This window comes from Hippopotamus amphibius, chromosome 16, assembly GCF_030028045.1.
Source record: "Hippopotamus amphibius kiboko isolate mHipAmp2 chromosome 16, mHipAmp2.hap2, whole genome shotgun sequence".
Taxonomy (NCBI): domain Eukaryota; kingdom Metazoa; phylum Chordata; class Mammalia; order Artiodactyla; family Hippopotamidae; genus Hippopotamus; species Hippopotamus amphibius.
In genome coordinates this window covers 53,260,655-53,401,236 of record NC_080201.1, presented here as the reverse complement: position 1 = coordinate 53,401,236, position 140,582 = coordinate 53,260,655, and the positions used below count along the sequence as shown (strand labels likewise).

At 54.6% G+C, this 140,582-nt stretch overlaps 4 protein-coding genes across 9 annotated transcripts; 1 reads left to right on the top strand and 3 right to left on the bottom strand.

Moving 5' to 3' along the window:
• Positions 1–35,310: 35,310 nt before the first annotated feature.
• Positions 35,311–38,235, bottom strand: RABAC1 (Rab acceptor 1). Its single transcript, XM_057713611.1, has 5 exons — positions 38,045–38,235; positions 37,541–37,753; positions 37,136–37,233; positions 35,643–35,744; positions 35,311–35,560 (listed from the first exon to the last, which is right to left on the bottom strand). The coding sequence occupies exons 1-5, from the start codon at positions 38,098–38,100 to the stop codon at positions 35,472–35,474; spliced, it is 558 nt and encodes a 185-aa protein (XP_057569594.1). The 5' UTR covers positions 38,101–38,235; the 3' UTR covers positions 35,311–35,471.
• A 4,165-nt stretch (positions 38,236–42,400) lies between these two features.
• Positions 42,401–66,179, bottom strand: ATP1A3 (ATPase Na+/K+ transporting subunit alpha 3). Its single transcript, XM_057710871.1, has 24 exons — positions 65,976–66,179; positions 62,832–62,978; positions 58,677–58,766; positions 58,522–58,581; positions 58,167–58,370; positions 56,415–56,528; positions 56,167–56,301; positions 55,666–55,783; positions 55,243–55,511; positions 53,786–53,984; positions 53,600–53,709; positions 53,384–53,518; positions 51,273–51,465; positions 50,820–50,995; positions 50,598–50,734; positions 49,785–49,935; positions 49,497–49,665; positions 45,612–45,766; positions 45,414–45,537; positions 44,487–44,632; positions 43,794–43,924; positions 43,184–43,285; positions 42,840–42,931; positions 42,401–42,503 (listed from the first exon to the last, which is right to left on the bottom strand). The coding sequence occupies exons 1-24, from the start codon at positions 66,177–66,179 to the stop codon at positions 42,475–42,477; spliced, it is 3,390 nt and encodes a 1,129-aa protein (XP_057566854.1). The 3' UTR covers positions 42,401–42,474.
• Positions 66,180–67,217: 1,038 nt separating this feature from the next.
• Positions 67,218–123,196, bottom strand: GRIK5 (glutamate ionotropic receptor kainate type subunit 5). Its single transcript, XM_057712802.1, has 20 exons — positions 122,933–123,196; positions 119,360–119,488; positions 118,896–119,060; positions 116,030–116,127; positions 115,766–115,931; positions 113,293–113,471; positions 111,501–111,554; positions 111,247–111,408; positions 109,590–109,742; positions 109,133–109,237; positions 108,909–109,016; positions 99,405–99,608; positions 87,040–87,153; positions 86,781–86,890; positions 86,218–86,391; positions 75,035–75,200; positions 74,260–74,485; positions 72,339–72,467; positions 72,125–72,246; positions 67,218–68,237 (listed from the first exon to the last, which is right to left on the bottom strand). The coding sequence occupies exons 2-20, from the start codon at positions 119,436–119,438 to the stop codon at positions 67,809–67,811; spliced, it is 2,943 nt and encodes a 980-aa protein (XP_057568785.1). The 5' UTR covers positions 119,439–119,488; positions 122,933–123,196; the 3' UTR covers positions 67,218–67,808.
• Positions 123,197–129,170: 5,974 nt separating this feature from the next.
• On the top strand, positions 129,171–134,716 carry ZNF574 (zinc finger protein 574). 6 transcript variants are annotated; one of them, XM_057713419.1, is made up of 2 exons: positions 129,171–129,194; positions 131,737–134,716. In XM_057713419.1, exon 2 carries the CDS (start codon positions 131,752–131,754, stop codon positions 134,440–134,442), a length of 2,691 nt encoding a protein of 896 aa, XP_057569402.1. In that variant the 5' UTR covers positions 129,171–129,194; positions 131,737–131,751; the 3' UTR covers positions 134,443–134,716. The 6 variants fall into 6 exon arrangements, with proteins under 6 accessions (XP_057569402.1, XP_057569398.1, XP_057569397.1 ...); XM_057713415.1 differs by having other exon boundaries at positions 129,183–129,354; XM_057713414.1 differs by having other exon boundaries at positions 129,183–129,354; positions 131,732–134,716.
• Positions 134,717–140,582: the final 5,866 nt, after the last annotated feature.

The window sequence follows — 140,582 nt, the reverse complement described above, 5'->3', positions numbered from 1 at the left end:
CCCTCCCCTCCCCGTGACACACGCTTAAACACACCATCCCTTACACACCCCGCTGCTCCAGCAGATCCCACACACACCTCGGAAACCCACAGACACTGCTCTCCCATAAACCCCACCCCAGCCCTTGGACACGGGAGGAGACCTGTCCAGTCTCCCACCGCCACCTCACCCCGGCCCCCAGCCTGGTGTCTGCGGAGGCCTCTCGCCTCCAGCACTCACACCCCTGCCGGGGGAAGCCTCTCTGCTCCCACACCCCCATCTCACCCCCAGCTCCCCAACTTCCTCTGTTTTATTTCCCCTCCCTGTCTCTCTCTCCCTCTTTATCTGTCTCTCTTTTCCCTTCTCTGTCTCCTTCCCATCTCTTTTCCATTTTTCTGTCTCTCTCTTTCCTTGCCTCCCCTCCACCTGGGGTGTCTCTCCCCATCTTTCCCCACCGAGCTCTCTCCCCTTCTCTGTCTCTCTCCCTCCATCCCTCAGTCTCTTTCTATTTCTCTGTCTTCCACACCTGCCCCCACCCCCATCTCTTTCCAGGTCTGTCCCTCCCTGTCCCCATCCCTTCTCCGGTCTCTCTCCCCCGTCTCCCCAGGTCCTGTGTCTCTCGCTCTCTCTACACCACCTGTCTCTTTGCCTTCCTTCTCTCTCATCTTTCTAACTCTCCCATCTCTCTGTCTCTCTGCCCCCACCCGGCCCCATCTCTGTGTCTTCCTCTCCCTCCCATCTCCGCACCTCTCTCCCCTTCTCCCTCCATCCGCCCCCTCCCCGAACCTCGCCCCATCCACCTCTCTCCAACCTCCCCGGCTCTCTCTGCCTCTCTGGGCCCCCCTCCCTCCTGCCTCCTCACCCCCCCCACCCCCACCCCCATTGGCCCCTCTCATTTCCGTGTTGGTTTTGATTTCTCTTCCCGACGCTTTCAACTCCCCGCTGCCTCCTCCGGACACGTTATAACGAGGAGCCGTGGGATCGGCGCTCCGGGCCCTGCTCCCACGCGCCCCCCCGCGTCTCTCACACGCATCTCTGCCATCTCACGGTCTCTGCCTGCCTCTGCTCCCGTCTCTGTTCCCCATCTGTATCCTGTCAGGCCCACGGGGACCTGCCCCCAACCCCTCCTGTTCGGGCCCCTTCCCCACGTGTCTGCCCTGACTGTCTGGGCACAGTGCCGCGTCTCTGGGTCCCCATGTCTCTCTGTCTCTGGGTCCCCACATCTCCACACCCCCCTGTTTTTATGTCTCTGGGTCTCCACATCTCTCCTCCCAACATCCCTGTCTCCGTATCTCTCTGTCTCTGTCTCCCTGTCTCCACATCTCTGTTTCCGTCCCAGCATCCGTCTCTTGGGGCCCCTTTGATCTTGCCCTGCCCCTGGCGCCCCCCTGGCCCCATTGATCGCTGATCGACTGATGAAGGGAGCAGGGCCTGCGGGGCCGGGGCTGCAGGCCTGGCAGGGGCCTGGCAGGACAGCTGGACAGACGGACAAACGCCCAGCCCCCTGTGGCTGCAGAGGGGGAGCTGCCGCAACCCCGCCCCCCCCCCCCGCCCGTCCGCGAGGGGCGGATGGGGACTCCGGGCAAGCTTTAATTTTTAATTTTATTTTGCTTCCTCCACCCCCCCCCGCCCCCCATCTCCACCGCCCGCAGCCATGGCACGGAATGTGTGTGCGCACGTGTGCGTGTGCGCGCAGCAGTGCGGAGAGGGCAGGCAGGCAAGGGCTGCCTCCCTCCTCTCCCTGCCCAGCAGCTGCACAGACACACACGCCAACCCAGGCACACGCACCACAGTGCCACACAACACATCCCACTGACGCAGCGCAACAAAGTGACGCGCAGCACACGGCCACACAACCCATCACAGGGATGTCAACAAAGTGACGCACCCCACACTGTCACACGCAACACACATCACAAAGATGTGTGATGCCCGTGTCAACAAACTTATACACACCAAGACTGTCACAACCAGCACACATCACATAGACCCACACAGCAACCCAGGCGCACATACCGCACAACACACGCTACACACAGCACACAGACATGCATGTCAAAACAGTCACACACACATCGTCATGGTCATAGATATCAACACAGAGACAGACACACAGTTACACACAGATATACATGAGACACACACCAACTCAGTCCCATACAGAAACAAAGACATACCATCATAAATCACAGACAGACACACACACTAACACAGACACACCATCATACACCAAGGCTCACAATCAAATACAGACACAGAGACCTACAATCACACACTGACACAGTGCCACACAGAGACAGAGACACACCCAGACACACAGAGCAGCACAGCCAAGCCAGTCACACGCAAGTGACACAAGAGCACAGAGAGTCCCACAAACACCAGAGACCCTGTGTGTACACACGCTCCAGCCTACATAGAGACAGAGGTGCACACACCACACCAACACAGCCAGCCACCAGCAGGCCACAGACACACGCAGCCTCACACACACACACACACACACACACACACACACACACAGCGCCACACGCAGACCCACAGTCCAACTGGGTGAGGCTGGGGGTGGGGAGGCTGGTGTTGGGTGGGGTGGGCACTCAGAGACAACCCCACCCTGGGGTCCCGCGGCTCCTGTTGCCATCTTGTCCAGCTTGTCTGTCCATCCACCCGTCTGTGGATGTCCCAAGCCCGCCTCTGCCTCTGCGTGTGCATGTGGGACGTGTGCACTGGCCCAGGCCTACCTCTGCTCCTGTCTCCCTGGAGACAGAGCCCAGCCTCTCTCAGGCCTGTTGGGTGTCTCTCTCCCTCTCTCTCAGGGTCTTTGTTGCCCCATCTCTCTGTCTGCCTCTATCTCCAAATACCTCCATCTCTGAGTGTCTCTGTTTCTTGTCTCGTCTCTGGGTACCTCTGTCTCTCCCTGTCCCTGTCCCTCTCTGTCTCTCCCTGTCTCTGTCCCTCTCTGTCTCTCCCCGTCTCTCTTCGCCTCTGTCTCCTCACCCCCCCCATCACTCTGGCCCCCTGGGCTGGGGTTTAACCAGTTGTTTTGATTTCTCTAAGCTGCTCCGGCTGCCTCGGGAGCTGCCTCGGGCCTCACACCCCCCACCCCAGCCCCTTCATCCCTCACCCAGCCCCCCCACCTCCCCTTAACACAATCTGCACAAGTGGAATGAAAATTGATTTTTTTTTTAAATTTCATATCTTCTCCGGGGCTCTGTCTAAAGAGGAGAGAGACGCGGCCCAAGACCCTTCTCCCGCGGCCCCCGCGCACACACACACCGACAGGCACACATCACACCCAGACACACACACACACACCCCGACACTCCATCTGCACCCACCCTGGGAACACACACCTCCCTATACCACACACCCATGTAAGACACACCTGTGTACACAGCAGACACACAACAGACCCCCCCCACACACACACACACTCTCTCTGGACACACACCACTGGGCACGCTTCCCCCACCACACACACACACGCTGTCCCTTCTGGGTGCACACAGCCAGCTGCCTGCTGTCACACACTATACTGGCACATGCTCACCGCACCCCTGTTTGTACAGATTATGGCCCGTCCACGCGCACACAAACCTAGGTGCAAGGACCTCCCATCAGAGGCACCAAGGAGACCCCGTGGCTGTCCTGCCAAGGACGGGGTGAGAAGGGTGACAGGGCTCTCCTGCCTGGACTTGTCCTCCACCCCCCAGGTCATCCACTCCCACCCCCACCCACACCCACCAAATGCTCCGGCCTGACCCTGGGCGAGGGTGTCTCTGTGCGAACACACACACACACACACACACACACACACACACACCTCTCACTACGTCTCTCAAGGCCACGCACTGTCATCCCCACAACAGGCTGGCTCATTTGAGAGCTGCCTTATCCCCACACAAAACACAGGGATGGAAACACACAGGCAGGCATAACACACAGGCCCACCACACGCACACAGAGGTACCACACGCAGGCCAGTGCTCACACGATGTCAGAGGCGCAGCCCCACACATCGTCGGGTATCGGTTCACGCAGTAGTGCATACGTACACCATCCAACAGTCGCCCATGAACACACAACCACAAACACACACAGCCTTCAACACCCTTCAGGGCTGGTCACACACAGTAACAGTCACTCAATTGTCATGAACGGATACTCCTTATCCAGCTCGTTGCATCCAGCTCCCCAAAATCACTGCCCACACACACGCACACGCACACACCGTCCACATCTGATCCCAGACTCAGACGCAAGCCCACGGGCTCAGACACAGGAAGCACCCCCTTAACAAAAAGGCACTGCCACACACGCCCACACCACCAATCTCTGAGGCAGACATTTGGGGAGATTTTTTGTGACCATGTCCACAGCTGCTCCTTCACGGTGCTCCTCACACGCACACTCACCAGCCTGGCTCCTGGGGTCCCACCGGGGTGGCGCTCTCGGTCCTTCCACCCCGTCTCCCTTGGGCTATGAAGCCTCCTCCTCTCCTGGCCCTCAGAGATGTGGGCTGTCCCGTCCTGCTCACTCAGACACGCCGCGTGGCCACCTGACTCGGAAACTCCAGACACGGCACAGCTCCAGAGTTTTGGGGCAGTCACACACCAGACAGCTGAGCATCACACCCCGGTCACACTCGTGCTCACGGACCCGACACGCGCGGCTTAATTCAACCCCAAGGTCTCCACGCACCCACACTTAGTCACTGTGCCCAGGGACGCACACATCTCCACAGGTCACATTTACATGTGCTGCAACTCAAGTCACACAGTCCCACAAAAAGACAGCCAAGCCCCCCCCCAACACTGCACATACCAGACACACACAGTCCAGATAGCTAGTGCGCGTGCACACACACACACACACGGGAACCTCTGCCCGGACTGACTGTGCAAGACAGACAGAGGGACAGTTTGGCAGACAGATGGGGCACCGGCTTCCAGCCTGGAGAAGGTGTGTCTGTGTCACGGGTGTGGGGTGCTTGGGAGGCGTGAAGCCAGGGCAGGGAGGGAGACCTCACACCCACCCTCGCCCGGTCTCTCCCTCTAGCTGGCGTCTCTGTCTGGGGTGGTGTGTCTCTCTCTGGGTCTCTGACTCTCTCCCTGAGTCCCAGTCTCTGCACGGATGTCCCTGGGGCTGCGGCCGGCGCTCGGAATGGTGTCAGTGGTGGGGGGTGGCGAGGGAACGTCCCCCGGGAGGTGGGAGCCGCAGTGCCACGCACCCCGCCTACCAAACAGTGCTGGGGGAAGGGAGAGGGAGGGAGGCGCAACCGCAGATGGACCTGGAGCCCAGGCTGCTTCCCCACCCCTGCCCCTCCCCTCAGAGACCCAGAGAGCTGGAGGAAGCCAGGGCTGGGGGGAGACAGAGAGATGGAGAGACACCCAGAGAGGGAGAGAGACAGAGACAGAGAGATAGGGTGACGGGGAGAGGGAGGCAGAGAGAGACGAGGGGAAGCAGCCTTAGAGCGGGAAGTAGATTGGAACAGAGATGAGAGAGACACAGAGAAAAGATGGGAGGCCAGAGAGAGTCCCACAAAGACAGAGAGGGAGCCAGATGCAAAGAGAGAGACAGACAGACACAGAGACAGAGACAGAGACAGAGACAGGGCGGGAGATCCAAGTTAGGGAAACCCGGGAAAGGGGAGTGAGTCAGAGAGGCTTCACAAAGTGAATCAGAGCTGGAGGTCACCGGGGAGAGAGCTGCTGGGAGGAGAGACCCCGGGTCAGGGAGGAAGGAGAGGAGGGGGCAGAGAGGCGGAAAATTGAGGGATTAGGGCAGAGGCAAAGGAGTGGATGAGGGAGAGCGGCGGGGAGCTGCAGGGCGGAGGCCAGAGCCACAGGAAAGTGAGTCCAGCTGGCCCAGGCAGATCCCAAGTGTGGGTTCACGGCCACCTCGACACCCACTCCAGCCCTTCTGTGGTCCTGGGGGGTCACGGTCCCTGGGGAGCCTGACCTAGCTCCTGGCTGCCACTCTAACTCCAGAACCCGCCCCTCCCCCTCTCCTCCACCCCACCCCATCCCCAACCCCAACTCCAACCCCTGCATCATCCTGAACCCCAACCTCTTCCCAATGCCAAGTTGATCCTCAACTCCAGCTGACTCCCTGTCTCATCCTCACACCCCAGGCCCTGCCCCACTGCCTCAGCTGGACCTTTTGGCCCCATGCCCTCTATCAGACAGTGACGCACGTGTAGGGGCAATGACTGTGATTTGGTGGTGCTGCGGTGGGGGGGGGGGGCCAGCAGCGGAGGAACAGGAAACTGAAGGCAAGAGTGACCGGCTAGTCCCAGGAGCCAAGAGACCACGAGAGCCCCTGTGGACTATACTGGCCAAGGGGCAGGGATGCTGTGTGTCCTGGTCACAGGGCTTGGCACCAAGTATGTGCTCAGGAAATACTGCCGAAATGGAACTCAGGCTAAAGGGAGCAAGGCAGGGAAACAGACAGACAGATGGTGAGTCAAGGGACGTAAAGGCAGAGACCCAGGGACAGAGATGGAGGTGGGGAGGCAAGACCTGGGGCGAGGGGGCAGAGAGGTGGGGGACGAAGGGCAGGACCCCTGTGCCTGGAGCCAGGTGTGGGGCCTGGGCTGGCTGAAACTGGGTGCCCTGGCTTCGGGGATCCCACAAGGGCCAGAGAAGGGCCAGGGTCCGGCTGGGCTTGGGGAGGCTCGGGGCTCCAGGGGCATCGTGCGGTGCTAATTCAGCGCCATCGATCAGACGGGATGAGAGCAATAAATTATTGTGACAAGATGCAATCCTGGCCCGCGCACTGCCGCCGAGGCGGATCGATCCCTGTCCCCAGCCCCACACCGGGTCCCGTGCCCAGGCCTCGGCCGGCCAGGACGCCTCTGCCCACCTCTCTCTCCATTCCCCCACCACGCACGCTTCCACTGACAGCCGGGCGGGGTTGCAGCCCTGGGAAAGAGACAAGAACAGAGAGGGACCCAAGGAGGGAAGGTCAGCCCCTATCTGCACCCCCATCCTCTCACTTCCCTCCACATCCCATCCTCACTACAACCTGGGAGGTAGCAACTGCCATGATGCCCATTTCACAGATGTGGAAACTGAGGCTCTGACAAGGAGAGTAACTTAGCCAAAGTTCTACAGGGATGAGTGGTGGTGCCTGGATTCAAACATGGGTCAGTATGACTTCAAGTTCCCTAAGATTTCCGTTGTCAGAGGAGAAAGCAAGGGACAGAGACACAAGAGGAGGGAGGTGACAGAGAGAGACAGAGATAGACAGTGCAGGACACAGAGAAAAAGAGGGTCAGAGCGCTATAAAGAGATAGGGAGAGATACAGAGACACTGAGATAGAAATGGAGAAATACAAAGAACAAACAGGGAGGGAGAGAAAGAGACATGACAGAGAGAGACAGAGAGACTCAGATTCAGGACTAGGCAGAGGAGGAGATGGGCAGATGGAGCAGAGATGGAGATAGAAAGAGGGGCTAAAAGACAGGTGGGCAGATAGGAAACAGGAGCCCGGGAAAGAGATGGGTAGTTCCAGAGACCAAGGTGTATCTGGGGAGACAGGTGTGTGTTGGCAGGAGGCTGTGCTGGTTCCATGCAGCTTGAGAGTGGGGAGGGGGCAGGTGAGAACCAGGATGTGGATGACAGGCTTGGCCTGGGGGCTCACCGTCAGAGAGAGACAGGTGTGCCAGCAGGGAGGTGGGGTGTGTCCAAGGGCAGGAGTGGAGTGAGAATGTGAGAAGGGGTGTAGGAGAGCTGGCGGGTGATGGAGAAGCAAATGATGCCAAAGTGACAATGTGGACAGTGTCTATGGAGGAAGGTGGTCACCTGATGGGCAGGTGTGGGGGGCAAGGACACCTGGGTGCCGGAAGTCAGATGGCCTCATATTGATGCAATTCTCCAACATCTACCAGCTTCTGAGCCCAGAAATGACTTCATTTCTCTGGGCTCAGTTTCCTTCTCTGCAAAATGGGAAGAAGGGTGAAGTGCGTGCCTCATAAGGGTCTCATGAGGATGAAATGAGACAATGGATATGAAGAACTGAGGACACCACCTGTCACAGAGGTGGGTTTAGTAAGCAGTAGCCGGGGACATGTTATGAGCAGGTGCTACTCACGAATGGTCCGTGGACCAGCCGTAACAGCAGCATCACCTGGAGCTTGTTAGAAATGCAGGGTCTCCGGCTCCTCCTCAGACCTGCTGCACCAGGATCTCTGCGGTGAGACCCAGGCCTCTGTGGTCTCGCAAGCCCTCCAAATCTTTCCAATGCCCGCTGCAGTCTGAGAACTTCTGACTTAAGGGCTTCTGCACGCTGCAGCGGGCAGGTGTGTGGATGGTTGGGAACAGGTGTTATATGTGTTTAACATACGCTACAGGTGTTACTTATGTTCACCAAGAAAGGTGTTCCCTGAGGAGGTAGATGGCTGGTGATACTTTCTCTGAAAAGGGACAGGTCTTTCCAGAGGGGAGCAGGCTGGAGACAGGTGCAGGGATCTGAACATTAGGCTCTAAAGGGGTGGGCGTGACAGGTTGTGTGAGCAGGTGGTTGAGAGGGGTGGGGTGGGTACACAACGTTTGAAAAAGCCATGAAGGAATGAGGGCTACATAGATGTGGGGGGAGGAAAAGGCTAGAGGGGGACCCAGTGTTGGATGTCAGGTGCACGTCTGTGGGGCAGGAGGTAGGAGTTCCTTTGCGGACAGGCTGGGGAGGGTCAGGGGAGTGGCAGAGATCCAGATGAAGAGATGTAAAGCAGAGGGAGATTAAGGAGGGGCGTGTGTGGAGGGCTCAGTACCTGTTTGATGAAGAAATGAGTGAACATGGTACCGAAGCAGGTGATGCCTGAGGCAGACCGGTGAGCAGTGGGCAGGTGTGTGGAGATATTGGTGTGACCTTATGAGGCAAGGAAAAAGGAAGTAAGAAACATGGGAAATTAGGTATGTGCAGAAAGAAGAGAGGTGGATAGGTAGCACCTGAAGGACAGGTATACAGGTGAGGCAGGTACCTGTGGCCAAGGACAGATTCCCTGCCCAAAATGTGTAAGTGTGAAATTGTGCATTGGGAGACACACAGAGGCGGAGACAGAGAGACAGTGAGAAGGATTCAGATGCAAGGTCAGCAGCAAGTGTGCAGGTGGGACGTGTGGGGCTTTCAGAGCACAAGAGCTTGTAGGACACATCATGGTAGGGGAGGGAACCGAGGAAGAAGGCTACACATGATACCCGGAGGCGACTGCATGTGAGCCATCAGGTGGGGTGGGGGTTAGGAGACACGTGGGGCTGGCGCACGCGCTGTTGTCTGGGATGAATTACCTGAAAACGACAGGTATGGGGGAAGCCTTTGGAAGTAGGTGTACTTATGCTAAAGGATGGGAGATGGAGTGTGAGGGACTTAGGTGCAGGCAGAGAGAGTGCCATGAAGCAGGTGTGTTCTCAGGTGACATGCATGGGAAGCTCTTCTAGAAGGACTGGTGTGAGGGTGGACAAGGTTAGCATTGTAAGGGAGAGGTATGGGTGAGAGCCAGGAGCGTGGGAGGGGACAGGCGTTACCTGTCACCTGAGGACAGAGAAGGAGGATGCACGTGTCAGTGCTTATGTGCAAAGCAAAGGGTGTGTGTGTGAGAGAGAGAGGTAAGATGTGGTGAACAGGTACTGCCTGAGGGGAGGCAGAGATGAAGAAATTATAGATGTGTGAGAAACAAGTGTGTTTAGAGCTTTGGGGGGGGGGAAACAGGTGCGATGGTGCAGGTGCAGGTAGGAAGGGGATAATGGGGTGTGAAATGAGACAGATGAAGGGATTCAGGTGGAAAGGGCAAATTTTGAAGAACAGGTGTTACCTGGAGAGGCAGGTAAGCTAGATCATGGGCATCTTTGGGGCAAGTTTCAAGGGACAAGTGTTATGGGGGGGTGGGCGGGTGAAAGGAAACAGGTGATCTGTTCAGGGGCAGATGAAGGGAAGAGGTGCAGAGGACAGGGGTTACCTACAGGGCACAGGTATAAGGGAGACAAATGTTACCTGGAAGTCCAGATGTGGGGAACTGAAGGGGGAACATTGATGTGACAGGTGCATTGATAGGTGTGGGTGAAAGGTGTTACCTGAGGCCACAGGTGTGTGTAGCATGACTCTTTGGGGTGGTTTGCTGCCTCTGTTTCACTCACTCCCCCCTCCTCCCCCCCCCCCCTCCAGGGGCCAGCTGTGCTCTCGAACCCCTCCCTCGGCTTTGGCCCGCGGCAGGGCACGCAGTTAGCTGTGGGCTCGGCCCGCCGGGCAGTTGGGGCTCCTGAGGCTGCTTGGCGATGCGGAGCGCGTCTGGGCCTCGGCGGGCCGGCCGGGCGGGGGGAGCGGGCGGGGGGGCCGTTTAGCCGTGATAGATCCGCGCGCCGCTTGTCTCTTAATCTCCGGAGCGACCGATCGATTCGCTATTTCCCTTTGTTGCCAGAAAATTCGATCCTGGGCCTGGAATTAGGTCCCCGGCTTAATCTGAGCGGAAACCAGCGAGGGGGAGACAGAGACAGAGACACTGGGAGAGACAGAGACAGAGAGATCATGAGAGACAGAGAGAGGCAGAGACAGAGAGACAGAGATGCTGAGAAAGATAGGGGAAGGCAGAGATAGGCACAGAGACTCTGAGAGGTAGTCTCAGAGTTGGACCCAAAGAGGTAGAAAGAGATGCTGCAAGAGACAGAGAGAGTCACAGAGAGACAGAGAGAGAGATTCTGGGAGAGTTAGAGGTGGACACAGAGCTCCTGGAAGAGACAGGGACAGAGAATCAGTGAGGAGAGACCCAGCCAGGAAAGAGATGTCAGAGGTGACCCAGCATGGTCCTGGGACAGTTGGGGAATGACTGGGACAGAAAAGGTGTGTGGCAGTAGGCCACCTGTCCCCAGAAGGACACGCCTCCCCCAAAGGTCACGGCCAGGCCTGCACTCCTAGCCGGGAAGTGTGCAGACCCCAGAATTGGCCCAAATGTCCTTCCCACAGCCCCCGGGACCCCTCACACCATATATCCATACCCCAAATTTTCAGAGTCAAATTTACAGATCCTCAGCTCTGAACTCCAGCCCCGAAATCCAGACCTCCCAGCCCCCCAAATCCAACCCCCATGCTGACCCCAGCCGCAAATATCCACACGCCTAGTCCTGACCCCAGTCAGCTCTTAATCCCAAATATCCAGTCTCTTGGCTCTGAGGCCCCAGGTCCCAAATTTCAAGCCCTCAGCCCTGCTCTCTAAACCCAAGACTCTCTCCCCCAAAGTCCAGACCCACCCTCAGGTCGGCTCTCACCGCCCCATCTCGCGCGCTCTCACACACTCCCCCGCGCCCCGGTCCCGGACCCCCGCCCCGAGGGCGCACCTCCAGCCCTCTCCCCCACCCTCCTCCCCGGAGTCGGACGCAGCCCCACCCGCCTCCCCGCCTCCAGCTCCGGGAGCCAGGCTCCCGAGGTCTCTCGGGAGCGCCGCCCGCGGCCCGGCCCCCCTCCCCGGGCAGGAATCCCCGCCCCCCATGCCCGCCCCTGCGCCGGCCGCGGCGCTCACTCACTTTCCGGGGTTTGCGCATCCGCACCGGTCCGGGGAGAAGTGTTTAAAGTTCGGATCCCGCAGCCATGGCCCCCGCGGCGTCCTGGGGAAGGGGCACCGGGGCGGGGGACGCGGTGTGGGGAGAGGCCCGGAGCCCCGTGGGGACGGAGCCAGAGGGGGCGCGAGTAGGGAGCGAGAGTCACTGAGACGCCGGGACACCGAGAGAAGGCCAGAGACACAGAGACGGGGGCGGAGCAGAGACAGGGAGATGCAGAGAGAGACCCCGAAACAGAGACGCGCCAAGAGAGATGGAGACGCGGAAAGCTGCGGACGGAGCTCCGCGCGGGCGGCGGCGCCGCGCGCGAGGCGCGGAGCAGCAGGGCCGGGGCGGGGGGCGCGGGGGGCGACCGGCCTCCTGCGCCTCCTCCCGCTCTTCCTCCTCCTCCTCCCGCTGCTCCTCCGCGCGCGCCGCGCGCCTCCCGCCCTCGCGGCCGCCCGGCCCGGCTCCGCGCGCAGATATATGGAGGCGGCGGCGGCGGGCGGTGCGGGGGAGGGGGCGGGAGCGCGATCGATGGAATATAATTTTCCTCAAACTCGGAAAATAAAGTTCAGAGCTGATCAAATTTGAAAACAGATGTCGAATCGCGACTCTAAATAAGGTTCGATCCCGAGACTGAGGGAGTAGGGGCTGGGGGGGGTGGGGGGGGTGGAGAGGTGGAGACTCCCCCCTCCTCTCCCTTTCCTTCCCCTCCCCTCCCCGCCCCGCCCCTGAGGAGGACGCACGGACACACCGACGGGCGTGAGGCGGAGGTGGCAACTACGTGACCAGGACCCCTGCTGGACACGCAGAACTGGACCTGGACACGACTCGGTGCGCACACAATCTGGGTAGCAGACACACAGACACGGACATAGGGACACGAGTATACACTAACACGGACAGCGCAAACACACACAGGATACAGCCTATGGGCACATGGACACACAGCCGTTGCAGACACACACGCATAGACACAAACAGATGGAATACAGCCTGTGCACACAGACCTACCCTGACCCACCACCACTCCCTGATCCACTGACCCAATAAATGGACACATGGGCACACACAGATCCACGGTAACATACAGCTCCACTCCACCAGTGACACACGGACCCACTGACACAGGAGCCCAGGCCATGTGGACAGACACACAGATGATCACAGACAGAACCCAGGGCAGGCACGCTGACACTCCCCTTCACATGCCTACGTGGTCACAGGGACACAAGAGCACACACACACATACCTTCAGGGACAGCAAAGCACCCCCTTCCAGGATCTGCTCCCATTGAAATAAGGAAATAGCCTCTGGCCTCAGGGCCCTGAGAGCAGCGCCCGGCCCAGAACTCAGCTCCCACTCAGATGCCCTGGCCTGGCCTGACCCTGGTCCTCACTAGCCACTCTCCTTTTCCCTCTCTTGCCCCTTCCTCACTCCTCCCTCTCCCCGTTGCCACTTCCCTCCCCCACTTTTCTCTCCCATCTCAAGCCCCTAGATCCTCAGGGGATCACCCCTGGAGTCACCTACCTCCAGAGGGGAAAGTGTCTGAGGCAAGATAATACTAGTGTCTAGGAGGGCTCTGTGAGATCTCCCCAGCCCCACTGACCCTGAGGTGCCAGTACAAGGTGCTGAAGGGATGAAGAAGGCTTCAGAAAGGCTCCAGCTCCAACCCCCTCCCCATTCACCACTCCACACTTGGGCAGGTCATGAAACATCCCCCAGTCTCAGTTTTCTTACCTGCAAAATGGGGCGATGATGTCAACTACATGCTAGGGTTAAACGGGGACGTGGGAGAGCACTGGGCACCAAGCTCCAAGTAAACACTCTTGTTTTAAGCATTACTACTCCAAAATAATCATATTGAAAATACTAAACATTCTGCTAGAAAATGAGAACTTCTTCACTTGTCTCTACTTAGAACAACACTCTTTCAAAGAGGCAGCAGAAAGCCCCTGCCCTGGTGTCTCTACCCTGTCCACAGCTGAACTTGAGCCCCCTCAGGAGACCCAGCATCCTCTGGGTGCCTAGAACAACCCAGACTGCACACAGCATCTTTGAAGATAGCTCACTAGCTGGACTTGTACCCCTGGGGTGTCTGTGACACCCACCAGACTATGGAGAACATCTTCCTGGCACTTTCACAGTGGGTGGCTCTGAATGCCTCGGAGGAGGTTCTGGAACACCCTCTGTGGGTTAGGACTCCTCACATGTACGTGGTGCCCTTTGGGAGAGAGACAACACCCTTCGGGTGGATATGACACCCTTCAAGAAAGCTAGAACTCCATCAGGGCATCAAGAACACCAACTGGAATGTATTTTGTGACCATTAAATGTGCAAAAGGACACCTGGGAAAAAAGAAAGTACCTTCTGGGTGGAAAGAGCTCAGTTGACTGTATGTTACACCCTTTAGTAAGACTGCACACCCTCTGGGAAGATGCCATTTATTGCAGTGTACACAGCACCCATCCTTGGAATGTTAGTGGCACTCATAAGACAGCAAAGAGGGTCAGCCAAGATAGCTTTCACACGCTCTCTCTAAGCCCCGCCTGCAGGAGAGATGAAGGCATCGCGGGGTGTCAGAAACACCCTTAGACTGTAGGTACTACCCGTGAGGGACTGGCAATGCCCAATGAGAGGGTATGGAGGATCCCAAGGAGAGCTCTGATGCCCTTGGCATCCAGGACCACATAGGCTGTACAGCACGCTGATGTACGGCACCCATCTGACTGCTCAGAACCCCCCTCCAGAGAAGACATCTTCCTGATTTCAGGGCTGTGCATCTTTGGGCAATCTACGTTCCCTCTCTGAGCCCCAGGTTGTTGGGAGGATTCCTGAGAAGATGCACATCAGTGTGCCCTGCCCTGTGAGCACACAGTAGCTGCTCAATAAAAGCCAGATTTCTTGTAAGACATTTCCGAGGAGGGGTGTAACACCCACCGGGGCTGTGTATTCACTCAGCAGTATCACCAACACCTACTTGACTAGAAGAAAGCATCTCACAGGAGGGGGACCATTAAGCTGTAGTTAACACCCCGCTGAGAGAGAACACCCTCAGGGTGTTTAATGCCCCCTGGAAATGAGAGAGAGACAGAGAGAGAGAGGGAGGAGAGGACACCAACCTGAAGCACCCAGTGGACTGATTTTATTACCCATGAAGGAGAGAGAACACCTTTGGGGTCTGTAACATCCATTAGACTCTTTTCAAACCCCCAGGGAGTGTGAGGACTCCTCTGTGAGGGCTAACACGTCCCTTTAGATTGAGGGTAACACCCTTGAAAGAGGTCTCCAGGTGCCTGAACGCCACTAAAGTGACTGAGGGCGAAACCAGGAAGAGTATAAGCTGACCCCCTCCCCCCAAGAATCCATCCTCCTAACCCACTCCCAGCCACGGTCCTCCCTGAACCACAGGAGCACAAGAGGCAAGGATGGGGGGAATGGGGGTGGAAGGTGGGGTTGGGCTGAACAGGGTTTCTGCACAATTACAATAGCCATGACAATTGTCACTTTAATGGCATTTGCTCTGAGCCAAAACTGGCCCAAACTCTACATCGATCAACTCATTTAATTCTCTCAACAACAACCTTATGGGATAGGTGCTGTTAGTAGCGTCATCCTCATTTTACAGATGAGGAAACTGAGGCACAGAAGTCACTTGCCCCTGTTACACAGCTAGTTAGTATTGGAAGTGGGACCTGAGCCAAGGCAGCCTGGGGGGTGGGGGGGGGGGTGTGTGTGTTCCTAACCACCAGGCTATACTACCCTGCTGTATACACCCCCACATATTACACTCTGATCTTCAGCTCTGACAGACACCCCCCCAAGCAGAGTCCACCCCACCCCCCAGGCTCTCTGGCACCCCCTCCCCCGCCTGGCTCAAGGCTCCCCGAGGGCAGGGCTTGTGTCTGATTCATCTCTGGGTCCCCACTGAAAGCAGAGCCTGGCACGGGGAGGTTCAGGAAGGGAGGGAGAGGAGGGAGGAGGAGGACATTAAAGAGAGCAGGGAGGGGAGGACGGGGGCAGCAGTAAAGAGGGGTTCAGAGAGGAGGGCAGGCAGCCCCGGGTTCGTAGGGAGGTGGCTGAAGGAGGGCAGGGGGAGCGGGGCTGCAACTAGGCCAGGCCATACAGAGGGTGCTGGGAGCGCTGGGGCAACCCAGAGCCGGGGGAGTCAAGTCTGCTGGGGGAGGAGGAGCAGACAGCATCCCCACCCCGCCCCCACCCCTCCCCACCCCCACCGCCTGCAAGGGGGTGGAAGGATGCAGGTAGGGGATGACTGGGAGGACAGACAGACAGCCACACAGGCCGTCCTCGGGAAGTCGGGGAGAGGCAGCGGGCCAGGGCAAGTGCGTGTGTGGGGGTGGGGTGGGACTCAGACAGACGGACGAAGGCGGGGTGTTGAGAGGACCGGTGGACAGATGGGGGGAGGGGTCCCAGGAAAGGGACGGACAGACTTAGGGCTTGGGGTTGGGGTAGAGGGGACAGAGAGACAGCAGGGGAGAGTGTCCCCCGTGCGAGGGGAGGACAGACAGAGGACATGCAAGGAATTGGCGGACAGATGGACGCCGGAGGGACGGCGGTGCAGGCGCGGCCCGCGAGGCCGGGGCCAGGCCGAGGGCGCGCGCGGTGGCGGCCAGAGCGGGGAGGCGGAGGCCGGGCGAGCGGCGGTGTTTGTGGAGCTGTCGGCTGCGGTGGAATTATGAAAAATAGCAGGCATCGGAGCCGGCCTTCAGCTTCGATTAGGGGAGATGGGACATGACAGGTGCGATCAATACGCAGCCGTTCTATAAAGTGTCAAGTAATGAATCAATTTCGACTAAATTTTCCATTTTTCAGAGGCCGTTCTCCGAGAGAAGAATATCCTCTTTTGTAAAGATATTATTATCGATTTCGGCGGCAATTTGACATCAGGGGTAGTTAATTCCACTCAGAATAAAATTGAAAACACTTGAGAGAGAAAAGAGAGAGGCGAAGAGTGAGACAGAGAGGGAGAGAGGGGGAGGGAGGGAGGGGCTGGGCGGAGAGAGAGATGGATAGACAGAGAGACAGAGACGGAGAGACAGAGAGAGGGACAGACAGTGAGAGAGAAGCCCAGAGAGACGGGCGGGGGATGGGGGGAGGCAGAGATATGCAGAGACACAGAGACACAGAGACACAGAGATGGCAAAACCTGGAGTTATAGAGGGAGGCAGAGACCGAGAGATACATTCCAAGAGAGACTCAGAGATGGACAGACGCGGGGGAGGGGGTGTCACTAAGAAATCAAGACTGAGAGACAAACCGAGAGCGTCTCACAGAGAAACCCAGGGGTGAGAGACTTGCCACAGAGGTGCAAAGAAATGGACACACACAAATTCAAAGAAAGATGGAGAAAGAGGCAGGAGAAACTGACAGACAGACAGACAGACAGAAGAGACACTAAAAGTGAGCAATGAGGAGACACTTAAGGACCTGGGGAGAGAACTGAGAGAGTATTGAGCAAGAGAGGAGAGAAAAGGGGAAGGGGTGGGGGGCAGAGGGGAGGAGAGGGCAGAGAGGCTGCCCGGAGGGAGGGAGGGGGAGGGGAGGGCAAGGGCACCCAGGAGGGGGCAGAGGCTGAGGGACCCTGGGGCCCCCAGGGTCCGGGGGGCTGAGGGTGCACGCAGAGATGGGGGCCTGGGGAGAGCCTCCTGGCCTGCCTGTGCTGTCCCCAGAGTCACTCTGAAAGGAGGGGACAGTGTGTGTGTGTGTGTGTGTGTGTATTTGTGTGGCACAGTCCGAACTGCAGGGCTGGTTGAGACAGAGTGTGAGTGTGTGTGTTGTGTGTCTGTGAGCGTCTCTGGGGGGGGACGGGTCTGATCCAGGGCGCCCCGGGGGTGTGTGACTGCGGTAGGGGGTCTGTGTGTGCCCCTGCATGTTAGGATGGAATCCTAGGACTTGTGTGTTTCCGGGAATCCATCTGTGTGTGTCCCTGTTCCTGTGCCTGCACACGCTGTGGGGCCCTGGCCTTGCAGCCCCATGGGTCTCCGCAGCAGGCAGCGGTGACAACATTTCTGGTTAGTGCCTGTCAGTCCGCCAGCTGAAATCTCCATGTATCCCTGAGCAGGTCACAGGCTGCCTGGAAGAAAGGAAAGAGGGGGCTGGAGGATAGAAGCCCTGGGTTCCGAGAGAGAAGGTGAATGGAGACCCCAACGCCTGGGTCTGAGGGAGGAGAGTGTGGAGACCCAGATATCTGGGTCTGAGGGAGGAGGAGGTTGAGGGGCTGGGCTCCTGGGCCTGAGGGAGCAGGGGGCTGGTTGGCCTGGACAGTCCTGAATGGGGTGGTGTGCAGACAGGCAGTGGGACGGCTGGGAAGCTCCTCAGCATCTGGTCAGCCTCCCCACCAGAAAAGCCTGTACCTGCTGCCCCCTAGTGGACATGGAGATTGGTCCAGCCAAGGGACTGGGAGCTGACAGGTCAAGGAACCCCAGGAAGGGAAGGCAGAGGGACAGACCCAAATGCAAGCAGAGACAGAGAGACAGAGACTGAGACGTACGGACAGAGAAACAGGTGGACACAGATAGGAAGAGAGATGAAGAGAGGACAGAGCAGTAGGCAGATAAAGGGGCAAGGGTCAGGCAGATAGGACTGAGATCCTAGTTGAAAGAGAAAGAGAAGGAGAGAGAGGACATGGCACAAGAGCCAAATTAGAAAGGGACAGGGGAAGATGGGGGACAGAGGGAGGTGACGGTGGGCACAGAGTAAGGGAGACAGAAAGACTGCTGTTGGACAGAGAGAGGCTGGGCTGGTGGGAAGACGGGTACAGACAGCATGAGAGACGGAGACAGGAGTCATGTGGACAGAAGGACAGTGTGACAGAGGGATGGCAGGTAGAGCTAAAGAAGGGAGAAGAAGGGAGATGTAAAGAAGAGAAAACCCAGGAAGCAGGCAGAGAGAAATCAGATGGACAGAGAGACGAAGGAAGTACAGGCGGACACAGAGAAAAGGAAAGAGAAAGAGATGGGCAGACACTCAGAGAGAGATAGATGGACAGACAGAAACAGGCAGGCACACCCAGAAAGACAAGAAAGAGGTGGGCAGAGAAAGAGGGTATGGAGAAGCCAGGGCCCCCAAAGCCAAGTGGACACCCCGGATTGGAGCAGAAAGTGGTACGTGGCAGTGAGGCTGGACCCAGGACTGGGGGAGACTGTGGCCTGGCAGGGAGTCCAGGCTGAGGGGCTTCCCGAGGCACAGCTTTGGAGTGGAGCGGGGGACGGGGCTCCCCTGGTCGGGGTCTTTGCCCGCCACCCCCTCCTAATCCCCCCCCCACCCGGCGGGCTGCCCGGCGGAGGCGACAGATTGAGCGATGAGACGCATTACGCACTTAATCCGCCTGATTGAATGTTTTGCTTTCGCCCAAATTGAAACATTAAACAACACGGGACGAGAAGAGGCGGCCGCAAATCACTCATGAAAGATTCATCTTCTCCCGGCAGCCACCACCACCCGCCTGCACCGCCGCCCGCCCCAGCCGGGAAGCCGTGGGGTGGGGGTGGGGCTGGGGCAGCGCCCCTGCCCGCTCTGTGGGGCCCCAGCCGTCACGGCCCAGGGAAGTTCTTCCCACTGTCTGGCCTCCATCCCACAGGTGGTCCCAGAGACTGAGACCCCGGATCCCTGGATCAGCTGGGGCAACTTGACCTTGGCCCTGTCCCTCCGGGAGGAGAAGCCCCTTTGCCCCTCTGGAGTCCAATTCTCTAGGTCCCTTCCTGGCCCAGTCCAGGATCCTGGGACGTGGAGGGGGGCTACTCAGTTGGTTTGGAGCAGGGGGGTGAGGGCTGAGAGCCTCCTCCCTGTGAAGGGGCCTTTTTGGCTTCTAGATGCAGCTGTGGGATGGCACCTGGGGGGGGAGTCAGTGGGGCAGGGGTGGGGGTGGTGTTATGTCAGAATGAGTGGAGATGGGAGGACAGGGAATGCGTGCATGTTTTCTGTCATTCTGGAGTTTGGTCTGTATGTCTGCCTTCCAGGGATGACCATACTTTCTGTCTCTCTGTCTCACTCTGCCTGTGTTGTAACTTGCAGTGTGACTGCGTCTGTCTCAGTGTGTCACTATACCCATGCCTCTGTGATCCTGTGTGTGTAGTTGTAACTCTGGGCCTGTGCATGTCTGTCTGTCTTCCTGTGTGTGTCTGAGTGTAACTTTCTCCTTCTGCATCCTGTGTACACACAGTACTTGTGTGTGTCTGTGTCTATGTGACTTTCAGGGTGTGACTATATGTGACTTCCTGTGTGTTCATCCGTGGATGCTTGTGTGCCTGTGTCTGTCTGTCTGTCTGCCGGGGTTTGCGTCTATGCGTTGCGTTGCTTGCTCTGGGTCCGGCTGAGAGTCTGCATTTAACTCTTTCATGTCTGGGTCTGTTTTGTACATCCCCATATCTCTGTGACCATATGTCTCTCAATCTCTCTCAGTCTCTGAGCGTTCCGTTCCCTGTCTCTGGCTGAGAAGGCACCTGCTGGGGCTGGGGACAAGGGACCAGAGCAAGTGGGGCCAGGATGGGGAGAAGCAGGGGAGAGAGGAGGCAAGAAAGACAGAGAGACAGGACAGCGGTGACGGTGACGCCTGAGAGCAGGGGAGCAGGGAGCTGGCGAGAGGGAGCTGGGGGGGCTGTAGTGGGCGCTACGGCCAGAGCGGGTGATCAATATTCGATTTAGGTTTTAATTCCGGGGCTTTCGGAGCCTGTCAGCCCTGATGTATGAGCTCACACCGGGGCCGCCCAGCCAGCCACCCCACGGATGCCCATGGCCTGGTGGCCTGTCCTGGCCCCAGCTCCCTTGCCTGGCTGGCTGTGGGCTGTGGACAAGGGGGAAGCGGAGAGTGGGGCTAGGGAGGAGGAGGCCCTGTCCAGGGGCAGAGGGAGGGGCTGCACACGCACGTGTGCACAAGTTCACCGGAGTTCACAGTTGAGTTCACGCCTGGTCACTCACTTACCTAGCAGACCTGCAGTCCTGCTCCTGCCTGCCTGTGCCAGAAGGAGACAGGAAAGGGACACTTGCTCTGTCCCTGGGGACCCCCAGAGGTCTCAGGGACACTGTGCCAGAGTTCCACAGCCCTCCTGTCAGCACTGGTCACACACATCTAGACACACACATGCCCACACACTTGCTGCTGGGCTCACGCATACCTGTGTGCATATAAGCCCTGACACATGTGTCCACACACAAACCCTGACAATCAGGTGTCCACACACTTGCTCCTGGACTCAAACACACATCCGCACACACTGACACACACGTGTCCTCTGACATACACGTGTCCACATACACATTCCGACATACACGTGTCTGCGCACATAACCCTAAGACACACACACCAGATACACGGATAAAGGCTCGCCATCAATGGGAGGTGGGAGCAATGCGTGGAGTCAGCCTCCTGGCAAGAGATCATAAAGAGACAGAGAGATGCATTAACAGAGACAGAGACTGACACGGTGACAGAGATGGAAGAGGCACAGGCAGGAAAAAGGAGCAACAGAGAAAACCCCAGAGATGCAAAGAGAAAACCAGGGGAGGCTGTGAGAAGAGCCAGGGGAGCAGCGGACGGGGATCAGGGATCAGGGAGGCGGGGGAGGGGGAACTCTCGCTTCTTCTCTAGATGCCCGCCCCCCCCAAACCCTGTCTCTCTCTCAGGAAGATGGATCCACCGCCCTCCCTGATGACAATGCTGTCTGCGCAAACTTTAATTAACACTTTGAGTTAATTAGTTCGAGATCATTTAGGAGTAAAATGTTTTTATTAGGGAGGCTGCGAGCCTGTTGATGGATGGGGCGCGATTCGCTCTTCCGCCCGCCGGGGACAGCCGGTAAACAGAAATCAATCAGGGGCCTCCCAACCCAGCACCCCCCCCACTCCCTGCCAAGCTCCCAGCCTAGGGCCCCGGAGTCCGGGCTCCCGGCCTCCTCGGCCTCCCAGGTCCCGGAGCTCGCGCCCCGAGAGCACCTCTCTCCCAGACGCAGGTTACGGGACCCCCAGCTTTATCTTCTCCCTTAGACCTCTGAAGGCCTTGACTCCTTCAGCCTTGGCAGGACCCCCCTCTCCCCCCCCCCACTCCCTTCCCGGGCTCTCAGGCAGAGAATTAAGGACCCATTCGCTGTTGGGGGGCTTCCTGGGCTGCTGATCAGACCCTTCCCTCAACTCCCTCCCACGGCCCCTGACTCCCGCGTCCCTGGAACTTTCTCTCCGTCGTCTCGGCGTCTCTGTCTGGCCGTCTCGTTCGGTCTCTGCGAGGGCCGTCTCGGTCGGGCGCCCGCAGCCCCTCCCGCCCCGCTGACGGCTTCATCAGGTGTCCGCGCGGCGCGGGCGGGGGAGGCCGGGCCGGGCGGAGGGGGAGGCCCGGGGCGGAGGGGGCGGGGGTTCCGGGGCCGATAAATCTTCATCAGGCGGCGGCGGGGGGGCCATTAGGCGCTAATGGGAAGATGGAGGGGCCTGTCGGCCGCGCGGGCCGGGCCTCATTTGTCCTGCTTCCCGCTCCATTGGCCGCCGCCCCCAGCCCGTCCCTCCCCCGCCGCCGCCGCCGGCGCCGCCGCCGCGCGCCCCATTTCCGCTTCAAACCTTCGGAAGAGATGGGCGGGGGCAGAAAATCTGGGGGTGGGGGTGGGATTGAAGAAAGAGGGAGTTGGATTGCGGGGACGGAGTTAGAAAGGGAGGAGGGGGCGGCGGAGGCGGAGGGCAAGGGCGTCCGGCAGCAGAGGCAGAGTTTAGAACCTGGGCGGCTCCGCTAGAAAGCAGGCGGAGGGGGGAGGAGGCCGCTGCGCGGCGGGGTTAGGACGTGGACAAAGTGGATAGAACCCCCTGGAGGAAGGAAGAGCTCGGGGGGCGGGGCGCGTGGAACGCGTGCGGGGACCCGGACCGCGGGGTCGGAACTCCGGGAGGGGTCGCATCACCGGCCCCGGCCCCCGGCGCGGGGGCCCGGGAAGGCGCGCGGGCGGCGTCCCCCGAGGCAGAGGCGCGGCCCCCGCCCGCCGCCGCCGCCCGCTCCCGGGCTCGCGCCCCCCGCGCGTCCACTCTGATTTCTCGGCCCATTTTTCTTCCTCTCCTGTCACTCCGGCGCTCGCCCTCCCGCCGCCGGCTGCCCCGCCGCGCTCTGCTTCCCGCGGGAACCCCCGGCCGCAGCCAGCCCGGGGGGCCGCCGCCCGCCTCTGCGCCGCAGCGCCCCCATTCCCGCCCCGCCCGCCCTCCCCCCCAGGCCCCTCCAGAACTACGTATGCCAGGCGTCTGACCCGCAGATCAGTCACCCAAGAAATGGATCACACACACCCCAAAGAGCCACAGGAGAGGCCCGGCCCCGGGGGCAGCTGGGGTCCCCAGACCTGGGGATGGGGTCTTTAGCACTTCTGGACCTCAGTCTCAGATTTCCCCAAAGGAGGCGGCTAGAAACCCACAAACCAGCATATGCATCCCCACCGGCTCTCAGAATCCCCCAAGCTGACTGGAGACCCCTAGGAGCTGAGTCACCCCAGGCCATGTAAAGGTACCCAGACTCAGAAACGTATTGTACCCACAGCCCAGCCCCAGACACCCCCAAAAGAGGGTTCTGGGGCACAGCACCATCCACCCCAAACCTCCAGCCCAAGACACTGATAGGATGAGAGATAGGTCTTAGATCAGTCACCCCAAAATAAGCCAGTAACTCCGCAAGTCACCCCTAAAGTAGATGTTTATTCCCTGAGACTCAGTCACCACAAAGTTAGGCATCAGAGGCCCTACAGTTTGCACCCCTAAACTAGACATTCCTCATTGAACCCTAAACAAACAGCAGGACTTTGAGATGTCACCCATGAGCTAGCCAAATGGGCCCCCAGCTGCTGTCACCCCACTCAGGGCATGACTGCTATTCTCAACACAAACTAGGAAATGGGACGGAAACTCAGTCGCCCCTAAACTGAGCAACTCTAATCTTGACAACTGGCATCCCAGACTCAATCAATCCAAATTTGGGATCTGGGCCCCACCCAGTGTAAGACCCCCCAAACTAGACAGGCTCAGTCTCCACTAAGATAAGGTCAGGAACCCTCCCAGCAAGTCACCTTGACATTAGTCATCTAGGCCTCTACCATCACCCCCAAACCTTGCATCTGGACCCGATCATTGGTAACCCTAACCTAGGCATTTGTATAACCAGCTTTACTGGCTTCCCAACTTGCCATCTGGAACCCCATCATTGGTTGCCCTTAAAATGCACATCTGAGCCGCCTGCCATCGCTTCCCCTAAGAGTTAGGAATTTAATAAGTTAATCCACAAATTAGGCAGCTAGCCTCCCAACCTCAGACATCCCCAAAGACAGGACTCTGACACTGAAGCTTAGTGATCCCCAAACTATACCTCTGGCCCCCAACCTTCAGTTACTTTACACTAACCATTAGTATCTCATAGGCTGTTACCCTAAAAGTACACAAATCAATCCAGGACCCCCTAAATCAGGCATCTGGAGCTGACCTTCAAGGTCAGTTACGCTAAAATAAACTCTGGGAACCCCATAATCAGAAAGATTCAAACTCAGGATTTAGGGTGCCTGCCTCAAACACTCCTGTAGTGGGTTTTGGTGGCCCCCCAAAAGATGTCCATGTAGTTACCTGCCAACGTGACATTATTGGGTAACGAGTCTTTGAAGAGGTCATTAAGTGACTGATCTCCAGATGACACCACCCTGCATTACCTGGGGTGGGGGGGGAGGGCTAAACCCGATGATGACGGTGATGTCCTTCTAAGAAACTGAAGAAAAGCCGCAGACACAGAGGAGAAGGCTATGTGAAGACGGAGGCAGGAAGAGGCAAGGAAGCATCCTCGCCTAGAGCCTTTGCCGGGATGGCGGCCTTGCTGACACCTTCATTTTGGACGTCTGGCCTCCAGAACCGCGAGAGAATAAACTCCTGTTTTAAGCCACCTGGTTTGTTACCAGGCACAGGAGACTAATTCAACCCCCCGAAACCAAGTCTCTGTATCCCTTGACTCAGTGACCTTCCAAACTAGGGATATGAACCCCACAGTCGGGTGCCCCAAACTAGCCTCTATTCCCTAGATCAAACTTCTGGATCTCAGCCCAATTACCTTCCATCACGACATCAGGGACCCACAGTCACCCCCAAATTTGTTAACTAGGGCCTGAGGCTCATTCAGACTCCACACCTGTTCGTGGAATCACAGCCACTGTCCCCATTAAAATCAGCAGCGGGACCCCCCCCTCCCCACAGGCAGTAACCTCTTCCTCACCACAGTCTCAGGGACACCTGACATTGAGACACCTCAAAAAGAGGCAGCTGGGTCCCTGGTATCCGTACCCCACAAATAAAATAAGCATTGGAGCCCCTCTAGCTGGTAAACCCTAAACTCAGCAACTGGGCCCCGAGGTTAGTTTGCCTCAAAGCAGGTATTAAGACCCCCGCATTAAGCCACCCCAAAATCAGGCATCTAGGCCCTCCAAGGTCCAAGCTGCGGTGTCACTCACCCCTTAACTAGATACCTGGGTGATTGGCCTCAGACACCCCCATGCTAGACGACTCCAAACTCCATCACCCCTAAACCAAGTACAAGGAAGGCCAGTGACAGTCACCACAAACCTTTGCAACTAGGCCTTGAGGTTCAGTGAACCCCAAATTGTATGTAAGTATTAGGAATTCTTAGCAACCCCCAACTAGGCAGCTAGTCCCCCCCTCTTAAATGCCCCCCCAAAACTAGGCTTATTTTGGGGGAAACCCACACCAAGTGGCATGCAGGATCTTAGTTCCTGACCAGGAATCGAACCAGAGCCCCCTGCAGTGGAAGTGCAGAGTCTTTTTTTATGTTTTTAATATTTGTTTGTTTGTTTGTTTACTTATCTATTTGGCTGTGCTGGGTCTTCATTGCTGCGTACAGGCTTTCTCTAGTTGTAGCGAGCAGGGGCTACTCTTCATTGCAGTGCGTGGGTTTCTCAGGGCAGTGGCTTCTCTTCTTGCGGAGCACGGGCTCTAGGTGTGCGGGCTTCAGTAGTTGCGGTATGTGGGCTCAGTAGTTGCTGCTTGCGGGCTCTAGAGTACAGTAGTTGTAGTGCATGGGCTTTGTTGCTCCGTGGCATGGGGGATCTTCCCGGCCCAGGGATTGAACCCTGTCCCCTGCACTGGCAGGCAGATTCTTAAGCACTGCACTACCAGGGAAGCCCAAAGCGCAGAGTCTTAACCACTGGACTGTCAGGGAATTCCCAAGGCTTCTGATACACAAGAATCTATCGACCCCCGCTCCCCCCACCCCCAACCAGGGAGGCCTCTGAAGACACAGTCCACTGAAGGTGACTGAGGGGATCACTGTCACACTTGACATCTGGGCCCCAGCTGTCATCCCAAACTGGCATTTGGACTCCCCATTGGTCATCTCAACCTCAGCATCTGGGCAGCCCATATGAGGCCCCATTAAACGAGACAACTCAGTAGCTTGCCTCAGCTATCCCCAAACTAGGGCTCTGAGCCTCCAGCCCCAGAACCTCCCATCTGGACACCAGGGTAAGTCGTCTCTAATTTGGCATTTAGGGCCCCAGCCTTAGTCCTCAAATTAGAATGCAGGGGCTTCCCTGGTGGCGCAGTGGTTAAGAATCCACCTGACATGGGTTCAGTCCCTGGTCCAGGAAGATCCCACATGCCATGGAGCAACTAAGCCAGTGCACCACAACTACTGAGCCCATGCTCTAGAGCCCATGAGCCACAACTACTGAGCCCACATGCTGCAACTACTGAAGCCTGCGAGCCTACAGCCTGTGTTCTACAACAAGAGAAGCCATCTGCAATGAGAAGCCCGTGCATCGCAACAAAGAGTAGCCCCTGCTCACCACAACTAGAGAGAAAGCCCACATGCAGCAACGAGGACCCAATATAGCCAAAAAATTTAATTATTAATTAATTAAAAAAAAATAGAATCTGCCTGCCAATGCAGGGGACATGGGTTCCATCCCTGGTCCAGGAAGATCCTACATGCCGAGGAGCAACTAAGCCCGTGCACCACAACTACTGAGCCCATGCACCACAACTACTGAAGCCCTCGCACTCTAGAGCCCATCCTCTGAAACAAGAGAAGCCACTGCAATGAGAAGCCCATGTACCACAATGAAGCCCCCGCTCCCCACAACTAGAGAGAAAGCCCACACGCAGCAACGAAGACCCAATGCAGCCAAAAATAAATTTAAAAAAAATTAGAATGCAGACCACAGTCTTACTCACCCCTAAGTTTATCTTCAGGGCCCTACAGTCGGTAAAGCCACAGTGAGTCGCTCTCAGAATAGGCATTTTAACCCCACAGCTAGTCACCCACAAGCTTGGTGTCTGGCCTCCCAGTGTCAGAAACCCTCAAACCAAGGTGTGGGACATCCAGGCTCAGTGAGCCCCAAACTTCAGTCAGCCCTAAAGGAATCAATAGGACGCCAAGGTGAGCATATGGGTTCCAAATGTGGTCACCACTAACCCCCAGACCAGTCACTCTCGACTCGACAGCTGTCTCCAGACTCACCCAGACTTGACAGGGGAAGCACCTCAAGGAGGCCCCTCCTGTGTCACCATCTAGGCCCCTGCTGTCAGCACTAACACAAGCCTCAGTGGTCCCCTCCGGCCCCCATGTAAGTCTGCACTGCCGCAGATCTAGAGCCTGGCTTTAGGCACCCAAGTAGGAACGTGGGCTCACGAGCACCAGAACTCAGCAGGAGGGACTCCAGTCACCCCAAATTCAGTATCTCCCCCCAAGTAGGGATCTGGGTCCCCAGCTTTCATCACCTGTAACAATGCATCTCAACTACCACAACCATGTGCCCCCAATCTAGACTTTGACCCTCAGGAGCCTGCTGTGTTTGATAAAGGCAGCTGAACCCCCCAAGCCAGGAAGTCCCACAGCCCATTGTGCCCCAGCCTCAGAGACACCCCCCCACCTCAGACCTGCACTGGAGCCCCCTCCTCAATCCCCCCCACCCTGGGCAGTGTCCGTTACCTCCACACACACATGTGGAGATGTCCCAGCCTTGAAAGGCCTTGGCTCTTCGTGCCACAGATGTCCCCAAACCCAATCAAGCGGATCCTGACCTCTCCGGTTCCAAATGCCCAGACTCCCAGCTTCAGTAACCTCCAAGCAGAGCTCCACACACCCAGGCCATGCTTATTCAGAAATCCGCACTTATCCAGGGACCCCACGCCTGGGTGCAGGAGACCCCTGACTCAGTCACCCCAGGAACACCCAGGCTTCAGCACCCTCGGGCTCAGCATTTGGAAGGCACTGGGTCCCCAGGCTCTGCACCCCAAACTAGAGGACTGGAATGACAGTTCCTGCCTCCTCAGACTAAAACGGGTGATCCTTCGTCTTCCCAAGTGGCACAACCACATCCCAGTCTCTGTGGCCCAAGCTAGACAGCTGGCCCCCGTGTTGCAACCCGCTACATAGTCGGGTTCCTGGCCTAATGCCCCAAACGAGGCCCTGGACCCTAATCTCTGTCATTTGAAAGTAGGTACCTACACTCCTGGTCATACCACCCCAAACAGAGACCAGACTCTTGGTATGAAAACATAACCAGTCTCCACAATGCCATGTTTCATCTTTTTCGTTGCGGTGCACGGGCTTCTCATTGCGGTGGCTTCTCTTGTGGAGCATAGGCTTTAGGCGCACGGGCTTCAGTAGTTGTGGCTCATGGGCTCTACACTGCAGGCTCAGTACTTGTGGCGCACGGGCTTAGCTGCTCCGCAGCATGTGGGATCTGCCCAGACCAGGGATTGAACTCGTATCCCCTGCATTGGCAGGCGGATTCTTAATGACTGTGCCACCAGGTAAGCCCCCCATGCGTCATCTTGAATTGGACCATTGGATCCCCAGTTTGTGTCTCCCCAAACTAGACAACTGAGTCCTCATCTGTTACCCCAGAGCAGACTAGCAGAACCCCAGTCTCTGACACCCCAACAAGGTACCCTTGGTCTCTGTTATCCACAGGAGGCAAGCTAGTCCCCCATCTCAATTCTTTCCAATAGGCAAACTTCCCTGGCGGTCCAGTGGTTAAGACTTCGCCTTCCATTGCAGGGGGTGTGGGTTTGATCCCTGGTCCATGAGCTAAGATCCCACATGCACTTGGGGCCGAAAAACCAAAACATAAAAAAACAGAAGCAATATTGTAACAAATTCAATAAAGACAAAAAAAATTTCTTCCCAACTATCCACCGGCACCCCCAATCTCTTGCCCCATCCCATCACCCCCAAATAGATTGTGAGAACCCCAACTCTATCATCCCAAAGTAGATGATGGGCCTCACACAGTTTCTGTCACCCTAAACTGAACTGCTGTTCACATGAATTAGTCCTAGACCCAGAGATAGGTCTCTGTCACCTGGAACTGAGAGACAGTATCCCCCCACCTACATCACCTTGGACACCTGGTCTCATCACCTCAAACTAAACAAATGATCCCAGTACCTGTTTCCCCGCCAATGGACAACTGAACCCCAATCAATGTCAACCCAAACTAGACAAAAAACTCCAGTCACTCTCACTCCAAATGAGAAAACAAGACCGAGAGTTCCTGTCACCCTCTCTGGGCCACTGGACCTACAGTCTCTGTCACCCCAAACATGACGATGGGTGGATAACGTCTGCAACATCAGGGACTTCCCTGGTGGTCCAGTGGTTAGGACTCCGCACTCCCAATGCAGGGGGCACAGGTTCCATCCCTGGTCAGGGGACTAGATCCCACATGCCGCAACTAAGCCTGAGTGCTGCAACTACTGAGTCCATGCACTCTAGAGCCCAAGTGTCACAACAAAGACCCAGTGCAGCCAAAATTAATTAATTAATTTTAAAAAATGTCTGTGACATCAAACTAGACAACCAGCACTCAAACTGTCTCCACCAGGTAACAAGCTGAGTACCCAGTCCCCCACCCAGACTATATCACCAACCTCTGGTCTTAACTAGTCTGTCAACCCCAAAACATCCTGGGATGCCAGTCTCTCAGTCCCACAAAATAGACTACCGTATCCCAGGCTTTGTGACCCCACATGTTCCCTGGGATCTCAGTCTCTGTCACATGAAGTTAGAACTAGACCCCAATCTGTCTCCCCAAATATACCCTGGGACCCCAATCTCTGACCCCCAAAACTAGACAAACAGAACCCTATTTTGTCACTGCAAATATACCCTGGGACCATGGCATCCGTCCCCCCAAAATCAGACAACCATGCCCCTGGTCTGTCACCCCAAATACACCTGGGACCCCAGTTTGTGATCCCCAAAATTAGATAACAGACCCACAGACAAACCCCCAAATACTCCTTGGCACCCCCAATTTGACACTTAACAGCCAGATTCCAGTCTGTCACTCTAAATACACCCAGAAACCTAATCTCTGTCCCACAAAACTGAACAACCAGATCTCTGGAGTCTGTCAACTGAACGTCCGCGGGACCCAGTTTTTTCCCCACAAAAGGATACAACCAAACCCTCAGTCTCTGACGCCCCAAACATGCCCTGGGACTCAGTCTCTGTCCCTGCCCTCCAAACAATGGTACTTCTAGCCTCTGTCACTCCACGTTGGACACCTGGATACATCAAATGTTACCTCAAACTAGAGACCTGGCCCCACAGCTCCAGTAGCCTTCATCTTGTCAATCAAACTCCAGTCTGTCGTCCTAAACTGGACAACCAGAGCCCCAGGCCCACTCATGCCAAAGCAGACAAGCAAACTCCCATTCTATGTCACCCTAAAGGAGACCCGGGAAGCCCAGTCATCTCATCCCATGTTGGACAGCTGATCCCTAATCTCTGTCATCACAAACTAGGCAACTAATCTCCTAGTCTCTGTCACCCCAAGCCAGGTCCTGAATCCCAGAACCTCTGGTCTCTGCCACCTCAGTCTAGACAAATGAACCCCCACTTCTTTTTGTCTTTTTCTTTTTAATAACTTTATTTATTTATTTATTTATTGGCTGCATTGGGTCTTCGTTGCTGTGCGTGGGCTTTCTCTAGTTGCGGTGAGCAGGGCTACTCTTCATTGTGGTGCACGGGCTTCTCATTGCAGTGGCTTCTCTTGTTGCAGAGCACAGGCTTGAGGCACACAGGCATCCGTAGTTGCGGCGAGTGGGCTAAGTAGTTGCTGTTCGAGGGCTCCAGAGTGCAGGCTCAGTAGTTGTAGCACATGGGCTTAGTTCCTCCTCGGCATGTGGGATCTTCCCAGACCAGGGATGGAACCTGTGTCCCCTGCATTGGCAGACGGATTCTTAACCACTGCGCCACCAGGGAAGTCCCTGAACCCCCACTTCTAATGTCCCAAACTAGACACTGGACCCCTAGGCTCTGGCACTATACACTAGACAAAGAAACCCCACAGTCCTCTGAAATCTCATGACAGCAGCATCCCTGGTCTCTGCCTCCCAAGCCAAATAGGAGGAGCCCAGTCAGTCTCTCACCCCAACTAGGCAACCAGACCTGTAGTGTCTGCCTCTTCAGACTAGCCAAGTGGTCACCCCAATGTCTTTAACCCCAAACCAAAGCCCCTAACCTCAGTGTCATTAACCTAAACTAGATAACCAGTCCCTAGGTCTCTATCACCTGAAGCTAGACAATCGGCCTTGTGTCTCTGGGGCCCCAAGAGGAATAGCCAGATCACAAGTATCAGACAACCCAATGGAGTCTGCCAGATCCCCAATTTCTATTGCTCCAAACTGGTAACTGAACCCTCAATCTGGCATCCCAAACCTTAGAATTTTGTGATCTCAGCATAACAACTAGACTACATTCTGTCAACCCCCAAAAGACTAGACCCCAACTCTGATACCCATAAGGAAACTCCAGGGCCCAGTCTTCATCACGAAAAACTAGACAATAAGACCCCCAGTCTGTCACCCCAGACTAGACGAGTCGCCATCACCCCAACCTTGATAAGAACCCCTGTATCTGATACCTCCAACATCTCTGGTCTCTATCGCTCCCAACCAGACAAAAGAGTCCCAAATCCTGTCACTTAAAATTTGAGAACTAGACCTGGTGTTTTTAACCTCAAACTAGACAAGCAGATATTCTCCAAACTAAAAAAAAGATCTCCTAGGGAGTTCCCTGGTGGTCTAGTGGTTGGGTTCAGCGCTTTCACTGCCATGGCCTAGGGGTTCAATCCCTGATTGGGGAACTGAGATCCCACAATCCCACAAGCCATATGGTGCAGCCAAAAAAAAAAAAAAATACCCAAGCAATGTTCAAAAAAAGGATCTCCTACTTGCTGTCACTTCATACTGGGCAGAGACCCCTCCAATCTCTGGTGTCCCACATCACACAACAGGACCCCCAGCCTCTACTGCCACCAACAAGATAGTGTTGCCTGTCTCTACCACCTCAAGAAAACAACCAGACCCCAATCAGGTTGCCTTCAGCCCAGGGGACACCCTACCTCGTCATCCCAAACTAGGGCTCTGGACTCCCATCCAGACATCAGGAATCTGTCTATCACCCCAAGCTAGATAAATGACCTCAAAGTTGAAAACAGACCCCTAATTTCTATCACCCCAAACCAAAGACTGGAGTCCAAGCTGTCACCCTAAACAAGACAATCAGACGGCCAGTATGACACCCCAAATGAGGTGCAGGCGTTCCCTGACTCTGTCACTCTACACTGGAGAAGTAGATCCCTTGTCCCTGTCACCCCAATCTGGGCCCATGGGCTCTTTAATCACAAAGTCAACAGCCAGATCCCCAATCTGTCACTCCAACCAGCCAACTGGACCCCCAGCCTCCATCACCAAAACAGACAACCAGACTTTTGGTCCTTTGATGAGACACCAAGTCCCCCAGTTTCTGTTACCCCAGATCAAGGTCATTCAGGAAGGAATAGATGGGGAAGTGGACCCCTGGTCCTGCCTACCCCCATGGAAGCTTCTGGTCTCAACATCAGAACTAGGGACCTGGAGTCAGTCACCTCCAGATTAGGCCTCTGGTCTGAGTCGCAGTCTCCCACCACCAACCCCAGACCTAGGCTGCTAACCCCTTGCCCCAGTGATCTCAGTCCCAGGTCCTTGGGCCCCCGGGCTCAGTCATCTCCAAATGAGGCAGCTTTATCACATTCACTCCATGCCCAGCGATGGAAAGTGGACGGAGTGACCACCCACCCCGACGGGCAGTCTCCCCTGGGAATATTGGCATCTGGATTAACAAACTGAATGCCCTCAGCCATCTACAAGTTGGGACTGGGAACCTGGCTTCTGAGTAGATCCAGGAGCCTGACTCTCAGCCTCGGACACCCCGCTCTCCTCTGCCGGGAGAAGTCCATCCCTGGCTCCCTCCCTGGAGAAGGTCTGGAGGAAGCACTTTTCCGCCCTCTGGTGGCAACCACTGGAAGTGCACCCCTGATAACGGAACAGTGTGGACCAAGACACCCAAGCCCCCTCATCTTCCCATTTTACCAGAAGCGTGGGGGTTACCCTTGCCCGCTCACTCCCACTCAGCTCCCAAGCAGGTCAGTCACCAAGCCCCCACCTTCATCTTCCTGAATCTCCCTTCCTGTCCTCGTCCTTTCCGTTCCACTTCCCTGGCTCACCTTCCCCAGCTAGGCTAAATCTCCCTGGTCTCACTCCCTCCAGCCCATGCCCCACAGGACCCCGAAGGGCTAGTTTTTCTTCTTCTTCTTCTCCTTCTTCTTCTTCTCCTTCTCCTTCTTCTTCTTCTTCTTCTTTTTTTTTTTTTTGGCTTGTGCTGCACAGCTTGTGGGATCTTAGCTCCCCAATAAGGGATCGACCCCATGACCCATGCCCCCTCCAGCGAAAGCGCGGAGTCCTAACCACTGGACCTTCAGGGAATTCTCCCGTATTTTCCACCTGATCACATTTTAAAACGTAAAGAAAGGACTTCCCAGGTGGCGCAGTGGTTAAGAATCCGCCTGCCAATGCAGGGGACACAGGTTCGATCCCTGCTCCAGGTAGATCCCACATGCCACGGAGCAACTAAGCCCATGTGCCAAAAAAAAAAAAAAAAAAAAAAGTAAAGAAAAAGGTGAAAATAATAATTTGCCCTGGCATATCCAACAGATTAACCTTCCAACACATAACCAGTATAAAAAGTTATTAATGAGATATTCTATACCCTTTTCCTACTAAGTCTTTGAAATCTGCTGTGTATTTTACACTCACAGCACATCTCAATACGGACCAGGCATGTGTCAAGTACTCAGTAGCCACATGTGGCTGGTGGCCACCATATGTGACAGGATCCCAGAATAATGCTGAGTGCTCCGTGGACCTTGATAAACGCTTGCTGCATGAATGATGGACTGGCGAGCTTTGGTGATGAGACGTGAAGCTGGGAAGGCTGGGGGATAGCATTGCCAGGCCTGGGCACTGGCTGGGCCTCTGCTTAGGCCACTCCACCCACAGCTCTTCCTGTGGCTGCCTCCACGTCCCTCAGAGCTCACTGAAATGTCACCTCCTCAGAGAGCCCTCCCAGACCAGCCCCCTCTAAAGTAGTTTTTCAGGCCGTCTGTCACCTCATTTTGTTTATTTATGTATTGGCTGCATTGGGTCTTTGTTGCTGTGCACGGGCTTTCTCTAGTTGTGGTGAGCAGGGGCCACTCTTCGCGGCGGTGTACGGGCTTCTCACTGCAGTGGCTTCTCTTGTTGTGGAGCACGGACTCTAGGTGTGTGGGCTTCAGTAGTTGTGGCGCGTGGGCTCAGCAGTTGTCGCTCACGGGCTCTAGAGCGCAGGCTCAGTAATTGTGGAGCACGGGCTTAGTTGCTCCGTGGCATGTGGAATCTTCCCGAACCAGGGATCGAACCCATGTCCCCTGCAATGGCAGGCGGATTCTCAACCACTGCGCCACCAGGGAAGTCCCTCCAAGTGCTTTCTTTTCTCTTTTGTCAGTGGTCCCACATGACAGCCTTCACATTGCAATGAAAAGCAAATTGTGTCACTTTCACCTCACTCAGGAAAACCAAGGCCGCCCCCACCCAAGTGAGTGCAAGTCTCCCACCCCTCCATCTGCTCCAGCCATACCGGCCTCCTCCTGGTTCCTCAAACGTCCAGGAACACTGCTGTCTCTGGGCCTTTGCACCTGCTGCTTCTTCTGCCCAGAACATTCTTCCTCCAAAGGATGTGCAGCTGCTCCTCCACTCAGTTTAAGTCTCCCCTCAACATCACCTCAGGGAGGCCTTCTTTCACCTATAAGTCACCTCCAGAACTTTCTCTATGCGGAAGAGTTAACATAGTAGGCCTGAGACTGCTGTCCTTAGAGAGGCCTGTTTGCGCAGTGGCCCTTGGCTGGCATCTGGGAACCTCGATCGCAGCAGGGCTCTCACCACTCCCTGAAAGCGTGCCTCTCGTGTCAAAACTGTTTATGCAAATGATGTTGTTTATGCTGAACACCTGCTTCCCTTCTGGGTACCAAGTCTCTGAATGAGCTTCCCCGGCAGACATTTCACTGCTGGGCAGATTATACTCAACCCGGGAGAGGACTCTGGGAAGCTTGTGCCTGGTTTCCTCTGGACGTCGCCCCATGTTCCTTTTTCCTTTGCTGATTTTGCTTCATAGCCTTTCATGATAATAAATCACATCTGCAAGTACAGCTAGATACTGAGTCCTGGGACCTCCTAGCAAATCACTGAACAAGGGGGTGGTCTCGGGGGCCCCTGACATACACTTTTCTCCTCCTTAGAACTTGTCATCACTGGCCATCTTATCATATTTGTCATTTACCTTGCTTATTGTCTGCCAACCTCCTCCCCCCCTCCCCGCCCCCAGCCCCCCGGCACCCCCCACACACATTCTTGGTCTCTGCAGGATCCCAGCATCACCCCTCACAGACCCACAGAAGACCCTGGGAGAATATTTGCTGAACCACTCTAACAGTTTTATTTCCAAAGCTGGAGTCCCTCCCTGGGCTTGTAAAGGGAAGGCGGCCTTTGGGCAGAGCTGCAGATCCGAGCAGGACGGGGGTGAACGGGGACGTGGCAGCTGGCTTGGGAGGTTGGCAGGTCCTTCAAGCCACCTCACACAGGTTCCATCTGCAGCTCCTCCCCGTCCATGGCCTCCACCTGGTGGAAGGCGGCGTGGGAGCCGATGACCACGAGGGTGGCTCCTGCAGGAAAACGGGCAGTTCAGGGCCTGGCCGCCTCACCTGGCCCCCACCGCCCACAGCGCTACCCAGACCCTGTACTCACCCAGGACCCAGAAGACAGCGGAGCCCGCGCCAGCCAGCCAGAAGAAGGGAAAGGAGACGGCCCCGGCCAGAGCATACTGATGGGCTGGACTCACCTCTCGGCCTGGGGGGCAGATGGCATTGGGGCAGCTGCTCTGACACTCGTGCCCTCTCCCCGAGTAACCCCTGATGTCCCCCCACAACAATCTGGTGTCACAAGCTCTGGGAGCCTCAGGTTCTAATCTAAACTCCTCGTGCCAAGGCTCTCCAAATCCTGGCTCCACCCACTGTCTGGGAGAACACAGGCTGCCTTCCTCAGCACCCACCCCCACCTTCTGTCTTTCAACCCCATGTCTGCCAGGAAGCTCCCAGCCTCCCTCTCCCCAGACTACAGCTCCCCTGCTCCAACCTGCACTCCCGTAGACCTGGAATCTCCAACTGACGGCCCAAGGGCCAAGCCTGACCTGTGGATGTGTCTTCTGAGCCTGAATATTATTCCACAAGAATTTGATTTGATTTGTGGCTGACCGAGAAACGGGATGATTTTTCTTTCTTTCTATTTTTTTTTTGGCCGCCCCTTGTGGCAGGCAAGATCTTAGTCCCCTGAGGAGGGATTGAACTTGTGCCCCCTGCAGTGGAAGCGCTGGAGTCTTAACCACTGGACCGCCAGGGAATGCCCTGGATGATTTCACATGACAATACAGTCGGCCCTCTGCATCCTCAGATGGAAACCTGTGGATCATTGTACTTTGTCATTTTATATAAGAGACTGAGCATCTGTGGATTTTGGCATCCACGGGGGCTCCTGGAACAATCCCCTGGGGACACCGAGGGAGGGCTGTACAGACGTCTGTCTGCCGGTGGCGGACTAGAAGGTCAGGTCTGCACTCCCTGGTGGCAGCAGTGGCTAAAGCCACGTCGTGTCCACGCTCCAGGTGCTCCCTCCATGCCCTGGTCTTGCCCCACATGCCCCTCCACCCAGCCCACCTCTGTCTTGTACATAACTGGCAGGCTGCTGAAGGGTTCTGTTTTAGGTCTACCCGTTTGTCTGATCCCAGTTCCCCCTTATCCCCACTCCAAACGTTGAGCTTCCCCTATTTGGGAACTCAGGCCCCTCTTTCTTCTCAATGGTGCTTCGTGCCAGTCTGGGACCACATGAGCTACAGGACTCAGCTTCCCTGAGAAGTCCCAAGATTTTTCCAACCCCAGGAAGCAGCAAAGGGGAGCAGATAAGGCCAGTGTAAGGTCGCCACCTAGTGTCCGATATGGGTACCTGCAGCTGATGCTTTTGGCAGGAAGTTAGGGAGGAGGGAGGAGAGAGGAAGGAGAGGGAAGGAGGAGGTTTAAGAGACAGGAGCCAGATGGAGGTGGGTTCTGAGGTATCTTCTGTGCTTGGGGAATAGCAATTTGGGGGGCTGAGAGTGGGTGGAGGCATCAGGTGTGTCTGAGACTTTCTGGAGTCAAAGGCTTGCGTTCCAAGAGACCGGGATTTGAGGAGGGCAGGGGATTTCTCACCAAACAGCACAAACTTGGACTGCAACGTGCGCAGATAGAGGATGTAACAGGCGCCAAAGAAGACAGCCAGAGCCACCAGCAGCATGGGGGATGTCGCCCTGAAAGAGCGCAGGGAGGCATGCGTCAGGCAGCTGGGGCTGGGCCAGACACGGAGGCCCTGATCTTCTACACCCGAGGATGGCAGAATACATCCTTGGGGCCGGGGAAGTCTAGGTCACATCTGGTCACACCGAATCCTGGCCAGGCTGATGGAGGCGTAGGGACCTGGCCGTTTGGTGAGAAGGTCCGGCAGAGCTATCCCGTGGGGACGGGGCCTGGTCAGGGAGAGGCCGGATGCTGAGGGCTGGGCGGCCAGTGGCGGCCGGGCAGCCAGGTGGGGCGGGGTCGGGCAGGAGAGGCACTCACACACAGTACAGGATGAGGCCCAGGAACACGAACACATAGTTGCTTTGGTAGTACTCCACGTTGCGTACCAGGCGCTGGCACAGCTCGCCCAGGTTGCGGGGCCGCGAGAAGCGCCGCTGGTCCACGAAGGAGCCCCAGGGCCGGATGGTCGCACGGCGCCGCTCCAGCCACTCACGGCCCGGGCCGGACGGAATCAGTTTCGGCAGCAGGGTCCTGGTGGGTGCGGGGTCAGGTCAGCGATAGACCGGGATGGAGCCCGGACCCTCGAACAAGAAGAGGACCGAGGGGGGCAGGACTCCGGGGTTCTGGGGGGGATATGGTCCCAGACTTCTGGACCCCAGGGAAGAAAGGGGCTGAGAGCCCAGACTCCGGAGTCCTCGAAGAGGACACTAGGGCCTAGATTCATGTGTCTGGAGGCCGGGATTCCTAGGACCCCAGGGAGGAGGGGACGGGGGACCAGGACTCCCGGGTCTCGGTCAGGGGGGCTAGATCCAGCTTGCTCACGTGGCGCTCAGCCCTTCCGCCTCGGCATTCTTCTGCTGGTCCTTCTCGGCTGCCATGTCTTTGTTGTGAGGGGAAGAACCGCTGTAACGAGCCCGGGGCCCTGCACACCCCACGGGCCCCGCCTGAGCCCGGCCTCACCCAGCTGAGCGCGAGCGGACGTGTCGCGGTTCTGGAGCCGCTGGGGGCGGTAGTTTTGCCGCCGAGCGTTGTGGGAGTTGTAGTCCTGACGATGTCGGGCGAGTGGGCTCCATGATGGTGGTATGCCTCGCGAAGCACCTTGGGAGTTGTAGTCGCATAAAGTGACTCCTCTGGGCATTGTGGGAGTTGTAGTTTCAGAAGGAGGAGCTGCAGTGTCGGGCAAGGTGGGTTGTCAGGAGTCAGGGCGTTATGGGAGCTCTGAAGTCAGCAGCCAGAGCTCTAAAGGCAGAAAAAGCTGTATACTCCCCCGTGCAGGGTACAATGGAGACGGTATAGAGCTGTCATTCTGACTCTAGAAGGTATAAAAAAAAACTTGCTAAAACACTCAGATGTTCTGACTCAGCAGATCTGGGGTGAGACCCATTCATTTACATTTCTGACAAGTTTCTAGGTGATATTGATGCTTCTGTTCCATGGCCCACATCTTGAAGAGTGAGACTGTAGAGAATTCATGGGAATCTACTGCTTCCTTCTTCAAGAGGCTAGTGATGGGGCCATGGTTGCTGGAGGGGGATATCTAAGGTGGGGAGCAAAGCTCCCCCACAACCCTTGGGCCCCCAAAGATGAATGGGTTAGGATTAGGTACCTAAGGATGCCCCTGCTTTGGATAGGACGGAGGGAAGTGGGGCAAAGGAAAGGACTGAGGTTTTCTTCATTTTACCATTTTTTTTCTTCCAATTTTATTGAGGGGGGGTTAAAAGACAGAGTTGTTATAATGAAAAGAGCTGGGATTCTGGGGTCAGAGCTCAAAATTCAGGCTGTGTTGACCTCATCACCTCCCTGAACCTCAGTGTCTACATCTGGACAGTGAAGATCCTGGTGGTACCATACTCATGGGGTTGAGATTGGGTTGAATGTTCCATGTAAAGTGCTTGAAATGGTCTTGATGTTTTATAACTGCTCAATAAATGGTAGTCCATGTCATTGCCACTACATTATCATGACTGTTATGATTATTTCTAGAGTTCAGTCTTCTCAAATTTAACAGTAACTTAGTAGGGGCTGCTGGCCCCTTGGATGTCCCAAAGAGTAGCTGGCATCTGAGACATGGGCCTTCCTTTCCCCTAGTTCCCACAGCCATAGTTCTCTCAGTCTTTGCCCCTGTCCCTGAGTGAGTTGTGGGAAACTGGCCGGAGTTCAAGAGGGGTGCATCAGAACGGCCTCAAGAAATGTGTGGCAATATCGGGAAGCCTGGGCTCCCTTACACAGACTGAGGTCCTCATTTTCCAAGGTTGGGTGAGACTGAAGGAGAATACCCCCGTGGGATATCCAGGTGACTCTTACCTCCAACTCTGTCTTCCGAGCATCACATCCCTTTTGAAAGGGTTTGGGCTTTGAGGCCTGCTGGAGGGCATCCCCACGAGATGGGGAAGATGGCCCCTGTGAAAGGGGCTGGTGGAGCAACAGGCAGGGAGGCCCCCTGGAGGGGGGTCCCAAGTTGAAGCTAAATGAGCCCTACTTTGAAGATCAGGTTGGTAGTTACCCTTTACTTCCTCTTTGCCAGCCCCAGGCTTTTAGTAGAAGCTTGTTCATGTTTCCCACTTGGGTCCAGCTTGGCTTCAGGGAATCAAAGGGGGGCTCTGAGTCCACAGTCAGCCCAGAGCGTTCATGGGGGAGCAGCACCTGAGTTCAAAATGATGGGAGCAGCAGAGGTAACCAGAGGAGCCCCCAAGAGGGTGATGAATCTTGGGGAGCAGCAAGTTGGAAGCACAGATCCAGCTGCCTTCTTCCAGGGCCAACCTTGGGGAATTGGTATTTGACTTTTGTTATGAGAGCTCTTGGGTTTCCTCATAGGAAGACAAATAAAAGTGATTTCACTCGTAACCCACCAGTACCTACTCTGAGCAGAAGACATAACAGACAAAGGCCTGGAGGTGTCAAACGGCATAGGCCGTGGACGGTGAGGTCCAGAGGCAAGGACATTGTGGAGAGGGACCCTCTGAGTGGGGTGGGAGAAGAGCTTTGAATCAGGGGGTTTTGAGGGGCCTTGGCATAGGGGCAATGTGAGGGAGGAACCCCTTGAAACAGGGATTGTGGGAGAAGGGGGCACTAAGGCAGGGATACTGTGAGAGATGGGAGCATCCCTGAGACAGGGGGATGCAGGGAGATGAGGGGAGCAGGGGTCTATGGCTGGTGGGCCCTGAATTAGGGGGATGGAGGGAGATAAGGGGATACCTGAAAAGACTGTGAGAGATGGACCCTGGCCCTGTGGTCCCTCTAGCCTGAGGCCTCCTTCCTGCCTCTTGGATCCCTGGAGGAAGTGGAGCTGGGAGGGTAGGAGGACATTCACATAGACAATCAGAAACCTGGGTTATATTTCTGCTGTGTGACTTCAAGGAAGTCCTTGCCCTCTCTGGGCCTCAGATTGCCCCCCTGTCTATGGGAATATTTCTTACCCTGTACTTGATGAATAAAGTAGTTTCTCTGGCCTCCCTAGGAGAGAGAGGTCCAGGCTCTAGCAACCCTTCCAGGCTCTACCCTGGGTATCACAGCGATGTCTGGCACACATGGCCCCTGCCCTCTGACTGCCTTCCCCCTGAGATTCAGGCACTTCTCAGCATTGTCTTGTGCAGCGGGCATGTGCACACACTCACATTCATGTGAACTGTCAGCATCCCCGTCACCCAGACACCTGCGCTGGGAGGCAGGCAGGCCCAGGACCAGCCCCAGGCCTTCCTCTCACTCCCATCTCTGGGCTGTGTTAGAAAGGCTGCCTCGAGGGAAGCAGTAGAGCTGCCCAACCAGAAGGGCTAAAATTCAAAAGACTGACAATAGCAAGTGTGGACGAGGATGTGGAGCAACTGGAACTTTGATACACTGTGGGAATGGAGATGACACAAGAGCTTTGGAAAGGGTGTGGCTGTTTCCATTAAAAATAAACACAGTCTATCCCCTGATCAGTCATCCTTAGGCATGTACCCAACAGAGATGCACACATGTGTCGTCAGAGGATATTACTAGGATGTTCCTCTTCCTAGAGGCTCCCAAAGTGGAAACAAATGTCCATCAACAAGAAAATGGGTCAACAAATCGCACAATAGTCACACAGTGGAAAACTCCGCAGCACTGAAACAGAGCAGGCTACTAATACACGTGATACGCTGGATGACTGTCACAGACGTGATGTTGTGGACAGGAAGCCAGACACACAAGGCAGCATGCCATAAGGCCGCATTTCAACAAAGTCCAGGAACTGGTACAACTAAAGAATGGTGTCAGTAAGCAGATCAGAGTTGCCCCTGGAGGGGGGCTGACTGGAAAGGGGCATGAGGGAACTTTCTGGGTGGTGGCTACATGGATGTGATTTTTTAAATCCTTGAGCTGTGCCCTTGAGATTTGTGCATGTCACCATATGAAAGTTGATCACAACAAAAAGAGAGAGAAGAGCACAGTGACTCAAAGCTTGGACAGCCTAGGTTCAGATCCCAGATTTGTCACCACTCAGCTGTGTGACCTTGAGCAAGTCACTCTCCCTCTCTGTGCCTTGTGAGGATTAAGTGAGCTGATATAGGTAGAGTGCTTAGAAGCGGGCAGAGCCAGAGTGGGAGCTCAATGAACCATTAGCATCATGGCCTCCCTGGGGACCTCTCCAATATGAGAGGATCAGAGTCTGATTCCCTTCCTCTCCCCTGTTCTGATCCCATGATCCCAACACCTGGCGAATTCAAGGTGCTCTCACTCTAACCCTTGTTGGGTCTACAGCTCCATGATTTGATGACTTTGAGATTCCATGACTCCCAGGCTCATGCCAGGCTAAATTCCTGGGGTTGTGTGAATCACCCACCATGGGTGCCAGCACAGGGAACGCAGTCCTACCCACACCCCGGGTCCACAAAACAAGCACGACACACACGCGGCTTCTCTCTCCCCGCTGATATATTTGATAATTGTCCAGAACCAGAGACGGCGTCAGCCAGGGGCTGAGGGGGGAGTAAAAAAGAGCCCAGGGAAGGGGCTGGGAGGCAGGGTGAGGAGAGGGAGAGGAACAGACACACACACAAAAGAGAGAGAGGAGAGAGGCCGGGGGCGGGGGCGGGGGCGGGGTGGGGAAAGAAGCCAGCCAGTGGGGGGAGAGGGGCACGGAGGCGGGAGATACCTTGAGGGGGTGGGGCCGAGGTGGGGCCCCGGGGAGAGAGGGCCCCTCCCCCCAGAATACAAAATGAGGGGGACTGGAGTGGGCTGTCCTGGGCTTGGGGGGCAGGGAAGAGACGGGTGATGTGGTGGGGTTGAGGTCAGTAGTAGGTTTCCTTCTCCACCCAACCTGGAGAGACAAAGGAGGAAAGAGACAGAGACAAGAGAGAGAGAGAGAGACAGAGAGAGAGAGAGAAGCACAAGCAGAGACAGAGAGACAGCGGCAAAACAGAACGAAACCGAAAGGGGCAGAGAGACACAGGGAAAGGCACAGAAAGGAGGAGGCCCAGAGAGACGGGAAGAGAGAAGAGTTTCAAATAGGGTGAGGAGACAGCACAGGAGGGGGCGGGGGCACAGAGAGTGAGGTTAACATCAATCACCACAGCGCCCTCCCGCCACCCCCCCCCGCCCCCGCTGCCCTGTCCCATCCCCCCAGCCTCCTCCCTCTACCCCGGTAGCCCCTCACCCCCTGGGTTCCTGCGCAGGATGAGTTTGCGGATTTCGTCGTAGACGAAGATGAGGAAGCTGTAGGGGAAGGCACAGAACCACCAGCTGGGCCTGCAGAGACCGGAGAGGAGGAGGAGGGCGTCAGTGTGGGGCCGATATGGGGGTCGTAGAGGCAGGGTCCCAGAGGACAGGCGGGGCCCGCACTGGAGGGATGCTCCCCTGATCCTTCGTGCCCAAGGTGAGGGGTGCCCCTGCCACGGCTGCGAGCTGGGGTCTGCAGAGCGCCCCCCCGTGAGGGTGTCCCACCGGGAGGGCTCCCAGGAGGGTCCCGGAGCAGGCGTGGGGCGCGGGAGGGGCACTCACTTGAGAGGGTACATGCGAAGGGCCACGTCCATGCCGGGGCAGTAGGACAGGAAGGCAGCCAGGGCCGTCTCCTCAAACAGCCCGAAGATCAGGATCTTGTTCCTGGAGGCACAGGCAGGGCTGGACCCACAGAACCCCACCCGACCCAGCACCGCCACCCCACGAGACAGGCACAGCCAGGGGCAGACGGGGAGAGACAGACGTGGAGACACACAGAGAGGGAGACAAAAAGAGGCAGAGATGCACAGACAGGTCCAGGGAGATGGTGACGCTGAAATATAGAGACAGAGACTGTGACACACAGACAGGCAGGGGTATGAAAAAATAAAGCAGGGAATCTCCTGGCAGTCCAGTGGTTAGGGCTCTGCGCTTCCACAGCACGGGGTTGGTTGCTGGTAGAAGAACTAAGATCCCGCAAGCCAAAGCACAGCCAAAAAAAAAAAAAAGATTAAGACGATCTGCAGAGGGACCCAGGGACACCCCAGCAGTGCACACACACATAGAGAGAGAGAATCGCAGACAGATGTGACCACTGGGGAGAAAATCAGCTCAGAGGCAAAACCGAAACAGACAGACAGACAGACACCAGGCCCAGTGCCGCGGCCCTCACTTCATGCCCTGCTGGAAGACAGAGTTCCTCCTGGTCTTGCAGATGATCAGGTCGGCCCACTGCACGACCACTATGCTCACGAAGAAGGCCGTGTGGCACGTGAACTCCACCACTTTCCTCTGCTCGTAGGTCTGCGGGGCCAACGACGCAAGTGCCGGGTGGCGGTCAGTGTGGCTGCAGCCCCAGCCCCCACCCCGGGCCCACGTGCTCCTTGTCTGCACCCCTGCATGGGGCCGCTAGGGCAAAGTGGGGACTCTGTCCAGATGGGGTCCTCTAGGGGGCTGCGTCCTCCCTTTGTATCTCAGAGCCCCGTGGGAAGAGTTGGGAAATGTACAAGGAAGGAGAGAGGGTAATGGTGACCTCAGTTGTGGACCAGAGACCCTGGGGGCCTCCTGAAGAGATGTCAGCTGGGCTTTGAAGGGACAGACAGAGACAGGAGAGCTGGCAGCAAAGGCATCTCGCCTGGCAGGGCAGAGAGCACAGCCGGTGGCCAGGACCACGACAGGCTGGGGCAAGGGTGCCAGGAGGCCCCTTGTGTCTGGCGAGGGTCTTGATGCTGCCGCTGGGGCAGAGGGGCCATTGCCAGAAGCTGCCGGTGCATGGTTGGGATGGCTCGGCCCGGCCCAGGACGCCGTGGGCAGGGACCCCGCCTGGGAGGCCGTCAGCCACGCCGTGGGTCCCAGCCCTACGCACCCACTGCTGCCCATAACTGTCCTCAAGGTCGTTGACGGTGCGGTCATCCCAGTTCAGCCGGATGCCCACCAGGTTGCTGGGCAAGAAGCCATTTTCTGCCAGGATCACAAAGTAAGAGAAGAAGCCACCAAGAGCCTGGATCATTCCTGGGAGAGGCGAGAAGGGAGATGAGGAGAGGCTCAGGTAGGATGGGCAGACAGCCCAGGGCACCTCTGAGGCCCCTTGAGACCCACACCGGGAGGGTGGTGTGCCACCTCCATCCTCTTGCCTGAGCGTCCTCGGGGCTGGGCTCCCGGAGGCCCACCTGAGGGCACCATCTGGTGGTGAGCACCTGAGATGGGCCCCTGGAGCAGGAGCCTTGGAGAGGGAGGTCTCCTGAGATGGAGAACCTGGAGGCTCCCTCCCGCCTTACCCAGGCCACCTGGACATCAAGAAATCCCTGAGGACCCCCTATGCAGGAATGACCTCTCCAGGCCTCTGACCGCCACCACCAAGCCTCTGCTTGCTGGGACACTCCCAGCAACTGGGCACTCAGCACCTGTAAGGCTCTGTGCACCTCACCTCCAGCAGCAGATTGAGGAGGAGGCAGGGAGGGGTGGGGCTCCCTTCTGCCCTCAGAGAGTCCGCAGGCTGACTGGTTCCTCCTGCCATGGTAGCAGGTGGAGCAGTGGAGTGGCCATCCTGGGGCCAGCCCTGACCTGCCACTTGGTATCCCGTGGGCTCCCCGAGTGCAGCCCCGGGCCTTTCCTCCACCTGTGCGGGTCCCACCTTGGTGACCACCACCCATCTGTAAGTCACTCTTTCCAAACCTCCATCATCAGGTCCTACTTTTCACTCCATTCATTCAACACAAGGTTTCCGAGTGCCCATGGTGGGCCAGGCACCGGGCATCCAGCTGTAAGCGAGGCAGGGTCCCCGGGACCTCACCGATCTGCCCGTAGGCCATGCTGATGAGTCTCTCGTTGACCAGCTTGTCAGTGCGTGGGTTCCTGGGCTGTCTCTTCATGATGTCACTCTCGGCAGCCTCGTACGCCAATGAGATGGCAGGGACCTGGGCAGGAGAGGCTGGTGAGCTGGGGAGGGGGGACCCTGGTCTCCCGGGGCCTGGGGGTGGCAGGTGCTCACCATGTCGGTGCCCAGGTCGATGCAGAGGATGGTGATGGTCCCCAGAGGCAGCGGGATGTTGGCCATGATGAACAGCAGGAAGGGCGTGATCTCGGGGATGTTGCTGGTCAGAGTGTAGGCGATGGACTTCTTCAGGTTGTCGAAGATCAGGCGGCCTGTGGGTGGGGGCAGCCTCAGAGCTCGGCAGCCACGCCAGGGCGCTCTAGTCCCTCTGCCCCTTCCCTGCCTCGTCCATGCAGCCTTTCTAATCCATCCCCCCACCACATGCCTTCCCATACAGATGCCCGACCACGCTGCCCCGTTCGAACAGTCTCAGAATACAGCCGCTTTGGAAGACTGCTTGGCAGTTTCATTTCTTTTCTATTTTTTTGGCCGCATCTCATAGCTTGCGGGATCTTAGTTCCCCAACCAGGGATCAAACCTGAGCCCCTGGCAGTGAAAACACGGAGTCCTAACCCCTGGACCCCCAGGGAATTCCAGGCAGTTTCTGTGAAGAGTTAAACATGCCTGCTTTATTGACCCAGCAATCCTCATCCTAGGTTTATATACAAGAGAAATGAATGTTTATGTCCACCAAAAAGCAAGTACGAGAATTTCACCATGGTACTAGTTATAATAGCCAAAAACCAGAAGTGACCCACTGGCCATCAATAGGTGAGTGGATAAGTAAACTGTGGTCCATCCATACAAAGGAATACCACCCAGCGAGAAAAAGGAACGAGCTACTGACACCCCCAACTCCATGGATGAATCTCACTGATGTTATGTTGAGGAAAAAAATCCAGACACAGAAGCATTCATATCACGTGATTCCATTTGGAAGAGGTTCGAAACGAAGCAATGGTGTTGAAAGTCAGGATAGTGGTTATTTCTGGGAGGGGGATATAGACTGGAGGGAACCTGATAGAATCCTAATGGGGGGCTGGAAATGTTCTCTATCTTGATCTGGGTCTGGTGGTTGTGTGGGTGTGTGCATGCACAAAAAGTCACGGAGCGGCACTTCCCTAATGGCGCAGTGGTCAAGAATCTGCCTGCCAATGCAGGGGACACAGGTTCGATCCCTGGTCCGGGAAGATCCCACATGCTGGGGAGCAGCTAAGCTCGTGCACCACAACTACTGAGTCTGTGCTTCTAGAACCCACGAGCCACAACTACTGAGCTCGCGTGCCACAACTACTGAAGCCTGTGCACCTAGAGCCTGTGCTTCGCAACAAGAGAAGCCACTGCAGTAAGCCCGCGCACCACAAGGAAGAGTAGCCCCTGCACTCTGCAACTAGGGAAAGCCCGTGCGCAGCAGCAAAGACCCAACGCAGCCAAAAATTAATTAATTAATTAAGCAAAAAAGTCACAGAGCTACCAGATTCCATGTATGGATGTCATATCACAATAAAAAGTCAATCAGGATAGTGTGTATAAAGTAGAAAGAAATTAAAGATGAACCCAGCCAGCCAGCCCCTCCCTCCACCTTCCCCTGTGTGCTGATGAGCAAAAAGTGTGTCATTAAGAAGGCACAGAGCACATATATACACACTGGAATATTACTCAGCCATGAAAAGGAACAAAATTAAGTTATTTGTAGGGAGGTGGATGGACCTAGAGTCTGTCATACAGAGTCAAGTAAGTCAGAAAGGGAAAAACAAATACCGTATGCTAACACATATATATGGAATCTAGAAAATGGTACTGATGAACCTAGTGGCAGGGCAGGAATAGAGACACAGACACAGAGAACAGACTTGAGGACGCAGGGGAGAAGGGGGGGCTGGGATGCAGTGAGAGAGGAGAGAGGAGCGTTGACATGTATACACTCCCAAATGTAACATAGATAGCTAGTGGGAGGCTGCTGCATAACACAGGGAGATCAGCTTGCTGCTTTGTGACGACCTAGAGGGGTGCGATGCAGAGGGTGGGAGGGAGGCTCAAGAGGGAGGGGATATGGGGATATATGTACACATATAGCTGGTTCACTTTGTTGTACAGCAGAAACTAACACAACATTGCAAAGCAATTATACTCCAATAAAGATGAAAACACAAAACAGAGGCACAGAAAGGCAGGCTGCACCATGGTAGGTGGTACGGATGGTTTGGTCACCTTTGTGTAAAAATAGGGTGCCTGGCTGTTCACACCTGCTATTGCCTATCCCTGCAATGGGCTGCTCTCCACAAACTACTGGGGTCTCATCCTAAAATATTTATGGGTGAAATGATGATTTAAATGTGCTTCAACATAATCCAGTGTGTGTGTTGAGACAAAATGAGATGGGCCAGGAGCTGATAACTGGGGGAGCTGGGAGATGGTGACATGGGGTTCACTGTGCCATTTGTTCTGCTTCTGGCTATACCTGGACGTCCCCCTACTGGAAGTTAAACTGCGTTTCTTCTTTCACTTCAGAGAGGACTTCCTTGCCCCTCCTATCTAGGTAGGACCCTTGTTGGAAGTTCCCTGGTGGTCCAGTGGTTAGGACTCCGCACTTCCACTGCAGGGGGCACGAGTTCAATCCCTGGTCGGGGAACTAAGATTCTGTGTGCTGCCTAGCTAGGCCAAAAAAAAAAAAAAATAGGTAGGACCCCATCTATCATAGCACCCTGCTGGTTTTCTTCTTAGCACTTGTCACAATATGTAATTATGTTTGTTACGTTACAATTTGTTAACTTGTGGAAGGCTGTCTCTCCCAGCTCCTTGAGGGCAGGGACCATGCCCACTCTGCTCACAACTCTACGTCCAGCCCCTGGCATGCTGCATGAGGTTGGAGCCCAGAAAATGTGTGGGAGGCGTGAACTCCTGCATCCCTGAGTGTGCTCTGCAGATGCGTGGAAGATGTCTTGGGGGATGAGAAGGGTTAACCATGTGTCCTCTGGGCCATAGGAGACAAGGGATAAGGGCATTTAATCTGACACTCTAGGCTCATCTTTTACTGTTTGAATTCTCTCTTATCATGAGTTATTTTTTACACTGGGGACATTTCAAATGGGAGAGAGAGACTGGAAAAAAAGGCAGCACAGCTTGAACAGTGATTATTTCTGGATGGTGAGGTTATGGGTGATTCCAATTTGCTTCTTAATGCTTTTCTACATTTTCTATAATTATCATGAATTACTTTGATGATCAGAATAAAACTGAATGTGAACAAACCCCATCTGTGGCCTCATCCAGGCCCGTCAGGAGGTGGTGCCCGGCGGCCCCGCCTGAGACACCAGGCCTTGCCTCTGCCTGCGGCTCCCTTTGCTGACACTTCTCTATGTGAAAATTCCCACATGGCCCTGGGGACTTGGCACAGCAATTCCTGTCCACTCGGGGAAGCGTCCTTGGCCCCTGACTCCAGGCTGGGTGAGGGGCCTCTTCAGGGCTCCCTCAGGACCCTCTGCTTCCCTAAGGTTGTACCTAAGAGTTTTTTTTTTTTTTCTTTTTAAGATTTTTTGATGTGGACCATTTTTAAAGTCTGTATTGACTTTGTTACAATATTGCTTCTGTTTTATATTTTGGTTTTTTGGCCCTGAGGCATGTTAGATCCCAGCTCCCCGGCTAGGGATCGAACTTATACCCCCTGCATTGGAAGGCGAAGGCTTAACCACTGGACCACCAGGGAAGTCCCCATGAGTATTTTTTTTAATGCTTCCAAATGTGCCTTGCCCACCAGACTGGGCCTGTGCTGAGCGACACTGGGACCCAGACGTGTGTCCACTCCGTCCCGCCCCCAGGGAGTCTCCAACCCCGTGGGGGAAGAAAACTGAAAAGGACAAGCTCAGGGTCTGCCCGGGGCCCGGTGGGATTCTGTGGGCTCCCCTCCGTGCATCCGCTGCAGCCCTGGCCCGTTCCCCTAGCCCTTCTCCAGCCTCATGTGGGGACCTGAGTCTCCAGGGCCACCTGGGCCAACTCACTCACCCTCCTCCACACCGGTGACGATGGAGGCAAAGTTGTCGTCCAGCAGAATCATGTCTGCTGCCTGTTTGGAGACGTCGGAGCCGGCAATGCCCATGGCCACCCCGATGTCGGCCTTCTTCAGAGCAGGGGAGTCGTTCACGCCATCCCCAGTCACAGCCACGATGGCCCCCTGGAGGGAGAGGGTGGGTATGATGCCCAGAGGCCTGGATCCCAACCTTCTTCCCATCAAGGACCCAGGATTCCAGGCCCCCGGCTCCCCTTCTCTGAGGGACCCCAGCCCGAGCCCACCTGTCTCTGACAGCCTTCCACGATGATGAGCTTCTGCTGGGGGGAGGTGCGGGCAAAGACGATCTCAGTGTGGTTCTGCAGGATCTCGTCGATCTGCTCGGAGGTGAAGTCCTTGAGGTCGGTGCCGTGGATCACGCAGGCCTTGGCGTCCCTGGGAAGAGCGGAGAGTGGTCAGGACGTGTGGGGCGTGGGGTGGTGATGCCCAATGGACAGACTCACAGACAGGAGAGGCAGAGGACCAGCCTCTGAGAGAGGGACAAGGGCTCTGGGAGGGTCAGAGATGAAGGGAAAAAGGGGAGGAGGGGGCCTGCAGTAGGAGGGATGGAAGGCAGACCTCAGAAAGAACTTTGGGACGCTGGATTTAGAGGAACAGAGATATGCAGGCAACTAGGAAATGGAGACAGATCCAGAGAGAGAGATATGAGGCTGGGAAAGCTAAGGAAGTCAAAACAGAGATGAGAGGGAGAGACAGAGATGAAAACAAAAGAGACAGACAGGAAGAGAGGATGACGGACACAGAAATAAGGGATCTCATAGAATCCTCTCAGATGGGAATTACTAGCAGCCCATTTTAGAGAGGAGGAAACTGAGGCTTAGAGAGGCTAAATGACCTGCCCAAGGTCACGCAGCTCACATGTAGCAAAGCTGGGATGTGAACCTACACCTTGCTAACCCCACGCAGCTGCAACACCAGGCTGCCCATCCTCAGGATGGAAGAGGAACGGGACCCAGATGCTAAGTCAACAGAGGAGGCCCAGGAGAAGGGGGACCTACAGTCCCAAAGGGACATGAGCCCAGCTGCCCGGGGCTCACCGGGGGTTGACTTGGCTGACGGGAATGTTGAGCCGGGCGGCGATGTCCTCCACAGTCTCGTTGCCCTCGGAGATGATGCCCACGCCCTTGGCAATGGCCTTCGCTGTGATGGGGTGATCGCCAGTGACCATGATAACCTGCAGGCATTGTGTGGAGACGGTCCAGCCTCACTGCTGGTCCCTGGGGCCCTGGCCCTGCCTCCCCCGACGCCCCGGGCTGCACCTTGATGCCTGCGCTGCGGCACTTGCCCACTGCATCAGGGACGGCCGCCCGGGGAGGATCGATCATGGACATGAGGCCCACGAAGCAGAGGTTGTCGGTGGTGAAGTTCACATCGTCACAGTCGAAGGCAAAGCCCTTAGGAAACTGCTCCTCGGGCAGGTAGTAATGGCAGAAACCTGGTACAGGAGAGGGAAACGGGGCTCCAGCCTCGGTCCTCCCCGCCTCCCTCCAGCAGGTCCTGGTCCCAGCAGTCAGACTCCCCAGTTGACCACAGAGTCAATACTCATTTCTGAAAGATGCCTTCCCCTCTCATTCATTCATTCATTCATGTTGCATTCTGGAAGGCCCATTCTCAGCCAGGTTCAGGGCAGCACCACACCCCTCCTTACCCTCAAGGGGCCCCCAGAGCTGGCCCAGCCTCTGCCCCAACTGGGCCCCACCCTTGGTGCGCACCAAGCACGCGCTCGCCCAGACCGCCGAGCTCGAGGTAGGCGTTCTGAAAGGCCTCCTTCATCTCCTCATCCAGCGGCTGCTCCTTGCCCTGCAGCAGGATGGTGGAGCAGCGGTCCAGGATGCGCTCAGGGGCACCCTTCATCACCAGCAGGTACCGGTTGTCATTGGGGTCCTCGGTCTCGTGGATGGAGAGCTGTGGACAGAGCAGAGGGCCGCTGTGCCTGAGCATCACAGGTACCCGGAGGCCGCCCCACACCCAGCTGGGGAAGAGGACCCTCCCGCGCCCGCCGCCCCATCCAGAGCCACGGGTGCCAGGACAGACCCCCACCAGCCTCCCCCAGAGGGCAGTGCCTACATCTCTCTACCAAAGAGATCTTCACCTGCTTCTCAAGCTCTCTCACAGAGATCCCTGCTCATCCTTGCCCATTTCTGTCTCTGTCTCACAGACATTTCTTCCCCTCTGTGTCTCTCTCACAGAAATCTCAGGGGTCCCTAGGCTATATGCTTCTCTCTCTACCTCACCTGACAACCTCTCATCCCACATCTGACCCATCACTGAATCTGGTCAGCTCACCTCTGAAATACCCGGATTCTGACCTCTTCTCACCTCCTTCCCCCGCCCCCAATCTGGCCACCACCATCTCTCATGTGAAATATCACAGCAGCCTCCACACCGAGTCCCCGTTTCTGCCCTCCTCTCCCCATAGTACTTTGTTTCCTCCCCACAGCAGCCAGAAGGATCCTTTAAAATATGAGAGTCAGTGAAAAATGGTGCTGCCACTTTGGAAAACAGTCTGGCCACCCCTCCCCCCCCACCAAAAGGTTATACGTAAAGTTACCACATAAGCCAGCAATTCCCAGGTATACACCCCAGAGGCATGCAAACCATGTCCACACGAAAACTTGAAGGCGAATGTTCACAGCAGCATTATTCATAGTAGCCAAAGGGTGCGAATAACCCAAATGTCCATTGACAGATGAATGGATAAACAAAATGTGATCTATTCACACAATGCAAAATTATTCAGCCATAAAAAGGAATGAAGCACTGATACAGGCTACAACATGGAGGAACCTTGGAAACACTACGCTAAGTGAAAGAAGCCAGACACCGAAAAACACATATTGCAGGATTCTATTTACATAAAGTGTCCAGAACAGGCAAGTGCGCAGAGACAGAATGTAGATTAGTGGTTGCTTAGGGCTCAGGGAGATGGGGGAGGTAGGGGAACAAAGCCAAGGAATGTGAGGTTGCTTTTTGAGGTGACAGAAACGTTCTAAAACTGACTGGGTAGGTGACAGCACGTATCTGTGAATATATTAAAACTATTGAACTATGCACTTTAAGTGCGTGATCTAGGGTGTGTGAACTGTATCTCAATAAAGCAGTTTTTAAAAATGTGAGTCAGGGCCCATCTTTTCTCTGCTCCATGGCTCATGTTCCCCTTAGGGTCACACCCACGTCGTGTCCACAGCCCACGAGGACTGATGGGACCTGGCCCAGCACCCACTGCCCTCACCTCCCACCATGCTTCCCAGCTCCACCCTCCCTGACTGTTGTTCAGATACATCAACACATTCCTGCCTCAGGACCTTTGCATATACTGTGCCTGCTGCCCCCAGATACCTGCAGGGCCTCAGCACGACTGGCTGACGCATTTCAAAGTTTTTCATATCCTCACACTTTTGTCATTTTGTCTGTCTCCTGGCACCAGAGTGTAAGTTCCATGAGAGGAGGGACTTTACTGTTTCACCCCCTGCCGTATGTATCCCCAGCACCTAACACAAATGCCTCTGATACATGGTGACTGCTCAAAAAAAATATTTCTTGAATGGATAAATGAGATTTCTGGCTGGTTCCCACTCTGCTGCAGGAAGATCTTTACTCCTCTGCTTCCCACTCCAACAGAGACCTTTCTCTCACTCTCAGATCTGTTCCTCTCCCCACTGGGTGGATACTATTAGGCCCATTTTACAGATGGGGAAACCGAGGCCCTGGGAAAGTTAATAACTTTCCCAAAGCGGAAGGGCAGAGGGGCAGAGCTGCCTGCTTTTTGGGTGTCATGGAGAAAGTGAGGTCCAAGCCAACTCTCCTGGAGAGCCCAGGGTACCTGGTATTTGTTGGTGGAGTTGAAGGGGATCTCGGCCACTTTCTTATTACGTTCGCGCATCAGCTTCACGGAGCCAGAAGACAGCTCGATGCACTTGAGCAGGGCAGACTCGGAGGCATCCCCAGCCACATCCCTCTGTGGGGAGAGAGGGCTGTCAGAGCAGCGCAGCACAGGGTGGGCAGGGCCAAGCTGAGGTGAGTGGGAGGCTGGACCCACCTTGAGCACAGGGATGTTGTCCTGACCCCCCTTGAAGACGGCACGGTTGCAGAGCCCAGCAATGTGGGACAGGGCCACCCAGGTGTGCGAGCTCTTGTCGAATGAAGTCCCTGAAAAAGGCACGAGTCAGGGCTGGGGGAGCCCAGGGGCCAGGAACCCTCCATCCCGCCTGGGCCCCACCCTCACCTGACTGGTCCTCAGTGGTGTCGGCCTCGTGGATCTGGTTGTCGAACCACATGTGGGCGACCGTCATGCGGTTCTGGGTGAGGGTCCCTGTCTTGTCTGAGCAGATGGTGGATGTGGAGCCCAGGGTCTCTACAGCCTCTAGGTTTTTCACAAGGCAGTTCTTCCGAGCCATGCGCTTGGCAGTCAGGGTCAGACACACCTGGGGCAAGGGTGAGCGAGTTACAGGTAGAGTCAGGCGGCCGGCGGGTTGGGCCAGCAACACGACTGCCAACAACCCAACTGCTCAGCCCAGAGAGAATCCTGGACAAAGAACGGGGTGTCACCCAGCAATTCCACCCAAGGTACAGACCCACAGAAATGGGCTGAGATGCACCCCAAAGAAATATACTAGAATGCTCATAGCAGCAACACAATAGTCCCAAATTGCAAACAACTCAAGTGCCCAGTAACAGCAGAAGGGATAAATAAACGGGAATAAAAGGTGGGAATACTATACAGCAGTGAAAAAGAACAAGCGACCCCTGCCTACAACTGTATCAGTGAAGTTCAAAAACATAATGTTCAGCAAAAAAAGAGCCAGAAATAAGAGTTCCTGATGAATGATTCCACGGATGTGAAGTGCAAATGCTACACTGTTTGAAGCCAGGCTATCCTAGCAGTAACCCTGGGGTTGGGGGTAGGGGCTGAAGGAGGTCTTGACAGGGCTTCTGGGGAACTCAATCTGGGTGCAGCTGAGCTGGGGTGTATTCGGTTAGCTCCAGCTCATCAGGCTGTACGTTCATACGTGCAACTTGTGTGTATATAGTATAGGTCAGTAAGAGGCGTTTGACCTAGAGTAGTTGTGAATATACTAACATGCAAAACTCTGCCGGATCTACAAACTAAAAGAATCAAGGAGCAGAATAGTATTCCTAGGACAGTCACTTCTGTGTACCCTGAAAACAATTACTACACAAGCGGCAACATGCCCACTGCTGCCGGGAACAGTGCAGAGAGAGATTGCTTCTGGAGGGGGGTTGATGGCTGGGCAGTGGGTCGGGGCTGTTATTTTTTTTTAAACTATTTTAATGTATTCTTTAGACTTTTTTATCATGAGGGTGTGCTTCTTAATTTTGTAAGTTAACGTCAAACATGATAGGGGTGTTAGCCCCTTGTGACTGGCAGTATTTCTCAAGATTTTTTGTTGGTTTGTTTTTGTTTTTGGCCATGCCTCCCAGGTTGTGGGATCTCAGTTCTCCACCAGGTATTGAACCCGGGCCCTCGGCAGTGAAAACGCGGAGTCCTAACCACTAGACCACCAGGGAATTCCCTGTTGGTTTGTTTTGTTAATGAGGCCTTCTGAGCCCCGGGACCCTCCTCATTCAGCATCTGGGAGGCTCAGCCCTCAATGTCCAAGTTGCAATCAAGATCGGGCCCCCAGCCCCCTCCTCCCTCAGATCCGGGGGTCCGGGCCTTACAGTGACAGTGGCCAGCAGGCCCTCTGGGACATTGGCCACGATGATGCCGATGAGGAAGATGACAGCCTCGAGCCAGGTGTATCCAAGAATGAGGGAGAGGATGAAGAAGGAGACGCCCAGGAAGACAGCCACGCCGGTGATGAGCTGGATGAAGTGCTCGATCTCGATGGCGATGGGCGTCTTGCCCACCTCCAGCCCGGAAGCCAGAGTGGCGATGCGGCCCATGACGGTGCGGTCACCCGTGGCCACCACCACGCCCCGAGCCGTGCCTGTGGGGTCAGAGGGGGCCGGGCGGAGGCTCGGCGAAGTTCAGAGGGACCCCAAGCCCCGAGGCGCGTCCGCCTGTCTGGACCAGCTCGGCCCCACGTGGGCGCCCGCTCGGCCCCACGTGGGCGCCCACACCGCCCCTCCCCACCGCCTCACCTTCCACGCAGTTGGTGGAAAAGAAGGTGATGTTTCGAGTCTCCAAGGGGTTGTCGTGCGTGCAGTCAGGAGAGCGGGTCTGGGGCTCTGATTCGCCGGTCAGGGAAGAGTTGTCCACCTGGGGTGAATGCATAGCAGACAGGCCTCAGACCCGTGCCTGGGGTCAAGGGGCATTTGTCTAGAGGAGATTCCAAGATTTTTGTTTGTTAGTTTGTTTTGTTAATGAGGCTTAAGGCTGTGTCCCTGGAGGTCACAGCTAGCAGTCTGTGTGCCTGTGTCTGGGAGGACAGAGGTTGGGCTCTTGAAGGTGGGGAGGGTACTCGGCTTCTTGCCGAGGTCTAAGGCACCTGTAGGTCTGAGGGAGGAGGAGCTGGAGGTCAGAGGTAGTAGATCTGAGGGAGGAGGGGGCCTGGACTCCTGGGTCTGAGGGAGGAGGGGCGGGGCTTGGACTCCCGCGCCACTCCAGGAAGGGCAGAGCCGGGCCCCAGGCCCCAGGCCCACCTTGCAGCCGTGGGCTGAGATGATGCGCAGGTCAGCTGGGACTCGGTCTCCGCCCTTGATCTCCACCAGGTCCCCGACCACCACCTCCTCAGCGTTCACCTGCATCTTCTCACCTTCCCGGATCACCAGGGCTTGCTGGGGGTGAAACGGAGAACAGTCACCACCCTGACTCCCTCTGCCTGGGGTCCCTCAGCATAGCCTTGCCCACCGGTTCACCCCCATCCGGCCCCTGCCTGAGTGCCCCTCACCTGGGGAACCATGTTCTTGAAGGATTCCATGATCTTGGAGCTCTTGGCTTCCTGGTAGTAGGAGAAGCAGCCGGTGATGATGACCACGGCCGCCAGCACGATGCCCAGGTAGAGCTGAGGGCAGACGTGAGGTCACCGCCCGCCCTGGAGCAACTCCCCCCCGCCCCCATCCCGAGGTTTGTGGGACCTGGGAAGAGAGCTTCGAGTCGGTAGGGATCTGTATTTGTATGTCTGACCTCAGGTTGTATCCATCTGAGGGCCTGTGTCTCTGTCTGCCTGTCCATGTTCGAGTTCCTCTTTCTTTTTCTTTTTTTTTTTTAATATTTGTTGTCTATCTATTTATATCTATTTATCTATCTATCTCTATCTATCTGTCTGTCTGTCTATCTGTCTATCATCTATCTCTATCATCCATCTATCTATCTATCTATCTATTGATTTATTTATTAGCCGTTCCCTGACCAGGAATCAAACCTGGGCCCTCGGCAGTGAAAGCACGACATCCTAACCACAGGACCACCAAGGAATTCCCCTGAGTCCCTCTTCCTGAACATAGGTGTGTTTGAGCCTCTGGGTCTGTCCATCTCTCTATTTTGTCGGTTTGTCTGTCTTTCTGCCTGTGTCAGAGAATCCGAGTGTATGCTATTGTCTGTCCACGTGTCTGTCTGTGTTAAGTCAATGTGTCTGTCTGTCTGCCTGCATGCCTGGCTTTAAAGGTACGGGACTGTTCGTGTTGGCTCTCTGTATGTGGCTCCCTGTCTCTGTCTCTCTCTGCTGGTCTACGCAGGTCTGAGACTCTGAGTCTGTCTGTTTGCCTGTTTAGGTTTTAATTTCAGAGAATACTGTCTGTGCTTGATTCTTACATCTCTCTGTCTGTCACCAGCTTAGGCCTGAAACTGTGTGTGTTTGATTTCCTATGTCTGTCTGTCTATCAGTCTATGTCCGTGTCTGTCTGTGCCTATGTGCTGAACTAGGTGGCTGTGTTTGAATCTGTGTGCACGTGTGACTGTCTGCATTGACCCTCTGCGCTAGTGTGTGTATGTGCGAGTGTGCACGTGTGTGTGTGTGAGAGGATCCCCATGTTGTCAGAATGTGGGTCTGTGTTTATGGGCATCGTGTCTGTTGAGACTGTGTGCGTCCTAAGTGTTGGGTGGGTGGGTCCGGACAGATCAGCAGGTGAGTGTGTCTGGGTCTCTGTGTGAGCCACTCACTCTCTGAGCATCTTTCATGAGCAGCAGCATTTGCCGTGACCAGCTGCAGGTGTCTGTCCTCAAGGCCGCTGAGGTCACACAGCTTTGGGATGGAGCCCCAGCTCACACTTCCTACTGTGTGACCTTGGACAAGTTACTTGGCTTTTCTTTCTCTCCCTTTCTTCTCTTTCTTTCTTCCTTTATTCCTTCCTTCCTTCCTTCCTTTCTTTCTTTGTTTCTTTCTTTCTTCTTTCTTTCTTTCTTTCTTTCTTTGGCCATGCCAGGAGGCTTGTGAGACCTTAGTTCCCCGACCAGGGATTGAGCCCTGCCCCCTGCAGTGGAAGCGTGGAGTCCTAACCACTGGACTGCCAGGTACTTCCCATACTCGGCCTTTCTGAGTCCCCAGTTTTCCTCATAGCTTCCCTGGTTCTCTCACTGGGTGATTGTGAAAGTTAGCTGAGAAAACGTTGGATGTTTGAAAAGTCTAAAGGGAGAAGAGGGGTGCGCGTATGTGTCCCTACATATACGAGCCCCGGGGCACAGCGGGGTGGGGGGCACTCACATTGTCGCCAGAAGGGTCGTCCTCGGTGCCTGCCTGGATGCCGTAGGCCAGGAAGCAGAGGATGGCCCCGATCCACAGCAGGATTGAGAAGCCCCCGAAGAGCTGGCGGCAGAACTTGACCCACTCCGGGGTGGTGGGCGGCGGCGTGAGCGCGTTGGGGCCATCACGGGCCAGGATCTCCTGGGCTTTGCTGTGGGTCAGACCCTGGGGGACACGGGACTCAAACAGAACCCTTCTGGAGCAACCCTGGCACCCCCAACGCTTCCGGAACGCCTCCAGGCACCCGGGGGGTCACGACTTCCCATCCCCCCCCCACCCCCCCTGCCAGACCCTTCTCCCTTGGGCCCGGCCTCACCTGCACACAGTCGGTGTTGTATTTCCGGCAGACCTCTTCCACTGACATCTTGTGCTCTGTCTGAGGAACAGGAGTTTGGGGGGATCAGCTGAGCGCGGAGGCCTGGCAGGGGCGGGTGGAGGCTGCTCTGGGTGGGTGCAGAAGGGGGGACTTACCATAGCCACCTCCTTTTTGAGGTCATCCAGGTCCCGGCGGTCCTTGGTGCCCTTGTTCTTCTTGGGCGAGCCCTTGTCATCTTTCTTGTCCTGCGAGGTGGCGACACGATAGCTGTCAGAGCCACCAGACTGCGGGCGAGAAGGGGGTACAAGGGGACACCGGCCCTCCGTCTGAGCAGCGGCGTCTCTGGGCAGGGGCTGGCTCTGGGGGCTCAGTCTGTCTCTGCCCTGAGGCTCTGGGTGTCTCTCAGAACCCCCGAGTCTCACCTCTTCCTACTGGCCTCCCTGCCTCTGGCTCCTTGTATCTCTGGGTCTCTGTCCCCGAGCATCGCTGTCTGGGTCTGTCTCTGCCTCTCTCTCTCTCTGTAGGTCTCTCCCCTTCCGTCTCCACCTGTCTTTTTATCTCTTTGTTGCCTCTTTCTGTCTCTTTCTCCCTCTCCCTGGGCCTGCCCAAGCTCCCTAAATGTCTGTCTTTTGCTATGTCTGTCTGTCTCTCTTGATCTGTCTATCCGGGATTCTGTTTGTGCCTGTCTGTCTTACTCTGTTTTGTCCCTCTCTGTCTCCTTCGACCTCTTTATCTCTCCATCTCCTCATCTGTGTGTATCTCTGTCTCTCTCTGGCTGTTTCTATGATCTCTCTCTCCCGCATCACTTCATATTCTCCTTCTCTCTCGGTCTCAGAGGCTCTGTGTGTGTCTCTCCCTATCTGTCTCTCTCTGATCTCTGGCTCTTTATGTTTTCCGTCTCATACACTATCTGTCTCTATCTCATGAACTCTCTCTCCCTGAGCCTGGCTGAATCTGTGTCTCTGGGTTCTCTCTGGATTCCTATCTCTTTCCAAGTTGGTGTGTTGGGATCTCAGACCGTCTCCAAGTATCAGTATTTTCTGTCTGTATCTTTCTCCATCCTTATCTCTGCTCCTCTCTGTTTTCATCTCTCAAGGTACCTCCTTTCCTGCAACGCTCAGTATGTCTCTCCCCATCTGCCTCTACTGTTTCAACCACCTTGTTTGTCTCTCTCACTATCTCGCTCTGCCGTCTTCCTCTCTATCCCTGTACCCCTCTCTCTCCAAGTCCATCTCAGCATCTTTGTCCTTCCAGCTGAAGGTCTCCCCATATGTCAGTCTCCCTATCTTTTCTGCCTGGCTCTTTTCCTGGGTCTCTCTCCTCAGCCCCACAGATGTCTCTGTCTCTCAAAGGACCCAGCAAATCTTGGGAGACCCACAGGCCTGGCAGGAAGGGAGAGGAAAGGGCACTTCAGGTGTTGATCACAGCTGGGAGGCAGCCTGCTATGCACAGGGATAGTGGCCTAGCTGGACAGGCAGCCAGTCCTGAGGGCCTCAACTGACAAGCTCTGGGGCCTAGCCTCTCTCCTGGGGGCTGGTGGGAGCCATGGAGGATAGGTTTGGACAAGGGGTGGACATTGTTAGGTCTCTGGAGGACAGACTAGGACCTGGCTGGGATTCGGGGTACAGAAGAGCAAGAGGCAGAAGCCCCCGGGCCTGGCTTGAACTGGATGCAGTGTTAGGGGGAGTGACCGAAGTTCCAGTTTGGGGGCCTGGGCTGATGGGGAAGACAGTGTCCTTGGAGGCTGGCAGGAGGGTTGGGGTGAGGCCGAGTGCTGGTAGAGGACCGCTGACAGATCCTATGGGCCCAGGGCCAAGCTGGGATCCCAGGCTCAGCACGGCTCAGCGCTAATCCCCGCGTGACCTTGTGGAGGGTTGAGCTGCCTGCTATCTGCCTCCAGACCCGGAGGCTGAGCCCGGGGGGCTACTGCAGCCTGGAGGCCTGGGCGCCTCGGTTTCGGGGGGGGGGGAGGGGGCAGGGAGGCTTGGCCCTGGGCCAGCTCTGCAGCAGCAGTGCGTCTGACGTGGAACATGGAGTCTTGGGGGACAGGGAGGACACTCCTCCAGCCCCCGCTTTAGGAGGGGTCTCAGCCTCCACAGAGGGGTAGATCCAAGGATGGAGAGAGTGGAGATAGAAGGTTGTGAGCACAAATTGGAGAAATGAAGGGAGGGCGGAGAGGAGAGACATGGGGGCTTGGAAGGCAGGAGAGGAGGAGTTGGGAAGAAAACCAGCTGCCCACCCTTGAAACCTTAGGGAAGGCTGGGGAGCTGATGCTTGGGTCCTGGTGAGGCCTAGGGGCGGGGTCTGGACTCCTGGGGCTGAGGGAGGAGGGGCTGGGGGCCCGGACTCCTGGGGCTGAGGGAGGAGGGGGCTGGGGGCCCGGACTCCTGGGGCTGAGGGGGGAGCGGCTGGGACACCCCAGTCCCTGGAAGGCGAGCCTTGGCTCCTGCTTGCCCTTGCCATGACCAGACTCCCTGGGGGGCGGGCTTCCATCTGTTGGAGGGGGAGCCGAGGCTTTCCCAGTCAAGGCAGGAGGCCCAGATGGGCGCACTGCGGGGCGGGAGCACCTCCGAGGGTGGGAGCACCTCCGAGGGTGGGGGACACGCCTGTGCCTGTCTCGCTGCAGCCCGCCTCTGGGCTCCTCGCCATTTTCCATGCGGTCCGCCTCCCCCTGACGCCCGCCCAGCTCACGCAGCCTCGGCCCCTCAGCTTGCCGCTCCCTCCCCCTTTCAAGGTGTCTGAGGCCGCATCTCAGCATCTCTCCCTCGACCTCCCCTTTTGCCCTCTGTCCCCTCTCCCTATCATTCAGGTTGCCTCTGATTGTCTCTGAATAGGAAGTGTCTGTCCTCGGGTCTCCTCATCTCAGCCTCAGTTTCTCTCTTTGTCTCTCCATGTCTCTCCATGCCTATGTCTCTCTTATGTCTCTCTTTATCTTTCCAAGTCTCTCTGCCCATGTCTGTTTCTTTCTTTGGCTCTATGTCTCTTTTTCTCTGTTTCTTTTAGAGTGTCTCTCTCAGTCTCTGCCCATTTCTCTCTGTCTCTCCATGTCTCTGCTTCCCATGTCTAAAGCGCCTCACTTCTCCTCCTGTCCCCATGTCTTTTCCTAAGACCCTCCGGCTCCTTTTTTTCTCTGAGGCACTTAGCCTCAGTCCTCTCCTCCAATCCACCCACAGCTTCCCCTCCATTTCCACTTACCTGGAAGCCATCACTGACTCCTACCTCCCCTTTCTCTCTCCCAGTCCTCTCCCCACCCAGTTCTTCTCCCCTTCCCCCCTCGCCCATCCTGATCCACAGATCTGCAGCCCCATCCCCCACCTCCATCCCTGGGCCCATCAGCCTTCATTCGCCATCTTTCTCCTCATCCCTCCTAATCCCTCTCCATTAGCCTCTCCCATCCTGAACCCCCCATTCATCCCATCCATCCCAGCCCACCTGCCTCCCCCCCCCACGGCCCCACCCCAGACACGCAGGGAGGAATCCAGGGCTGCAGCGGGGGTCAGGTGGTCAGCCAGGGAAGGAGGCAGCATCTGCTGGAAAGACTCACAGACAGACAAGGACACACGGACACGGAGGAAAGGGCATAGCCAGGCATGCACGATACCACCCCCCCCCACACACACACACACACACAGGCATTTGCACACATACGCCCTCAGCCAGGCACTCAGCCTCCCTGCCATGGTTCTCTTGCTCCTCCCAGCCCCCCGTCTGCTCCCCCAGATCAGGAGCTAGACACACACTGCAGCCCCAGGCCGCTCCGCACTGCGGAGCACCCCCACCCAGGCCAGGAAGGAGAAAGAGAGGTCATCTGGTGTGCATCCCATAGTCTGGACCTGGCCCCGCCTGGCCAGGGAAGCAGACGGGCTTCAACACCCCCAGACACAAACACCAGCTTTCAGACACACCCAGACACGGTTGCAGACATTCAGACACAACCGGGCCACACAATCGCAGGCAGATGGTGCTGCAGGGCCTGACAGAGCCAGGAGCACACACACGCACACACACGGTTGAGCAGGCAACCGCGCCAGGTCAGGCAGAGATGCTGAGCGCCGGTCCGCGCCCCGCGAACCCCACAAACAAAGGACACACCAACATGCGCCACAGACTCCCACCGACCCAGGTGGCCCAGCGCACACACGCAACAAGCCACACAGCTACACGGACGGGCCGGGTCAGCCGGCTCACAGGGTCCTGCACTGGGGTCCCGGAGAGCAGGGGTCCCCGAGTCCCCGCCCGCCGCAGACACCCAATGTCACTGGACCCACAATGTCACACACACGCATTGCCCGGCCGGCCCGAGCACCTACCCCCATCTTGGCGGCTCCGGGGGACAGGGGCAGGCGGGCGGGGCGGGGGCCGGGGCAGGGGCCTCCGGGCGGGCTCAGGCGCGGGCTCGGTCTGGGGGCCTCTGCAGCGCCCGCGTCTCGGTCCGCGCGTCCGTCCCGCGGGCAGCCCTACCGCACAGAGTCTGCGGTGGCCGCTGCCTCCGCCTCCTCATATGCCCGTGTCCGCGGGGGGGCCGGCGCCGGCCAATCAGGGGCGCCGCCGCCCTGATGGATGGCCCGCGGCCCCGCCCCCGGTACTGCAGCTGTCCTCCCCGCCCCCCAGCCTCCGCAAAGTGGCGGCGCGGCGGCGAAGGGGGAGCGCTGCGGGAGGCGGAGAACCCGGAGACCCCCACAATGAAGGACCTGGACACCCCCGCAGTGTGGGGTTTCGCCTCCGAGGAAGGGGCGCTGAGGGTGGGAGAGGCCCGGAATCCCCCTTGTGTGCCACCAGAGGGAGGGGTGCGCTGTGAAAGGTGGACAGCCGGTGGGGGGAAAGCCCGGTAAACCACTGCAATAAAGCAGGGGGGCCAGAGCACCTCCCTCTGCAGTGAGGCAGGGGGAACCTTGGAGACTGTGGGGGTGCTGTTCAGGAGGGGGAGATGGAGGGGGCACAGAGGCAAGGAAGACCCTACAATAAGCAGGGAAGCTGCAGAGGGGGGAGAAGCCCTGAGGCCCCCTCACTGTGTGACCCCTCCCCCACTGGCATGGCAGTTATCCAACGAGACACAACTGCACAGGTACACAAGAGACACATCACAGCCAGAGGATCCCAGCAAGCGTCATACTCACACATGACCATCACCCAGACAGCACAGATGCTGTGGACACACACAGACACCACCCGACCACACACCATCAGTTTCACAATCACATTCCATCACACACCAGCTTATACTGTCCCACACACCCTACATTGCCCCATCAAACAACCCCAGAAACTCACAAACACGTAGAAATGAAACACACATAGCACACACACCTTGCACACCCCATCACAATGCAACAGCATCACAGAGTCATAAAATGCCACGTAGATTAACACACACCCTCAAAACACAGCCTCACAGACATGCACATCACACACTCCATCATAGCTGGCCTTAAACCATCTCACACAGAGAGTCATAAACATACAATCCACAGACCCACGAACCAATACACTCTACACTCAGCACCATCACACACACACAGGCCTCACACTACCCCAGACGCCACTTGAGGCTTTGTGGACCACTGTTGCATAGTCACACAACGTCACACACACTCCTCCTCAACATGTCTGGGCATGAGCAAAGGCCCACAGTGCAAAACTGCCAAAGTGTTGCTAATTGTGAATGACCAACAAAAGGTGCACACAGTCTCACACACGGCACAATAATTCACAGACACAGACCACAACACCGTCCCATACCCCTCACACACTGCACACATCATGTACTGCAGTGCTATCTCATAACACCTCTGTTGTAGCTCCAAATACACCCCCAATGCCCACACTCCACGAACATCCCATCTGGTTATGTATATACACACACAGATGTACAACTAGCACCCACACCCCAGGCCTGCCACATACACACAACACCCCATCAGCCACCCACTGGAACCTGAAAAGTTACAGCCTCCCACCCCCACCTCTCTGCTCTATGAGGAACTCTTCCTGGGGATGGCAGAAGGGACAGAGAGCAGGCAAGAGCCTGTCCCTGTAGCTTTCTCAGAATGTGGGTATCCTCCCCACCTATGGGAGTGGAGATGTGGGGGACAGGCAAAGGGCATGGAGTGAGCCTGATGTATAGTGGCTGAAAGGGGAAGGTGAAGGACCTGGTCACCGAAATGTGTGACAGGCTGAAGACCAGAGTGAAACACAAAAACTGAGAGACTCAGAGATTCAGAGCCACAGAAAGATGGGCATAGACAGGGAGACTGGGCCAGAGAGTAAAAGGGGACAGGGAGGTGGGTTCCTTGGCTTCCCTCAGCACCCACAGCCTCAGCCCAATCATGTACTCTGACCGGTCCCCATCCCTCCCTGCTGTCCCTTGTTGCCATGGCAACAGGGAGGCTGCCTATGCAGCAAAGGAGGCTGGGCTTGCAGACCTGGCCTGTCTCCATGGAGACTGGGGAAAGGGGGGAGCCACATCTTCTAGCCCTGGTAGTTGGGCCCCCTCCCCCACTCTGCCCCTTTCCAGGGGGAGGGAGGGAAGGAGGGAAGACCTGTTAACATATTACCTTTTCCCTTTCCACCTTGTCCTGCAGGGATGGGCCTGGACCGTGGGAGGGAAGTTGGGGGGACAGAGAAGCCTGGGGGCGGGGTGTCAGGATCCCAGGAGATTCTCAGCTTTCTCTCTTCCTGCTCTCCCGCTGGTCTGGTGGAGACCCCAATCCCCCACACCGCAGCCCAGACACAGGCTCATGTCCCCCATCATGCACTCCCTCCTCAGCCTAGTGAGATTGATGACTGTGCATCGCGTTCCCAGCGCCAGGCTTTGCAGAAGTTGGGTGGGGGAGGAGGGAAGATTTACGAAGGTCACACGGATGGATGGGGACAAGGGAACTCGGCAAGAGAGATGGAGGGAGACACTTAAGAGGAGAAATGGACACACACAGTTCAGAACCAGAGAGGCAAATATGAACAGAAAAACAGAAAGACTGACAGACAGAGACAGGCAAAGACTGAAATGAGAAAACAGACGGAGGGCATAGATCAACAGAATTACTTAGTGAAGATGACAGAGACACAGGGACATAGAAAGCCAGGCAGACACGTTTGGCAAACTGTGGAGACTTAGAGATGAAGACTGGGGAGACAAAGCAGATATGGGGAGGAGACTCAGAAGTGGCGAAAGACCCCAGAGAAGACCTGGTGCTTGGCATTGGGACAGAGACGGGGAGAGACCAGAAGTGTCTGCAGTCATATTCCAGTCACCTTCACAGACTGGCAGTCCAGCCCAAGGGCAGAGATCGTAAGAGATGTGGAAAGAAGAGGGACCCTGAGACACAAGCTTGCCCCCACACTCGTCTCTGAGGGGCACACACATGGCAAGTGTCTGAGACACAGAAGAGGCCAGGTAGAGACTGAGGGCGCTGTGTGCCAGGCAGGGTCCCCTGGGCTGTGGCCTGCCCAAGCACTGCGAAGGCAGGCAAGTCCTGCAGGGGAGACAGGGCGATGCTGCGCGCCAGGCCCGCCAGGTCCGCCAGGCCCACCAGGCCCGCCAGGCCCGCCAGGCCGGTGCTGAACGGACAGCTCCCGAGCTCTGGGGCGCCTGCCCGAGGGGCGGGGCCCAGCCTTGCTCCTTTCCCTCGCTTGGTCCCTCTCTGTCTAGCGTTTTTCATTGCTCGAGCCCCCAACGGTCTTCATCTAGTTTTCTACGGCTTCTTGTCTCTCATCTTGTCTCTGTTCCACCTCAGTCTCTGCTTCTTTCAGGCCCAAATCCCCGGGTCTCTTTAACTTTCCCTTTTTCTCTGTCTCCCCCTCGTCCCCTTTTCCATTCTGTCTCACCCTTCTCCCACCTCATCATGGTATGTCTCCCGTGTCTCCCCCTTTGCCCTATTTCCCCATCCCTCTCTGCAACCCCCCTAGGTCTCTCCCCATCTCTGCCTCTTCCCTTTCTGTCTCTCCTGCATCCCCACCCCATCTCTTTCTTTCCCTCCACCTCTCCATCTCTCCCCCTTCCACTCGGCCTCGTTTTGGCTCTGGCTGTGCGACCTTCACTCGTCCTTTCTCAGCTGCAGTTTCCACAGAAACCCCAGCGGGGCGGGGGAAGGCGGGAACAGAAAACAGACCCACTCCTCTCCCTGCTCAACCAGCCCTCAGCCTCCCCCGCCCCATCTCCGCCCCCCCCCCACACCCCGGGATTTCTTACTTCCTCTTTCGGGGGCTGGGGAGGTACGTTTTTAGTAGAAACACAGGGTCACAGTCACAGACAGCTGAAGATGGTCTCATGGATGTACACACATACACAGGACTACAAAGTTGACAAATTACCCTGGGCCAGGCACACACTTGCCACCATACGGGCCACCCAGGCACCACCACACTGAACTGTTCACTCGCCCTCCACTCGCCCAGCCCCATCTGGTTTCTGTCTTTCTGTGTCTCCTTTTCCTGGTGTCTCCGCCTCTCCAGATCCCTGCATCTCTCTCCATCTGTCTCAGGGTCTCTGTCGCAGCCTCCTTCCGTCCTGAGAGAAGGTCAGTAGAGAAGGGCCAACTGCCCGGGCCTGGGCTGACCTGCTCTCTGTGGGCAGGGTGGAGAACCGAGAGTGCAGGAGTGACCATCCAGTCTGTGGTTCTCAGCTGACTCCCTGGAGGGGGGAGCGCAAGCCTTCAGTGCCCTCACACCCCCAGGAAATGAGACCCGGGTATCCCCAGTTTTGGGGTTTTGTTCTTTTTTTTATTCCAACAGGGACTGGGGTGTGGCAGGGGGAGGGATGGGGGCCCAACTGACCCCCTCCCTGTGGGGGTCTCATAGAAATTCCGAGGTTTCTCCCCAAAAAAAAAGAGAGAAAGAGAAGTGTCGAGGGGCGCCAGGGGACACCCATCTGCCCAGAGGCCCCCCACTTCTCCAGAAGTGGGGAGGGCTGCGTCAAGTCTTGGGGAGCCCGAGCAGTCCCAGGATGGGGTTCTCCCCAAGGACTGCTTTCCGCTTCCGGGATCGGCCCCTGCAGTCCCCGGCCCCCGGAGTCCTCGGTTCCTGCGCTCCTCTTGTCCGCAGTGGGGGGCGGAGTGCAGGCGTCCGCGGCACCCTCTGGTGAGTCCACTAGGGGGCGCAGACAGGCTCCGGAGCCGGGCCTCGGACTTCACCGGGAACCGAAGGCAAAATCGCGGCGTCCGGCGCGCGGGGGCGCAAGTCCCGTCCCTCGCCCGCTGGGGAAGGGAGGGCGGCCGGGGCCTGGGGCCTGGGGCCTGGGGCGCGCCCCGTCCCTGCGGTCAGTCCGGGCGCCCGCCCGGCCCCGCCCGTGGTCACTCGTGCTCGGCCAGCTCGCGGGGGCCGGCGGGGCCGGGCCGGGGGCGGGGCGGGCTGGGGGCTTCGGCAGGGGCGCCCAGGCCACGCGGGGGCGCGCCGGCTCCCGAGGCCCGCAGCGCCTGGATGCGCCGGCACTCCTGGCACACACGCACGTGGGTGCAGGGGGTGGGGGCGGGGGGCCGGGCGCCGCCGGGCGGCCCCGGATCGTCCAGGAGGCGCTGGGGGCCGCCGTGCGCGCTGCCCGCATCCCCGCCCGCGCCGGCGGAGTAGAGCTTGCCGTTGCTGAGGCGCATCTCGCGGACGGCGCGTAGCGACAGCAGGGCACGGCTTGGGCCGCCCGGGCGCCGGCGCCGGCGGGAACGCGACGTCTTGCGGCAGGACACCGCGTGCCGCAGCTCCTGCAGCATCTCCTGGCACACCGACACCTGGGGGCGGCGCGGGCGGGGCGGGACGCGGTGGTCACTGTCCCCACGCACCTCGCCTCTGCCCCTCCCCCCTCCCGTCCCCTTTGGCCCTCTCTGCAATGCTCTCCACACCCTCCTGCTCTCCCTGCCCCACCTGTCGGCTCATCTGGCTCTCTCCGCCATGCCCTTTCACCTCCTCTCTTCCTTCTACCCTCTTGTCACTTCCCGTTCTCTTCCCTCACGGTTCCCTTATTTCCCCGTGTTCTTCCTGCCTCGCCTCGCCACCTCTCAACTCCTGTGTCTTCTCCATTTCTCTCTCATCTCCCTGCTTCTTTGGATTTGTTCTTAAATCTGCCTTTCACCTCCAGTCCACGCTCCTCTCTTCCTACTCTCTTTCCTCTTGTCTTTTCACTCGAAAGTTTCTAACTGCTTCTAGTCCTTCCCTCCTTTCGTTTTCCATCCTCTGCCACCGATTCATGCACGCACTATTGCCAGACGTAGTTGCTGACCGCCTCCTGTGTCCCAGGCACCGTTTTGAGAATTGAGGAAACAGCAGAGAATGAAACAGAGAGAAGTCCCTGCCCTCGTGGAGGTTATATTTCTAATGTGCAGAGTCAAAACAGAAATATGTAAATATAAGTAGTATGTTTGATGGTGATGAGCATTTTGGAGAAAAATTAAATTGGGGAAAGAGGTGGGGGTATGGGTGCAGAGTGTTGCTGAATTCTGAGATGGGACCTTAGGGGAGACTCATTGAGAAGAGGACCTGCAAGTAGACAAAGGCAGTGCAGGATGAGCTGTGTGGGGCCTGGTAGAAGGGAAGGCAGACAATTCAGCTAGCTACAGGTGCTGAGGTGCTGGAGGAACCTGGAGCAGGTCAGGGTGGCCAAGGTGGGGTGGGCAAGGGGGAGAGGGAGGAGATGACGTCAGAGGAGCAATGGGACCGGCTTCTTTAAGGCCCAGAGACCGCTGTAAGGATTTGTCTTTTACTCTGAGCCAGATGGGAGCCACTGGAGAGTCTTAAGCATAGGACTGCTGTGCTTTTCCAGGATCACTCTGGAGCTGTGTTGAGAATAGACAGTAGGGAAGCCAAGGGCAAGAGCGGGTAGCCCACTAGGAAGCTGCTACCATCACCAGGCAGGAGATGGTGGTGGCTGGACCAGAGTGGTGGTGGCCAAGGAAGTGAGAAGGGGTTGATTTCTGGGTATATTTCGAAGGTGGAGCCAACAGTTTTTGCTAAGATATCAGATAGAGGGTGTGAGAAAGAGGGAGGAGTGAAGGGTGACTCCACATATTTTGGCCTGAGCAACTGGAATGATGGCATTGCCTGATGGGTGTGCAGGAGCTCCGTGTTGGCCACGTGATGTCACGCACTACCTGGTGGACATCCACGTGGAGATGTCGAGTATGGAGCTGAATTTATAAACCATGGGTGCAGGAAGAGGTCCCTGTAAGGGATATACGTTTGGGGGTTATGGTAGGCAGCCTCTAAGATCCTGCCCCCGGGGTGTTCACACCCTTGTGTTCTCCCCTTTGGCTTTGTATGAGGGTCACTGCACGACCATCAGAATAAGGCTAAGTCAGCGGACATTTTGGCTTCTGTCCGGCTCTCTCTTGGATCACGCGCTCTGGGGGAAGTCAGCTCCACGGCATGAGGACACTCAAGAACCCTACGGAGCAGTCCCTGTGTGAGGAACTGAGGCCTCCTGCCAACTGCCATGTGAATGAGTGTATTTTTATTCTCCCTATCTTAGGATCTTTTGACATCTTAAACATCTTGCTAGCCAGGGAGAGCCCGCCCTCCCAGAGCTAGCCAATTCTTAGGGATAGCAAAGGGCCGGGAACCTGCCTTTCATACAAAAACCAACCAGTCCTGAGTCTATACATCCCCTTTATCTGACTCTCACACACCAAGCCAATATTTCCCCTGCCCTACCTCAACCCAGAGCCAGGTACCAGACAACCAGAGACCACCCCCTAGCCCAGAGCCTGCTGACAGTATTCACACTGCCCAGTCCTGAGCCGTTTCTCTACCTGCCTTGCCTTTCCCATGGAAACCCCAACAAAGGCTCTGGCCTAGGTTTCTCTCTCTCCTGCCTCTTGACCAAATCTGGTGCTTTCCTTGTGGCCCTATGTGGAGTGGTGGGCCCCCTCCTGTCAGGTAACGTAATTAATAAATTCTTCTTTCACTAGCATTGCCACTCCACGTCATCACTCCCATAAATTAAATTATCCCATAAATTATCACTTCCATCAGTTAAACCCCCACAGGTATATTTTGGGACAGTGAACCATCCTGGAAGTGGATCCTCCAGCCCCAGTCAAGCCTCCAGACAACAGCAGCCCCAGCCGACATCATGACCATGACCTTACCAGAAACACCGGGCAACCAGAACCACCCAGCTAAGCTGTTCCCAGATTCCTGACCTATGGAAACTGTGTACTGGTAGAAGTTTGCTGTTTTAAGTTGCTAAATTGGGGGATAATTTGTTATGTGGCAAAAGATAAACAATACAGGAGTCATGAGCATACAGATGGCCTTACAAACAATTTGGCTAGATGGGAATCACCAAGGGAGTGGAGAAAGAGAAGAGAAGTGGTCCAAGGACGGAGCCCTAGGGCCCCCAACAAAACAGTGCCAGAGGGGTAGGAGGAAAATGAGGCAGGAGCAGGGAAGAGAGGGTTGTAAGGAGAGTGATCGGCTGTGCTGAAGCCCGTAGCTACCTCACGATGATGAGGCCAGAGACTCGGGCACTGGATTTCAGATGTGGAGGTCACTGGTGGTGAGACTGGCTTCAGGGAACAGGTAGGGACAGAAGCTGGATGGGAGTGTGTCCAAAAATGAATGGGAGGACAGAAACTGGAAACAGAGGGACACACACATCCTAGCAAGGCTACAACAGAAGGGAAGAAATGGGGCCGTGCCTAGGAGGGGAAGCGGGGTCAAGGGAGGGTTTCTTGAAGACGGGAGAAATGACAGTGCATCTGTCTGGTGCCGGGCTTGATCCAATAGAGAGAGGAAAGCCGATGATGCCGGAGGGAAGGCGAGAATGGCTGAGGAACATCTTTGGGAAGGGGGCACAGGTGGAGGGGGCTGTAGCAAGGAGCGTGGATGTTCATTTGGAGTCACTAATGGGGTGAGTGAAGAAAGCATGAGGGTGGCCGGATGTGGAGGTGAGGCTTGGCATGCTCTCTCACTCCTCTACTTTTCCCAGTAGAAGCAAGGTCGGGGTTGAAAGCGAGGAGGAAGAGGAGAAGGAGGGGGAGGAGGAGGGGCTGCAGGCTGGCAGAGAGAGGGGAAGGTGGGAATCTCGGAGGAGCGTAGGGGCCCAGTGGGGTTAAGACAGGAGGAGTACGGCTGGGCAGCACCACACCCGCATATAGCGTGAGACCAGACAGCAAATCTGGTTTCTTGCTGGTGCATTCGGCTGCATTCTTGCCCCGTCTCTCCTTCTATTTCTTCTTGCTTTACCACCTTGGCCTCTCCCCACATCCTTCTCTCTGTGCGCTCCATACTCCTTCCCCTGCATCCTTATCTCTGCCTGTGCCCTCTTCTCCCTCTGTCCTTCCTCATGTCCGTGGACCCTCTCTCCTGTCTCCCGTCTGCTCTCACCTCTTTTTTTTTTTCCTGGCCGCGCTGCGGCTTGTGGGATCTTAGTTCCGCCACCAGGATTCAAACCCGGGCCCTCTGCAGTGAGAGCATGGAGTCCTAACCACTGGACCGCCAGGGCATTCCCTGCTGTCACCTCTTCCTGGACCCCTGGAGGCGCTGTGATCCTCTCACCTCCCTGGCTCTCAGTCCCCTGCCCCCCGCCTTCCTCCAGGGATGGCTCCCAATGCCACAGTCTTCACGTCCCCCGCCCCCAGGGCCCCACTTCTCCCCACACACCCTTCGCCAGCCTCCTCACCTCTTCCGACTCTGCCGACCTCCGCGTGGACCATATGAATTCCATGACCGCCACAAAGACAGCAATGATGAGGCCACAGATGAGCACGACAAAGATGCCGCCGATGTTCTCCATGCCCAGGCCTGGGGGTGGGGGGAGAGCCAGGGGTCGGGCCTGGTAGGCGGGGGTGGTGAGGGGCCTCCGGGAAGGGAGCGGCACATGGGGGGTGGCTGACCTTTAGCTCGGTGGTCCTCCTCCTTGGGGCACCGGCCCCCCTCCCACCACTTGCGCTTCAGGATCTCCAGCCGGTTGTTCTCCTGAAGCTGCAGGATGGCCAGTGTGATCTCATCCCGGAACGGGGAGCCTGGACCGGCACATGGCGGGGTGCGCTGGTCATCGGGGCCCCAGAGCCCTGCCCCCCGACCCCCTCCCCGGCTCCTCTCCTCCCGCTTTACTGTGTTCCCAGCATCTTCCCTGTCCACCTTCGAGTCTGACTACTGCTTGCCACCTCCCCTGTAACCACCCCTGGTGGTGGCCAAGCCCCCACTTGTCATATTTGTCACTCTCCCCCCTCCCTGTGGCCCCCACCCAGGCTCTTCTCAACACAGCAGCCAGAGGGACAATTTCCAAAAAACAGTCATAGATCACACCTCTCTGGTGCTTAAAACTCTCCAATGGCTTCTGTTTGCAGCTAGAAAAAAAAAATGTTCCAATGTTCAGCAAGATCCTGCATTCACTGGTCCTGCCACCTGGGGCTCCCTGAGGACCTGTGCCTCTGCCTGGAATGTTCCTTTCCTCACTTCACTCAGGGCTCTGCTCACATGGTGCCTCGGGGGTTTTTCTCTAATTCTACTCAAAACGACAGCAAGCACCCCACTCCCTGTCCGTCTCTTCCCCTGATTTACTTCAGAGCAGTTGTCACCACCTGATAGCACGTTACAAAGCTATGTGTTTACTGTCTGTCTGCCATCTGCGCCTCTAGTGGATGGCTGGAGGTGGGGGCTGGGCAGCTAGCTCCCCACTGTGGCATCCCAGCACCCAGCACGGTCCTGGCACACAGTAGGGCATCAGATCTGCCCAGCCACACTTCTCTTCTGCCTGGCCCCAACCCTGGACCACCTCCTTCCTCTCTACCCTCAGATCCTCCCCTTAAACCATCCTTGGGCCCCAAACACCACCCCCCCCATATCCTACCCTGTACTCATTTCTTCATTCACTACGATGGTTCTTGAGCATCTACCAGGTACCAGGAAATAGGGATGTGGGCAAGTGGGGGGAGTGGTATTTATCAGGCACCTGCTTTGTGCCAGCCCCTGGGTTTACAGGAATGTATTCAAGTCTCACAATGATCCTGTGAGGCAGGTGTTACCACCCTTATTATCTGAATGAGGCAGGTGACACTCTTGCCTGAGTCAGGGAGGAAACTGGGATTTGAACCCAGGTTGGTGTGACCCCAGAGCCTGTCCCTCAAAGCACCAGGTTACACTGCTTCCCTGATACGGCACTGACCCTACCACCAAGCTGCTAAGATCTGGAGTAATTTGTTATGTAGTCGTAGATAAGTAATGCAGCGGTCATCAGAATATAGGTGGGTTTAAAAGCCGAAATGCCAAAATTTGGTGACAAAATTGGTGGTGAGTTTCCAGCACCGAGCCCTGGAAAAGTACTTCCAAGTCTCCCTGGCAACCATCCATCATTCTTCCTCTTTCCCTCCCTCCTTTCCTCTCTCCCTCCCACCCATCCAGCAACATCCATTATCCATTATCCTGAGCACCTGCTCTAAGCCAGGCTGTGGGTTTGGTGCAGAGAATATGAAGTAAATAAAACCAGGTCCTCACCCTCGAGGGGCCCTTGGGCCAATGGGGGAAGGCAAAGCCTCATGGCCCACACACACTGACGTGTGCACAGTCTCACCGGGTGCTCCCAACAGCCCTGAGGGCTGGAGCTGATCGCTCCTAGGCCTGTCTATGCAGGTGGAGGGTGCGGAGGCTCAGGGAGGTGGCATCACCTGCCCAAGGCCCCACAGCCAAGATGCCACGCACAGCACATGCAGCCTGCTCAGGAAGGGCCTGGCTGACTCCACGGCCTGCTCACAGGGCTTGGTTTCAGCTGCCCGGGGCTCCACTGCCCCCCGCCCCGCCCTTCTGCCGGCATACCCAGCGGCATGCCGATGCCGTAGCCCTTGGTGTCGAGGAGGCCCCCGATCTGGGTGAGGTTGCAGTTGAGGCGCCGGTGGTACTCGTTCATGGTGGACTCGAGCAGGAAGGCGTAGCGGGAGTTGAGGACTCGAGCGATGCCCTCCTCTGTGCTCTTGACAAACACACTGGGCTGCTTCGACTGCATGTAGTTCCACATACGCTGGTACGTCTGGTACCGTGAATTCTGGGCAGAGGGGGCATGAGGGGAAGATGGGGGAGGGTCTTTCCATTCCTGCCTTTCCCTGAGCCCTGACCCCTGCCCTCCAGAAAGTCTCCCTCAACTCGAGAGAGCGAAGAGACCGGAGGAAGACAGGAAGAACCAAAGACAGAGGAGAGACATAAGACAGACAGACGGCTCAAGGCCAGGTCCCCGCCACTCCACACCCACAGCCCAGCAAGGACCCTGAGGACCGAAGGCTGGGGAAGAAGGGGCCACAGTCTGTTTTTCAACCCTTTTCCTCTCTTCCACCCCTGGGCCTCTACTCGGCATGACACCCAGCCCTGTCTTCCCAGTGTTCCCAGGCCTTATTCAGAGATGCTGAGAGCAGATGCTCCACCCCTGTATCTACTCAGGGCCCAGCCTGCTTCAGGGAGGCCTGCGTCCATGCCAAACAGGACAGCTTACTTCCTATAGGCCCTGCGGGAACCTTCTGAGGAATGTCCTGCCCTACCCTGAGCTGCTGTGCATGGCGGGGATCCTGATACCCAGCCTGCGCAGCTCCGGGGGCCCCACCTGAAAGAAGGTCATGGTGGAACCAGCGTGGATGGTGCCGTACTCAATGTTGGTCTGGTCTGCCAGGTCGTCGGCCGACTCCACAGGCACCTCCATGCGCTGCACGGTGAGGAAGGCGGCCAGGTTGGCCGTGTAGGAGGAGATGATGATCAAGGTGAAGGCCCACCTGAGGGGTGGGAGGGGTGAGCTACAGGCTGGAGCCACCCCTGCCACCCTGCCCCTGTGGCCATGCGCCCCATTGGTGGTGCCCGCCTCCGTGACCCCCAGGATCTAGAAGGCTGACTGCTGATCAGTGGAGGGGCTGGGAGCATGGAATCTGGAGCCAGACTCCCTGGGTTTAAATACTGCTTCCAGAGACTTCAGTTCCCAGATAAAAGAGAATAAGATGGTCTGGAAATACCTTCCCACTGTGAACTAGAAAACTGGACAGAATATAGGAAATGACCTAAAGACATAGGACAACAGGAATCACAGGACTGGGATCCCTGAGAAAAGAGAAATAAATGAAGTAAGACTTGTCATTGCCCAAGCTGTCCAGCTGGATTTAATTTATAGACTGCAGTGCCAGGAAGGAAAACCCAAACAGTCTGGCAGTCTCACTGAGTTGTAGAGATGGCGATCAGAGATCACAAAGGGCAAGATGGCTGGAATTTGTGGGACAGAATGCCCAAGAGGAAGGAGCTGCACACACAGAGAGAGTTCCAATAATATGTGTGGAATCCCTTTTGAGTCTTTGGCTGAATGTCAGTCTGTTCATGCACCAGCTAAAACTCTTAAGGGGTCAGATAAGAACAACTTCCTTTTTTTTTTTTGGCCACATGCAGGATCTTAGATCCCTGACCAAGGATTGAACCCATGCTCTCTGCACTGGAAGCTCGAAGTCTTAACCATTGGACCACCAGGGAAGTCCCAAGAACAATTTTCAAACACTGAACAATTCCCAGGGCTCACACTGGGCTGGGAACCTTTTGAGCTCCTCCAACAAAAGTAGAGAGACTTCTCTGAATATGTAAGACATTCAATAAAAACCCAAAAGGACAATGAATTAGAAATAGAGTTAAGTTAGCCCTGGAATATGCTATGCTAGACCTACCCGAAAAGAGCTTAAAAACAGGCCTGGAAAGGCTCAAAACAATCTACAAGTAACTTAACTCCCTTACAGAATAAAATCCAAGACTCCTTAACACATTCAACAATGTAAACAATGTAAAATCTACAATGTCTGTCATCTAATAAAAAATTACCAGATACACAAAGGTACAGGAAACTGTAACTCATAACTAAAAGAAAAATCACTCAATTGAAAAAGACCCAGGATTAGCAGAGACGGTGAAATTAGCAGATAAGGACATTAAACAGCTATTATAAAGACATTCAGAATAATCAAGAATGTAAAGAAAAACATGAACATATTGCCAACGGAAATGGAAGATATAAAAAATAGAAGGGAACAGAATTTCTAGAGATGAAATATACAACTTCTAAAAGGAAAATTTTACTGGAAGGGATTACACAGATTAGACACTGCAGCAGAAAAGAAAACAGAATCTGAAGATAGCAAAAGAGTCTATCCAAAACGAAACACAGAGAGGAAAAAAATGACTGGTAATGAGCACAGAGCCTAAGCGGCCTGAGGAATAATACCAAGTGGTCTTACATATGTGACTGGACTCCCAGAGAGAGAAGAGAGAAAGGGGCAACAGAAAAAAAAAATTTGAAAAAGTAATGTCCAAAATTTTTTCAAATTTAATGAGAATTATAAACTTGCAGATCCAAGAATCTCAATAAACCCCAAGTAAGATACATATACATACAAACAAAACATATCATAGCACATTATACTCAATTGCTGAAAACCAGCGATTAGAAGGAAGCCTTAAAGAACCCAGAAGCGGGGAAAACCTATTACACACAGGGAATCAAAGTCTACTGTCAGCAGACAGAGTGATGGTAGACTTCTTGTCAGAAAGCATGCAAGCCAGAAGACAATGCAACAATGTGCTGGAAAAAAATAAAAAATAAACCCCTCAACCTAGAATTCCATCTCCAGCAAAAAGATCCTTGAAAGAAGAAAACACGTGAACAAATTTTTTTATGCAAACAAAAGCTGGGAGAACTAATTGCCAGCAGACCTGCACTTCAGGAAATGTTAAAAGAAGTTCTTCAGGTAAAAGGAAAATACTAGACGGAAATCTGCACGTACACAAAGGAATGAAGAGCACCAGACATGGTAGATGTGTGAGCAAATATAAAAGACATATTCCTTATTTTAAATTTTCTTTAGGGAGTTCCCTGGCGGTCCAGTGGTTAGGAGTTGGCACTTTCAGTGCAGCGGCCTGGGTACAATCCCTGGTCCAGGAAATAAGATCCCACAAGCCACGCAGCATGGCAAAAAAAGAAAAAAAAATTGAAAGACATTTACTGCTTAAGCAAACACCTATACACACAAGCCTAATATATTGTGGGGTTCATAAGACATGTAGAAGTAATATATATGACAACAGCAGCTCAAAAGATGGGAGGAAGAGATGGAAGGCTTTTACATCTTATGTGAAGTGGTAAAACGTTATTTGAAAGAATTTTGTAATAAGTTAAAAATGCATATTGTAAATCCAGAGCAACTACTAAGGAAAATATAAAAAAAGAAGTATAGTTAATAAATCGATAGTAGACATAAAACAGAACACTAAAAATCTCAATAAATCAAAAAGAAGGTAGGAAAAGAGAGAAAAGGGAACAAAGAAGAGATAAGACAAATAAAAAACAAATAGGTTGGTAGATTTAAACCCAACCATATCAATAATTACATTAAGGTAAATGGTCTTAGCAAGGGGTTGGCAAACTATGGCCCACAGGCCAAATTTGACATCCTGTCTGTTTTTGTGCAGCTCACAAGCTAAGAATGGTTTTCACATTTTTAAATCCTTAAAAAGAAATTGAAAGAGGAGTAACAGTTCATGACACATGACACATAAAATTCAAATTTCAGTGTCAGTGTCCATAAAGTTTTATTGGGGGAATTCCCTGGCAGTCCAGTGGCTGGGACTCCAAGCTTCCAATGCAGGGGGCACAGGTTTGATCCCTAGTCAGGGAACTAAGAACTGAGATCCCGCATGCCTCACGGTGTGGCCAAAAAAAAAAAAAAAAAGTTTTACTGGAACAGAACCACACTCATTCAATCAGGGCTGCTTTTGCAGGATGATCAGAGTTAAATAGTTGCAACAGATCGGTATCTTTGCTGGTATGGACAGCAAAGCCTAAAATATTTACTATTTGGCCCAATACTCAAAAAGTTTGCCAACCCCTGGTCCAAAGCCTAAGTACGTGCTGCCTATAAGAAACCCACTTTAAATCTAACAGTATAAGTAGGCTGACAGTGAAAGGATGGGCAAAAGACATACTATGCAAACACTATACTAAGAAAGCTGGGGTGGCTGTATGGCTATCAAATAAAGGTAACCTCAGAACAAGAATTTACCAGGAATAAAGAGGAACCTTACATAATGACAAAGGGGTCAGTTCATCAAGAGGACACAACAATCCTAAACATTTATGCACCTAATTACAGAGCTTCAAAATTCATGAAGCAAAACCTGATAGAACTGAAAAGAGAAATAGATACAATTTCTCCACAGTTACAGGTGGCGATCTCAACACTCCTCTCTCAGTAACTGATAAAACAGGTAGACAGAAAGTCGGTAAGCATACAGAAGACATGAATAACCTACTGGTCCTAATTGCCATTTATAAAACACTGCACCCACCAACAGCAGAATACTCGTTCTATGCAAGTACATATAGAATATTTACCAGGATAGACTCTATGCTCAGTCATAAAACAAGTCTCAGTAAATTTCAAAGGATTAAAATGCTGCAGAGAGGAATTTCCTGGTGGTCCAATGGTTAGGATTCCACACGTCCACTGCAGGGGGCATGGGTTCGAACCCTGGTCAGGGAATAAAGTTCCCGCAAGCCGTGAGGCCAAAAAAAGTGAAAATAAAAATAAAGTAAATGAAATCCTACAGAGAATATTTTCTGACCACAGTGGAAATAAAGTAGAAATCAATAATAGAAAGGCCTCTGGAAAATCCCCAAATCCTGGCTCTGTCACTGGCTAGCTGGGAGACTGTGGATTCACCTGTGAGGTTACGATAATCGCAGGCCCCTCCTCACAGGGCTGTCATGAGTGAGTTACAACACAGATCAAGTGCCATGCATGTGTGTGCTCTCATTGTCTTGGTGACTCAGGAGTGACTTGGGAGAAGAGGGACCCACTGGCTTGGCTCTAGGACCCAAAGGCAGCCTGCCTTACCCTGGCCCTCTCTGTCCTCCTGTCTGGCAGGTGAGAGTGGCTAGGCTCCCTGCTGATGGACAGATCTGTGGGGCCTGAAGACAGGGGAGATGCTGAGAGGGCCTCCTAGACCACTCTCTCCTCCGGCAGATAATGAAAACAGCAGCTGTCCTCTGCTGAGCACCACTGGGGTGGGGGTGGAGTGGAGGATAAAGGGATGAAAAAAATGCCTTCTGCAAAAGAAAACCAAAACCCAACACACACAAAGACCCAGGGTCTTACACAATCTCTCTGGAAACCAAGTCTCTCCACACCTACCCCAGGGCTCAATGTTGTCACCCACTCAAGATAAAATTATTCAGTGCCTGGTGTACCCCAGGCGCCACCTGGACCCCAGGGACAGCAATGGTGGGGGAGATGGGGCCACTCACTGAGACAGAGTCGGGGGACACAGGTGGGAAGTCTGATTTGGGAGTAAGGACATGAGCTCCGTTTGGGACAAGCTGAGTTTGGGATGCCTGTTGGGCCCATGGAGCTGTCTGGAATTGAGGACTTCGGAAGTGTCAGTACGAGTAGCAAGGGATGCCGGGGTGGAGGAGATGGCCCTGGAGTGTACAGAGCAGTGGTCCCTGGAAGGGGAGTGCCCCCGGCGGGTGTTGGAGGAAGATGCTTGGTTAGGTGTGGGGCGCTCTGGTGGCCCGAGTGACTGCAAAGGGTCCTGCTGTCAGTGGGTGGGGACAGGTGTCGACAATGCAGCCCAGTCTGAACACAGAAAATTCAGTACAGGATTACCTGACTCTAACTCCCTGATGCATAAAAACTAAACTGTTTTTGGCATGGCCAGAATAGAAGACAACATTTCTAGAAACAGACCTATTGTTTAGATTGAGGAACAAAGCTGGATATTGTTTTGTTTGAAACTTTGCCAAGAACCGTTCACCATTTTGGGAAACCGCGTCTCTGACAGCAGCCCTGCTTGTGGTATTTGAGTCACCAAGTGAAGACACTTGGACCAGCTGCGTTGGTAAATCACCACATTCACGGTGATTTGTGTTTGTACAAGTACACTTATTTGCCAACTATTTCAAAGCGTCAAGTCTCGGGTGTCAACACCATTCTGTTAAATGGTCTTACTTCTCATAATTCCAATCACATCCACTACCTGTAGGTGCGGCCACCTGACCACACACACAATCTGTCTTGTAGCACAGTCCAGCCCAAGCATTTACGTACTGCTAGCCTATTGTTTTGGTCATCAATTACTTTCCCTTTCTCCTTTGTATTGCAATCAGGGCACTATATTGATTTGTTTTGAATCACATGTGTAGATAGATACATTATTCTTGAATTTCATTAGGGTGGAAAAGAGATGTTACAAAACATTTGTTATAAAAAGAGGGGAGTTCCATTAAGGGAGTTCCTTGGTGGCCTAGTTGTTAGGGTTCTGGGCTTTCACTGCTGTGGCCCGGGTTCAGTCCCTGGTTGGGGAACTGAGATCCTGCAAGCCATGTGGTGTGGCCAAAATTAATAAATAAATAAAATCATGTTAAAAAAAAAGAGAGAGTGTTGAGTCTGTGAGTGCTGAAAAATCACTGGTGTGGAATGAGAGACAGCAAGGGCCAAAGGAACCCACGGTGAAATGAAACAGAAGAGCCAAAGAGGTAGGAGGAAACCAGAAGGACAAAGCAGCCTAGAAGCAAAGAGTTTCTAGGAAGAGGATGGCTAACAGGGTGTATTGGACATATCAGTGAAGGCGGCCCATGCATCCCTGGTGGAGCGGGGGGAGATCTGAGGTTTGGGGGCTTTCTTGCCAGGAGGGCCTGAGGAAAGGATGACCTCGCCTGAGAATTTGAGGATGACGGCAAAGGAGCGCCTGAAGAGATGGCCTAGAGCCCACCTGGGTGGACAGATGTGAAAGCAGGCGGGGCTCAGAGGACAGGAAAGAGCGAGGAGGGAGCTCAAAGGACTGTCTTCAGGGGAGTGACTGAGGGAGAGACCAGGAGGGAAAGGCTGGGGTCAGAGCATAAACTCAGAAACGTTGATTTCCAAGGCAGAGCTGTCCCGAATGATGACAAGCCCTTGGGTGTGGTGGCAGGGGGCTGTGCCTGAGTGGACACGAGATGAGGGGCCCGGGAGGCGGGTTCTGGCTGTGCTGCTGCCATTCAGGTGGCAGCCAAGTCCCTGGGGCACTGGTACCTACCCCCACCGCCCTACCAGTGCCCCCGGCCTGCTGAATCACTGGACTGAGGTCACATTTGGAGATGAATAAACATCTGTTGAGGGAGTTCCCTGGTGGCCTAATGGTTAGGATTTGAGCTCTCACTACCATGGTCCAGGTTCAGTCCCTGGTCGGGGAACTGAGATCCTGCAAGCCGCGTGGTGTGGCAAAAAACAAAAACAAAAAAACAAAAAATAAACCCAAAACATCTGTTGAAACATCTATTGAATGAGTGAATGTGGGGGAAGACTTGGGGTGGAGACAAGAGTGAGCCTAAGGTCAAAGGTCCAGCGAGGGAGGGGGCGTGACTGGGGACTTCCTGGGTAACAGTGATGGGAAGGGACAGAGAACGCCCAGCTGGGGAAGAGGGTCCCTGACTGAGGAGCAGAAGGGATGCGCTGTAGAGAGGTGGTCACTGGTCCCCCACCTGACCTGGGGACTCGGTCAGATCTGCCATGGCAGGTCCCTTTATGCCCTCTCAGCCACCTCCTCACACAGGCTGCCCTCTCCTGCCTGGCTGGAATGTGCCTCCCTCTCCTCGATAGGCATGCTGCTGTTTGTACCTTTAGGTGAAACAGCCAAGATGTCACCTCCTCAGAGGGGCCTTTCCTGAGCACCCCCACTCTCTACTGTTGTCTTTCACTGCACCCTGTTTGGTTCTTCAATAGCAAAGTTTATATACGTCTGATACATCGTTGTTTTAAAAATGTTAATAAAGTTCACTGGGGTGTGTGGTAGGCGGAAGAAAGCCTTGCCCCAAAGATGTCTACATGTTCATCCCTAGAACTTGTGGGTATGTTCCCTCACAAGGTAAAAGGGTCTTTGCAGATGTGATTAAGTTGAGAGTCTTGACATGGGAATGGGACGTCCCTGGTGGTGCAGTGGTTAAGAATCTGCCTACCACAGCAAAGGAAACTATAAGCAAGACGAAAAGACAACCCTCAGAATGGGAGAAAATATTTGCAAATGAATCAACAGACAAAGGATTAATCTCCAAAATATATATACAGTTTATCCAGCTCAATATCAAAAAAACAAACAACCCAATCAAAAAATGGACAGAAGACCTAAATAGGCATTTCTCCAAAGAAGACATATGGATGGCCAAGAGGCACATGAAAAGCTGCTCAACATCACTAATTAGTAGAGAAATGCAAATCAAAACGACAATGAAGTATCACCTCACAACGGTTAGAATGGGCATCATCAGAAAACCTACAAACAGTAAATGCTGGAGAGGGTGTGGAGAAAAGGGAATGCTCTTGCACTGTTGGTGGGAATGTAAATCGATACAGCCACTATGGAGAACAGTATGGAGGTTCCTTGCAAAACTAAAAATAGAGTTACCATGTGACCCAGCAATCCCACTGCTGGGCATATACCCAGAGAACACCATAATTCAAAAAGACACATGCACTCCAATGTTCATTGCAGCACTATTTACAATAGCCAGGACGTGGAAGCAACCTAAATGTCCATCAACAGATGAATGGATAAAAATGATGTGGTACATATATACAATGGAATATTACTCAACTGTAAAAAGCAATGAAACTGGAACATTTGTAGAGACATGGATGGACCTAGAGACTGTCATACAGAGTGAAGTGAGTCAGAAAGAGAAAAACAAATATCATATATTAACACATATATGCGGAATATAGAAAAATGGTACAAATCAACCAGTTTGCAAGGCAGAAACAGAGACACAGATGTAGAGAACAAACATATGGACACCAAGTGGGAAAAGCGGGGAGGGTTGGGGTAGAATGAATTCGGAGATTGGGATTGCCATATATACATTACTACTAATAAGAAAAAAAATACCAAATTGTACACTCTAAATATACGCCATTTATTGTCTGTTAAAAATAAATAAATACATAAATAAATACGTAAATTTTAAGGAAAAAAAAAAAAAGAATCTGCCTGCCAATGCAGGGAGCACAGGTTCAATCCCTGGTCCGGGAAGATCCCACATTCAGCAGAAAAACTAAGCTGGGGCACCACAACTGCTGAGCCTGCACTCTAAAGCCCGTGAGCTACAACTACTGAGCCCACGCACCTAAAGCCCGTGCTCTGCAACAAGAGAAGCCACCACGATGAGAAGCCCACGCGCTGGAATGTAGAGTAGCCCCGCTCACCGCAACTAGAAAAAGCCTATGCACAGCAACGAAGACACAACATAGCCAAAAAAAAAAAAGGAATCTTGAGATAGGGAGATTAGCCTGGATTATCCAGGTGGGCCCATGGAATCACAAGGGTCCTCATGAGTGGAAGAAGGTCAGAGTCAGAGAGAGATTTGAAGATGCCAACACCTTAATTTTAGCACAGTCATATCCATTTTGCAGTTCTGACCTCTAGAACCATAAGAGAATAAATTTATGTTGTTTTTAAGCCATTAAATTAATGGTAATCTGTTGCAGTAGCAACAGGAAACGAATACAGGGTATAACTCCTGAAATGATATCAATTCCAAAATGTTAAAAAAAAAAAAATCACCAAGGCTCAAAAGTTTTGGGACTTCCCTGGCAGTCCAGTGGTTAGGACTCTGTGCTTCCACTGCAGGGGGGCATGGGTTCGATCCCCTGTCTGGGAACTAAGATCCCACAGGCTGCGTGGCACGGCCAAAAAATTGAAGAAAAAAAAAGATTCGAAAGTTTCAAAGCCAATGGACCAAGTGAATTTCAAACAACTGCCAGATGGTAGTCAGCGCCACTTAGTCGGGAGAGAGAAAAACCTGCCACCATCATGGCTAGTCTTAAACAAACAAGTTTTGATCAGACAATATCTTTGGGACACATCCTTAGCATAAAATATGATGTCCTTGTGTTCATTTATCTGTTTAGTTATTTACTCTCAGCCCCTTTGCCTCTCGAGGGCTGATTTTTCACCTCAGTGCCTGGCACGTGGGAGGGCCTGGGAAGAACCTGTCGCTGAATGACTACTGATGCGTGGATTCTAACTGACGGGGAGCAAGTCCCACGCCTCAGACTGCCCTGGAGAGGCCACCAAGGGCCTGGGGAGCAGAGCTGGGCTCTGGCAGCGCCCAGGGCCTATGGGGAGGGTGACGCTGGGGCCGGAGGCTGGCTCGGCCCGGCCCTGCCTCTAGCCGAATGCATGCTCTTTAGTAAACCCCTTCCTCTCTCTGGCTCTCCGTCTTCTAATCCATAAAATTGGGAGAACAGTCATTGTCCTAAGCATGTTCCTAGGCTTTCTGTGGTTCTAATGAGGAAAAGGAGCTGAGAAGTTATACAAACTGCGAGCAAGCCCAGCTATTTAAGACAGGGTGGGGACTTCCCTGGCAGTCCAGTGGTAAAGAATCCGCCTTCGGATGCAGGGGAGACAGTTCGATCCCTGGTGGAGGTACTAAGATCCCACATGCCGCGGGGCAACTCAGCCTGCGAGCCACAGCTACTGAGCTCACGCACCTCAACAAGAGAGCCCGTGTGCCACAAACTACAGAGCCCACACGCTCTGGAACCCGCGCCACAATGAAAAGCCTGAGCGCTGCAACTAGAGAGAAGCCCATGCGCCGCAACACAGACCAGACACAGTCCCCCCCAAATAAATAAAATCAATAAATATTTTTAAAAATAAAATTAAAAAATTTAAAATAAATAAAGAAAGAAAGGGTGGCAGATGTGAGTGCTTATGGAAGCTGGACCAGAAAGTGACTGAAGGAGGTAGAGAGGACTGAGGCCTGTGGAACAGACATCAACACAGGGTGGGAACACCGGCCGAGCGCTACCACATCTCCCAAATCTTCAGGAAAAGTGAGAAATCTGAATTTGGGGAATTCCCTGGTTGCCTAGTGGTTAGGATTCCGGGCTTTCACTGCCGTGGCCCGGGTTCAATCCCTGGTCCAGGAACGGAGATCCTGCAAGCGGCACAGTGCGGCCAAAATAAAAAACAAAACAAAACAAAACAACACCAACAGCAAAGAAATCTGAATTTGTAAGTGAATTTGCCCAAGTTTTAAATGCCAACTAATTCAAAAAATGTAAAACTATGGGCCAGACACCACCAGTTGTCAGTGTCTACTCTCTGACACGTAGCTTCTTGGAGCCTGTCTTGGGGGAAAATAAGTTCAGTTCAAGTTACTGGGTCTGGGTAATTCCCTGGTGGTCCAGTGGTTAGGACTCAGCACTTTCAACGCCGAGGGCCCAGGTTTGACCCTGGTCAGAGAACTAAGACCCTGCAAGACATGTGGTAAAGCCAAAAAAAAAAAAAAAAAAAGTTACTGGGTCCGAGTGAGACTTTGAGGGAGCAAGCGTCCCTGTTTGGGCCTCAGCCTCGGCCTCTGGACAGTGAAAGCTGTCCTGGCCTAAGGATTCTAAGTCTCTGCGACTGCCCGGGCAATGTCCGAGAAAGCAATAACCACACCAATACTGTCCTGATTATAACCCCTCAGGTCAGCAGAAGCACTTTCCCACCACAGCCTCACTGAATGCTTACAACCTGAGATGTGGGCATTTTTATCCCCATTTTTCAGATGAGGAGACTGAGGCATGGAGACCCAAGGTCACACAGCCAGTGAGCGGCAGAGCTGGGGCTTGGCTCCCTTCATCCCATTCCCTGTCACACAGCTGGCGAGGGGAACGGGAATAGGCCCAGGCCTCAGGAGGGCACCCCCCCACCAACCCCAGTTGGGGCAGACAGACAGGCTCTCACCAGACTCCGCTGACGCAGCGCGTGGACAGCGCCCGGGGCATGATCTCCGAGCCCTGCTGCATGAAGCCCCCCACGGGGAACCAGAGGCTGTTGCCCAGCGTGTACTGATTCTCCAGGATGTGGGGGCGCGCCCGCAGGCATGGGTGCGGGTTATACCACTCATAGGGGCTCAGCCTGTGGAGAGACATGGGGAGTGAGAAGAAAAAGGAGAGAAACAGAGGAGGGGGGAAGGCACCGTGATCAGAAGAGATGGGGGGACAAAAATGGAGAGGAAGAGAGACAGATGAACAGAGACACACACACACAGAGAAACAAAGACAGTGGGGCAAAAGTGGAGGGGGACAGAAAGAATGGGAAGGGGAGAGGCCCAGAAAGAACCACAGAGCAAAAGTCAGAGCCAGAAGGAGGAAACACAGAGACAGGGCCAGAAAGGGAGAAGGGAGGGTACAGGGAACCCAAGGCCCTGAGTGGAGGCTGAGGATGGTCCGGACAGATGACAGAAAGACCCCGGCTTTTGTCTCCTCCCCGCCCACTCCTTCCTGGGAAGCAGGTAGTGGACTCACCTGGCGGCCAGGAACAGGACGCAGCTGACGGCCAGGTAGGCAAGAAGCATGAAGAGCCACACAGCAGGGGAGAAGGGGTCCAGGAAGGAGAAGTAGCCAGGCTTGCGGCCCTGGTGGAAGAGGGAGTGACAGCCAGAGCCGCACAGACCTGAGCTGCATCCCCAGCCCCTCCCCCATCCTCAGGGCCCACAAGGCCCACCAGTCCATCTGAGGTCCAGCCCCACCCCCCACTGCCTCTGTGTCTCCATGGGAACCGTACCATGTGCACTCGGTACAGGATGCTGATCCCCAGGGTCATGAAGGGTTTGGAGAAGTCGATGACCTTCTCCCGCTCAGCCGTGATGGTGAACGCAGCCACAGCCAGGTCTGCCTTCTGCTGGAGGGGAAGTGGGGCAGGGGCAGGGGGTGGGCCAGGGAGACAGACGGGCAGTTAGAGAAAACGCACCCAGGGAGTGACTTTAGAATATCAGCAGCTGAGAGAGAGGCAAAGAGAGAGGAGGATGGCAGAGGGAGCCGGGAGACTGCATTGGCTCCATGCGTGCACCTCTAGCCCCCAACTGGACCCTTGTCATCTCACGTCTGCTGTAAGCGGCTCCCGCGGCTTCCTTCCTGCCCAGCTGCCCTGCCTCAGCCAAGCTCTCCCACTCCCCCGTCAAGTTCATCATTAAGACCCTGCTTTATAAAGCTTACCGCTGACCCCCACCACTCCCACCACGCCAGGGTCCTGGAGAGAGAGCCTGAGATTGGAGTCGAGATGCCTGGACGCTAAACACTCAGGACCCTCCCGGAGCCTTGGTTTTCTCTTCTGTGTGAACAATTAACAGGTAACATTTATCAAGCGTTTACTATGTGCCAAGCTCCATGCTAGACGCCATTTTTTTTTTTTTAATTTATTTTTGGCTGCAACAGGTGTTAGTTGCGGCACGTGGGATCTTCATTGAGGCATGTGGGATCTTTTGTTGCGGTGCGCGGGCTTCTCTCTAGTTGTGGCATGCAGGCTCCAGGACTCATGAGCTCTGTAGTTTGCAGCATGAAGGCTCTCTAGTTGAGGTGTGCGGGCTCAGTAGTTGTGGCATGAGCTTAGTTGCCCTGCAGCATGTGGGACCTTAGTTCCCTGACCAGGGATTGAACCTGCATCCCTGCATTGGAAGGTGGATTCTTTACCATTGGACCACCGGGGAAGTCTCTAGATGACACTTTATATAGATTACCTTGTATAATCCTCTCAATAATTCCCTGAGGGTCACTACTAGCCCCATTCTATAGAAGGGGAAACTGAGGCTCAGAGAGTCAAAGGCACTGGGGAGAAAAGGCAGGAGCTGGGGACCATAAAGCAGAGGGGTGACCTCCACCCTCCTGCCCCTGGCAGGTACCAGTGACCTAGATGTGTGCCTGAAGCCACCCCTGACACACAGGACCACACCCAGCTCAGTTGAGCTACTGACCTTAGGGGAAGCTGCACGTGGTCTTGAGTCAGGGAGGGGTGGCTGGGGTCCAGGTCTGAAGCGGTGAAGGATGGGTAGTGGGTAGGGTGGGACAGAGAAAGGGGCAGGGATGGGGTCTGGCTGGCACACCGGAATGCCGGATCCAATGCGGCCATCTCGCTCTTGCCCAAGTGGACATCAGCCAGTTGTTAGCTGTGGGCAGGATACAGGCTGGGAAAAACCTGGCACTTCACACACACATACACACACATACCCTGCACACGTGAGCACTGTACCTGGTCAGGTCTACACCACCAACATGTGCACACCACACCATATCCACACGTGTGCCCAGACACAGGCTAACCCAGTGATGTACTGCCCATGTGGACTCAGGCAGGCAGACACATGCCCTGCACATGAGTGTAGGGAGGACCGGCGACAGGGAGTTGGGGGGCATTCCCTAGAGGCACAATGCACGCACTCGAACACATGGCCTCACATGTGCACATACATGACAGAGGAGGCAGGGCACTGGGGAAGGCTGGGAGCGGGAGTAGGGAGCCCTGCTCTGCCCCAAGCTCACTAGGTGACCAAGGGCAGGGGCTTCCATGTCTCTGGGCCTCAGTCTGCTTCTCTGTAAAATGGGGTGGGGCGGGGGGAGGGTTGTCAAGATGTCTCCTGCGGTTGGGACCAGGCATACTGACTCTACCCCCCAGGCCTCAACCAGGCCCCAGCATTGACTCCACATTGAAGCACAGACCTTCCCCTGAGGCTGAAATAAAAGAATCAAAGTCCTGGATCACTGGCCCGGGAGGAGGGACACACTCATTCCCAAGGGGCTGAGACTGAGAGTACACGAGGTAATACAGGCTGGGACAGAGCTGGGGTGGGGAGAGAGGGCACAGGCCCCAAAGAGACCGTGAAGAGAGGTGGCACAGGCTGAAAACAAAACCAAAGTCAGGAAACATCACATGGGCCCAAAATGAAATCCAGAGTGAGGGAGAGAAGAGGCAGACCTGAAAGACAATTTGATGTCAGGGAAAGAGGGCAGACCCAGAAGATATACCACGAGTAGAGAGAGATGGGACTTCCTAGGTGGTGCAGTGGTTAAGAATCCACCTGCCAATGCAGGGGACACGGGTTCAAGCCCTGCTCTGGGAAGATTCCACATGCCATGGAGCAACTAAGCCCGTGCGCCACAACGATTAAGCTTGTGCTCTAGAGCCCATGAGCCACAACTATTGAGCCCATGTGCCGCAACTATTGAAGCCCACGCACCTAGAGCCTGTGCTCCGCAACAAGAGAAGCCACTACAATGAGGAGCCTGCACACTGCAATGAAGAATAGCCCCCACTCTCATCAACTAGAGAAAGCCCACGTGCAGCAGCGAAGACCCAATGCAGCCAATAAATAAAATAAATTTATGAAAAAAAAAAAAAAAGTAGAGAGATATGGCACAGGTGAAACACCTGCCACAGGGTGAGGGAGAGAGGGCACGGCCCCAGTATGACGCGGGAGCAGAGAGACGGCAGGACCCCGAGGCAGAATCCAGAGGTGGCCACGTGTGGCAAGGGCCCAGAACATGCTGGATTCAGAGCACATACCCCTGGGAACTCCTGGGTGTTAAGAGTAAGGTGTGGTCTTCCCCCCCCATTTTTTTTTTTCTTTTGGCCTTGCCCCACAGCTTGCAGGATCTTAGTTCTTCAACCAGGGATGGACCCTGTGCCCTCGGCAGTGAAAGTGTGGCGTCCTAACCACTGGACCACCAGGGAATTCCTGGTTTTCCCCTTTCTTGCGCACTTGCCACTCTTACGACGAGTATGTGAATCGTCGGGAACAACGTCAGCTAATACAGGGATCTTTATTTTTATGCACCCACAGGAGGTCTGTCCTGGCAAAGCCCTCCATGATAGCCTATCAGCCTCCTCCCAGGCCCCCTCAACCTCTGCTCATAACACCTCCAATCCAAAATGATAGTCACCTGTTTAAAACCCATGGGTTTCTTCCCCACTGCACCTAAGACACTGTCCAGGGTGGCTGGAGCAGAAAGGGAGGGGTGGGAGATGCAGCAGAGTGGGGACCAGAGCCCTGCAGGGCCTTGCAGGCCATGGTAAGGGGGCCAGATTCTACTCCAAGGGCAACAGAGGACATCACATCAGAGAGTATGATACGAGGAGGGTGATATGATCTGGCCGCCCTGAGAACAGACCACAGGGGCAAGAGTGGGAGCTGGTTGGTGGGGGTGGGGTGGGGGTGGGGGGGTGGAGGGCTGGGCGGTTGGGAGGAAGCTGACTACAAATGTCCACGGAGATGCTGGGGACAGAGCTAAGTGAGAGGTGGTCCAATTTGGGTTTCATTCTGAAGGGAGGACAGACAGATCCTTAAATGCTGCAAGTTCCTTCTAGACTCCTCTCAGAGTTTTTGGAACCTCCACCCGCTTTCCACCTCCTCCTCCCCCTCCATTTCGCAAGAGACACCTACTCCTTAGAGAAGATTTCCCTCCCCAAGGGGACCCAGACAGTTTAACCTCTGGGATGAAATCAGGAAAAATCCAAATGATAAGCCACCTGTAGAAATGACAGGGAGACTGTCTAAACGCCTAAAAACCAACCAAAGCACTTGTGACTGTCCCTCTGCCCCCAACCCGCCCTGTATACCAGCTCTGTGCAAACCACCCGCGCTGTGCCCTCGGTTCCCTGTCAGGCTCTGACAATAGGGGGCGCTAGAGGAAGGCTGCAAGGCTGGAGGAAGGAGCGTTATCTGCTGCTTTCAGTCTAATCTCGGGTCCCCAGCCTGCTTTCTGCACCAAAGGCAGTTCTTCTGGGGGGGGCGGTGCAGCAGACAAAACCAGTTTGCAGCTTCCCAGCACTTGCAGAACCAGCCTCCCCGGGCCTTTCTTGGGGCACCGGCATCAGCTGGCAAGTGCCCCCTCCTCGGGGTCTGAGTTTTCACCCCACAGAGCCCTTCCTCTAAGTTTCCAACAGTTTCAGCTATTCTGTTCCTTCAAAACTTGAGACAGAGCCACTTCCTGCCTTGCTACATCCATGATGCCTGAGAGAGCAAGGGTGTGCAAACTATGGCCCTCAGGCCAAGTCTAGCCCATCTGCCCAATTTCGTAAGTAAAGCTTTATTGGAACACAGCCAGGCCCACTTGTTTAGGTATCGTCTACAACTGCTTTCCATACAATGGAAGAGTTGAGTAGTGACAAGATGACCTGAAAACTGGAAATATTTACATCTGGCCCCTTGTAGAAAAAGTTGGCTGATTCCTGCCTTGGACTTCAACTTTTATCCTCTCAGTTACCTAGCTAGCAACTTTATTTCTAGTAATCATTCTCTTCATTCAAATCTCTGGAGTGAGTTTTTTCCTGACAGGACCTTGCATCCCTGCAGGATGCGAAAATGACAATACCTAGGTCACAAGAGCGCTCGGGTCACATGGTCCTTCACTGTCCACGGGCAGGTGTTCCGTCTCTAGGGGGGCCAGTAACGAGGAGTTTCTCAAAAGGATAATAGTATCTGCAGAAAAGAGCATTATTTGCTTCAAAACCCTAGCGGTCTGCACTGCGAGTCACCTCTTGGTGCCTGTGTCCCTATTTGCCACCAGCACTCTGCACATCCCTGGATCTGCCGGGTCATCAGGCCCAGCTTGCAGATCAGCTTGCTGGAGCCAGGACCTGCTGCAGAGCCTTGGCGAGCTCCGGGGCTCCCTCAAAATGAAAAGCCTTACAGGTTGTTTGGTAAATGGATTGAAGCAGCACACACAAATTAGACCCAGGTATAAGTACTGCTCAATTCCAAAACACCCACCTAATGTCTGCAATACCAGACAAACAGCACCCCCACCTCAAAGGTCTGAGTTTCGGCTCTACTGGGCTCCTGGTCTGAGTTTCTAGGTTTTAATTTTTCCAGCTTCTTCCCCGGTCCCCTTTGCCCTCGGGGTGGTGGCTGCTTCTTGCAGCTGCTACCTTCACGATCCCTTGGTTTTCTTTTCACTCTTTCAGTTAGCAGTTTAACAACTTTACATCCAGTTAACAGTTTTTTTTTTTTGGTTGCACTCTGCAGCTTGCAAAATCTTAGTTCCCCTATGAGGGAGAGAACCCGGGCTCTCAGCAGTGAAAGCGCAGAGTCCTAACCACTGGACCACCAGGGAATTGCCTAGTCAACAATTCTTTATATTAAATTCTCTCTGTTCAAATAGCTGATATGAAGGGAAATCCCTGGCGGTCCAGTGGTTAAGACACCAAGCTTCCACCACTGCAAGGGGCACAGGTTCAATCCCTGGTCAGGGAACTAAGATCCCACATGCCATGCGGCATGGCCAAAAAACCCCCCAAAGCAAAACTACCAAACAAAAAACAGCTGATATGATTCTGCTGAAGAAACTGCTGCTGTTTTGTCTCCAGATTGGACCCTGACTGACTGATGTCAGCAGTGGGTTACTGCCAACCGCCTTACTAAATGCTGTTTCCTGCTCATAAGATCTGATCAGCAAAATGTTGCCAACGTGATGGACCTGCGTGACACTACATCAAGAGATCAAGTTCTTGGGACTTCCCTGGTGGTCCAGTGGTTAAGACACCACCCTTCCAATGCAGGGGGTGCGGGTTTTATCTCTGGTCGGGGAACTCAGATCCGACATGCTGTGTGGTGTGACCTAAATAATAAATAAATACATTTAAAAAAAAGAGAGAGAGAGCGATCAAATTCTCGGTGGTCTACATGATGGCAGAAAGCAAGAGAGTTGATGTCAGCCTGAGGCTGGCTTCCGGTGATCCTTGGAAAGCGATATGGAGCAAAAAGCATTTACCAGGTCAGTTAGTTTCTCACACCAGCTGCCAAGGGCTGTGTTGACTTGCTCCAGTAAAGATACCTCATTTGGACCAGCAACTGCGACTGGAGTCACCACCTGATTGCATTTACAGTAATCCACAGTCATTCTCCAAGATCCATCTGCCTGCTGCACAGGCCAAACAGGCCAGTTGAACGGGGATGAGATGACTACCCCTGCTTTTTTCGAGTCATTAATGGCGGCAGTAATCTCAGAGGATGTAGAATTGCTTTTGGATTACTATCCCGGGAAACATGGGGAGTTCTAGGGGCTTCCGCTGGCTCTTGCTACCATAATGACCCTGACTCCACAGGTCAGACAGCCTATCTCAATTATACAACCAGGGCCTGGGAAAACACAGAGTGAGTCAACAGACGTACCAGGCCCATTCTGAGTGGAACTTGGGCTCCAACTCCATCTGTCACTTGGCCACATAAGCCCTACTCTGGTCCACCAGTCAGAGCAGGAAAAATCAGAATGACTTGCCATCTATGAAAATGACAGGAGGTTGTCTGAATATCTAAAAATCCATCAACAGCCTCAGTGCTGAGAAGGAGCCTGTATAGAAACTGGTGTTTAAAAAGAAAAGAAAAAAGAAACTGGCATAATCTTTCTAGAAAACAGTTCAACAATATATAACAAGAGCCATATAAAGGGTTTTCCTCTTTCACCTGGTAATTCTATTGCGATTCAATCCTAATCAGCTACAATGCGAGCCAAGCTATTCTGCATAAAGATGCTTGCTTATAATTGTTTATAACAGCACAAACAAGTAAAAATACCTGGAAACAACCGAATATAAAAATGTTTCAATAAATTATAGTACATCCACATGGGGGTTAATATGCAGCCATGTGACATTCTGTTTAGGTTAAAACAATAAGCTATTATTTTTAGGCTTTCAGATTGGCAAAGGTTTTTTTTAAAAGATTGATAATACCCATTGCTGGCAAGAGTGTGGGAAATTTGACATTCTTGTGCGCTTTTGGTAGGAATATAAATTGGTGGAACCTTTTTGAAGGGCCATTTGGCCGTATATACTTAAAAAAATTCATCCCCTTTGACCCAGTGCTTCTACGGCTTGGAATTTATCCCTCAGGAACACCCCCCACTAATCCACAGGCCCAGTTGATGGTAGCATTGTCTATGCTTGCAAAAACTGGAAACCACCCAAATACCCATCAGTAGTGGACGACTTAAATTATTCACGCTCAGTCTCACGAGGAAATCTTTTTGTCTCCCCTTGAATTTCAAACAGGCATCTCAAATGATCCACGCCCAGAGACAGCTCTTATCTCCCCACCTCCACTCCCGCCTCCTTGACCCCACCAAACTGCTCCTCCTATATTCTCAGTGGTGGACACTGGCCTGGCCATTTGCCCAGCTGCTTAGCCAAACCCTGCAGTCCCTCGATTCCTCTCACCCTCTGGCACACATCCCACCTGATGGTACACCTGACACAGCTACCACTCAAGGGCAAGCCCACATCTCCTCTCTTCCACACCTTCCAATGGCCTCTGACATGGACCATCCTGTCTCTACTCTTGGTCCACTACAGTTATTTCTCAGCAGTCAGAGTAATCATTTTTTAAATGATTTTCAAATTAAATCAAGGTCCTCTATCCATACAATGGAATATTATTCAGCCCTAAAAAGGCAGGCAGTACTCACTGTGTTACAACATGGATGCACCTCGAGCACACGATGCTGTGTGAGAAGCCAGACACAAAAGGCCACATATTGGCTGATTCCATTTACATGAAATGTCTAGAGTAAGTGAATCCATGGAGACAGAGAGCAGAGTGATGGGTTGCCAGGAGCTGAGGAAAGGGGGAATTGGGAGTGACTGCTTAACAGGTTTGGGTTTTCTGTGAGGATCATGAAAACGTCTTGGAACTAGACAGAGGTGATGGTTGCACAATACTGTGTGTATATGAAATGCCACTAAATTGTACCCTTTGGTTAATTTTATGTTACATAAATTTCACCTCAATAAAAAAAAAAGAATAAACAAATTAGATCATGGCATGTTCCCTGCTTAAAACCTTCCAGTGACTTTGCAACACAACAAAAATAGTATCCAAAAAAGAAAAAAAAAAGGGGGGGGGGGGTAATTTCCTGGCAGTCCAGTGGTTGGGACTCTGCACTTTCAATGCTGGGGCCCGGGGTTTGATCCCTGGTCGGGGAACTAGGATCCTGAAAGCCACGTGGTGCAGCAAAAAAAAAAAAACCAAAAACAATAAACAAAAACATCCAAACCTCTTAACCACAAGACCCCGATGATCCGGGCTCTGTTCTGGGACCTCACACTCCCCCTCACCCACTCCCCTCAAAACTCTGTGAAGGAGGGAACATCATTCCCATTTCAAGAGGGGAAACAGAGTTCAGAGAGACAAGTGGCTCGCCAGGGATCATGTGGGCACACGGGCAACCTGAAGCTGGCTCTGTCTGGCGTCTAACAGCTCACAGTGTAGTGGACAGCATGGTGGCTGCCCAGATCCCTCCTTCAGGATTGGGCACTCATGGCTGATTGCTCTGTAGGTAGAAGAACTCCCATTGCCCAGGGTCCTGGCCCTCCCCGAAGAGTGGGGGGCATAAAAGCCTGCCCTCTTACCTCAGGGGGATGTCTGTGACGGCCCTCCCAGCTCCAGAGCTGCCTGTGGAACGGCTGAGGCCCAGTCATGACTGCATCACAGCTCAACTCCTCCCTCTACCCAAGCCTGTTCCTCCACTCCCTCACAGGGCTGGTTTCCAAGGGCACCCCACACACCTCCCGCCTGCTAATCTCCATCTCGGAATCTGCTTCCTGGAAGCCCTGCTCTGCCCTTAAGGGCCAGACTGGAGGGTGCAGACTTTAACCTGAGGGCCTTGGGTGGGGGTGACAGCTAATGCCTGTTGACTGATAGGTTGGACCTGCATCTTAGAAAGATCCTACTGGAGGACAAACTGAAATGGAGAGAGATGGGAGGCCAGGAGGCCCGTGAGGAGGCTGGTGAGAGGGGTGGGACCTGGATTCACAGCATGGCAGTAACTGCAGGGAGAAAGCCAATTCCGACAGTGGCCACCGGGTAGAATGAATGGACCATAATTCGAGACTGACCTACAAGCCCTGCGCCTGGCCCGGGAGCAGCTGGGGGAATGCCGGTGCCCCGGGCTGTCTTCCATCTGGAAGTCACTCGTCAGCTCTGGGTCAGCCTGCTGGGGTGCCAGCCCTGGCTCTGCCTGTCACTAGCCACGTGGCCTGGACATGGTATCTTGGTGCCTCGCTCTGTCCATTAGCGAAAACTGGGCTAATACCAGGCCCTCCTCAGGGGGTGGCCGCGAGGAGTCAAGGAGTTAACAGAAGTTCATAAAGTTCGGACAAGGGCCTGGCACGGCGTGAGCGTCACCTTGACCGTTCCAGGCTTCCCAAGCAGCTGGCGGGTGTCTGGAAAGGACACAGGCCTTGGGTCAGACACGTCTGGCTGCAGCCCTGCGTGTTGAGGGCAAGTGCTCTCACTACTGAGTCCTTGATCTAGCATCCACAGGAGGGCAGGGATCCTCCGGGCCAGGAAGGATTATTAGGAGAATTAAGTAACACTTGAAAAGTTCCTGGCACATGGCGCGAAGTCCACAAACGTCAGCTGCTGTTGTCGTGAGGACGGCAGTATCTGTGTGAAGCTCAGTGTACTTGGCCGTCCCTGCGGCAGGCAGCTGAGCCTCAGCGAGGCCAAGCCCCGCCCATCCTTTGCACTCTCAGCCTGCTCCTCCTCCAGTGTTCTCTCCCTAAATGTCATCGCCATCGCCCAGCTGCCCAAGACAGAAACGGGAGGAACGCTCACATCCTCTCTCCTCCGTCCCCCACCCCAGGTGGTCACCAAGCCCTGGCCCTCTCCAGCCTCCCCTTACCTCCCCGCAGGCCATCCAGCAGCCCCGATGATTCTATTTCCTCACTGGAGCTCACTCAACCCTTTGTATGCAAAGGGTGCATCCCATGGACCTGCGGCTGAGGGCCAAACTCTAACCCTGAGGCCAGGTCACTGAATCCCCAGGGTGTACCACAGGGCCAGGTATATAGTAGGCATTCAATAAATGCTAGCTGGCTGGAAGACGGACAAACGCATGAATGTATGTTCGTGCTGGCAGGAATAACACTAACACAATAGGAAGAAAGCACAGGCACACGGCAGCCACTACCTGCCAGGCCCTGTTCTAAGCCCCTACGTGGATTAACTCATTTCATGCTCACAACAGCCCTCTGTGCTGGCATCTGTTACTTTCCCAGTTTTTCAGGGAGGTTAAGTAACTCATCCAAGGTCACACAGCAAATGTTCAGCAGAGATTCAAACAGGATCCAGGACCACGACAGCAGGAAACAATGAGAAAAGCTCACAGCCCTGCTATGCTCACCCCAGGCACCTTCACACCAAGTCCTAAGGGAAGGCCTAAGGCACAGGGAATTATTAAGACTCTTGCCCAGGGTCACCCAGCTGTAAATAGGACTTCTTTGTTGATGAATAAACAGGTGTCCAGTTGACGGTGACTTTGGTTGGAGGGTGCTACTCTCCCGGAGTCTTATTTCTGGGGGTCCTGATGAACAACAGTTCTGCGCGTACAAGCCTGGGCACCAGGCTACGGCAGTGAGGTCACAGGGAAGCCTGCCAGTGAGCTGGGCGTCAGGCCACCAGCTCCTGCCTCCTGTCTCCTCAGGTCCTGGCTTCCGACTCTTGAACCCACCCAGGGCAGACGCTTTCAGCTGGCGGGCTGCCTACAAGGCAGTGCCTCGGGCCTGCCGGCGGGGTGGGGTAGGGAAGACTGAGCCACCAGAAGCCCAGGGGACACCTCCACCTCCGTCTCCACCACAGCAGCTCTGCTATGTCCAGAGTTCTGAGGGCACTTTCAATTGGAAAAAAGGTTCTGCAGTCAAAACAACTTGTGAAAATCAGTGCCCTAAGGGATAAACGTCCTTGTCAAGCACACTGGCCTTTTTGAGTCTACCCTGGTGACATTCAGGGGCTTGGATGCAGTGAATTCTGGGATGGGAGAGACAGGAAGGTAAGAGTCTCCAGCGCCCTCAGCCAAATCCAATGTCAAGGCAACCCTGACTGTTTGCGGCCACAGGTCCCTGCTCCACACACCTGCCCTGGGTGTGCCGTAAGCTGGGGCTCTGTATGTCTTTTCTGGGCATTTGCCCACACGGCTTCTCATGCCTGGAATAAAAGGAGGGAGTACAGGGAATTCCCTGGCGGTCCAGTGGTTAGGACTCGGCGTGTTCACTGCTGAGATGTGGGTTCAGTCCCTGGTGGGGGAACTAAGATCCTGCAAGCCATGCAGTGCAGCCAAAAAAAAAAAAAAAAAGGAGGAACTACCTATGGCAAGCAGCATGTGCTGTGTGTCTGTAACCCTCACTACAGAGCTGTCAGGTATCATCCCCATCCCAGGGAGGGGAAACTGAGGTTCCAAGGAGAGAAATGACTCACCCCGGCACTCAGACCCAAACTCTGACTCCAAAATACTCTTTCCACTGTACCCTCACCTACCACCTCCCATCCCCCTGCCTCTTGCCCTCCTCACCTACATTCAAATCCTGCCCACACTCAGGACCCGGTTGCTCTTCTAACATGCCCCACACCCAACTCTTCCTTACTCGTGTTCCCACCCCACCCCCAGCTGTTTGTAAATGCCTTTGAACACGTTCCCCTCCTCCCAAACCCCCTTCACCCTGCTGACTCCTTCACACTCTTTGGGAATCTGCTTGGGTGTCACCTCTCCTGGGAAGCCCTCCCAGGATGCCTGGCTGGGTCAGGTGCCTCTGGGTCCTTCCTCTGAGCTTCCCCCCTCACAGCCCCGATGGCTCTGTCTTGTGGTCATTTGCTTTTCTGTATCTCAACAGAGCCCTAAGCTCTTAGAAGCAGGACCCAGGTACCCTGTGCTTACTATATCCCGTGCCCAGCAAGGTGTAAGGTGCACACACTAGGTGCTCAATAAACACCCACTGAATGAGTGGACTTGTGAGCGCAATAGGCAGCCTCGATGTCCACCTCCTGGCAGGTGCTGGGGCCCTGCCTCCCACCAGAAGCCTTCTCCACCTCCTCCACGTCTGTCCAATTCCCACTCCACGTCTCTTTCACTCCCTCCTTCGAGCACCAATTAAGCCAAGGTGGCGTGACGGAAGCATGGGAAAGCAGGACACGGGAAGTGACGCATCGCCCCTCTTCCCCGCGATGCGCGCCCCACAGTGCTCACCAGCCACGGGGCCTCAGCACATCATCAGCTCCTGCCTCTTGCATGTACCAGGCTGGTTCTGAGGCACCACCGGCTGCCCGCCTGCCCTCCCACCCTTGCTCACCGGCCCACGGCCCCTTCCCTGCCCCAGCCCCGCCGTACCCGGTTGATGAGCTCGCCGACCATGCCTGTCCAGGAGCCGTTGGGCTCGGGCGCCCCGTACAGCCCGTCCTCCACCAACCGCAGGCGGTAGCGGAAGCGCAGCAGCTCGGCCAGCTCCCGCAGCATGTCCACGCAGAAGCCCTCGAAGCGCTCGTTCCCCGACAGGGCCTGGAAGTTGGGCCGGCGCATGACGTACGGGTTCTCCTGGGGAAGCGGGAGAGAAGGGGGGTCAGAGAATGGGCATCTGGGGGCTGGGTCGTGGGTCCTAGGGCCCAGGCCGGACAGCCAGATCAGGAACCTGCTCGCAGAGCAGAGATGATAGAGTCCTTGCCTACATCCCCTGCTTACAAATGCTCAGAGCTGGGGCTGTGGGGGTGCTGGGGGATGGTAAATTAGGAGGTTGGGATTAACATATACACACTGCTATATATAAAATAGATAACCAATAAGGGCCTACTGTATAGTGCAGGGAACTATATGCATATTTTGTAATAACCTAAAAGGGAAAAGAATCTGAAAAATAATATATATATATGTATGTATAACTGAATCACTGTGCTGTACACCTGAAACTAACAGCATTGTACATCAACTATACTTCAATTATAATAAAAATAACAACCAAAAAAACCCCCCAAAACAAACGAAAATACTCAGAGCCAGGAAAAAAGCACAGGGACCCTGCCAGCCCCTAGCAGATCACAGGGAGCTGGTTTGATCTCCACCAGCCAACATCATCTCAAGCTCAAATGGCTTTGAGGGAGGCAGAGCATCTGAGTGAACGAGACTGGATGAAGACCATGCCAAACTTTCATCTTTTTGGCTAAGACCCACAGTGAGAGATATATCTTACTTATAATCCAAGTCATACGCATATATGCCCGCGTGCTCACACTTGCACTCATGTAACTGGGCTCAGTTCTACAAAGCAGTCCTTTCCTCTACGACTATGGCAAAATGTCGTGATATTTTCTGTCCTTCTCTGCTTCGTTTTTCTACACAACCAATAGCGACCCATTAAACTGACTTCATGAGCCAGCAAGGGACCAAAGAGGATCTGCCCCACCAGGATTGAGCTCCAGCCCAGCACTGCCACGAGAGATGCAGGACTGAGATGCCAGAGGGTCCAATGTTAAGAGAATTTGGAAAGCCAAGTTGTTTTGTAAAAATCTCCTGATTAGAAAGGTTAGCCACAGTTCAAATTCTAATACCAATTTTTTTTTAATGCTTTGCAGGCTAAACAGTTACCTGACAGTTTGCAATCTCTGGCTTACAGCTGTTTTGCTACCTTGAGGCTTATTTCTGAGGAGTTCGAGCATACTTTACTGACCCCTTTTTGTGCCAAAAAAGGACAAAAGCAGACAGAACATTACAAGTGCTAGTAAGACGAAGCATGTGAAGATGATGGTAACAAAAGGGAATGTTATCTTGACACAGTTATTGTCTAAATGGTTGTTTGTACAGTGTCACTTTGAATTTAGGATTAGGAGTGAGGACTTAGGAACCAGCCAGAAGAGCTTAGACAATACTATCCACAATGGTTACCATGTGGATTGAACCCCTGCTGAGTACCAGTCCCTGCGCTGTGTCTGTTCTCTTGATTTTATCACTTTAATTCCTCACAGTGGGAATTCCCTGATGGTCCAGTGGTTAGGACTTGGTGCTTTCACTGCCGAGGGTGCAGCTTCAGTCCCTGGTCGGGGAACTAAGATCCCTCAAGCTGCATAGTGCGGCCAAAAAAAAAAAAATTCCTCACAGTGACCTTACACGGGAGGTACCCTTAGACTTACTTTACACATGTGGAAACTGAGGCTCACAGAGGCCAAGCGACCTCTGCCACCTCTCATTCATTCAAAACATAATTACTGAGACTTCCCTGGTGGTCCAGTGGTTAAGACTGCGCACTCCCAATGCAGGGGGCCAGGGTTCAATCCCTGGTCAGGGAACTAGATCCCACATGCATGCTGCAACAAAGAGTTCACATGCCACAACTAAGGAGCTGGAGAGCTGCAACTAAGCAGCCCAAGAGCCATCACTAAGACCCAGTGCAACCAGATAAATACATATTTTTAAAAATAAATAAGTAAAATAAAATAAATAAATATTAAAAACACACACACATAATTACTGAGCCCTGAGGTAGACGCACGGTATTCTGTAGCTCCTCTCATCAAGAGACAGAGCGGACTTCCCCAATCCTTGGGTCCGAGTGGACCCCGAGACTTGCTTTGGCCAACAGAATGTGGTGGAAGTAGTGCTGTGTGAATTCCAGAGCCTGGGCCCTCAGAGACCTCTTGGGACCCCAGTATAAGGAAGCCCAGGCCAGCCTGCTGAAGGATGAGGGAGAATGAGTGAATCGAGATGTGCTGGCCAACAGCCCAGCCTAGACACCAACTGGACATGCAACCACAGTGAGCTCAGCAGAACTGCTCAGTTGACCCACAGAATTGTGAGAAATAATAATCGTTGTTGGAAGCTTCCAGGTTTGGGGGCGGTTTGTTATACAGTGACAGGTACTATAAGGTACCTATAGACTGGATTCCAGGACCCCAAAATATTCGCAGAGCTGAGGGGAGACCAGGTGGAGGGAAGTCAGCGCTTTTCTCTCTCTCTCAAGCCACATTTCCAAATCCAAAATCGTGGAACTGGGAGTAGGAATGAGACAATACTAATAATAGCAGCAGCTAGCGTTTCTCGTGGGCTTGCTGTGTGACAGCTATTCTGTCCGCGTAGGAGGTCGGTATTATTACCTCTATTTGAGAGATGAGGACACAGGTCCCGAGAAGTGAAGTAGTGAGTGGCTGAGAAAGACAGGTCGGGCTGGGTCCAAAGCTCTGCTCTTAAGCCCTGTGCCAGACTAAACTCAAGCGGACAGAATCAGAGAGCGGACCTGGGAGAAGCTGGACACAGAGATGGGGGGGCCTGGGCCAGGTATCAAATCTAGAGAACCAAAAACCAGGAATTCTCTAGACAAACATGCAGTGTTAGAGCTGGAAGGCTCTCATAAGTCCTCTTGACGTACAGAAAAGTTCAGAGAGGTCAAGTGTCTTGCCAAGGGTCACACAGCTGAAGCAGGGCGGTAGGAAGGGGAGATTGGACAGAGCTGGGATTCAAAACCCAGTTGCTGTGCTCTCCAATGCCCTTGTTCCTTCTACCAGGCCAAGCTGATCTCCAAATTCAAGGCTAAGGCACTTGGGTTGCGGATTTGGGTTCAAGGCCTCAGGATTGGGTGGGAGCTGACAGAGCCAAAAACAGGAACTGAGGCCTGTGAACAGAATTCAAGGTCAGAAAACAATGATCTAGCACTCAACCTGCAGCCCCAGACCATCAGATCCAAGGGTTTTCAGACTTCTTCAAAAAGAATCTTTTGCAGAAGCCCAGCACTGCAGACAGACAGTGGGATGTTGCTAAGTCTGATTCTAAGAATTCATCCTATGAATGGCCATGCACCTGTACACAAAAATGTAGGTCCAGGAGAGTCACGGCAGCATTTCTTGTAGCAGGAACAAAGACTGAGACAGCCTATTTTGGAACAGGTTAAAAAGATTATTGATGTCATCAAAGAATCCCAGGCAACTACTAAAATAACAAGTTCTATAAGATATATTAAGAGGAAAAAAACAAGCTACAGAACAACGTGTACTATACGCTATTCTTTGTGAAGGAAAGAGTGGGGATGTGCCCGTACCTGCTCATACATTTCTGGGAGGATGGGGAAAAAAATGGGGGCCTGGAGAGGGAAGGGGACTGATTTTTTCACTCCTTACCCCCTCTGCATGCTTTGAATTCTATTTAATGTAGAATTAGATTGAACGCTATTTAATTCTATTTAATTAACTTCTGTCCCGCCCCCAGTTTAAATCTTTAACATTAAAATATTTTAAAAATTTTAAAGATGCTATTTAAATGTATATGGAAATGCAAAATATCAAAAGAACCAAAGCCATCCTAAAGAAGAACATGAAAACTGGAGGAATTTACCCTACTGGGTATGAAGACAATTTAAAGCTGTGGTGTTTAAGATAATGTGGTATTAGAGCAAAGACAGACAAACAGACAATAGAAGAGAGTTTGGAAAGCCACACACAAATGGATATTTGATTTATGACAGAGGAAGACTGTGGTGAAGGGGGAAAGAATGAACATTTTAATAAATGGTACTGTTCAACAAAACACCCATGTGGAAAAAAATGTATTCTGACCCCCCCACCTCACATAATACATAAAAATCAATTCTAGGTAGATTGTAGATCTAAATGTAAAGGGCAAAATTATTACATTTTCAAGAAACATATAGGAGGACTTCCCTGGTGGTGCAGTGGTCAAGAATCCACCTGCCAATGCAGGGGACACGGGTTCGATCCCTGCTCTGAGAAGATCCCACATGTTGCGGAGCAACTAAGCCCGTGTGCCGTAACTACTGAGCCTGAGCTCTAGAGTCCACAAGCCACAACTATGGAGCCTACGTGCCACAACTACTGAAGCCAGAGTGCTGCAACTTCTAAAGCCCGCGTGCCTAGAGCCCGGGCTCCACAACAAGAGAAGCCACCGCAATGAGAAGCCCACGCACTGCAATGAAGAGTATCCCCTGCTCACTGCAACTAGAAAAAGCCTGTGTGCAGCCAAAAATTAATTAATTAATTAACTAAAAAAAAGAATTACTGTATTAAAAAAAAGAAAAGAAACATATGGGAGACTGGCTTTACGACCTCGGGTAGGTAGAGAATTCTTTTTTTTTTTTTGGCTGTGCTGCGTGGCATGTGGGATCTTAGTTCCCCAACCAGGGATTGAACCCATGGAAGCAGGATCTTAACCACTGGATCACCAGGGAAGTCCTGAGAATTCTTAAATTCTAAAAGCATTAACCGTAAAGCAGAGAAAATGGTTAAGATAGACTTTAGAAAAATTAAAAATCTTTTCATCAAAAGATACCACTGGGGGGACTTCCCTGGTGGTCCAGTGGCTAAGACTCTGCACTCCCCATGCAGGGGGCCCAGGTCTGATCTCTGGTCAGGGAGTTAGATCCCACGTGCTGCAACTAAGAGTTCTCATGCCACAACTAAAGATCCCGCACGCAGCGGCAACAAAGATCTCACATGCCACAACCAAAACCCAGTGCAACCAAAAAAAAAAAAAAAAAGATACCACTGAGGGGAATTCTCTGGTGGTCCTGTGGTTAACACTCCGCACTTTCACTGCCAAGGGCCCAGATGCAATCTCTGGTCAGGGAACTAAGATTCAACAAGCCGTGTAGCGCAGCCAAAAAAAAAAAAAACCACTGAGAGTGAAAAGTCAAGCCACAAAGTGGGAGAAAGTCTCTGCAATGAATATTCTGACAAAGAACTTATATCTAGAATATACAAACAGATTACAAATCAATAAAAAGGTCAGATATTCCAAATTTCTAAAAATAGAGAAAGATTTGAGCAGGAACTTCCCAAAAGAAGGTTCCAAATAGGCAATAAATGAAAAAGTGGTCACCTTTCCTGGTCATTAGGGAAATATAAGTGAAAACTGCAATAGGGTTGGCACCTTTGTATATTCAGCTCCAGGAAAAGGGAGGAGCAACTGGAATTCTCCTTCACACACTGCTGGCGGGAATGGAGCGCGTTACCACTGTATCTACTGCAGCTGCAAAACCCCAGCAACTCCACTCCTGCATCTACACTCGACAGAAATGCCTGTACGTGTTCACCGCAAGGCGTGAGGTAGTGTTCACAGCAGGACTATTCACAATAGCAAAAGAACAAGAAACAACTCCAATGCACATCAGTTTGGTGGGTAAGTAAATCGTAGTTCGTTCACGTAACAGGACATATGATGACACCAAACTATTTGCAGCAACATGGGTGAATCTCACAAACACGTGTCATGCACCAGAAGCCAGACAAATGAGAGAACATAGAGTAAGATGCCATTTACATGAAGTTCAAAGCAGGCAAAGCTAACCTGTGGGGGTGGTTAGAGACCGGAAGGGGCATATGGAGGGCTGGGGGTGGGAGGGCTGGTCCCACAGGTGTGTTCAGTTATTGAAAATTCAGCGATCTGTACACTTATGATGTGTGCAAATTTCGGTATGCATGTTACACTTCCGTAAAAATCCCTTGACACTAGAAAATGTTAAAGTAGGGTGGGTTCTAGAACATTCCTCACAAGCTGCCTTCCTGGCCCCTTTCATGAAGCCAGGACCCAATTCCATATCCAAGACTTCCTGGAGCACCGTTTAAAGCACCCCCGATCTCGTCCACCCCCCTCAGTCTATTATGCATATTTTAGTTCCCTCATTTTACAAGAGGACGCTGAGGACAGAGAGAAGAGACCCACCCAGGTCACAAAGTGTGCGGACGGCAGGGCCAGGCCTAGGACGCAGCAGCGAGGGCTTGGGAAAAAGCCAACATTGACATTGTGTGGCTCAAAGGAGAGGCACGTGGGCTCTGCCAACCATCTTCTAGTTGTGTGATTCACATCACCTCACCCTCCTGTGCCTTCATCTTGCCTGAAAATCGGGGGTCACAACAGTTCCAGCCTCAGGGCCGCTGTGAACACTGAGTAACACCCGCGAAGAGCTCAGCACACAGCTCAAAGACTCTGGCCGTGATGATGACTATTCCTTTTTTTTGGCCACTCGGCTTGTGGGATCTTAGTTCCTGACCGGGGATCGAAACCATGCCCCCCGCAATGGAAGCACTGAGTCCTAACTACTGGACCACAAGGGACGTCCTGCCAGGTGGGGAGAGAAAAGGGATTCACGTGTGCTCAGCACACCTTCCCAGCAGGACACTGCTGGTGGGGAGAGGGGGGCCTTCTTATCTCATGCAATCCTCCCACAGCCCTTCAAGGTGGGACTATTAAGACCCATTTTATAGATGAAGGTATGGAACCTGGAGAGTTGGAGGACCTGACGTCCAGGGGAAGACAGGAATGCACGTGCGGTTTGTCTGACCCCAGAGGCACCAAATAGCAGGATGAGATGTCACCGCTTGATGAAGGGAGGGCCATGAAGGAAGAAACCTCTCCGGGAGGGGGCAGGGCCTGGGGCTGGGGGAAGGGCCTTGCACAGCCTCATCCCGGGGGGCCTCTCCTGCACCCCCGGCTTCCCTGTGGGACTCTCTCAGCTTTGGCACCGGCCCGCCATCTCTCGGCTCTAGGTGTGTGGGTCCCACCCAGGGACAGCCCCAGCCTCCACCCACCGAGAGCCTCCTCCTGCTCCCTCCCTCAGCCCAGCCCATCAACATCCCACAGCAGATTCCCTCCCTCCTCACAGCCCCAGCCCAGCTCAGGCACCATCCTCTCCCCACCGGGGGCATCTCTCTCTCCTGCAGCCTCCCTCCAGGACCAGCTTTTCCGACACCCAGCTCTGGCCCTGCCCCTTCCTGCTTAACAGTCTCCATGTACAGGATAAGCATAACTAAGTTCTCCAGAGACCCACCTTTGGCACAGCACTCACCACCCCTCTAGTTTGTTAGGTGCCAGGCCCGGTCCCAGGCCTGAGGAACAGAGCAGGGAATAAGACAAGTCCTGACACCTGCTTGCCCCCAGTACCCAGGTTGACTCACGTCTGAATCCCCAAGTGCCTGGCACAGGCCCTGCCCAGAAACACAAGTCTGAAAATGTTAGGGAACGAATGGGCGGGTCCGGCTGTGCACAGTGAGGCAGCCGCCTTCGCATCCACTCTGGCAAACACTTCCTGAGGCCCTTGCTCCTGTGGTTCCTGCTGCCTGGGAGGCCAGGCCCTTCATTCTCTGTGTACCAACTCCTATACAGCTTCTAAAGCCCCATCTGACACCACCTCCTCTGTGAAGCCTTGGCAGACCTTTGAAAGCTGAGGCAGCCCCTCCTTTCTGTGGGGGTCCCTTACTACCCTGTGTGGGAATGACTGTGTCCACATCTGTCTCCTTCATCAGACTGGGATCCCCCCCCAGAGCCACTCACAGACAGGGAGGCCGTGAGACCACCTGTGACTCATTCCTGCACCTCCAGAATCTGTGTGAGGTCCGGCGCACAGCGGCTTCAGTAAATATTTGTGGAATGAATGAGTGAATTAATGACTCCATTAAGAGAATAAAGGTCGGGAAGAGGACAACATTGGCTCGGGGGCCTTGGAGAGAAGGGGAAACAAGTGTGGGAAGAGACTGGTAGCCCCCCGGGGTCATGGCTCTGCTCTCCTGACATCCCCTCCCTGACCTCTGCCCTTGCTCCCCACCAAGAACTCCAGGAAGCCTCTGGGGTGGACTCCATTCCCACGCACGCAGAGGGGCTCCTTCTCCCAGCCAGCCTGGCCTGGCCCTCAGGGCCCTTCAGTGAGGCTCGTACGAAGTGTCTGGTTTCCCATCTGTAAGCCATCTGTCCCTCCCCCACAGGCTCAGTGGCCCTTCTCCAGAGGGACGCGAGGTCCACATTAGGTCAGGAGTTCCCTAGGGACTGAGGGAATGGCTCTGTAACGTGCTGCTGTAGGGGGCCCCTGACGTCCTGTGGAACCTGTGTAATCCTCTCAACCTCAGCGTCCCCAGCCATCAGCCGGCCCAGCTCACAGTGACCGAGGGGCTCCCCCAGGAAATGGATGCCAGCGGGCGAGGGCCCCGAATGCTACGAAGCCCAGCTGCCCGGGGCTTCCCAGGGCCTATACCTCTCTCCTCCCTGACCTCCTGGCAAGGGGCAGCAGGGTGCAGGGGAGAGGGCAGGCGCTCCAAGCCCGTCACTCAGCTCCAGCAGCGACTCGCCCTGTGGCCTGTTTCCTTACCTTTGAGAGGAGGAAGATAGGACAGACCTCACCGGGTAGCTGAGAGGTTTAAAGAGTGACACCTGCGAGGGCCTAGCACGGTGCCTGGTACAGAACAAGTGCTCCATAAATCCTCGCTGACACACAAAGGCACCTCGGTTTCTGACGTGGAAAATGCAGAAGTGGCACTGCAGGGGCTACAGGATAATGTCCATGGCTGGTGCTCAGGAAGGAACGGACTGGACCTTCACAGCACAGTGGTTAAGACGCAGGCTCTGGAGACTCAGAGATGCGGCATCTGTCCTGGCTATGCCTTATATTTGCTGTGTGACCTGGGCAAGTAGCTTCACCTCTCTGAGCCTCTTCAAGATGGATATTAAGTAAGTTGGCATGTGTCCACCCACTCGGCGGGCAAATGTGACAAAACAATGGCTCTAGCGATGGCAATTTACAGGGGTCTACCTTGGGACAGGCGCTGTGCGAGGCGCCCCGCCTGTGCCACCTCGTGAAATCCCCGTGAGGCCAGTCGTTCCACCTCTGATGTGTATCCGCAGGCCAGCAGAGCTGGGGGCTGGGCCTGGCTCTGGTGGCAGAGTCTGCACCCACCGCTGCTCCCACAGCAGTTAGGTGGGTGACCTCTTGGCCACAGTCAGGAGTTGTTAGGTGCCTGGGTCACATCCCCAACGGTCTGTGCACTGAGCCAGCCTCCTCACCAGGACTGGCCTGGAGCACCGCTCAGGAAAGGTTCCCTTCACCTACCGCCCACCCCCACAGGGGCCACTCACCAGGATCGTCGTAACCACCAGCGTCTTGTTGGCCAGTGTCTGCGACAGGTTGATGTCCAGGGTGGTGGCGTTCATGGCCAGGGTCCGGTTAGAGTACCACACCCCGATCTGAGGCAGAGAGGGCGCTGTCAGCACAGGCCCCACCTGAGGATGCCTTGGCCCTCTGGGCTCCGCCCCGCCACCCACCCCCATCCAGGCTCTGGCATCGCCCTGGGGATGCTCACTTCACGGTGGCCCTGCCGAGACTTCTCCAGGATGCGCAGGGTGTAGTTGGTCCTCTGCCCTTTGCTGTTAAACTCGACCCGCCCGGTCAGCCCATCATACTCTACCTAGCAGGGCGGGAGGAGGGCAGAGGGAGGGGTGGCAGGGGCCCAGAGGGGAAGAGAGAGAGATGGAGAAGACAAGAGAGAGGGAGAGGGACCGGGAAGGACCACAATTAAACAGGCAAGCCAACACGCCAGCAAACAAGAGGAGATGGAGTAAAGAAACAGGGCAAGAACAGCAGACAGGCAGAGGAAGGCCAGGAGAGGAGAGACGGACAGGAGAATGAGGCCCGTAGAGAGCAGGGCGTGGGGTCGGAGGTGGGGGGAGAGGGCAGGGGGGCCACAGGGTGGACACAGTGAGCGCCGCCGCCAAAGACAGGCTGCCGCGGCCCCTCGGCCCTCCCCGCTCCCGGCTCACCATGCGCAGGTAGTTCATGAGGCTGGTCCCGTGGGGCCAAATGTTGGCCGACGTACAGGCCAGCGGCTTCACGCCGATCTCCTGGCTGCGGTTCAGCTCCCGGACGGCGCTCACCACCACGTGCACGGCGTCAAACATCAGGGCAGCCGACAGCTGGGGTGTGGGGTATGGGAGGCAGAGATAGGGAGGGATGGGAAAGATGCAGTTCAGCCAAGGGAGCCCCGAAGCCCCGTGGTGCTACCCCCAAGCCCTCAGACGACTCTTCTCTCCAGCAATGTAAAAGCAGGCGGGTCAGGAGCAAGGAAGGGCTTCTCAGGGATGGGAGATGACAAGGGGAAAGGCGTGCGTGCTGCCGTGCCCTGTGGGGGCAACTCTTCCTGTGTGTGGCACGGGTCTGCATGGGGCAGGGCACGTCTGAGAGGGTTTGCCTGCACAGCCAGCTGTCACCCCCACAGAGGGATGTTGGCGGGCACAGGAATCCGTGTGCCTGGGGACACACTGATGTGGGTGGGGCTGGACAAACGTGCCTATTTGTCTACACACAGGGTGGGCCTGATGTGCAGGAAGCAGGAGAGCATCACCGTCGTGAATTCAGGGCTTGGGAGGCTCTGAGCTGGAGGCCCGGATCTACTATCTCCTGTAGAGAGCCAAGTCCACACTCGTCTCGGAATCTCAGTTCCCGCCCTTGTAAAGCAGGGGTCATTGTTATCTCTGCCTCCCAGTGCTTATGTGGGGCTCAAGCGAGATGCTGCATGTAAAGAGCTCAAAATAGCACCTGGCACACAGTGAGGGCTCGACACACACTGGCCACCAAGCTGTGACTGCCAACGCGGGGCACGCGTCTGGGACAGCGTGTCTCAGAGGGGTGGGGTGAAGGTCTGAATATCCGTGTTGTGTAGGTAGGTGCGGGGTGCGGATGAATGTGCTTCTATCTGTGTATGTGTGTGATGGCCCTGCACGCACACGCCTGACTGCAGGGCTCAGTGTCTGTTGTGAGTTTCTGAACACGTAGGAGTGTCTCGGTATCTTGGCTAGATGTTTGTGAACAAATACACATAAATATGCGTCTTTTGTATGTTTGCATTTATTCAACACATATTATTGGATACCTACTCTGGGCCAGGTGGTTTTAAGTGCTGGGGATACAATGGTGAACAAAACACACAGAAACCCCTGCCCTCATAGCACTTACAACCTACATATCTGTACATACATCTAAGCAAAACACAGAGCAAGCCACTTGGTGATCAGACAAGCAAAGACAGATGCTATAGAGAAAAATCTGGCAAGGAAGGAGGCTAAATAGTGCCATTTTTTAAATACAGGGACATTTGAGCCGTAACTTGGAGAGGAGGGAGCAAATTGCTAGTTCCCTGGGGAAGTGCATGCAAAGCAGCAGGAAGAGCAAGTGCAAAGGCCCTGAGGTGCACATGTGCTGGGGCAGCGCCTGGAGGAGACCCATGTGGCTGCAGTGGCTTGGGAGGTGGAGAGGAAGAAACAGGTCAGGCTTAGCTCAGGGCCACGCTGTGAGGCCTCGTGGATGTACTCAGAAAGTGAGTGGGGCACCAGAGGCTTCTGAGCACGACCGGCCAGAAGGGGTCTCAGAAATGTCTGTGTGCAGGGTGCCTGTGTGCTGGGGGCGAGGGCGCGAGCTCACCGCGGGGCCGGGGTAGGTGCTGGCTTCACAGTTCTCCCTCCAGGACATGTTGAGGCTGCGCACAAACTCAGGATAGAAGGGGTGTGAGGTGTTGAACATGGAGAAGCCCAGGATGTTGGAGGAGTCCTCCACGATCCCGTCCAGGTGCAGGATGGGGAAGTCCTGGGACCGAGAAGAGGGGGTGAGGCTGGGGCTGGGCCAAAGTGGGGCAGATGTTGCAGAGGCAGGTGGGGGCTGCGAGGGGGTGTACGCACCATGGTGGTAAGGATGTACTTGTAAAACGCTGAGGTCATTCCCAGCTCCGAGGCCTGGAGAACACAGGAGGCAGAAATGGGGAGAAGCCAAGAGAGCAAGAGAGATTTAGAGACAGGCCTTGCGAGGAGGAGACACCCCATGAGAAACAGTAAGAGACATCCAGAGACAGAGAGACTGGGAAAAGGAGATGTGTGGGGGCAGGGGGAGACCTTGGTCACTCATGTCCCGCAGGGTGACAGGTGCCGCAGGTGGGATGAAGATTTTGCTAGAGGAGAGGATGACACCCACAAGTGCTCACCTCCCTCTTTAGGCCACTTAGAAGACTACCTTCTGGAGACAGTTAGGCAAAGGGACACCTCAGAAACAGGGCAGGGGGAGGGTAACATTAACCTTAACCCCCAGGTTGCCCTAGAGCCAAGTTTGGGCTGCTAATATGTAGGGCTCAGCCTGGCCACAGGTCAGAAAAACTACCCCCTGCAATCTTTAAAAGCACTTTGCCATGAAAGGAAGTCAATTTAAATCTCAAGGTTTGGGACTTCCTTGGTGGTCCAGTGGTTAGAACTCCATGTGTCCACTGTAGGGGGCACGGGTTCAATCCCTGGTCAGGGAACTAAGATCCTGCATGCCATGCAATGTGGCCAAAAATAAATAAATAAAAATAAATCCCAAGATTCATGTTTCAAGTCCCCCTTCTTTGTCCTAGAAGAGAACAAAGCTAGAAGATGTCTCCATGCCAGAAGTGCCCAGTTCTGTCCTGCTATGATCAGTAGAACCTGAAGCGGCACCAGCTCGCACCAGCTGCATGGCAGGAGCTGTCATCACGTAGGCTACAGCCCATTCAAGGACAGAATAGTGCAGGCTCGAGAGGAAAGTGACCACTGGTCACCTGGCTCACACAGGAGGGGCTGGGACCCCAGCCCAGGCCTGCCTTGTCTGCCTCCAGAGCCCGAAATCTTTTCTCTAAGCCTCAAGAGCCCCGTGGATTCTGTCCACACGTTTTCCTGTAAGCTATCATCAGCAATGACATACGGTTTTAATTTTTAAAAACTGGAGAACAATAAATAACACAGATTAGATTATGAGGAAAAATTAAGAGCAAGAAACAATGAGGGATTAGTGAATGTGGGTCACCAGTGGATGGCATGTGGAGGACCCATGGGGGAAGGTCCTGTGCTGGTCCCTCCTGGGTGCCCTTGAGTCAGTTCATTCCCCCCAGAACCCCTGCTTCTTCATCCACAAAATGGTATCACACCTGCTCTGCAGGGTGGGGTGAGAGCCAAATTATCTTCTTTTTTTTTTTGGCCACGCCGTGAGGCTTGTGGGATCCTAGTTCCCCGACCAGGGATCAAACCTGGGCCCCCTGCTCGGAGTCCTAACCACCGGACCGCCAGGGAAGTCTCAAGAGCCAAATTAAAGAAGACATGCAAACGCGCCAACACAGAGCAGGACAGGCACTCAGGAAAGATGACAGGCTGCTCCCACTACGCTTGCATTTACTCTGGGCCAGGGGCTGTCCGTGTGCTTCCCCACTTGCTAACCCTCACGCACCCCACTGAGGTAGCAAGTATTCACAGAGAGGGGAGGCGACTGTCCAGGGTCCAGCCAGGGCTGCAGGCGGGAAGCAGCTGAGCTGAGAGACAAAACTTCCTGGTCAGTGTTTGCACGTAGGAAGCGGGGCTCCGGACCACCACGTGACCCCTGAGGCCCATGGGCCTTGGCTGACTTGCTCTGTCGCCCCGTGTTTCTGCTCCTGACCCCGTAGGGAAATCAGAGACGGGGCGGGGGGCCCACCTTACGGAGAATGAGGTGGGAGATGGATGCGTTGGCGTCGATGATGATGGTGGACACTTTGTCATCGCGGATCTCCTTGAGCAGCGGCGTGGGGTCCTGGCTGTCGTCCAGCATCCTCACCGACAGCGTCTCCTTGGAGATGAGGAAGCTGCGCACCAGTTCCTCCAATCGCAGCAGGCCTGAGGGAGGGGTGAGGCCCTGGGTTACAGCCCTTCCACGTGCCTGGACTCAGGGCAGCCGCTCCCCGCTCCCTGGCACGGGGTAGCTGGGGAGAGGACGAGGGCTCACTCAGGATGTGGGGTGGCTGTCCGGAGTGCAGCTGGCTCTCTTGGGGTGCTGGGCCCAGGGGCCTGATGCTCGGGTCCTCTCCAATTGAAATCTCAACCAAGACCTCCCCTGACCTCCAGACGCCTGTCTCCTGCCACCTTTCTGCCCTTACTGGGCAGGTGTCACACACCTCATACGTGCAGAGCTGCAATCTGCTCTCCTCGCCAAACCACCACGTCTCGCCAGGTCAGTGAACAGACTCCAGCCGGCCAGGTGCTCAGGCCAAAACCCTTGATGGCAGCCTGGCCTCCTGTCCGTCTCTCACAATCACGACCAATCCACTTAGGTTCTACTTTCAAAACACACCCTGTGGCACCGTGCCCCCATCACGGCCCTGGCCGGAGCCACTGCCATCTCCTGCCTGTGACAACAGCCATGCCTGCCCCCGGAGAGTCTGTTCCCTACACAGCAGCCAGAACTGCTGCTATAAAGCAGATGTGTCCTGCTCTGCTCCAAACCCTCCAACGGCTTCTCGTTGGTTCAGAGTGAAGGCCAAAGTCCTCACAGCCTCCCAGGCCCCACTCCATCTACCCACTCGCCTCCTTACGTCCCTGACCTCATCTCCTCCTCTCTCCCTCACTCGGCTCTGGTCACGCTGGCCTCCTTGCTGTCACACACACACACACCCTGTGGCCTCTGTGCTGGCTGTTCCCTCTGCCTGGAACGCTCCTCTCCAGATCCCCACATGGCTCCCTCCCTCACCACCTTCAGATCTTTACTCAAATGCCACCTCCTCAATGAGGCCCACGCCCACCATTCCGTTTCAAATTGCACCCCCTTACTCCAGCTCTCCTGATTCCCGTTTTCCTCCTCTATTTGTCCACAAGACTCAATACTCCTGACTATAAAACATCTTATCTACGCCCATTGCCTGGGTCCTCTCATTAGGTTTGACAAGGGCCTGGCTCATGTACTGCCATGTCCCTAATACCAAAAACAATGTCTGGACCACAGCAGGTGTGCACGGAATAGGAATTTCTCCTGGAGGTGACTGAGCCCGCACCTCGCTCTCTCCAAGTGCACACCCACAAGCCCACCAGCCTCCCAGACATCGCCACTTGAATGTCTCAAAGACACCTCAAACCCAACATGTGGCCCTGAACTGACTGTCCCTTCTTCCTCGGGCAGGACCTGGTCATCATCCATGACCCCACCCTCTCCCTTCTCTCACAACCCTCCTCAAATCCATTCTGGCCCCTCCGTCCCCCTGCCTCCCCCTGAGCCCTAACCAGGACCACCCCTCCCGCCTCTAGCTGCTCTCCCTGCCACATCTTGTGGTACGGAGTCTCCAAATCCACTCTCTACGCTGCAGCCAAAGAGCCCAAAGAGCTCTTCCTGCAACACATTCCCCTGCCCAGTGTGGGTACTTTCCAGGGCCCCCATTGTCTTCAGGATAAAACACAAGGCCCTGAGTGATCGTATCCCGTCCCCGGCTCCCGCTTCCCTGCTGCCACACTGGGAGCATCTCTGAGCCTCCCTGGGCCTCGCCTGTGCCCTGCCCTCTGCTCGGTACATGCTCCCTCTCTACTCACCCACCTCAACTCCTCCCCACCCTTCAGGTCCAACTTAGAGTTCCCTTTCTCTAGGAGGCAGGCTCTGAACCTCCCAGACTCAGGTAGGATCACCCCGCTCAACTCCTGAGAGCTTGCATCACTCTGCATCACAACCGCCGTGTCGCCCAGTGGCCCCAGAGCTCCGGGAAGCCAGGGACCACGCCTAGTGCTGTTCACTGCTGGACCACCGGGACTCAGCAGGGGCCCTGCTCTGAGCACGTGCTTAGTCACTATCTATGGTCTCTTTTAGGGGGAGAGGGGCGGTCTGTAGAACCAGAGGTCTGGGTTCCTACAGGGGAAGGGATGGTGGGGACTAGCACAGCCTGTGTCTGGATTCCCCAGGCCTTACAACCAGGGGGTCATCATGACTGAGGGAAACTAGATCTCTTGGGAAGGGGAGTTCGCGGGAATAGAAGACAAAGCATCCAGCTCTCCTCCCTCATGGGAATTCCCTGGTGGGCCAGTGGTTAGGACTCCACGCGCTCACTGCTGAGCGCCCAGGTTCAATCCCTGGTAGGGGAAGTAGGATCCCACAAGCCGCGCGGTGTGGCCAAAAAAACAAAATTAAATAAAAAACAGTTCTCCTCCCTCACACTCGGCCTTGGCACAGATGAGGCTGGCCGAGGGGTAGTTGAAGGACTTGAGGATCCGTGAGACTGCCAGGCTGACGTCCTCGTTACTGGGGTACAGGCTGACAGACGCGAAGCGAAGGTACTGAAGGCGGGGCGTCTCTTCGGGACCCACCTTGATGTGGGGGATCTGAACAGAGAAGGACCTTTGCTTCCATCCTCTCCGCCCTCCCCAGCCCTCGCCTCCAGGGACCCGCCCCTCCATCCCAGCCCGTGCTCCCGCCTCACCTCCTTCTCCCCACAGATATGGCTCACGGTGGAAGCAGACGCAGGGCTGGAGGAGGGCCCCAGGACAGACACGACCCCCTTGGGCAGGATCTGACACACTGGAAGGGGTGGGAAGAGACCGCAGATTCAGGGACCCTCTTCCTCCTCTCTGTCCCCACCCTCAGGGAACTGCCCTGGCCCAGGAGGAAACCCGACACTCCGTGGGGAGCTGCCTGATCCTCCTCCACCACCTGGGGACCCAGGGGCCTAATCCCTGACCCGGCCCCCCGCAGGGGACAAGAGGAGGGGGACATAAGACAGAGGTGGACAGGGAGACATGGTAACAGAGGACCGGGTCAGACCAAGAGAGAAGCAAAGGAAGAGACGAAGAGGAAACACCAAGGAGGACTTCCCTGGTGGCGCAGTGATTAAGAATCCGCCTGCCAATGCAGGGGACACAGGTTCAATCCCTGGTCCGGGAAGATCCTATTTGCCGTGGAGCAACTAAGCCCGTGCGCCACAACTACAGAGCCTGCGCTCTAGAGTCCATGAGCCACAACTATTGAGCCTACATGCCACAACTACGGAAGCCCATGTGCCTAGAGCCTCTGCTCTGCAGCAAAAGAAGACATCACAATGAGAAGCCCGTGCACTGCAACAAAGAGTAACACACCCCCCTTGCCACAGCTAGAGAAAGCCCACATGCAGCAATGAAGACCCAACCCAGCCAAAAATAAATAAAAATTTTAAATAAATAAATAAATAAACAAATAAATACACTGAGATCACCTGATTGGTTCATCTTAGAACTAGACACCAAAAACAAAAGAAAGAAAAGAAAAAGAAACACCAAGGACCTCCCTCTGGGTACAAATCCAGTGCCTGGTTTCTCAGCCTTTGTCTTTCTCAACCGTTTTAACCACGCACAACCTAAGGTGCCGTCCATCACCTCCTCTACCCTGAACCCACTGCCAAGGTCCCCTCTATACTCTACACCCCAAACACCATTCCTCTGTTGCATTTACTTGCTCCTCTTTCTTTCATTTTCTTTCCCCCTAAACATGTGTGTGTCTCAAGACTGGGAGGTGGATGGGAGCCTTTGTTTTCATCTGTCCAGCACCCACCCCCATGGCAGAACTCTAACTTTTCCTCAGGGAACCACACGGTTCCCAGAATTGACTGATACCTGACCCAGGATCAAAGGACCACATCGTCCTGGCCACAGGGATCAGTTCAGAGATGGGGACAGACTCAAACTAGGCCATTGAGAGCCTTCCCCAGGTCCTCTGCTAAAATTATCACTGGGTTTGCTAAACTGGTGAGATGTAAAGTTTTGAGCAGTTGAGGCCATCTTGCTACTGGCTGGGGAGGGCATTCCCGAAAATGAAACCAATTTAGAGGAAAGCAGGACCCAGATATGAAGACACAAAGGTTCCTGGAACATCATTTGAGCACCTGTATTAAGCCATGCCTGAAACAATCCTGGGATATCATTTGAGTACCTGGATCCAGCCAAGCCTGATATTAATCTTTAGACCTTTTAGTAACAAGAGCGGATAAGTTCTCTTTTTTCCTTAAGGCAGCCCGAGTTGGGTTTCTGCCATCCAACTAAAAGCATCGTAGCTAAACGTCTCATCTTCCTCCAAACTTACTCCTTCCATGCCTTCCATGTTGGGAAGGGTCCCAGCATCTACACACACTAAATGCCTGGAAATGGCTCTTCTCTTCAATCTTCCTCCTAATGGCCAATTAGTCACCAAATCCTGTCTCTTTTTTGTCCCCAAATTTTCTCATATCTGTCCCCTTCTCTTCGACCCCTTCTCTCCTGTCCTACTTTAGGGCTGTCAACTCGGGCATGCACCAGCCTCCTCTCCAGCCACCAAATCTAGCTTCCAGATTCCACTTTCACCAGCTCCCTGCTCCAAACCCATCAATGACTCCCCACTGCTTGCCGGTGAAGGTGGCATCTTTCAGCCTGAACTAGAGGCCTCCTCGAGCTGGCCTGTCAATCTGCCCAGCCTCACCTCCCACTGCCCAGTCACACTCCGGTCCAGAAGTCTCTCACGATCCCCCCAAACGTGTCCTGAGTCCAGGTGCTCAGGATGGGTACAACGCCACATCGTGTTCCTTAGTTCCAAATACTCAGCCCTCCCCTCCGCCCCAGCTCCAGACTACAAGCACATGCCTGGAACACCATCTGCCTCCACATCCTCCAACCCAATCTCTCCATTTACGTTCTGTGCCACACTAGTCAAAAAAAAGTCCAGGAAATATCGGACTCCATTCTCCCACTCAGTGATCTGAAACACACATGAACATAACAAAGGCTCTGATAAGGTCTGCAGGAAAGAAATCTGCCTAAAACACGTTTGAAGGCAGCATGTCCCCAGCATGTCTGTTCAAGGGACATTCATTCAGTCTGTGAGTATTCAGCAGAATTATGCTCCCCTACTATTAGGGCTGGTTGTGTTCCACGGGGTATACCTTGAGCAACACCTCTCTATATCCTGCTCATAGTTCAGAGCTCAGCTTCAGTTTAGTCTTCTCCAGAGCACCTTCTCTGTCCCTGCCCCTGAGGCCCCCTGCCCTCACTGCCTGGGCCCCTCATTACTTAGCTCTGGGGGCTAAGTGTCCCCAGCCAGCCGTGAAGCTTATCTTTCAGACGAGGCCCTCAGCTCCTCCAGGGCAGCACCGGCACTGGCGCTCTCCCCACCACCCCACGCCCAGCAGCACCATCTCTGGGAAGGAGAAGGCAGCGCAGACATGAAGGAAGGGGCAGATGGAGCTAGAAGAGAACATGGGACGCTGAGGCGGCCAGGGCCGCGGAATGAATTGGGGGCCACCAGCCTGCCCCGCCTCACCCCACGCCCCCCGTGGCCCTGCTCACTGGTGTCCGTGGTCTCGTACTGGCTGTCCCGCTGCAGCTCGAAGATGTCTACTTCCACGCGGGCCTTGGCTGGGACCTCGATGATCCCATTGATCTGCTCCCGGGCCAGGGCCAGGGCCAGACGTTCACCACGGCCACACACTGTCTGGTCGTCCAGGATGGCAGCTGAGGGGACACAGGAGTTGGGGACCACACTCCTGGGTCCAGCGGGAGGAAGGGCTGGGCTCCTGGACTCCTTGGCTCTGAGGTAGGGCTGGAGATGGGGTCAGGGGTCCAGACTCCTGGATCTGAGGTTGGAGAGAGCTGGGATCCAGACCCCTGGGTCCGGGGGAGGAATGCGCTGGGGGCTGCGGGGCTGAGGCCCGGATCCCTGGGTCCTGGGGGACGAGCATGCCCGGAGAAGGGCCCCAGAGCCCAGTGGGAGGGTCTGTGAGGAGGCAGGGGCGGGGGCTGCAGGGCCTCACCCATGCGCAGTGATGAGAGCACCTGGCAGCTGGGGCTGGCGAGGGCAACAATCAGCAGCAGCAGCAGCTCAGCCGGCATCTTCCTCCCCTCCTCATGGGGACGCAGCTGCCGCGGCCCCCACTCGCCACCTGCAGGGAGACCATGGGAAGATGGCCGAGATGGGGGCCTCGGCGCCCCTCTGCGGACTGCTGCGTGGGGGGGTGGCCACAGAGCCTGAGACGCTGTTGCTGAGCTCTGAAGGGCCCTGCCCTCATTAGAGCTGACAATACTGAAGGCATGGCTGGGCGGGGAGCTGAGACTCAGAGAAGCACTAGTGGGGAGAAGCTCACAGCACTCAGGCACTGAGTGGGAGAGGCACTGCTAGAGCTACCAAAATGGGAGGGAGGCATGAAAAGGATCTCAGGTAAGAGCGAATTCCAGGGGCCATCTCCACCCCAATAGGAAACCAGGAAGTGCCACCCCCCACCCAGTTCCACCCCTGTCTCTGGGCAGGCAGCCGTTACTAGGCAACAGAAACCGGCTGGAGAGGATGCAGTGGTTGCTAGGCAACCCCATCCCAGGCCTCACTTGCCACCTTCCTGCCATCCCTGGTTCCCACAATCCCACAGGGAGAGGCCTGGACATCCGGGGTCTGGAGGGGAGAGTATCCGGGAGTTAGGAAACTTGGGAAGAGAAAGACACATGGAGACACACAGATGGAGACAGATGGACAGGTCCAAAGCACCTAAGGGCCTAAAAAAGAATAAAGAGAGAGAAGGGGGGAAGCAGAGAGACAGAAAAAGGAAGAGAGGCTGGAGATGGGAGAAATACGAAGAGGCTCAGGAAAGGAGAAAGGGAAAATAGGCCAAAATATAAGAGAAGAGAAAGATGATATGAAGACAAGAGAATGGGGACAGCAATGGGGAGAAACAGAGGAGAGTTACAGGGAGATGAGGACAGGACTAGGAAAGAGAAAGAGGGAAGAGACAGGAAGACAGGGAGACTCGGAGATGGAGAAAGAAAGGGCAGGAGGAGGAAGAGAGCAGGCAGGCAGAAGAGAGGGAAATCAAGACACAAGAGGGACCCAGAAGAGACCAGAAAGACAGAATGGAGAGAGGACACAAACCCACTTGAGATGCTGCCAGAGAGCGGGATGGGAAGGGTGAATAAAGCAGGGGGTGCGCTGTCTGCCTAAGCGGGGGCCAAACTGTGCCCCCCACCCTACTCTAGGGAGCTGAAGACTAGGGGGAGACAATCACTCTTTGCTCCCCACAATTGCTCCAGGTGCCCCGGCCTTCTACAGGGTGACTACTGAGCAGGGATGACTTTGGCCCGATGCACGGTGCCCCCTGGCCAAGGGCCGTGTCCCCAAGGGAAGGGACACTTGGGTTTCCATGGGAGAGTGTTACTGAGAGGTCTGGAGTGCTCTGAGGTGAGCCTGGGGGGCTCCCCACACCGCTCTCACTCCATGGAAGGAGGGCTTAAGCTGGTGAGATGGGAGAATGAAACCTACTAATGGAGGCAGAGGCACAATGCAACACTTCAGATTGTCCCTTGTAGCCAGAGAAACCTAGGCCAGGGCCACAGGAGACCCCATCGGTCCCTGCTCTGCCGCCAACTCCCAGGTGACCTTGAGCAGATCCCTCTCTCTCAGGACCTCTGGGAGAGACAGGCTGGGGGTGGGAAGGCCTGCTGGACAGCCTGGGGCCTGTGGACAGGAATCTGCATCTATGATGAAGGCCTGCCAAGGGTGGAGGAGCAAGGGAAGCAGGGAGAACCAGATGGAGAACTCACAGGGGGAGGGATGTGGAGGGCGGGGCCAGGCGAGAGGCAGGAGTGAGGGGGTCATCCTGAGACGCCAGGGGCTTCTGGGGGCAAATCAGGAAGCAGAGTCTAGAGGATAGAAAGACAGACCAAGAGACAAGGGCCAGAAGGGCAGGGACCCGCAGGTGGCAGACACTGGTGGGAGCCGAAAGAGACAGTCCAGGGACAGGGCTAGGGGCAGCAGATGGACACAGAGGTGCAGGAAGGCACAGATACAAAGACAGACAAACCAAAAGGAAGTAACTGGGGCTAAATGAGAAAGAAGGACAGACATCACCTAGAAGTGAGACACCAAAAAGGGGCAGAGACAAGACAGAGAGCGTGAGAGTGAGAGAGGAGGGGCAGGGAATTCGACCCGAGCCCCACAGGCCCAGAGACTCAGGCAAAGCCAGATAAAGATGGAAACACAGCAGCTGAGTGAGCAGCAAGGGCCCTGCCAGGGGAGGCAGGCGGACAAGTGGGCAAGGGAGGGATATCACAAGGGCCAGGGGGCACGTGGGGTGAGAGGGAGGGCAAAGCGGTGCACAGGCACAAGAACTGTGCCCAGGCCAGGAACCGCAAAGCTCCGGAAAGGAGGGCTGGGCAGAATGAAAGAGACGGGGAGGGCTACGAGAGCCACACAGCTTCTGTAGGGAAGAAAAAGGGACAAGTGGGACAGACACGTGATCGAGAGGCAGACTCCCGAACTAGGAGAGAGGAGAAGTGAGAGGAAAGGAGGGAAAAGGTGGGAGGAAGGAGGAAGAGTGAGTGACCTGCAGGGGCACAGGCAGGGGACAGAACAAGCTCCCACACAAGGGGGGCAAGTCCACATAGAGCTGCACCCACTCAGAGTGCCTTGAAAGCGGGGGTCGGTCCCAGAGGCCGCAAGCCCCGAGGGGAGGGGAGGAATGGGAACCAAAGGCAAGGTTGGGGAATGAAGAAGTGGGAAGAGAGAATGGTGGGGGGGTCACCACGGAAAAGACAAAGTGGACCAGGGAGGGGGCCGGTGGCTAAGGAGTGAGGGATGGAGGAGACAGGAAGAGGAGTGGATCCGGGGCAAGAAAGCAGAAAAGTAAGAGAAGGAAGACAGCCCCCAAGCCCAGAGTTGGAGAGGGAGGCAGACAGGTGAGCAGAGGCACAGGCAAAGCAAACAGGGGACAGAGGGCAGTGGAGAGAGGGCTAGACCAAGCATGGCCTCCTCCCAAAGAGCGAGAGGAGAGACAGAGGGAGGAGAGGGAGACAGAGAGATCAACAGAGACACACCAAGAAAGGGCTGAGCTAACGGCAACGAGAAAGAAGTTGGACAGAGTCAGAGACAGGTCCAAGAGACACATGCAATGGAGATTCAGACACAGAAAGACATTTCCAGGAGATAGAGACCAGCTGGGATGGGGCCCATGGCAGGCAGAGAGGATGAGGCTGAGAGCAAAGAAGAGAGAGAGAGAGAGCAGAGCCGGTCATCCCGGGACCGAGGCTGGAGCAAGCAGGGGCGGAGACCAGCCAGGAGTCCCGGAGAAGGAGTGAGACCGCAAGTAAGAGCCAGACAGCCCCTCAGGGGCCCAGCACCTGGGGGCTGGGGGGCAAGCTGAGCTGGGTACCCAGAAGAAGGGGTGAGGAAAGGCCGAGGGGAAAGGAGGCTGGGAGATGGAGGGCACAGGGCAGGCCCCTGGTGGGGGAGGGTATTTGCCGGTCTGGGGAGCCGGGGAATGTGGGGCCCCCCACGAGGCGGCACTGAGTGCCGCCAGGACCCGGCCCGGCCCCGGCCCAACCCCCACCCTGCAGACACTCACGGATCCTGGTGGGATGGAGGGCTGGGCTCCCTCGAGGCCCGAGGAACGACAAGGGGGAGAAGCTCTGGCGCTGGGCGGTGTGGCTGGGGCGGGGGGAGAGGGCAGTCCACAGGGCCCCCTCCCCCGCCTCCGGCGGTGGCCCCCAGCTAATCCAAAACGGGGGTGCTCCCCAGGAGCAGGGAAGAAGGACAGGTGGAAGAGGAGAGGGAGGGCCGGGGAGGGGAGGAAGGGGGAAGGAGAAAATGGAGGAGGGAAGGGGAGAGAGGAGAGGGGGAAGGAGCAAATGGAGGGGAAGGAGGGAGGAAAAGAGGGAGGAAGGTGAAAACGCAAGGGAGGGGGCACAGGCAGAGCCGGGGGAGGGGGAAGCCGGCCCAGGCCAGGGCCCCCGCCCCCTCCCCTAGCCGGGCCGGCCTGGGGGGGCCACGGGGGGCGAGGACTGGGTGGAGACAAGGAAGCCGGCCATCAGGAGAAGTGGGGGAGGGGAGGGCTTGGTGGGGGGGGAGGGGGCCACCCCTTCCCCCCTCCCCCCTGGAGCCCCGGCCCTGCCCTGGATGAGGCTAGGGCCTGGAGTCCTCAAGCCCTCAGCCCCCTCGGGAAAGCATGCTGGGGGCGGGGGAGGATGGGGTGCCTGGAGACCCAGAGAGGCGAGGGGGCTGGAGAGGTGGAGAGATGGGGAGGAGGGAGAGGAGGAGGGAGGAGAGGATGGAGAGGAGCAGGTGGAGGAAAAAGGCAGAGGAGGGTGGGGTATCCCGGGGGCGCCCAGTGCAGGGCCTCGGCGGGAGGGCCTGGCCACGGACTCCTGGTCCCCTGCGAGGAGCAGCCGCCGGCCCCGAGTTCCCAGCTGGGCCTGCCTCCCTGCTGCTGGCTGCCACCGCCGCCGCCGCCACGGCCACTTCTCCTTCTCCCCTCTGAGGCCGCCGCCTGCCTGCCCGCCTGCCGCCCGCGCTGGGTCCTGGAGCGCAGGGGGGCGGGGGGGAGAGAGATGAGGGAGGGAGGGAGACAAGGAGGAGGGCGGGCAGGAGGAAGGGAGGGAGGCAGGCAGAGAGAGAGAGAGAGAGAGAGAGGGAGAGAGAGAGGGTTTGGAAGGATGGGAGCCAGGGGAGGGGGAGCTCGTATTGGTCTGAACTGGGGGGGCCCCCTGCGAGGGGAATGCTGATGAGGGGAAGTCGCTGCATTGGACAGAGGGCCCACCCCCGGGCCACCGCCTCCACCACACCATGCCACCGCCCTGCCCAGGCAGCCCTTGGGCGCAGGAATCCACGGAGACAGGGAGAGTCAGGGAGACCTGGGGAGAAGGCCATGGAGCTGGGGGACAGGGCTACAGAGGTGAAGAAAAATGCAGAGAAAGAGCAAGACAGCCACCAAGAGCCACAGAGGTGGACCAAGGTCCACAAACCCCACAAGGACAAGGACAGGGAAAAGCCCAGAGTAAAGCAAGGGCCGTCGAGACCAAGGAGCAGACCACAGAGACAAGCTAAGGACCTCGGAGACAAGGGCAGCTCATGGACACAGAGAGCTCCCCTGGAAGATGGAGGGAGGCCTGTGGGAACAGCAAGCACCCCTCAAGCATGGGGAGTGGTCCATGGTGACAGAAGAAGACCATGGACAGGAAGAGAGGCCCACAGAAACTGGATCAGGACACAGAGACGGGGGGGGAAGGCCAAGGAAAGCGGAAGAGGGTCAAAGAAATGGAGGGATGCCCACCGACACCAGAAAACCCACAAAGGCAGAATGTGGACACGAAAGCCCACTGAGGCAGGAGCAGCTGGCCCATGGAGGAAAGGGAGAAGCCCCCAGAAAGAGAAATAGCCCCCATGGAGGTGAAGGGATGGGTGGTGAGTATGGGAATTCTCCATAATGCAGAAAGAAATCCTGGGGACCTGAGTGGGTGGGAAGAAGAGTTACCCAAGCATAGAGGCAGGGAGCTGGAGGGCAGAGCAGCAGAAGTGGGAGACTCCCGCCCTCTGGGAGCGAGCTGAGCAGGGCGGGGGGATGGAAGAGAGAAGTAGAGACACAGATCTTGGAGTGGGGGTGGGTGGTGCACGGCTGGGTGGGGGGTGAAATTTGGGGGGAAGGAACATGACAGTTGGCGCTGAAGGCTGAGTCCATGACTCACCACCACCCCCAACGCTCGTGATGGGGAGGAGACACTGAGACACTCACGTGCAGCCCCCAGCACACGTGACCACATGCCTCGCACGCATACACCGGGCACGTGGCAACTCTCACATTGGCCTGGAATGGGAGGCCCTCTGCAGCTGGCACGAAGGGCATCCCCAACGTACTTCTGAGACATACATCTGACCCTCAAGGACCACCGACTTTACATACAGCCTCCTTACCCTACTTAAGGGGTCCCCAACACCCAGCCTCAGCTCCAGCTAGGTCTGAAAGCCCAGACCCACTCTGGCCTCTAGGCCTTGGCTTAAGCGTAGAATGCCTGTCCTAAGTTGAACCTGCCCCAAAAGTCCTAGCCCTCTGCCACCACCTCCAGAAAAGCTGATGCAGGCCTCAGCTGGCTCCTGTATCATCTGAAGGGAAGGGGCCTAGTCAATCCAGATAAATTGGGAAGTCCAAGCAGGAGACTGCAGCAGAAGGGGGCCTGATAAGTCAAGCTGGACCCTCCTATTTTCAAGTGGGGAAAGGAGGCCTCGACAGGAGTGAGAATCCGCCCAAGGGCATGGAGCCTGCTAAGGCTGAGCCTAGCTTCCAGGTTATCTGGTTCCTGCCCCTGGTGATTTCACCCTGAGGGCAAACCCAGATTACTAGCTTCAGAGCTCACTGATCACCACCAGCGTCTTGCCTCTACTTCCTGCATTCCTTCACTTAGCATGCCACCATGGACATCCCACCTGCCAGGCAGTAGAGCCTGGGAGCCAAGCGTATAGACCTTGGAGTCAACTCCTGGGTTAGAATCCTGGCTCTGCCTCTTCCTAATGATGGACAAGTTATTTAATTTCTCTGAGCCTCAGTTTCTTTGCAAAGGGAGAGCAATAGTTCCTCCCTCCTAGAGTTATTAAGAGGATTAAACGGGGTAATGAGGATTTTCCATCTGGTGCAGTGGTTAAGAATCTGCCTGCCAATGCAGGGGACATGGGTTCAATCCCTGCTCCAGGAAGATCCCACTAAAAAAAAAAAAAAAACTGGATAATGCATGGAAAACACTGAGCATGGTACTTAGCAAGTCATAACACACTCAAGACACATTAGCTATTATTACTAGGCTCCTTGAGATCCTAATAAAAATAACTGTTATGTAGCTTTTTAAAAAGTTTTTTTTTAGTCTTCCTAGGTGGTGCAGTGGTTAAGAATCCGCCTGCCAATGCAGGGGACACAGGTTCGATCCCCTGCTCCAGGAAGATCCCACATGCCACGGAGCAACTAAGCCCGTGTGCCCAAAAAAAAAAAAATATATATATATATATATATTTAAAAAGTTTTTTTTAATTAAAAAAATTTTTTATTGAAGTATAGTTGATTTACAATGCTGTGTTAATTCCTGCTATACAGCGAAGTGATTCAGTTATACATACGCATACATCCTTTTTCATATTCTTTTCCATTGTGGTTTATCACAGGACATTGAATAATAGTACCCTGTGCTATACAGTAGCACCTTGTTGTTTATCCATCATAAATGTAATAGTTTGCATCTGCTAATCCCAAACTCTCAATCCTTCCCTCCCCCACCCTACCTCCTTGGCAGCCACAAGTCTGTTCTCTACATCTGTGAGTCTGTTTCTGTTTCATAGATCCCTTCATTTGTATTGTAGTCTATATTCCACACGAGTGATATCATATGCTATTTGGCTTTCTCTTTCCGGCTTACTTCACTTAGTATGATAATCTCTAGGTCCATCCATGTTGCTACAAATGGCATTATTTCATTCTTGCTTATGGCTAAGTAATATTCCATTGTGTATATATACCACAACTTCTTTATCCATCCACCTGTCAAGGGCCATTTAGGTTGCTTCTATAGCTTGGCTACTGTACATAGTGCTGCTATGAACAGGGCAGGGTGGAGGGCATGTATATTTTCGAATTAATAGTTTTGTCTGGATATATGCCCATGAGTGGGATTGCTGGGTCATAAATCAATTCTTATTTTTAGTTTTTTTGAGGAACCTCCATACTGTTTTCCATAGTGGCTGCACCAATTTACATTCCCACCAACAGTGTAAGAGGGTTCCCTTTTCTCCACACCCCCTCCAGCATTTAACTCTTACATAGCTTTTACCCTGTGCCTCACAACCACATGAAACAGGGGCTGTTATCCTACAGATGAGGAAACTGAGGCACAGGGGAACTGACTTCCCACCTTCCCACGACAACAGTTAAGTGGCAGGGCCAGGATTCCAATCCAGGTAGCCTGGTTTAAGTGCATGGGCCTGGAATTAAGAGTTTAATCTAGCGTAAAGTTAGGACACCGAGTTAGAATCCAACCAAAGGACATAGCAAATGAAACTGCTGAAGAGTCAGACCTAGGTCTGACTCAGTGTTTGGGGTCCCCTAGTAGCTTCTCACCACTAGGAAAGTAAATGACCAATTCCCCTAGACTCAGTTTACTCTCCTGAAAAATGAGGGCGGGGGTGGACAGTCAAAACAAATGAATCTCTTGCAGCTCCCCTGTCCTTGGGAAGCAGCTCTGGAAACACAACAGTGCTGGGGCAACTTGCTCCCAAAGCCCTGAGGGCCAGAAAGAGACGGTGAGTAGGAACGGCCAAAGCTCCTTGAAAATACAGGGACTCCAGCTTCCCTGCGCTTTGGGGGCGTCAGCCTGGAAGGAGGGCACCTTAGAAGAAAGCAGAATATAGGCCATACATTACAGGGTCACTTCCTTCAGGTTCTCACCCTGGTTGTCCTCTGGTCATCTACCCCCTACGCTTCCTGCTTCTTCAAATGAAATTGCCTGAGCTGTCTGAAGACTGGGCATTGTCACTCCTGCTGGCTCGGCCCTGGGATGAGGCTTGGCCTGAGACTTTAGTGACACTTGAGTAAGGAAGGTGGAGCAGAGCCAGGTTTCCCAAAAGCAGGGATTTAGACCTCTGCCCTTGGCTAGAGGAAGCCTGTGGGTACCATGGCAGGGAGAGAAGCCCCCCCACCCCTGCCCCCAGATCCCCATTGCAATCTCCTCTGTCCTGTCTGTCCTGGCTCTAAAAGCCTTGATAATAAAGGCAGGAGAGACACTGTCCTGGACTTGCTTTCCTTTGAGATTCTCTTGGACCAGGGCCTGGGTTGAGGGGAGCTTGGGGAGGAGGATGATCCATCTGGATACTTTCCCCCAGTAGTTTACTGGCTGGCTCCTTCCTGTCATTCCTCAGCGACCTCACAGAGAGGTCATTCCACATCTTTACAATAGTGTCACTGGCTGTCTACCTGATATTTTCTACCCTCACTAAAATGTAAACTCCACCAGGGCACAGACTTTTTTTGTTCCTTCTCTATCCCTACAAAGAAGATTAACCTTGACCTGGCATATCACAGCTACTTACTAAATATTCACGAATAGAAAAAAAAGAAAACAAAAAGAATGAAAAAACTGCGTGTCCCCGATTTTATTTTCTTTCTCCCTCCATTTTTTCCCTTATCCTTCAGGTTTTCCTTTTTCCCTCAGATTCCCTCTCGCCTTGCTTTTCTTCCAACATTTCTTCTCCCGCCTCCCTCAAGAGTCCCTCGGTTTTTCTTCCCTTCCTTCTTGCTGCCTTTATTCCTCTCTTTCTAATGAAGTGAGTCTGGAGCCTTGATTTCCCCTTTTCCTCTCTCCATGGAATTGGTGCTATAGTTTCCCCTCTCCCCTCCGCGCTGACTGGTGCGTCAGTCCCTCCCTTCGCTCTTCTGGGATTCCTGCGGCTCAATTCCCCGGCCTCCGCCCTCCGGGTGTCGGCTGCCTCAATTTCCCCCACTTTCTCCTCGGACCCCGACGCCCCTCCCGCCCGTCGCCTCCAACATGGCGCCCGAAGTAAGCTCCGCCGTCTGACGTCATCGCGCTGTCCTCCCCTCCAGAGCCGTCAAGCCGAGTCGCTGAGGAGGTGGAAGAGGAACATCCTTCAGGGGGCGTAAGGGGGCGGGCACTATTAACCCGGGGGCCGGCCGGCGAGAGAACGTCGCTGGAGGATTGGTTGGGTGCTGCGGGGGTTCCCGACGTCCCATACTATTGGCCCAGGGCTCGGAGACGTGAGCGTCGATTGGCCAAACGGCCGGGGCCAGACGGGCGATGATTGGGCTCATTCGGCCGTCCGCGCGGCGGCCGAGGAGGAAGGTGGGAGGGGCGTTGCTGAGGGCGATTGGGGGCGAGAGCGAGGCTGCGGAGCAGGCGAGAGGCGACGGCGGGAGCTAGAGAGGGCGCCGCGCTAGGGTGGCAGCGCGAGGGGAGCGGCGGCCCGGGCCTGGGCCCGGGGCGTGCGAGACGGCGGAGGCGGGTAAGTGCGGGCGGGCGCGTGAAGGGCCGGCCCGGCTCCCCACCCTCCCCCCGCGGCCTCCTCTCGTCACTTCGCCTGCGCACTGAGGGCCGGAGGGGGGGCGCGCGCCGGGAGGTGAGGGCGGAGCGGTACCAACGGCCCTCGGGGCGCGCGGGAGGCCGGGCGGGGGCCGGGCCGGGCCGGGGCGGCGGGTGGGAAGGGGGCTAGCGTCGTCGGCAGGGCTGAGTGAGGAGGGACGGGGCTCGGGCTGGGGGCTGGCAGGGACCTGGGTGGGAAGGGAGGCGTTAGAGCTGCTCCTGGGAGGGTCTCCAAGGCTCCAGGGAGTAGGCGGCAGAGGGCTTGGCGCTGGGACAGCCCAGGACCGAAGGAGGGTAGACGGTTCGAGGGCAGTTGGGTGCCCAGGGAGGGGTCTAGGCCGTGAGAACAGAGGTGGTTAAGTCAACGCAAGGAGAAATTCTAGTTATGCCTGGAGAGTTAGGCCAACGGGAGGGGTCTTGGTGTGAAAAGATATCCGGAAGTGGATGTGCCTAGAGGGGAGACTTAGAGCTGAGGAAGAGAGAGAGGTCCCGGTGTGAAGAATGGAGTTACATCAGTGTGAAGAGGGGTTAAACCAAAGTGGGGGGGCTACCCTTGGAATGGGTTGAGAGGGGTCTCTGTGCAAAGAAGGCTTGTGTTATGTGAAACTGGCGTCTAGGTGTCCCTAGAGTAGCTTGAGGGGAAATAGTCTTCTGAAAAGTACTAGGAATTAGGTCAAGGTGAAGAGTAGGAATTGGGGATCCCTGGAGGGGGTTGGCCTGGCGAAAGAGATCTGTGTGTTAAGTGGGGGAGGTCTGGGTAGCCCCAGGGTAATAGACTGGTGGAGAGGGGCTTGGGTGTGGGGAAGAAGGATCTGGCTATCTGTCAGGGTTAGGGTGGTGGAGGGAGGGGTTCTGCATAAGAGAGGGTGTCTATTCTTAATGAGATTTGGACAGTGGGAGGAGTATGTGGGAAAGGAGTTTGTCTTTGTATTGGAATAGAGTATGTGTAGGATCTTTTTGTGAAAAAGAGAAATTTTGATATGAAGAGGGGGTCTGAGCATCCCTGGAGTGGGTTAGGGTGGGGTTGGGTCTTTTTGCAAATAAGAGGGGCTTAGGTTGATCTGAAGAAGGGTGTCCAGGCATCCTAGAATGGGTGAGGGTGGGAGGAAGGGGGTCTTTTTGCAGAGAAGAAAAGGTTAGGTTAATAATGTGAAGGGGGAGGGGTCTGTCCCTGGAATGGGTTGGGGTGAGGGAGGGTCTTTTTGTAAAGAAGAGGGGTCTGGGTATCCCAAGAATGGGTTAGGGTGGGAGAGTCTTTTTGCAAAGAAGAATATGTGAAGAGGGGTTCTGGGATTCCCTGAATGGTCTAGTGTTGTTGTCTATGAAGAAGGAGGGTTTAAGTCAGTATGAAGAAGGGGTCTGGGTACCCCAGAGGGAATTAGAATTGTAGATGAGGTCTCAGTGCACAGAAGAGGTAGGTGATTAATATGAAGGGTGTCTGGGTGCACTGGAGACATGAGTTAGGGTGGTGGGAAGGGTCTAAGTGTGAAGAAAGGATTAAGTTTTGGTGAAGATGGGTCTGGATAGGCTGTTAGGGTTGTGGGAGAGGGCCTTGATTTGTAGAGGGAGTTAAATAATTTGAAGAGGCAGATCTGGGGATCATGGGGAAGTGGTTAAGGTGGAAAGGTCTGGGTGTGGAGATGGGTCAGGCCAATGTGAGAAAAGTTTATTGATGTGAGGAACCTGGGCACCAAAGGGAGAAAGTGGGTGACGGGTTGTGTGTAAAGGAGGGGGTTTGCACTGTGAGAGGGTGCTGAAAGTGGTGAGGTGTTGGGGCAGTTTGAGTGGTTGGGGTGTAAAAAGAGATAGAGAACCTGGGGGTGGAAGCAGAGGAGGAGTGAGGCTGTGAGAAATGGGTGGTTTGGGCCTGTGTGAGGGCTCTCTTGGGCACGTAGAGGTAGGGATGGGTAGTGTGTTGGTAAGGAGAGGAGTCAGTGGAAGGAAGTCTGACTGGAGAGGTTTCTGTGTGATGGGTTAGGGCTTTGGGCCAGCTGTGAGGCATGACAATGAGAGATTGGACAGGTTTCAAGGATCTGGTGGGTGGAGTTTCATGCCAGTTGATTCAGAGGTGAGGTTTGGGTAGAGTCACTGGGAAGGGACTGCGGGGAAGGTTTTGTGCTTGGTGCTGTTGTTCAGGAGAAGAAGGATTGTTAGGAAGTGGGGTGGGAGTGAAAATATGGAAGCAGAAAGTTAGAGGGGGGAATTGATCCAGGGTTTTGGTAGGAGAGTGCTAAAGAATTGTCCCTGGGAAGAACTGAGGAAGCAGTAGCTCAGATATGAATTGTCCCCATTTCTCCCAGCTCAGGGTCTTGCCGCCGTCATGACTGAGGAGTCAGAGGAAACAGTCCTGTACATTGAGCACCGCTATGTCTGCTCCGAGTGCAACCAGCTCTATGGATCCCTGGAGGAGGTGCTCATGCATCAGAACTCCCACGTGCCCCAGCAGCACTTTGAGCTGGTGGGTATGGCCGACCCTGGAGTCACTGTGGCCACAGAGGCAGCTTCTGGCACGGGCCTGTATCAGACCCTAGTGCAGGAGAGCCAGTACCAGTGCCTGGAGTGTGGGCAGCTGCTGATGTCACCCAGCCAGCTCCTGGAGCACCAGGAGCTACACCTGAAGATGATGGCGCCTCAGGAGGCAGTGCCAGCTGAGCCGCCACCCAAGGCACCTCCCCTGAGCTCCAGCACCATCCACTATGAGTGTGTGGATTGCAAGGCTCTCTTCGCCAGCCAGGAGCTCTGGCTGAACCACCGTCAGACGCACCTCCGGGCCACCCCCACTAAGCCTCCAGCTCCAGTTGTCCTGGGGTCCCCAGTTGTCCTGGGGTCCCCTGTAGGCCAGGCCCGCGTGGCTGTGGAGCACTCATACCGCAAGGCAGAAGAGGGTGGGGAAGGGGCAGCTGTCCCCTCAGCCGCTGCCACCACCACTGAGGTGGTGACTGAGGTGGAGCTGCTCCTCTACAAGTGTTCTGAGTGCTCGCAGCTCTTCCAGCTGCCAGCTGACTTCCTGGAGCATCAGGCCACCCACTTCCCTGCTCCTGCCCCAGAGTCTGAGGAGCCTGCCTTGCAGCAGGAGACTCTGACCCCATCACCTGCAGAAGTGCCTGTGCCTCAGCCTGAGCCCCTGCCATCCTCTGACCACAGTTATGAGCTGCGCAATGGTGAAGCCATTGGGCGCGATCGCCGGGGGCGCAGGGCACGTAGGAACAACAGTGGAGAGCCAGGCGGAGCAGCCACCCAGGAGCTCTTCTGCTCAGCCTGTGACCAGCTCTTTCTCTCACCTCACCAGCTACAGCAGCACCTGCGGAGTCACCGGGAGGGTGTCTTTAAGTGCCCCCTGTGCAGTCGTGTCTTCCCCAGCCCTTCTAGTCTGGACCAGCACCTTGGAGACCACAGCAGCGAGTCTCATTTCCTGTGTGTGGACTGTGGCCTGGCCTTTGGCACAGAGGCCCTCCTCCTGGCCCACCGACGAGCCCACACCCCTAATCCTCTGCACTCGTGTCCATGTGGAAAGACCTTTGTCAACCTCACCAAGTTCCTTTATCACCGGCGTACCCATGGGGTTGGGGGTGTCCCTCTGCCCACAACACCAGTCCCACCAGAGGAGCCTGTCATTGGCTTCCCTGAGCCAGCCCCAGCAGAGACTGGAGAGCCAGAGGCCCCGGAGCCCCCAGCTGCTGAGGAGAGCTCAGCAGGGCCTGCTGCCCCAGGCACCTACCGCTGCCTCCTGTGCAGCCGTGAATTTGGCAAAGCGTTGCAGCTGACCCGGCACCAGCGTTTTGTGCATCGGCTGGAACGGCGCCATAAGTGTAGCATCTGTGGCAAGATGTTCAAGAAGAAGTCTCACGTGCGTAACCACCTGCGCACACACACAGGCGAACGGCCCTTCCCCTGCCCAGACTGCTCCAAGCCCTTCAACTCACCCGCCAACCTGGCCCGCCACCGGCTCACACACACAGGGGAGCGGCCCTACCGGTGTGGGGACTGCGGCAAGGCTTTCACACAGAGCTCCACGTTGAGGCAGCACCGACTGGTGCACGCCCAGCACTTCCCCTACCGCTGCCAGGAGTGCGGAGTACGTTTCCACCGCCCCTACCGCCTGCTCATGCACCGCTACCACCACACGGGCGAGTACCCCTACAAGTGTCGTGAGTGCCCCCGCTCCTTCTTGCTGCGCCGGCTGCTGGAGGTGCACCAGCTTGTGGCCCACGCAGGGCGCCAGCCCCACCGCTGCTCATCCTGCGGTGCTGCCTTCCCTTCCTCGCTGAGGCTGCGTGAGCACCGCTGTGCAGCTGCCGCTGCCCAGGCCCCGCGGCGCTTCGAGTGTGGCACCTGTGGCAAGAAAGTGGGTTCAGCTGCTCGGCTGCAGGCACACGAGGCAGCCCATGCAGCTGCTGGGCCTGGGGAGGTCCTGGCTAAGGAGCCTCCAGCCCCTCGGGCCCCACGGGCTGCTCGCACACCAGTTGCCTCCCCAGCGACCCTTGGAGGTGCTGCCCCTGCAGCCCCTGCAGCCCCTGCCCGACGCCGTGGCCTGGAGTGCAGTGAGTGCAAGAAGCTGTTCAGCACGGAAACGTCACTGCAGGTACACCGGCGCATCCACACAGGTGAGCGGCCCTACCCGTGCCCTGACTGCGGTAAAGCCTTCCGTCAGAGCACCCACCTGAAGGACCACCGCCGCCTGCACACAGGTGAGCGGCCATTCGCTTGTGAAGTGTGTGGCAAAGCCTTTGCCATCTCCATGCGCCTGGCAGAACATCGCCGCATTCACACTGGCGAGCGGCCCTACTCCTGCCCTGACTGTGGCAAGAGCTACCGCTCCTTCTCCAACCTATGGAAGCACCGCAAGACCCACCAGCAGCAGCACCAGGCAGCTGTGCGGCAGCAGCTGGCAGAGGCAGAGGCCGCCGTTGGCCTGGCTGTGATGGAGACTGCAGTGGAGGCTCTGCCTCTGGTGGAGGCCATTGAGATCTACCCTCTGGCTGAGGCTGAGGGGGTCCAGATCAGTGGCTGACCCTGGCTCATTTCCCTCTTCAGCACCACTGTGCCCTGTTGCTGAAGAACCTTCTCCACCATCCCCTTAAGTCTCTGTACATACTCTGTCCCTTTTCCACCCCTCCCAACTGCCATGTAAGTTCTGTAACTGGATTTATTCTCTCTTTTGAGGGGGGAGCTCTAGGGTCCTTGACATGCATAAAGGGTCCTTGACCCCCCCCTCACGCCCCCCCACCTGTTAGCACTGGTGGCCCCAAGGTGAAACGGTCAATAAAGACTGAGTTGGACATTTATGTGCTTTTGTCCTGCCCGGCTATGTGGGGTGGTGGAATTTGGGAGCTGTGAGCCCCTGGTTCTCGGGTCTGACTTTTCATGGCAGCATTTCCAGTGCCTAGAACAGGGCCTGGCAAGTAGTGGAGCACAGTAAATGGGAATTAAAGAGGAGGACCTGGAGTCCATGGGCGTGGCTCTCGCGGAGCAGGGACTTCACTCTGGTGGTAGATGGGGGCAGCATGGTTCTCTTGCCACTAGAGGTCCCCACAGCTCCATAGAAAAGCTTGAAGCTGTTTCTGCTGTGGCAGGAACAGTTAGGAAAATCTTCAGGTTGTTCTCACCACCCCTCTCCCCCTACTCTCTGGCCTGATGTGTGCCGTCTCCTCTAAGGCCATCTGGTTTTCTCACTTTGGATCCCTGAAGGCAGATGCAAGTCTTGGAAAGGTATGCTCTCCAGGGCAGTAGAAGAGGTGGTTTCTGGGACAAGATCCAGCTGTGGGGTTGGAGAAGATTCTGAGTAACAGTTTCTGGGGGTAGGAAGTCTCACAAGGGGAGATGCTCTGACACCCACCTGGATGTGGACTCTGGCTCAGCCAACAGATGTTTGTTGGGAGAGGGGTGGGTGGGGTGGCTGACTGATGTTTGAATGCCTAATTTGTCTCATATTTTCTTACATTTTTTGGAATAATCTTCACGCTGATCCTGGGAAGAGAACATTTTGTAGGAAAGGAAACTGAAGTCAGAAGCGGTGAAGTGATTTGCCTAAGGTCATTCAACCCAGATAGGGCAGAGCTTGAATTTCAGTGTAGTTTGCTTTGGTTTAATCACCTATACACATTCCTTTACACTTCTGCCTTCTGCATACTTGGGGGAGGGTGGTGGAGAAAGGAGATGGTGAGTGCGTGACTGGTGGAAATGCTCAGCTCCTATGCTAGTCCCGTCTCTAAGGGCCACACCTCAAGAAAAGTAACCCCACCCCAAGCTTACTGTAGTCTTTTTGTTAGAATTCTTAATGGAGCCCTAGTAAATGAGAGGTAAAGGGAAGCTGTTTGCATTGAAACGAGGAGAGGGAGGCCTGAGAGCTGCCCACTGAGCCTCTCCATTACTCTCGACTCCCTTCAGCAATCCTGTAGCCCTCTGTGGGCACTGGGGCTTATGGTTATTTTCTTCATTTTTAAAAAGGTAAAGCACTCAGCCTTTTGATGTCTTGACAGCTCCTGATGAAGAAGAGCACTTTTCTGTTAAGTAGTTGTTTTCAACCAGTGTGTTCATCGTGGGCACCATCTTTCAGTAACCTCATACCCTGCAGAAAGGACTCGAGCCATCTTATCCCAGCATGCCAGAGCCCCTTAACCCACAGGTAAAGATTCATTCTCAAACTGCCTCCTCTCAAGAAGAGCTGTAACATCCAGAAAGTCATATCAAATAAATGCTTAGAACAATTGGAGGATTTATCTTTGCAAAACCAGATAAACATCAGGCTGAATCAAGGGACAGGGATGGAGGAAAGAAACGCTGAGGGTTGTGGTTGACCCCAGGAGAAAGATGCTTTCAGCAGAGAAGCAGCTCTGTGACAGTGGGGGGATCACTCTTCCTCTACTGTGGCTCCTTTTTAGAGCCTCTAATGAGAACTTTACACTCCCACTCTGAGAAAAGTTTATGTGTGCAAACGTGTTTATGAACAAGAGTCCTTCACCGTCACCCCACTGAAACTTCCATGGTCATCAGTTGGACCACTGTCCTGAAAAAGATGGCACTAATCAAACTCTTGTTGGGTGCAGGGGTTTGAGTTGGACAGGCAAAAGTTTTTTTTGTTTTTATTTTATAAATCGTCCTGTGATTAGATCTATAGGGGAAGTAAATCTTATACGTTACCCATTCAATATTTTATTTTTTCATTCAACATTTAAAATATTTATTGGCTGTATTGGGTTTTCAATGCTGTGAGCGGGCTTTTCTCTAGTTACGGCAAGTGGGGGCTACTCTTCATTGCAGTGCAAGGGCTTCTCACTGCGGTGGCTTCTCTTGTTGTGGAGCACGGGCTCTCGGTGCATGCCTTCAGTAGTTGTGGCATGTGGGCTCAGTAGTTGTGGTGCACAGATTTAGTTGCTCCTCGGCATGTGGGATCTTCCCGGACCAGGGATCGAACCTGTGTCCCCTGATTGGCAGGTGGATTCTTAACCACTGCACCACCAGGGAATTCCCCAGGCAATTTCCCCAGAGATTTGGATCCCGCAAGCATGTCTTGATGAGACCTAGGATCTGCATTTTGAACACATCAATTCTGTTGCAGGTGGCTTGCAGACCCCACTAAGAAGAAGCTTGCATCGCTTGGTTTTAGTTGGATGTTGAAGCTACTTAAGCAGAACTGTCAAGGGGACAGAACAGTGGTCCTCTAGTGACAATATGTTCTTGACAATATGAGGCCCAAGTATGACTACAGGAGGGGCCGTGTGGAGTCGCTGAGCACATTTACAGGGCTACAAGTGGATGCCTGGTTCAGCTCCAGAGTGCTCTCAGGTGTGGCATCTGTGCTTGTCACAGGCTGGTCTGGGAAACAAAGACCTTTTGGTTCTATATGATTCTGACCACACCCCCTACAGGCAGGGGCCTGGAACAAATGACCTTCCTCAGGGTACTATTCTGAACCTCCACACCCAACATCCCACTCCCCCATCCCTACTGACTTGGCTTGAGAGTTGAAGAAGCACTTTTTTCTGTCTTGCCAAAACTTTTTCTTTCTTTTTTTGGCAGCACCACACACGGCTTACAGGATCTTAGTTCCCTGACCAGGGATTGAACCTATGCCCCCTTGCAGTGGAAGTGCAGAGTCCTAACCACTGGGACCTTCAGGGAATTCCCAAAGTGCTAATACTTTTTATCTTTCGAAATGATCAAACCCTCTTCTACTCTTTTCCTTCCTCCCGTTCCCTTATCCCTCGCTATTGAACTTAAAGAATCCCAGGACCTGTGTACCAGGCATACATCAGAGGGTAGAACAGTGACAAGATGACCTGATGACAGTGAGAAAACCCAGTTACTGACATCATTAATGATTTTCAGCAGTGAGGTCCTGGGGATCAGCCCATGGTCTGGCCTGTGAAATACTTGTTCCTGTCAAATGACTTAGTCAAGATGGACATAAACATTTGAGTGAATGAGAGAGCTGATGTCATTCTGAAAAAGTCAGGTGTGTATCTTGTACCACCAGACAACTTCAAAGTCAACTCTGTTTTTAAAGGGTCTTGTTGGTCCTCTGGGGATGGAAGTAGGGAATTAATCACTAGCTTCCTTTCTCATAGTTCTCATTTATTGAAGTCAGTGTGCTGGACATCTGTCCTAAGCACCTACATGATCTCATTTAATTCTTGGAACCCTACAGGCTACATATTGTTCCTGTATTATAGATGTGGACGCTGAAGCTCACATATTGAAGGTCACATACCTATAAAATGGCAGAACTGAGATTTAAATTCAGGAATTTGAATTCATTCTAAGTTCCGAGACTTGTTTTTTTAATTGGTGAAAAAAAATTGCTCAGACCTTACTTTTGAACATTCACAGAACAGAATTAAAGCCCTCCCCTCCCCAGCACACACACACACCCACCCTGTACCAATTTCCCTGCCACCTTTCCCAAGACAGAGAGGAGACCAAGGGAGAGCAGGCAGCATTTCTCTCTGTACAGTTTTTAACTTTTTATTTTTTTGATGTTGTTCAGATGAATGACACACTCAAGTTACAAAAATGGGGCCTTAAAAGAAGCACATTGTACAATGAACAAGCAGATTGGAGTTAAGAACACTGAAACGCTAACCCGCTACCACGAGAAGAGACAGGGAGTGGGTACAGGATGGGAAGGGAGGGGCTACCAACACAGGGGTCAAACAGAACTGAAAAGGGGGCTAACGGTGAGAATGGAGGAGAGGCAGGTCTCCTCCAGGGCCTACTTGATTTCCAGGTGCCACTTCTTGGTCTCTCATGCCCACTACTTGCCACCTCTTCCCATCCGCATTCCAACCTGGTCTTTCAAATGAGTAGGTGAGAGACACCCACCCCAGAAAGGGCCGAGCCAATTGGACCTTTACAAGGTGGGATGGTCACCTTGCCCTAGTGCAGCCTTGGATCTGGGAGGTGATGGTGGCAGCAGTGGGATAAGAAGCCAGAAAGCAGCTAGTAGAGGGGAATTGACCAAAGATCAGGCCCCTGCTCTTCCCCAAAGATTCCTTGCCCCTTCTCCACCCTACCATGATCCAAAGGACCTCTCTACAAGTTGTGGAGAGAGGCCCCAGTCACCCTGCAGTTATATAAATAAATAAATACTGAGCCCCTGGGCTTGGGGGATAGGCTGGGGAAGGGGCAGCAGGGATAGAGGAAAGGGAAGAGGAGAGGAAGGGGAGGCAGAGGGGAGGGGTCACAGACATAGTAAATAGTTGTCTCCGTCCCAGCAACACTTCTCTCTGGATTTTTCTCTCCTTTTTTGTGTTTAACAAGGAGCTAACATCTCAAGGACAAATACTTAAAAATATACATTATTTTTTCTTTTTTCTTTTTTCTTTTGTTCTTTCTCATCGTCATCTTGCTTTGGAGACTGCTGAGGTCAAAGTTCAAACCGCATGAAGGAACTGCGGCTTGGAGTTTTTGTGTATTTTTTTAAATTTTTATTTTTTAATTTTTTTCACTTTTTTTTCCAACGTATAAAAAGGTAGCGGAGTTGTCTGTGGGTTTTTTTTTTTTTTTAATGGTTAAATCTTTGGTTTGTTTCTTTTTTCTCTTGGAGGCCTTTATCTCTCGCACTTGCCTTTCCCACTCAGAGGCCAGTGGGGCCCGCGTGTCTCAGTCTTGCTCAGTCTGTCTCATTCTCTCTCTCTCACTCAGTTCCCCCTACCCTGGGCTAAAGGGAGAGAGAGACACCCTGCGATTTGGGTAGGGGAGGGAATCTAGCCAGGTCAAGAGGTTCCCCCTGCCCACGTGGCTAGTCCCTTACCCCATCGTCCCAGGGTGCAGGGCTTGGAGACCCTCTCTTGGCCTTCCCTAGGGAGGAGATGTGGGGGGAGCTCACAGCCTTACCCCTCCTACTGATCTTAGCCCCAATTCATACAGGGGCTTGGGTTCCTCATCTTCACCGACCCCCAGTTACCCTCCCCCAGTCCTCCCTCCCACTTCCAGCCCCCACCCTCCCAGAAGAGAACAGAGAGAGGTGTTTCAGTTACTGGCATTTTTTTTTTTTTTGGCACAATTAAAAGGCCCCACCATTAGGTAGGCCCATTCTCTGTCCCTCCTTCAAGTAGGAGGTCAGGGTTGGGGAGGAGAAATTCAGAGGTTTCCCACTTTCTCCAATCCACTCATCATCCTTCCTAGCCCAGGCCCCTGGCCCCCCACCTCAGACATCTCACCTAGCCCAGAACCTGGCCTGGGGTCTCCTTCCCCAACCCCACATAAAGTTCCCCAGTCCCCCAACTCTCTCGCTCGCACACAGACACACGGACACAGGCTCTGTACAGACCACAAAATAAAAACGATGAGATAGTTTTGTTTCCCGGAGTCGAGACGGGGGGACTGGAGTGGAAGGGGCAGAGGGGGTGGGGGGCATGATCCCCCATCACCTTCCCAACCCTGGCTCCCTCAGCCCCCCAGCCCCTTGCCCTGGCTGGCCCCCAGCCAACGATATTTGGTTTCCATTTTCTAACATTAAAGTTCTATGAGGTATTTGGTGCCTTATCTCGAGTCCTCGGGGGAGGGGGGCCCAGGGGGGAGACCTGGGGCACACGTGCCCCTCCCTCCCTCCCACCCCCTTCCCAATATTTGGTTTCACAGCTGTAGTTAAAGCTTGGGATTTGGTTATTTTTCCCCCTCCCAGGAATTTTCTTTTTTCTCTTGTTTTTC

Coding starts and splice junctions, on each gene's coding strand:
- RABAC1 (XM_057713611.1), bottom strand. CDS start 38,100: ATGGCAGCCGAGAAGGACCAGCAGAAGAATGCCGAGGCGGAAGGGCTG. Junction 35,745..37,135: donor GTCCAAGTTTGTGCTGTTTG/GTGAGAAATCCC, acceptor TCTGCCCCCCAG/GCCGAGAGGTGAGTCCAGCC. Junction 35,561..35,642: donor CGCTGTCTTCTGGGTCCTGG/GTGAGTACAGGG, acceptor GTTTTCCTGCAG/GAGCCACCCTCGTGGTCATC.
- GRIK5 (XM_057712802.1), bottom strand. CDS start 119,438: ATGCCGGCTGAGCTGCTGCTGCTGCTGATTGTTGCCCTCGCCAGCCCC. Junction 116,128..118,895: donor GTACGAGACCACGGACACCA/GTGAGCAGGGCC, acceptor CACCCCTTCCAG/TGTGTCAGATCCTGCCCAAG. Junction 68,238..72,124: donor GGTCGGCAGAGTCGGAAGAG/GTGAGGAGGCTG, acceptor CGCCGCCCCCAG/GTGTCGGTGTGCCAGGAGAT.
- ATP1A3 (XM_057710871.1), bottom strand. CDS start 66,179: ATGAAAAACGCTAGACAGAGAGGGACCAAGCGAGGGAAAGGAGCAAGG. Junction 62,979..65,975: donor AGGACTTGCCTGCCTTCGCA/GTGCTTGGGCAG, acceptor TCTGTGCGGTAG/GGCTGCCCGCGGGACGGACG. Junction 55,512..55,665: donor TTCCACCAACTGCGTGGAAG/GTGAGGCGGTGG, acceptor CTGACCCCACAG/GCACGGCTCGGGGCGTGGTG.